At 36.2% G+C, this 144,179-nt stretch overlaps 11 protein-coding genes and 1 long non-coding RNA gene across 22 annotated transcripts in view; 5 read left to right on the top strand and 7 right to left on the bottom strand.

Annotated features, from left to right (window-relative positions):
• The window catches only part of LOC131530644 (uncharacterized), an 8,386-nt gene extending 7,149 nt beyond the window's left edge, over positions 1 to 1,237 (bottom strand). For 2 of the 3 annotated variants that reach the window (XM_058761018.1, XM_058761019.1), the window contains exon 1: positions 983 to 1,237. In XM_058761018.1, coding sequence (XP_058617001.1) covers positions 983 to 1,073 — 91 coding nt within the window. In that variant the 5' untranslated portion in view covers positions 1,074 to 1,237. Of the gene's footprint in view, positions 54 to 982 lie in introns of all 3 variants that reach the window. The other variant, XR_009268447.1, reaches the window with a different exon arrangement.
• LOC131530645 (SLAM family member 5-like) overlaps positions 1 to 7,143 on the top strand; it is a 15,334-nt gene extending 8,191 nt beyond the window's left edge. The window contains exons 2-5 of the mRNA XM_058761020.1: positions 3,925 to 4,242; positions 4,913 to 5,407; positions 6,163 to 6,230; positions 6,550 to 7,143. Coding sequence (XP_058617003.1) covers positions 3,951 to 4,242; positions 4,913 to 5,407; positions 6,163 to 6,230 — 855 coding nt within the window. The 5' untranslated portion in view covers positions 3,925 to 3,950 and the 3' untranslated portion in view covers positions 6,550 to 7,143. The remainder of the gene's footprint in view (positions 1 to 3,924; positions 4,243 to 4,912; positions 5,408 to 6,162; positions 6,231 to 6,549) is intronic.
• Positions 7,144 to 13,882: 6,739 nt separating this feature from the next.
• LOC131530128 (uncharacterized) lies at positions 13,883 to 15,707 on the top strand. Its single transcript, XM_058760251.1, has 6 exons — positions 13,883 to 14,014; positions 14,233 to 14,565; positions 14,717 to 15,019; positions 15,114 to 15,233; positions 15,436 to 15,527; positions 15,657 to 15,707. Exons 1-6 carry the CDS (start codon positions 13,966 to 13,968, stop codon positions 15,705 to 15,707), a joined length of 948 nt encoding a protein of 315 aa, XP_058616234.1. The 5' UTR covers positions 13,883 to 13,965.
• Positions 15,708 to 16,469: 762 nt separating this feature from the next.
• Positions 16,470 to 23,425, bottom strand: LOC131530125 (uncharacterized; the record flags this gene model as incomplete). The annotated part of the gene is made up of 6 exons (XM_058760246.1): positions 16,470 to 17,515; positions 17,917 to 17,979; positions 18,105 to 18,473; positions 18,688 to 19,023; positions 23,195 to 23,247; positions 23,349 to 23,425. Coding segments are annotated over 6 exons (1,008 nt in total), but the record flags the coding sequence as incomplete, so codon positions are not given.
• Positions 23,426 to 24,069: 644 nt separating this feature from the next.
• On the bottom strand, positions 24,070 to 27,827 carry LOC131529737 (uncharacterized). Its single transcript, XR_009268199.1, has 3 exons — positions 27,751 to 27,827; positions 27,541 to 27,567; positions 24,070 to 24,204 (listed from the first exon to the last, which is right to left on the bottom strand). It is a non-coding gene; the product is annotated as an uncharacterized LOC131529737 (long non-coding RNA).
• A 12,255-nt stretch (positions 27,828 to 40,082) lies between these two features.
• Positions 40,083 to 47,613, bottom strand: LOC131529730 (uncharacterized). Of its 3 annotated transcripts, none has more exons than XR_009268195.1 (7): positions 47,174 to 47,613; positions 45,313 to 45,633; positions 44,630 to 44,956; positions 44,199 to 44,309; positions 42,946 to 42,974; positions 40,939 to 41,062; positions 40,083 to 40,779 (listed from the first exon to the last, which is right to left on the bottom strand). XR_009268195.1 is itself a non-coding variant. In XM_058759593.1 (7 exons), exons 1-6 carry the CDS (start codon positions 47,220 to 47,222, stop codon positions 41,018 to 41,020), a joined length of 882 nt encoding a protein of 293 aa, XP_058615576.1. In that variant the 5' UTR covers positions 47,223 to 47,613; the 3' UTR covers positions 40,083 to 40,779; positions 41,007 to 41,017. The 3 variants fall into 3 exon arrangements, 2 of the variants coding, with proteins under 2 accessions (XP_058615576.1, XP_058615577.1); XM_058759593.1 differs by having other exon boundaries at positions 41,007 to 41,062; XM_058759594.1 differs by lacking the exon at positions 40,939 to 41,062 and having other exon boundaries at positions 40,084 to 40,779.
• A 2,947-nt stretch (positions 47,614 to 50,560) lies between these two features.
• Positions 50,561 to 57,030, bottom strand: LOC131529734 (uncharacterized). Its single transcript, XM_058759601.1, has 6 exons — positions 56,846 to 57,030; positions 55,620 to 55,943; positions 55,121 to 55,180; positions 52,666 to 52,782; positions 52,506 to 52,537; positions 50,561 to 51,999 (listed from the first exon to the last, which is right to left on the bottom strand). Exons 1-6 carry the CDS (start codon positions 56,892 to 56,894, stop codon positions 51,910 to 51,912), a joined length of 672 nt encoding a protein of 223 aa, XP_058615584.1. The 5' UTR covers positions 56,895 to 57,030; the 3' UTR covers positions 50,561 to 51,909.
• Positions 57,031 to 60,468: 3,438 nt separating this feature from the next.
• Positions 60,469 to 94,640, top strand: LOC131529732 (SLAM family member 9-like). Of its 4 annotated transcripts, none has more exons than XM_058759597.1 (6): positions 60,469 to 60,596; positions 60,854 to 61,156; positions 65,160 to 65,459; positions 66,072 to 66,173; positions 66,331 to 66,392; positions 67,291 to 67,775. In XM_058759597.1, the coding sequence occupies exons 1-6, from the start codon at positions 60,548 to 60,550 to the stop codon at positions 67,336 to 67,338; spliced, it is 864 nt and encodes a 287-aa protein (XP_058615580.1). In that variant the 5' UTR covers positions 60,469 to 60,547; the 3' UTR covers positions 67,339 to 67,775. The 4 variants fall into 4 exon arrangements, with proteins under 4 accessions (XP_058615580.1, XP_058615581.1, XP_058615579.1 ...); XM_058759596.1 differs by lacking the exons at positions 60,854 to 61,156; positions 65,160 to 65,459; positions 66,072 to 66,173; positions 66,331 to 66,392; positions 67,291 to 67,775 and adding exons at positions 91,614 to 91,916; positions 92,217 to 92,519; positions 93,289 to 93,390; positions 93,796 to 93,857; positions 94,392 to 94,640 and having other exon boundaries at positions 60,481 to 60,596; XM_058759595.1 differs by lacking the exons at positions 60,469 to 60,596; positions 60,854 to 61,156; positions 65,160 to 65,459; ... (1 more) ...; positions 66,331 to 66,392; positions 67,291 to 67,775 and adding exons at positions 91,266 to 91,345; positions 91,614 to 91,916; positions 92,217 to 92,519; ... (1 more) ...; positions 93,796 to 93,857; positions 94,392 to 94,640.
• Positions 94,641 to 97,601: 2,961 nt separating this feature from the next.
• Positions 97,602 to 102,164, top strand: LOC131529733 (natural killer cell receptor 2B4-like). Its single transcript, XM_058759600.1, has 6 exons — positions 97,602 to 97,672; positions 98,430 to 98,732; positions 99,321 to 99,599; positions 99,727 to 99,849; positions 100,240 to 100,307; positions 101,293 to 102,164. Exons 1-6 carry the CDS (start codon positions 97,627 to 97,629, stop codon positions 101,332 to 101,334), a joined length of 861 nt encoding a protein of 286 aa, XP_058615583.1. The 5' UTR covers positions 97,602 to 97,626; the 3' UTR covers positions 101,335 to 102,164.
• Positions 102,165 to 104,952: 2,788 nt separating this feature from the next.
• LOC131529729 (carcinoembryonic antigen-related cell adhesion molecule 1-like) lies at positions 104,953 to 116,140 on the bottom strand. Its single transcript, XM_058759592.1, has 7 exons — positions 115,945 to 116,140; positions 111,491 to 111,814; positions 108,947 to 109,273; positions 108,396 to 108,503; positions 108,249 to 108,271; positions 107,546 to 107,640; positions 104,953 to 107,395 (listed from the first exon to the last, which is right to left on the bottom strand). The coding sequence occupies exons 1-6, from the start codon at positions 115,985 to 115,987 to the stop codon at positions 107,548 to 107,550; spliced, it is 918 nt and encodes a 305-aa protein (XP_058615575.1). The 5' UTR covers positions 115,988 to 116,140; the 3' UTR covers positions 104,953 to 107,395; positions 107,546 to 107,547.
• Positions 116,141 to 116,438: 298 nt separating this feature from the next.
• On the top strand, positions 116,439 to 124,267 carry LOC131529728 (natural killer cell receptor 2B4-like). Of its 3 annotated transcripts, XM_058759589.1 has the most exons (8): positions 116,439 to 116,821; positions 117,537 to 117,665; positions 121,314 to 121,403; positions 121,727 to 122,056; positions 122,168 to 122,449; positions 122,557 to 122,700; positions 122,969 to 123,036; positions 123,916 to 124,267. In XM_058759589.1, the coding sequence occupies exons 2-8, from the start codon at positions 117,584 to 117,586 to the stop codon at positions 123,979 to 123,981; spliced, it is 1,062 nt and encodes a 353-aa protein (XP_058615572.1). In that variant the 5' UTR covers positions 116,439 to 116,821; positions 117,537 to 117,583; the 3' UTR covers positions 123,982 to 124,267. The 3 variants fall into 3 exon arrangements, with proteins under 3 accessions (XP_058615572.1, XP_058615574.1, XP_058615571.1); XM_058759591.1 differs by lacking the exon at positions 121,314 to 121,403 and having other exon boundaries at positions 116,439 to 117,665; XM_058759588.1 differs by lacking the exons at positions 116,439 to 116,821; positions 117,537 to 117,665 and having other exon boundaries at positions 119,864 to 121,403.
• A 2,449-nt stretch (positions 124,268 to 126,716) lies between these two features.
• LOC131529727 (muscle M-line assembly protein unc-89-like) lies at positions 126,717 to 132,077 on the bottom strand. Of its 2 annotated transcripts, none has more exons than XM_058759587.1 (7): positions 131,902 to 132,077; positions 130,908 to 131,237; positions 129,039 to 129,365; positions 128,209 to 128,535; positions 127,902 to 128,008; positions 127,799 to 127,820; positions 126,717 to 127,524 (listed from the first exon to the last, which is right to left on the bottom strand). In XM_058759587.1, exons 1-5 carry the CDS (start codon positions 132,020 to 132,022, stop codon positions 127,902 to 127,904), a joined length of 1,212 nt encoding a protein of 403 aa, XP_058615570.1. In that variant the 5' UTR covers positions 132,023 to 132,077; the 3' UTR covers positions 126,717 to 127,524; positions 127,799 to 127,820. The 2 variants fall into 2 exon arrangements, with proteins under 2 accessions (XP_058615570.1, XP_058615569.1); XM_058759586.1 differs by having other exon boundaries at positions 127,931 to 128,008.
• Positions 132,078 to 144,179: the final 12,102 nt, after the last annotated feature.

Raw genomic sequence — 144,179 nt, 5'->3', positions numbered from 1 at the left:
TCCTCCTCCCCCTCTTCTTACTGCTCTGCCCTGATACTACTTTCACCTTGAATCTGATGTAAGAAAATATTTGATCAAATTCTTTTATAATCATAACAGTGAAATGATTAAAGAAATACATTAACTATGAAATTAAAACCGCCAATAGATGTCAGCTAGAGCTATTTTTGATAACTTGCATAAATTGCAGTGAATTAGCTAGCTAGCTTCAATAGGAGGTGTCTCTTTCTGCGTGGTCTTGCTTCGGGTGTGCGTCAAGCCGCCTGTCAGTACCAAATTCAGTTGACTTACGTGGTTCATTATGCTTTTAAAAATGTATCAAACATGTCCCGCTCTTTCTTCGCATTCATCAATGTTTCTTTGGTACTCGTGTATAGCAGTCCTTTATTTGCTTTATTTACGTTATATTTACAGAAAAACTATATAGAAAAATCTCCCTGAATTTCGCCTCGCGCACCCCAAGGAGGCACGCGCCACGAGTTAGATTATAATATTATTATCATACCTCTCTCTCAGTCTCGACATTTGTTTGATTCTTTTTAATTTTTGACCAGTAATTCATAATAGTCTGCTGAGCAGCGCTTCTCTTCATTTTCAGAGCTGACGTTACGTGATCTTCCAGTCAGCACCACAAAGTGCGAAGCAATAGTTGGGAGTTACCAATTTGTGCAATGGAGGGGGACTTTAGTTCTTTATTGATAAATTCGTACTCGATTCGGCACGAAGAAACAATGTTACAAAATATATCGATTCTACATGTATTGCTAGTTTTGAATATTGGGGTACCTTTCCCCATCCCCCACAAACTACGCCCCTGGTTGAGACTGTATTCACGTGAATATCAAGCCCTGCATTTAGACATACATTTTATATTAATTATCTTGTTTTCATTATTGTTGAATATTGAAATTGAAACTAAAATTAGGTTAACTGCAAGCCCAAGTATCATCTTTAAAAAAAAAAAAAAAAATGCATGCCTTACCAGGCTGTAAACCCCAGACTGGGACGAAAATGAAGAGGCTCACCACCTTCACTCTGAAAAACGAATGCAGATTCAGTGGAAACAAAAACATTTTCTGTCCCTATGTCGACGCCTACATAAAAAGCACTGTGCTATAAGTGCTAACCCCACTCCCTGGTGATGCTATGCCTGATACCGAGGCTTCGTAGCTTGTATCGAGAATGTCAGGAAGCCTATACTTCCAGACGGAGCTCCGTATCGAGGCTTGTATCAATGTTTTCATCACCGCGGGCCAAATTCAAAAACGAAACTAAAATTAGATCATCTTCTTTGAGAGCCCCTGGGGCCTCATGTATAAACGTTGCGTACGCACAAAATGGGCATAGAAATGTACTTACGCTGTTTTCCAAGCACATATCTGGATTTACCAAAAAAATGAACTTGGCGTAGGCTAATATGTGCGCACCGTATGCTCTTGGTTGTGCATACGCACTCTTTTTCCTGGAGTAATGAAGTAAACAATGATTTTAAACTGTTTTCATTTCGATATACACATTTACATTAAATAGCCTATTCCACTCTCATCAATGGAGATAAGCACTGAAATTAGGTTATATAAAGTCATTACACAGAAGTTAAACCAAAATTATATGAATTTAGACATATTTGATACGCTTAATCACTTTTCCTGTGGCATGCAATGTTTTAATGACAGCGATGAGTGCTATAATAATTCATATATTTAACCTAAACTGCGCATCTCATGTTATGAGATTTATTTTAGCGAGAACAATGATCAATGATGCACACTTATTTCGATATTATGGCGGACACTGCTGGATTCGGTGGTCGCACGGTCCATAGTCCGGTTTGAATAATGTGTCAATTCACATTTAATTTCACATTTCAACTTCCGGGAGCCATGAAGCTAGCAGAACAATCTCGAGGTTACAGGTTTGGTTTCAAGCTGACAAAACCAAACCAATTCAATCAGGTTTTACTGGTACAATGATGATGATCATCAACTATTTCTGTCAAGTCGGACTTTGATCCTGAGTTCTATGGAGCAACATGAAAGTGTGAAATCAATAGCAAACAGGAGAGAGTCAGTGTGATTCACTTCTGTCTTTTCCTGAAGGTTAAGAGCTTGATATACAAAAACATGAAAAATTTAAACACACGAAAATAGGCCATAAAAGAGGACAACTAAAAGTTTATATCATTATTATCACTCACCAGACAAACACACCTGAGCCTCACTGATGTATTGTGCAACTTAAGAAACACCACAACCCACATCCTTCACACCTCCTCCTTAAGCATTTATGCAGATTAATTCATGCCAGTAGAGTGAACACAGCATACAGTACTTTAATATATTCTTATACCCTGATGAATATTATTCTATAAACAGTCTAGGAAATTATTGCTATTTTCAACCATATTATGACTCAAATAGTATTAGGCTATTTCATGTTTTAATAGTTTGATTCTATCACAATAATGTGAAATATATCAGTATCTTTGTTTATATTCATCAGGTCCGCTCATGTCAATAGTTCAGCCCATTTCAGAGGTTAATAAAAACAAAATAAAAACCTTTAGAAGATGTCTTATAGTAATATCAGAAGACACATAGAAAAGGATACAGTATTATTATACATGGTTTCTTCATCATGTTTTTTTTGTTTCCGTACATTGAAGAGTCATAGACAGGAAGAAGCCCCTTGTCTACAATCTAAACACACATGCTCTAAAATGCTCAATGTGACCTATAGCTTTTTGGAGCCCAAAAGGTTCAAACCATGTTTGTGAAGAAACCCAGCCGCAGTAGGTTTCAATTTGACTCAAAGGCCGAGCTGCTAGTGCCAGTGTATACTTCAGTAAACCTGGTAAAGTGAGATTGGAGAGGGTTTTAACCTTTATGCATGCAAAAAAAAAAAAAACTGAGACCTTCAACTATGTAATTATACATAATATAATATATATTTTCAACCATTTTAAAAGCACTAGGGTTGGGCTTTCACCATGAAACATGGTTAATTCATAAGTCACACAATATTTCTCTAATTTCAGCTATTTAACTATTTACCTTTCAAAAACAGTATTAAATTATAAATATATTAAATAAATTTAAAACTAGATATAACATGCATTTAGTGTGTGTGTGCGTGTGTGTGTGTGTGTGCGCGCGTGCGTGCGAGTGTGTGTGTGTGTGTGTGTGTGTTTGTGTGTGTGTGTGTGTGTGTGTGAACTATGAGGGTCTTCAAACTCTGTCGGAAAAAAGTTCACACACCAGATAACCAAGTGTTTTCAGCAGATAGTCTCATTGGATCGGACTTTTCCCTTATTTCCATCACAAATGTTTGTTTTGTTCTGTTTGTGCTGGTGGCATCTGATCGATAAGTTATAAAAACATTTTTATGGCTTAATTTCTTTCCATTAGTAATAAACCTATAGTGCTATTGTTCAAAGTAGATCTGCTGTGTAAAATTTCATGTTGTTCTAAATCTTAATTTCACAGATTACAAAAGCAAATCCATTTTTTGTATTTGTTTTTCTAAATACAACTGCATTAACAACTACAAAAGTCATGGAAAGTCAAAGTCACAAAGTATGGGAAACCTGAATTAAATTAAGCAAGCTTGACTTATCTTATGATCTAAAAATATTCCTTTTTAAAATTATATTAAATCCAGCAAATTGAAACTTGTACCTCCAAGCTGTAATTAATTTATCATGTAACTTCATAAACTCATTTTACTATACAGCATATAAAACACCATTAAATGAAATTAGTGGTTCACACATATGTCTGTTCAGAGAGTTCACCTTTACTTTTATTTATTTATTTATTTTTGTCTCTGCTGCTGTTCTTCAATTCACCTTTACACATTACAAATTGATTTCATGCTTTTTAAACCAACAAAAGTCTTAATCTGAGACCTTTTCATGTTTATCAGGTGTGTTTGGTGAATCCGTGTCAGTGATGGAGGGAGATTCTGTCACTCTAAACACTGATCTTACGGAAATACATGAAGATGAAGACATACTGTGGCAATTTGGAGCTGAAAAGATCTTTGTAGCTGAAAACAATGGAGAAGCAGGACATTTCTCTACATATTATGGTCCTGATGGGAGATTCAGAGACAGACTGAAGCTGGACAATCAAACTGGATCTCTGACCATCAGAAACATCACAACTGAACATGCAGGACTCTATCAACTAGATATTAGTGCAGTGAAACTGTCTTCAAAAACATTCAGTGTTTCTGTCTATGGTGAGTAGAGATGATGCCTCTATCAAATATGTACAGATTCTTGTTTTATTAAAGGAATTAGGTTCAGTACAAGTTATGTTTAATCCATGGCATTTGTGGCATAATGTTGATTAGCACAAAAAGAATATAAAATCATCCCTAATCCAAAAAAAAAAGAGAAGAAAATCAAGGTCACAGTGAGGCACTGAAATCAATGGGGCATTTTTGGAGTGTTTAAGTGGAGTTTTGCAGCACTGGAGAGATGTTAGAGAGCAGGGAACGGACGCTGAGGTTCATATATTTCCTATGTCTCGACTTGATACGTGAGTAACATTGGTTTTGCTGTGTTTCACAGAATCATGATATGCAGCTGTTGTAATGAACTTCCACGAGTTGTCGGATGCGCCAGCTGTTAGTCATTGCCTGTGTTGCATAAAGAATTTGGTGCCGGAGAAATGAGAGGGTGGGGAGTATTTGTTTAGGCGTCGCTTTCAAAATGCTGTGGATTGAGCTTTACTTGTACTGACACCAGAATAACTATTTTATATATTTTAAACTATTTTAACAGTTTACATATTGAAATGTGCTGTTCATTTTATAGTTTGAGATGACGGAACCCGTCACTGACGGTCAACACACTGCACCGTTTAGATTTACTCATATTTCTGTTTATTCTCTCATGTTTTCTCAGCTCGTCTGCCTGTTCCTGTCATCAGCAGTAACTCTTCACAATGTTCATCATCACAGCAGAATTGTTCATTGTTGTGTTCAGTGGTGAATGTGGGTCATGTGACTCTCTCCTGGTACAAAGGACACAGTTTATTGTCCAGCATCAGTGTGTCTGATCTCAGCATCAGTCTCTCTCTACCTCTGGAGGTGGAATATCAGGATAAAAACACCTACAGCTGTGTGCTCAACAATCCCATCAGCCACCAGACTCAACATCTGGACATCAGTCAACTCTGTCACACATGTTCAGGTATGTCGGTGGTCATGTTAACATTTATTAAAAAAGCTCATATATGGCATTATAGTCAGACAGATTCATGGCTCATTTTGTTCATTACAGAAGAGGGCCTGCCCTTATTTTACATATTGTTGATTTCTGCTGCTGGATCTCTGTTGATTGTAGCTGCAGTCACAATCTTCTGGATTTGGAAGAGATGTAGAAAAATTGATCAAGAAGGCAAGTGTTACAAAAAAAAAGAGAGTAATATTATTATTACTATTATTATTATTAAATATTGCCTAAATATTTTGATATATTGATAGCTCTAATTATCATTTAAATCACAGTAATTCTCTCTATTATTAGGTTATTAAGTTTGGCCATTCATGCGGATTATACTCATGTCAGGATACAATATCTATAAATCATTCATTCATATCTATGATCAAAACAATGACACTGCGCAGCACTCCTCACTCATATCACTCACACAAAAACAGATTCCTAATCTTCTAAGACAAATCTGTATGAATTCAGTAATAATAGGTGAAGTGACATGTGACCAAGTATGGTGTCCCATACTCGGAATTTGTGCTCTGCATTTAACCCATTCAAGTGCACACACACAGCAGTGAACACACACACACACACACACACACACACACACACACACTGCACGCACGCGCGCACACACACACACACACGCACACACACACACTAAATGCATGTTATATCTAGTTTTAAACTTGTTGAGATTCTATGGAAATGACATTTCACATACAAGGAATGCCAATAGCTTCACTTCTGTTAAACATCCCATCTGGGTTTGATTTATAAGTTATTTGTACAAATGCATGTCTTTCTAAGTTTAATGACAAATACATACTCTGCAAGAAACTTTAGCCCTAATAACAAGTTTTGAAAAAAAAAAAAGATGTAGTTAAGACTGGGTTGTCTTGTTTTAATCCATCTATTATTGCTGTTGTTAACAGTTCAGACTCGTGAGGAAGAGATAACTTACACTGTTCTAAAGTTCTACAAAAGAAATACACACAAATAGGTAAGATCATTTATTCCTGTAGCGTGTCTCTGTATCAATTGATGCCCCAAATTGTGTAACTAAACAATTGTATCCAATTCCTTTACAATTTCATGTCATCATTAATAACCACTCTGGAGCTACAAGATATAACATTTTTATTTTTATTTTATTTTATTTTATTTCTCTCAAACAAAACATTTTTACAATCATTTACAGAATCAGTCTTCATATAGGCAATATATCAATCTTTAGAATGAATTTGTCACATTTCTATTTAAAATATTTTATTATTATATCATATGTGCTCTGTGTTGTTTTGTTTTTGTTTTTTTAACAGAATGTCAAAGAGGAAGGACATGTGGAGTATGTACCTGTCGCCATGAGGAACCTCCTATGAAGGTTTTGGGAGTTTGGAAACCACATGATAATCACCACATGTAGCACTATTGCTGGCTTATTGAATCATTCCAATACTAAAGTCTCAGAAGTAATTGGGACTATGTGTATAAATGACCAAATAATAACAAAAACAAATATTCAATACAGTAATCAAAGATAGTCAAAGTAGTCCTTTAATTAAAATTTGTCTGTTTATTAACATCTTTACACAACTGCATAAGCATGTGTCCTGCTGGACATTTGTTGTGTTTGATGTCAGTTTGTGAGTGTGTGTCTGAGGTGTCCATATTGTGTCTGTAAATAGCGTGTAGATGAAGAGCCATTTTCCCAATTCTCACTCAAGTTCATAAATTAATAAAAAATGCTTGTGAGATCTTACTGTGTGAGTACGACGTATGAAAATATCATATGTGTATGTAAAATATTATTGAGATTTATATTCAAAGGCATATGCATATCTCTATATTTCCACAACCTTACATGCTATTAATGTGTTTCTGTGGATAAGCAGTGCTAGTTTAGGAAAATGTTATTTCCAGATAGTTGAAGTTATTTCTAAGAAGTTTCAATTATTCTTAATTTCACATCTATATAAAGATCATATCCTGTTTTGTCTGTCAGTTCCTGGAAGTTTTTGTAAAAGTGAAAGTGTTGGCCAAGTACGGTAATGCATGCTCGGAATTTGTGCTCTGCATTTATTCCATTCAAGTGCACACACACAACAGCGAGTAGTAAAACCCACACACCGTGTAGTACATCATCTGACAGCGGGGACTTTGGTCATGTTAACCACACAAACCTTGCCCCTTCAACATTTCATTAAATAGAAAGTGTGCATACCACTGGATACTAGAGCACCCTCTAGTGTCCAAAATAAGACTCTGGAAGAGTGTGAAGAAAAAAAAAAAACTCCTGTCTGAATCATTCAGACTGAATCACAAACCAATGCACTTCGTATTGCTAACACGTTTAAACAACTCATTTAAAAGAGCCAACTCAAAAAAAGTTACTTATTCATGAATCAGGCATCGCTGGTTCTGATTCATCACAGGTAGATAAAGGTTGTGTCCATTAACATAATATGTGAGTTGGCTGGGTGGGACATGTCCCCATCAGTTTTTTTCAAAGTTTTTCCACTTTCTGAAAGCCATTGCAAAAATAGGTCTAGAATGCGGAAAGCAATGCAAAGTAAAATCATCTCTGATCCGTCATTCTTCATAATTTAACATCGTTCTTCATTCATGTAACACACGATACATCTGTGCCAACCAGACAGGCCTGATCTTTAAACTGTCACACATATATCAGGATTTCTAAACAATAAATTGCGTAATCATGTGTGTCATGCTACACAATCCGGACCGTATGTGCTCTTTCATTGTGAATGTAAAAAATGTAAACATTGCATTATATTTAGACATTTAGATTAAATATACCACACTCATGAATGGAATTACACATTTACGGTACAAATAGAAATATGGATGCACTGCTCTGGGAATAGACATATTATTAATAACAGCAAGGATTGCTTGGCTATTAAAGTCAACAGAGCAAAACACAAACATAGTCCATGGTGCTGTGACAGAATGCCCCCTCTCAGAAGGCGCATCATAGCGCCATAACAGAGGAATTCAGGGAGGGATGGAGGGGGCTTTGGAGGTGGCCGAGGCAATGCCACAGGCAAGGAGCAAGGAGATTCAGGCGGAGGATGACTATTCAGGAGAAGACGGAACTGAAGGGTCCAGGGTTGTGCAGACGTATGGGGGAAAGCCAGGGAGGTGCCTTGAGCAGGAGCATGATGGCAGGTGCCCACGCCACAGCCATAAGAGTGCTCCATGGAGCCAAGGTGTGACCACACCTCCATGGGGACAACGGCGATGGAGGTGGATGGGGGGGGGGGATCCAAAGACCAGAGGGCTGGAGCGATCAAGGAAATAAGCGGAGCCTGAGGGAGGACAGAGTGGGCCGTAGCCAAAAGGGTGGAGTGAAGGCGTGGCAAAGTCTGACCCAGGTGGAGCCGACTGACCGAGGGAGCTTGGCGAGGCCAAATGGCCAATGGTCAATGCCAGAATCGAGGGTGGGAGGAGCACAGGTGCAGGAGTCTTTATGGTGGATGAGGTGGAGCAGAGCTATCCGAGGCCGGAGGCAGAGCCATGGGCTCCTCAGGTCCAGGATATGAAGACTCCCGGCAGGCCCAAGATGGAGCCCACCAAGAGTGGCTGAGGAGTCTGAAGAAATTAACAAAAACAAATCAAAAATAAAAGGTCTCTTAAAGCAGCTTGGAGAGGAGGTGGGAGAGGGAGACTGGGTGGGTGGGACTAGAGAGTCAGAAAGATGAACAGAATCAGATGGGGCTCAGGGGTATCAAAGTGTCTACCTCTCCAAACTGAAAAATAGCATCCATGTCCAGTAAACACTCGCTATCAGTGGTGGGAAGGTGGGTTGGGCTTGCATCCATACCCTCAAATTCCATGAGTATACCCTCGGCGATGAATGACAAAGTCAGCACGCACACCTGTTTGGACAGGTCCCCTCTGGCTCGCTGATGCCGTCAGGCTTGGTAACTCCTCCTGGCGATGGCTCTGACATCGCAAAGTTTTCTCTCCATGTGCGGTGGGCTCAGGTGTCGCTCCTCGCAGTGGGGTGGTGAATAGCTGGGGACTGGGTTGGAAGTGGGGCTGGCGTCATCATTCGTTAGGCCGGCGGTCCTCTACATGGTCCTCGAGGGAGCGGTTCCCCTGCTCAAGGCAGAGCAGGTGAACGGCAGCAAAGTAATCCATAAAGAAAAGCTAAACAAAAACTCTAACCAAACAAAATAAAAAAAAATTTAAGCATGCTGCTTGTTATATCTTTGTGGTCTGGAGTACTGTCACAGTGTGAAGTTATACACGCACAACAAAGAAGATGAAGAATAATTTAATAATCTTTAATAATCTAGTCTACACACTGACGACACCGGACAACTACCAAACAAGACTTATCTAAAATAGGGAACAAGAGTGCTCTGAATCATCTCCATCACACAGTGATAACTATTTAAGGTGTACTAGGTGTACACCTTAAATAGTTATCACTGTGTGATTTTACGCCCTGACCCTACAAAAGGTTGATAACATAATGTTAATATAGCTCCTAAAGGTACAAGTTATATTTGCAAACACCAGCAGAACTACAACAGCAGCAGCACATATTCCTGCTGTAAGGCCTGAAGATGGACCTGAATCTGAAATCATAAAGACAGAGAATCATTATTGCTAGACAGAGACTAATAATCCTTTACCAACTTAATTTTGTCTGGTATTTAAACATTTTTACTTCGATCATCGGTTGTATGATCGATTTAACTGATAAATGACACAAATCATGGGTTTTTGAGGAAACAGCATCAAAGCAATATGAGCTCAACAGGAGACAGTGCTCTGAGGAATACTACGCATTTTTCATGTTAATAACTTTAGTTGAAATGTTTTGAGACAAAACTTGCGAAATTATACTTACCAATGACAATAACGCTGAATAATACATCTAAATAGTAGAAGTCTTCATAAAAATTTCATACACATTAAGGATTATTTGAGTCCGTTTAATAAATTTAATGTGATTGCTGTGTCAGAGACTTGGCTTGATAATGAGAAAATACATGAAGTTGAATTGGAAGGGTATAATTTGTTCATGGTAAACAGAGTTAATAAAAAAGGAGGAGGAGTTGCTTTTGTATGTTGACACAGCATTAAGATGTAAGGTGATTAAAAGTATGTCAGTGACTATAGAAAATCTTCTGGAATGTGTAACCATAGAAATCGATATTGAAAGAGCTAAAAAATATAATTATCAGTTGTGTGTATAGATCACCAGGAACTTGTACGGATACTTTTATGAATAAATTATTTGGTATGCTCGATAAATGGAATGAGAACAAGGTACAAATTATATGTGGAGATTTCAATATTAATTTGTTGAATCCAAATGGAAATAAGAGAATTACAGATTTTACTGACACATTATATAGTAAAGGTCTATTTCCTGTGATTACAAAACCTAGTAGAATAACTAAAAATACTGCTACATTAATAGATAATATATACAAATGAAATTGGAGGAAAAATAGTAGGAGGATTATTTATAAATGATATGACTGATCATTTTCCAGTTTTTGCAATCCTTCAAAGATTATTTGATAAAACAATAGGTAGTAGGATGAATAGTTTTAAATTAATTCGATATAGAACACCAAAATTATTGCTGCTCTCAGTGAGGACTTAAAGAATCAAAATTGGAGTGAGGTTTATGCAAGTAAAGATCCAAATAGTGCTTATGATGCTTTTTGTCCATATTAATTGAAAAATATGAAAAATATTGTTTGTTTAAGACTGTAAAGAAGAAAAAAATGAGGATAAACCATGGATTACTAAGGAATAGAGAAAGCATGCAAAAGAAAAATGCATTATACAGGAAATTTATAGCAACTAGAACTATACAAGCGGAAAATAAATACAAGATATATAAAAATAAATTAATAAGTATTATAAGATTTAGTAAAAGGACTATTATAATAAGTTATTGGACAAGCATAAGAATAATATACAAACAACATGGAAAGTACTTAATAGTATAATTAAAAGAATACTGGAAAAGTAGATTATCCAAATTATTTTGTTAATGATGATAAATTAAGTATAAATAAAATGAATGACATTGTCAATGAATTTAATGAGTATTTTGTAAATATTGGGAGCAATTTAGCAAAAGTGATCATGGAGCAAAGAACTGGGGATAGGATAGAGGAAATGAATATCTCCAGTAATGATTATTCAATGTTTATAAGGGAGTTGATGAAAAGGAAATACTAGACATTGTTAATAATTGTAAGAAAAATATTCCAGATTGTAATGATATTGACATGTCGTTAATAAAAATATTATAGAACATATAGTAAAACCATTTACACACATTTGTAATCAGTCCTTTTAACAGGAATATTTCCAAGTAATATGAAAACATCTAAAGTTATTCCTATTTTTAAAAATGGAGATCGTCAATGTTTTTCCAACTACAGACCAATTTCTCTTCTTTCCCAGTTCTCGAAGATTTTAGAGAAAATATTTGTGTGCAGGCTAGATGGTTTTATAGATAAACACAAATTATTGAGTGATCATCAGTATGGTTTTAGAGCAAACAGGTCGACCTCAATGGCCGTGATGGAACTGGTAGAAGAGATTTCCTCTTTAGTGGATAATAATGATTATACTGTGGGGTGTTCCTAGACTTAAAAAGCTTTTGACACTATTGATTATGGATTATTAATGATGAAATTGGAGAGATATGGTATAAAAGGAAAAGCTTTTGCTTGGATAAAAAGTTACCTCAATGACATATATCAATTTGTACAAATTAATCAGATTTATTGAAAGTTACTTGTGGTGTTCTGCAAGGTTCGGTCTTAGGCCCTAAGTTGTTTATTCTGTACATAAATGATATTTGTAAAGTGTCTAAAGTATTAAAAATCGTTTTGTTTGCTGATGATACTAATTTATATTGTTCTGGGAAAATTTTGGAACAGCTTCTGAATACAGTGGAAATAGAACTGAGGGTTTTTAAAAAATGGTTTGACGATAACAGACTCTCACTGAATTTAAGTAAAACAAAGTTTATAATATTCAGTAATCGACAAAGTAACAACAAAGTGAAATTAATGATTGATAACGAGGAAATAGAAAGAGTGTATGAAAATAAATTTTGGGGTGTTATAATCGATCATAAATTATGTTGGAAATCACACATTAATTATGTAAAAACAAAGATGTCCAAATCTATTGCAATATTAAATAGAACAAAACACATTTTGAATGAAAAAACTTTATATATATTGTATTGTGCGCTCATACAAATTTCTGTTTTTTTATTATGTTGCTTTAGATAGGTATTGCGGCGGTTCAGAATTCAAATATCTGGGGACTATCGGGTAGGTTTAGGGTTGGATTTGGTGTGGGGCGTATTTTAACACGCCTACACCAAATCCAGCCCTAAAACCTACCCGATAGTGTTAACAAATGCAAAACTGATATAAAAACATATTAATTGATGCAACTGTGCCATTTGAACTTCCTTTTACGTAGATTTTAACTGCTTTGTGGTACCATAGTTTCACGGGATTCGAACCGGTGCTTCTCGTCTCCTAAGTCCGTCTCCGTACTCCGTGATTTATTTTGGAATCTGCAGTGATATGTACTTATTGGTACGTATTTCATGGCACACTAAAAGTGCACCCAGGTACGTAAATGCCATGAGACCAGGTTGCATTTATATACTTTACAGTTAATGTATAAAGTTTATAATAATTTACTTCCAATTTGTATTCAGAGGCTGTTCAAAATAAGAGAAAGTCAGTATAATTTAAGAGGATTGTATATGTTTAAGAAAGTAAGGGCAAGAACTAATGTAAAAAATAGGTGCTTATCTGTTATAGGGGTAAATTTATGGAATACATGTGATAAGAACCTAAAAGTATGTAAGTCACTTTGTCAATTTAAGAAAATGTATAAAAATAAGGTGATAAATAATTATATGACTTAGTATTAACAAATTGTGGTTGTACTGTTAAAGAATAGAAGTAATACTTGGAGTGTGTATTTATGTTATGTTTGTTGTGAATTATGTTTGTATATTTTTTGGATATGTTTTTGTAATATTGTTTATTTTGTATTATTTAACTTAGTGAAAAGTGTCGTCTATTTAGTTAATTATGTATAAAGGGTAGGCATAATAAGCAAGGCTTCTGCCTACACCTTTTTCGGTAACTATGTATTTTTATTTACTTTGTGATAAGCTGTCTGTGATGACCGGAATAAATTATTATTGATATTGAAGAAAAAAAAAAAAAAAGAAGCCCTTCACCTACAAGCTAAACACACATGCACTAAAAGCCCATGCATAAGATGTTTGTCCACCCAACAGATCAAACCTTGTTTCTAAAGAAATCAAACCGCAGAAGGTTTCCGTTCGATGCAAAATATGAGCTGTTATTGTCTCACCTCGACTGGCAATGCACGATGAAAGATGGTTTTAACCGTTTTACAGTTCACAACAGCTGAAGGATTATAAACTATTTCCAAATCCACAATCTTTATTTTATCACTAAATTTTGGAAGATTTATACAATATTACACTCTTTTTTTTTGGCTATTAAATCATTTAATGTCTTAATAAGAGCCAGAAGTATATTTATATACGATATAACATGCGGATCATGTGCGTTTGCATTAGGAGAGACAGACTCGTGGGAGGATTCACACCAGCTTGAGTATTTTCAGCAGATAGCCTTATTAGATCAGACAGAGAACTGGGAAAGAAAATGTTTTACATGCTTCTTTTGTTCTGTTTGTGCTGGAAGCATCTGATTGGTAAGTTATAAAAGCATTTTATTTGTTTTTGTTTCAGAAAATCAGCTACTACTGCTGTTCAAATTGGGGATTTGCATTTGCTTTTCTTCTCAGATCAATTAAATCAATCGGATTGTGAAATGTTCTTTATATTCAGGCTTCTTTTCTGCATTTCTGCTGTTGCTCTTCAGTTCAAATAAGAACCTTCATCTGTATTAAAACCCTTTCATTTTCTCCAGGTGGGTTTGGTTCACAGACAAATGTAAGACTGTCTGTGACTGAGGGAGATTCTGTTACTTTACAAACTGATGCTACTGAAATACATGAAGATGAAGACATACTGTGGTATTTTGGAGGCGAAAAATCTCTCGTAGCTAAAATCAACAGAGAGACTAAAACCTTCTTCACATATGATGATGGTCCTGATGGGAGATTCAGAGACAGACTGAAGCTGGACAATCAAACTGGATCTCTGACCATCACAAACACCAGAACTGAACATACTGGACTCTATCAACTAGAGTTAAGTGGAGCAAAACTGATATCAAATACATTCAGTGTTTCCATCTATGGTGAGTAGAGATCATTTGCCCTGTCATTCGCATATTCTTGTTTTATTTTACTGCAACCACTTACTTGATTAAATGGTTTCAGTGTGTGAGAAGACAAACACACTCACTAACTTAGATTTATCCGTATTTGTTTATCCTCTCATATTTTCAGCTCGTCTGCCTGTTCCTGTCATCAGCAGTAACTCTTCACAATGTCCTTCATCATCATCATCTTCATCACAGCAGAATTGTTCATTGTTGTGTTCAGTGGTGAATGTGAGTCATGTGACTCTCTCCTGGTACAAAGGAAACAGTTTATTGTCCAGCATCAGTGTGTCTGATCTCAGCATCAGTCTCTCTCTACCCCTGGAGGTGGAATATCAGGATAACAACACCTACAGCTGTGTGCTCAACCATCCCATCAGCAACCAGACCACACATCTGGACATCAACAAACTCTGTCACACATGTGCAGGTACAGCAGCGCTGATATGTGTGTGTTTTTACTAACCTGGTCTCTGTATTTTTTAGTAGATCAGACTGATGCATTCACTTCTTTATGATTACAGCACTGGATGAAAAGTCTACTTCACATCACATGTTGATTTCTGCTGCTTCTGCTGGATCTCTGATGATTGTAGCTGCATTCGGGATCTGCTGCATCTACAGGAAACACAGAAAAACTGAAGGCAAGTGTATCAGAAAGCAGTATTGGGTTTCACAATTCCATTGAATTACACTTATATTGCAATAAGTATAAATGGTGCTACATACACATACCACTTAAACTTAGACAGTGTTGTTAATGTTAGGCCTGTACATTATATAAAAGGTAAAGGTGTAGTTAAATTGCAGCTTTGTTTATAATGCATTGTTTTGTTTATATTATAGGTGCTTTTGATGCTAATGTAACGGTTCAAACTCCCAAAGAAGAGATCACGTACACTGATCCTACATTCTGCAAACGAATTACACCAAAACTAGTAAGTTAATTTTTATTTCTGAGTTGTGTGCATGAGTTGCATGTGCTTCTGTGCTGATCTGACACATATTTACAAATTTTAGACCTCTGCTCTGAGGAGATCAGCGGTTCTCAATTGGTGTTTTTACAGACAACCACAGAGGACACTCACGTGGAGTATGCACCTGTCTGCATGAGATGAATCTTCAGTCTTTTCTGTCCCTTTCACTGATGAGCACCCCTGAGCATTTTTGGTTTTGGTTTGTGATCTCTTACGTTTACAAGTTGTGGACAATTTTTGGGATTGTTGAGAATCCACACAGCCATGCATGTATAACTTGGCACAAATTCTGGAAAAGTCCACAAAATTACATACATGATATTGGTATAAAACTTACACATACACACTGGAAGTGCCAGTTTGAGAATCAAAGTAAAATCTGCTATGGCAGGGGTCCTTAATTCTGGCCCTTGAGGTCCACTTTCCTGCAGAGTTTAGCTCAAACCTTGATCAAACTCACCTTCCTGTAACTTTCTAGTAATCCTGAAGACCTTGATGAGCTTGTTCAGGAGTGTTTGATTAGGGTTGGAACTATACTCTGCTGGAAAGTGGACCTCAAGGGGCAGAGTTGAGAACACAGCTAAACCCTGCAGGACAGTGGCCCTCCAGGAGCAGGATTGGACCCCCCTGCCTTATAAATATATACAGACATGATTTGATCTGTTGCTTGAAATAAACCACATGCACAAGAGTGCCTATTAATAAGTGGCTGATGTGCGTTTGACAGTGCATAGTAGAGGTGTGAACCTAGCATGCAGGTGAAGGGCTTTTTCCATTCCTGCTAATGTGAAACTTACCGTTTGCTTACTACCATGCAAAAAAAAAAACAAAAAAAAAAAACACAGGAACTCAAACAGCACAGACAAAATCAATTTGCAATGATTTATTTCCACGTGAAGGTGGAGGAGTCACTCACAGGAGCAAGTCAAGTTACTTTTATTTATATAGTGCTTTATACAATACATGCAGATTTACGATATTAAACAGGAAAATAGTGTCAATAATGCAAGAGGATAGTATCTGGTTGACGATATTGCAAGAAATGAAGTGTCCCCAACTAAGCAAGCCAGAGGCAACAATGGCAAAGAACCAAAACTCCATCAGTGACAGAAATAGAGAAAAACAGGCTCGGTCGGGGGGCCAGTTCTCCTCTGGCCAGACGAAACCAGCATGGTGTGGAGCAGAACTTCAGAATATTATAATGAGGACAAGTCAGACTCCACTATCCTATAGGCCTCTATTTACATGCTACTTGCACTATTTCACTATTTTCACCAGTGTATTTTAGTGCATTTCAAAACTGTACAAAATAAATCATAGTGAAAAGTGTCAAGTCAATTCAGTTCAATTGTCATTCAAGTGTCGTGCCTCACAGGACCATAGTGGTACACATGTAAACATATTTGAACACACAGTACATGGGCATATAAATAAAACATTCCTTTAGGTCATCATATTTTGGGAAGATATTCCTGCCTAGCAATTTTTCAAAAAAAGATTGAAAAGGAATATTTTTGGTTTAAATTTTTTGGTTTCGGCCTACAGCGATGCAATAGTGTCAGCTATAATAGCTCATATGCAGTTACAGCATTAAATCCCACGCATATAAAAGAACATGATTATTGAATAGCTGTCCACTGTAGTGACCACCATGCTTAACAGGGCTAGAATAACTACCAGTGTTAGTTGAATCCAGGAAAACGTCAGCTTCACTTTTTAGAGGATGCAAAACAGCCAGGGTCCCATCATGATGCACAATCACATTGGAAGTCCTCATTGTGATGCAAGCATTTCATTAGCACTTTATGACTGTCTGAAAGCTACATAGTTGTGACAGAATTATACATACTGTAAATAAAACTCTTCCTCTGTGAAAGGGAAGTATACCAGATTATTTAATAAGGGATGCGGGACGGTCATTTTATAGGTACATTTTCTACACCATTCTCCTGTAAGAAAACAGATTGAACAGAAATGAACAGGATTGATGTTACCGTTACAAAATACTCTTCAGTTTAACAAATCTTCAGCCTGATAAACTGAATCTCATTGTCATCTTCTGTACTACAGTAATGCATCATGTCTAAATGCAGCGTCCGATGCTTTGGGATTAAAATACTCACAAACTTTTCAGAAAAAATGTGGTTGTTTCTATAAAATGGCACTCCAAAATAAAACTGCATCATGTGACTTTCTGCATGTGATTTGAAACAAAATTTCGAACTTGCAGTTAAAAATATACTTATATATACTACAAGTTCTATACTAAATATACTTACACTGGTGTCTTTGTAATGACTAAATGAAATCACATCACAAAACCAGAAAACAAACAACCACAGATTCTCACCTGCAACGACCAGCAGAACACCAACACATATTCCTGCTATAGCAAAGAAATACACAAGAAGATCTGTAATGGAAAAGACAGTCTTATTACTGGAGACTGATGACTATTGATTGTACTGAGATCTTCAACAATAAAAAACATTAAAACTGCTCAAGGGAAAATGAACTTATGGACTGAATTATACTCACCAGTGATGGGAACACTGAAGCTATTTTGACTCACAATGCTGATAATGTGGCGCCGACGGATGCTGCTGCTGTTGGTGATGATCTCAAGATGATAAAGTCCAGAGTCTGTGGTTCTGGGGTTCATGATGGTCAGAGATCCAGTCTGATGATTCAGCTTCAGTCTGTTTCTGAATCTCACATCAGCATTTTCACATTGATCATCTGTACAGATCCTACTGGGATCACCATTGATTTTTGCTATGAAAGTGTCATTGAAGTACCACGTCATCAAATCTTTGGGGTTTTTCATTACACCAGGATCTAAAGTGACAGATTCTCCCTCCTTCACTGACTTGGTCTGCGTTTTATTCATCTCTGCACCTGGAACATCTGAAACACAAACCAATAGCTGCTGGAGAATATTATAGTAGATTCTTCTGCGGAAAGGCAATTTCAGAATCCCATAATCTCTCCGACATTCGCATATGATTGTCATAATTGTCAGCTGCAACTGTACAGGTAAAGAGAATAGATAGCTTTGAAACTTCCTGATGTAATAATAAACCCAGTAAGCATGTCTTCAAACATTTATTAAATGACTCACCATGGACAGTGATCCTAAATATCTTTTCACTGATGCTTCTGCTGCTGATCATTTGTAGTTTATAAACTCCAGAGTCTGTGGTTCTGGTGTTTGTGATGGTCAGAGATCCAGTCTGATGATCCAGTTTCAGTCTGTCTCTGAATCTCTCAGTGCCTTTATTACACTGAACATCTGTACAGGTTTTAATGAGATAATCACTAATTTGGGCAATGCGAGTGTCACTAAAAAACCATTTAATCTTTTCTTGTTGGTTTGTTTTAACATCAGTGTGTAGAGTGACTGAATCTCCCTCCATCACTGACACTGACTCTCCGTCTGAATCAACACCAGATACATCTGAAGAAGAAAAGAACAGATAATTATAAGTAACTTCTAAGAACGTAGAATAGCCTATATACAACAAACAAACAAACAGGAAATTTAGTTTTTCTGCAAATTTCTAAATCTAATTGTTTTGTTGGTAATCAAAATATTAATATTAATATTATTTACTATATTGATCATTAAAGTTATTTCATAGTTTGCTAATGTTAAAAGAAGAAACTTTCAAATTTAAAAATGTAGCCTATTAGTAGATAATAGTGAATGTTGAAATGAACACACTCTAACAAGGAACAATAATTCTACAGTTTTCATTAATGCTAGGAATGGACTCTTATTGGTAAGTATTACCATTTAATTGCAACAGTCATGCTTAAAGATGGCTATCTTTAAATTTGACAAAGCGGTTTAATAAAGTATGTACTGATCTTGTGAATGAGCTAATTTTACTACACTAATATTTTTTAATTGGCTGTAAAAGCTTTATATGGGAATATTACATGACACACTGAACCAGTTTTAGACCAGTTTCACAAGAAAGATGATTTCTTGACTGCCCCAAATACTGCCTAAACAAAATACTGATTTTGTGCACTTTTTATGTACCAATATTTTAAACTGGCCTTTGAACTTGCATGGCAAAAAAGCCTTACCTTGCCAAAACACTGACAGAACCCACTGATCTAATGGCATTGTTGCGCGCTCCAAATCCAAATGCAAACTTTGCATGCAACAATCAGAGGCAGCAATTGACAGTACTCTAGGCCAATGATGTTGGGGGATCCAGTGGGGGCGGCAATCATATTTCAGTGTCCGTGCCACTCTTAATCACAACCCTGTTAAAATGTAGCGGCAGTACGTGCGCTCATTGGCGCCCCCTCCAGCTAGTGGCGCTCACAAGATCAAGGGGGTGTGGTTGGATCTAGATCCAACTCCTCCCACCTTACATTTATCCAAACCTACCCGTCTCCACCCCCTAATCCCTAAACCCACCCATTCCCATCCCTAAACCTACCAATCTCCACCCCCTGGATGTGGATCCAACCCCGCCCCCTGGATCTTTTGTTCCGCAGTGAGGGGCTACTGTCTAGGCGACCGCCTAACTTGCCTATGCCTATAACGGTACTGGTTCCAGGAACAAAATGTCTCCATTAATTTACTGCCACATGTACTGTTTGTCTGTCTATGAAAGTCGTCCACGCTGGACAGACAGGAAGTATAAACTGCTGTCGCTGTTTATGTTGCGACTCTATTCACGTGAACATCAAGTCCGGTGTTATGGATCAACTGGGGATGTGCGCGTGCACGCAAGTATGTTTACCTGGATTTCCAGCAGATATTAGATGGCGACAGATTCGTCACTGCGATATTCTACGGGTCATAGATTAAAAAACGTGTTTCACCAGTTGTTTACATTGACATCATGCATAATAAAGCGTTTTGATTCCGCTGTGTCCGTACCTGCGTATGTCACACGGTTTTAGGGAAGTTTACCATGCTCCAGTGTCACGCTCACAACCACGCCCACGTTAACACGGGACATTTGTTTCAATGGATGATCAAACTCTTCAACGAACTGAAGTAAAAATGTAAGTATTTTCTTTTCAATATTACTGTATCACATTGTGTCTGTAGTGTCCTGCCATGTGTTCTAATAAACAGATATAGATTAAGTTAAAATTAGCAGTAGCTAGGCTACCTAAAGCAAACATGAATTGCAAAGTCCTTTAATTTTTTATTGACAAGCCTGTTCATTGAGTTTATATTGTTCTTAATTAAATTATTTATTTTCTGAGTGATTTATTTATATATATAGAGAGAGAGAGAGAGATCATGAAAAAAACCCAGAGATGGGCTACTTTGGCTTGAGTTTGTGTGATTTTACTCTGCTAATTTTGTTATCTGAGATCTCTTGCTTGTACAGTCAACTCTGGTGCCTCTATCCTCTTCCCTGGACATAAAGTTTCATCCTGGATTTATGACTGATCTGAAATCAACATTTTGCATTGGCTTAGAACTCTGTTCAGAACAATTCTGTATTCAGTTTCTTATAATCATATAATCAATTAAATTAACTTAATTTTATATATGCTTAATAGTGTGTCTGTATTGTACTGTGCATTATGCTCAGTTAGGTGCTTGACTATAAATGTTGTGAATCTGTTGTCTTTCATTGAACATGTAGAGAACACTTTGTCTAAAGTAAATTCTAAGTTCATGACTCCTGCTTTTCATTTGACATATAGGCCTACTGGTCTCTTGCCAGACTACTTGTGTTTCCGACCGTAGAAAACATGTTATGAGCAGTGCATCAAAGCCAAACTCTTTAAGTATGTGTGATGAACACGGGAAGGCATTTTTTGACAGGTGTTTGACAGGTGTTTATTAGCCATGCTGTAGGATCTTTCTTATGGCCTCATAGCTTCTTTTTCTAGTTTCCATTGTCTTTTTTATGAAAGTCCTGTGACAATCACTCAGCACCCACAACTTTTTCATGACTGACACAGGCAGAACATATGATGCTGTGGATGAATTATTACATATATGGCTAATATTGCAGAAGACAGTATACGTCACTAACCTCATTTGACATCTTACACAAATATGATACCTCTCTCCCAAACATTAATTAGAATAGGAAAACCTTCAATATTTACTTTATTGCAGACTTCTTGAACTAAAAATATGACACAAAAGTCTGTCAGTTTCATAAATAATGAGTGTGGGCCTCTTTATATATATAACGGAATTATCATTTGGATTCAGCCTTTGTGACGATTTTAGATGACCCTGTGAAGAGATAACAACCCCTGCAAAAAACGTACAATCCCAACTCTGAATCAACATGCAAAACTGCAAAATTATCCTTATATTGTAATCATTATAATCAAAATATGTAAATAATTGCCTAAACATGTTTGTGCATAACTGAATGATGTTAACTACCCAGATCCAGCCCGTTTCCAGTCCAGATGGTGGATCAACACCTAGAGAAGACCACAACAGCTCTGAATGTCAGGTGGAGACCATGCCAACTAGATGTGCCGTACAGACAGATCCCCTGCGAAGATTTTGTTACCTAGCAGCCATCAGCACAACTGAACTGAGTTGGACAATCACATCGCTGCATCAACGATGAACTGACTTTAACTGAGAAACTGACTGTTTACTATTGTCCTCATTTTAGAGCTGCTTTACAGCTAAATTGAACTGTATTTGCATTATTGACACACTATTTCAGTATTTAACACTGTGAAGCTCCTTTGACACAATCTGTATTGTATAAAGCGCTATATAAATAAAGGTGACCTCACTTGACTTGACAGACCTCTATTATAAAACTACATTTCTGCAGTATGATCATTACATCGACAGTCATTTCTGACAGCAGATTTCTCTTCATAGTAAAAAAAATTAAAAAAATGCTGCTTTGAAGTTATGTATTGTTAAAAGTGTTTGTCTGTGTGTGATTTTGCTTCAACACCTAACTATATACGTTTGTTGAACATTCCCTATTCAGGATAATTCACTGCATCTTATCGGTGTCACTATTTCGAAATTATATGCCTAATGCAAAATTATAGCTTGTTTATCACTCATTCATTCACACAGCAATATTGCTGCTCAAATTTATTTACACAAATTAAGTAATATTTTTGACCAGCCTACACAGGCGTTGCAAAGAAACAAAGTAAACACCTTGTTTAATGCATTTACAATTGTCATTAGAAAAATATATATATATATTGAAACAAATGTAGCCTAAACAAATTAATCTGGGCGTGGTCTGAGACCCCACATGAAAACGCATTGAAACTTCCCTTAAACCGCGTCAGATACATCGGAACATCGACAGGGGAAACAACAGAGTATAATAATGATGCAAATATTCACAAATAATGTGGAAAGCTTTGAAATCTGTTCCGTTGAAAATTCCCTGTGACGAATCTGTGGAGGTCCAACATCTGCTGGAAACTCGGGTAAAACTATTAGCGTGCACGCGCACGTCCCCAGTTAACACGATCCCCAGTTGATCCATAACATCGGCATTTTGACATATATTTTATATTAGCCTAATTATCGTGTTTTCATAATTGTTGAAAATCGAAACTGAAACTAAAATTCGATTAACTGCACAGCCCAAGTGTCATCTTAAAAAACAGTCATTTAGAAATGCATGCCTTACCAAGCTGTAAACCCCAGACTGGGACGAAAATGAAGAGGCTCACCACCTTCACTCTGAAAAACGAATGCAGATTCAGTGGAAACAAAAGCATTTTCTGTCACTATGTCGACGTCTACCGAAAAAGCATTGGGCTAACCCCCTCCCTATGTTATACCGAGGCTTCGTAGCTTGTATCGAGAATGTCAGGTACTTCCAGACGGAGCTCCGTATCGAGGCTTGTATCCTGTGTTTTCATAACTCATCTTTGAGAGCCCCTGGTGTCTCGCTGGCCCTACGCATCTTGCGGGAGGATGGAGATGGGTATAAACGGAGGTCGGAGCCAGCTGCAAATGCCATGGCATGTATAGTTATCACTGCAGCCCGAAGACCTGCAAGTGGGAGGAGCTTATGCTGGATTTCATCGTAGTTTCAAATGATATAAATATAACGCATTTTCATAGTAGTTTAAACTGAAATTCTTAGTTTTGTCATTATTGTTTGTATCCAATACCATTCACTGTCAACACTGAAATCATGTCTTTACACATTTTGCCATGCTTTGTGATGGTGTTATTTTAAATCCTTTAACTGTAGTAATTTAAGCATATTTCTGGATATTACATTTTACTTCTGCAATTCTTCTACTGTAGCCTACCAAGCAACATTAAAGTGAGATGCAATTGCACTTAAGAGGTAAATGTGTGATACTTAAAGATACTTAAAGAATGTTGAGTACTGTTAAGAAAATTACCATTTGCCTGTACTGCACATTTTTTATTTTGCATATATTTTTTTTTAAATCAAATTACAGCAAATGACAGACTAATGTTCTTCAGAACATGTTACACAAATCAATGTATTAATTTGAAATCTCAGGGTGGGTAAATGATTTTATTTCTGATGAATCAAATTATGTACAATCATTCATTCAGCACAATAGGCTTGCATGCAGTGGACACTGCAAAACCCCAGATGCATTGCTTCCGAGTAAATTCCACAGAGCTCGCCTCGCTTGCCCTTCCCAACATAACCTGGTGGGTACACAAGAAGCACAATGAGCATTAGGGTTAACCCAAATTTAAAACATTCTCCCCATGCCATCCAAGATATGCATGACTTTATTCTCCTGTTGAACATGTACAAACATTTCAAGAATAATTTCTCAGCTCTATAGGTCTATGCTATGCAAGTAAATGGTTTCCAGAAATTTTAAGGGACGACATTAGGCCAAGTAAATGAATTATTCCTTTTAAAAAGCACTAGACAAAATTCACCATTAATTTACACAAAACTGATTATTGATTATTATTAGTATTAAATTAAAATAAAAACTTTTATTTAAACTTTAAATTATGTTTTAATTATGTTACATTGTGGATTAGGAGGTTAGAAGATGTGTTCTAATACTTTTGAAAAATGTACCTTATTCTTTAGAAAATTACACAGTAAAAAGTGAACAGTTGGATCAACCTTAAAAAAATACTTAAATTGGTAACACCTAAAAAAAGTTGATCCAACGGTTCACGTTTTACAGTGTATCTATCATAGACTGTATAAAAACAGGTATCTATTTACAAACGTTTAAGATAGTTACACTTTATAAATCAGTGCAGTCCAAAATGAAAAAGAATTACGGTAACACTTTCTATGAAGCCCATATTTATAATACATTATAAGGGTATTCTTAAGGCATTATAATGAATGCATAATACATTATAAAAAACCTTATAATATGTTATATCGTCTTATAAATAATCCTACTTAAAATACACTATAATGCTTACGCATTTGTGCTTATAACTTTTAAGATTATGATTATTTATAACACAATGAACACCATATTTGTCACGCCCCTGGACTGTTTTGTTGTGTTTTTGCTCCCCATGTGTTCTGTGAACCAGATTTCCCCCTGTCTGATTGTTAATTTGATTCCAGGTGTGTCTCCTTAGTTCCCTCGTTATCCTGTATTTATAAGCCCCAGTCCATTCAGTTCATGTTTGTCGGAATGTCTTCCCTGCCTGTGATGTGTTATTTTGATTAAAGGCTCTTATTTTGAAGAATTCCTTGTTTCAGGTTCCTGTGCTTCCCTTGAAGTGTAACAATATTAAATCTACTTTTACATTTATAATGGACTGTAAGGAGTAAAATTATTTCCTTTATGAAAATAACTCCTCGTGAAGCCAAAACTTAGGAACCCTTACAATGCAAATGTCATGCCGCAAGACAATAAACTCTCTAATCAGACAAGAAGATCTGAGAGAAAGACCATTTGGTCCATTCACCCATCCTTCCACCCTGGGCTCATGGTACTGGTCACTGAAAGAACTCAAGTTGCTACTCTTACATAAATATTTACTATATCTTAAGAATTAATGATCTTAACCCTTTCATGTTTGGTATCATTTTAAAGGTCTCGGTGCGATGGGTAAACTGGTCTCAATTTCACAGTAGTTACTTATATTATGGGAAATATTGGAAACTTAAGTGAATTCTGTACCTCTGTTGTGGGGGCGGTCTCCTTTCAAAACCTGATAAACATTGCTCTACAGGTGTGACCATTTGGGGCACGAGAACAGCTCCTAGAGAGGTTTCTCATCCCCCATACATAGATCTAATCTGTTTTGGGGCAGAAAATAAATGTTTATGGGCCTTTTGTTCTGGTAGTATTTAAGGGAAAGTTGCAAATAAGTCGGGGCGATTTGTAGTCAGATCAGCCCGTAGTGTGGAGGATATTTAATATGTTCCATACTATGTATCTTCTTCTTGAAGCCAGGTAAACATTTTATTCTTAGATTCATCTTTGAACAACTGATGTTATGTATTTTCTTATTTTTGAATTGGCTTATTGTTTTATGTAATTGGCACGACACGTTTACCTGACCAATAATAAATTGTTATATTTGACTTATTCTGATCTCTTCTGAAATCATTTTTTTCTAGTAGATTAGAGTTGTAGTCTAGTGTTTCCACAAATCTGCGTCCAGGACAGATCATACTGAAGTACCAATGAATGAAGCGGGGGCTCGTCATTAGGGATCTTCTGATTTCTGTCTGTCACTGACTTAACAAGTTACAGTTTTCGTGATTATAGAAAAAATACACTTTTTATTATGTGCTAGTAGGTTGCAGCCTATTTAAAGGTATTATAGTCACCCTGTATCCTCTGAGTAAGATCAACTGGCGAGTTTGTGCCGTGCGTTTGCAGTTGGCCAGTGAATTGCAAAGCGACATTAGGTCGCTAATGAACGAATAATTGAAAGTATGGGATTTTTGGAATAATCAAATATCTAAGTTAATGTACAATCGATATCTGTGATCAGTTTAATTATAAATATTGTCTAAGTTTAATGATCACTTGAAATTGGAGTCAGATCAAGCACGGAGTTAGACTAAAATTGAAACTAAATCCTGATAAATTCAAAAGCGCAAGTAAAAGACCGAACATGCATTAGACCTTCAACCAAGCCGCTGGATTCCGTTGTTTGGGCTAGCGGGTGGAGCCTTACAGGACTATATATCTTGACAATATTTAAGATCTGCATAGTATCTTACTACAGTACATTTTGTAAGTGGTTAGGTGTGGAGTGTTATTTGAGTGTTCCCTGTGAGGCTAATATTCATTTTAATGTGAGCTAGTTAATAATTTCAACTGAAAAAAAAAAAAATGCAGTGTTTATATTAGGTTACATTTTATTTTGATGGTCCCCTTATTCTATTGATTATAAGGAACTTTGCAACTACATGTTAATTAACTCTCATTAGAGTATTAGTAGGTTAAGGTTAGGGTAGGTATGTTGACGTACTTGCAAAGTTGCTTACAGTCAGTTTGTCTGTTGGGGAACCAATAAAATAAAGTGTTAGCATATATTTAGCAGACATACTGCTAATACTCTAATGACATGTTGCAGAGTTACTTAACAACAGCTGTCTAAAGGGTGCCATCAAACTGATATTAAAATAAATATAGTTCAAAGCAATCTGATCTTATGGCTGTTTGAGAGAAAAAAATATTACGATTATTATTACTAATAAGTGGTTATTGATGGCTTTAAGTAGCATAAGAAAGGTGGCAAGATATGAGATTTATAATATTATAACTATGAGAAATATAATCCAACTTAAGTGGATGCAACGTGTTCATTGTGTGTTATAAATAATAATACTCTTAAAAGCTATAACCACTAATAAGTAAATATAATACACTAAAACTGTTCTTATGAATATTCATAAGATGATATAACATATAAGGTTTTTTTTATAATGCATTATGCATTCATTATAATGTCTTTAAAATACCCTTAATGTATTATAAATATGGGCTTCATAGAAAGTGTTACAAAAATTACAATGTCATGCAATTACATTACCTGCTTATGGTCTTCGGTATCCATAACCTGGAGAGCAAATTAGTTGTTAATAGAAAAAGAAAAAAAAGATATTGTCAGGCACATTACAGTTTGTAAGCTGTGTGTGGTACTAAGAAAACGTTGTACAAAAGCCACCAAGAAAATGCACTTTTCACAGCTTGTAATACTTTTTATGAAACAAAACAAACAAAAATTGTACATCACGCTTACCTCTTCCACTCATCTACCGTGCCGCCGCTGAAAGTCATCGTCTTCGTTTTTTTTGGGTCCACCCATTTGCAGCTGGCTCCGACCCCCGTTTATACCCATCTCAGCTAGGCGGTCACCTAGAGCGCCACCAGCTGGAGGGGCGCCAATGAGCGCACGTACTGCCGCTACATTTTAACAGAGTTATGATCAAGAGTGGCACGGACACCCTGAAATATGATTGCCGCCCCCACTGGATCCCCCAACATCATTGGGCTAGAGTACTGTCAATCTGACGATGCCTGTATGCCATTGGATCAGAGTGCTGTCAATTGCTGCCTCTGATTGTTGCATGCAAAGTTTGCATTTGGATTTGGAGCGCGCAACAATGCCATTAGATCAGTGGGTTCTGTCAGTGTTTTGGCAAGGTAAGGCTTTTTTGCCATGCAAGTTCAAAGGCCAGTTTAAAAAAGTGAAAAAGTGCACAAAATCAGTATTTTGTTTAGGCAGTATTTGGGGCAGTCGAGAAATCATGTTTCTTGTGAAACTGGTCTAAAACTGGTTCGGTGTGTCATGTAATATTCCCATATAAAGCTTTTACAGCCAATTAAAAAATATTGGTGTAGTAAAATTAGCTCATTCACAAGACATACTTTATTAAACCGCTTTGTCAAATTTAACGCATTCCTTACGAAAGTGTCGAAATGCTGAATCAATTAATTTGCTTCCAAAAATAAAAAATAAAAATAAAAAAAAATAGAGGGCAGAGCGTCACGTTATTTAAAAGGGACGTCCACATGTCAATAAGTAATGTCAGGGGTAGTCGTGGCCTAATGGTTAGGGAGTCGGGCTTGTAACCTGAAGGTTGCTGGTTCGATTCTTGCCCCGGTGGGGATTGTGAATGAACAGCACTCTCTCCACCTTTGATACCATGACTAAGGTGCCCTTGAGCAAGGCACTGCTCCCTGGGTGCTGGAGCAAGGCTGCCCATTGCTCTGTGTGTGTGTTTGTGCACTACTAGCTGCATTCTGATTACTTTTATGTCACTGATCAGGCTTTTATAGCCCTATGTAGTTTGGGGTAACAAAGGGTTTGACTGAAATAATAATGCAATAACTGACACCACAACAACAAAACAACTGAACAAAAAAACAGATAACAACACACTGCACCGTTTAGATTTACTCATATTTCTGTTTATTCTCTCATGTTTTCAGCTCGTCTGCCTATTCCTGTCATCAGCAGTAACTCTTCACAATGTCCTTCATCATCGTCATATTGTTCATTGTTGTGTTCAGTGGTGAATGTGGGCCATGTGACTCTCTCCTGGTACAAAGGAAACAGTTTATTGTCCAGCATCAGTGTGTCTGATCTCAGCATCAGTCTCTCTCTACCTCTGGAGGTGGAATATCAGGATAAAAACACCTACAGCTGTGTGCTCAACAATCCCATCAGCAAGCAGACTCAACACCTCAACATTACTCATGTTAACATTTATTAAAAAGCTCATATATGACATTATATAGTCAGACAGATTTATGGCTCATTTTGTTCATTAAAGATCAGGGCCTACACTTATTGTACATATTGTTGATTTCTGCTGATGGATCTCTGTTGATTGTAGCTGCAGTCACGACCTTCTGGATTTGGAAGAGATGTAGAAAAATTGATCAAGAACTGTTACAAGTGTTACAAAAAAGTAATATATATAAAAAAAACTTAATATTGCCTAAATATTTTGATATATTGATAGCTCTAATTAACATTTAAATCACAGTAATTCTCTCTATTATTAGGTTATTAAGTTTGTCCATTCCTGTGGATTATACTCATGTCAGAATACATGTTCATATCTATAAATCATTCATTCATATCTATGATCATAACAATGACACTGGGCAGCACTCCTCACTCATATTACTCACACAAAAACATCAGTCAACTCTGTCACACATGTGCAGGTAAGCAGCTCTGTTTTTAAGTTCACATTCACTTACATTAATGTCTCTTTTCATCATCAAAACACTCTCCTTCAGGTCCTCCAGAAGGCTCAGGCTCTCTGATAGTGTTGATTTCTGCTGTTGGATCTCTGTTGATTGTAGCTGCAGTCGGGATGTGCTGCGTTTGCTGGAAACACAGAAAAACTGATCAAAAAGACAAGCATTACCTACTCCTTTTAACAAGTATTAAAACAAATAATATTATACTTTAAAAAGAAATTCTACTTTAATTAATATTTGGCATTTATCTCCTTTTTATAGAAAGAACAAAATAATGTGTAGTTATGTAACGTAAGAGGACTGGACACAACAGGTTAATAATAGCAAAGGTATTTATTGTAAGCACACACTGTTAGACATTTCTGTAATTTCCACAATTATTTACTGTATATCACCCAGTGTAATACTGCAAATTCCCTTTACAGTAAATAACTGTAATAACATTTGCATCATGGGAATTTTCTGTGACGTCAGACCCCACATACAGAGACTTACTGTATTTTTTAAAATTGCTGTATACTACTGTAAAGGTCTCTTTGGCGCCATTATACTGAGGTTGTTTTATTTTCCTAATTTCTTACATTTGGATTGACACAAATTGCCCTGCACCGTGTCTACAACGTCGCAACAGTTTGGGACTGACTACACTGGACGTGTTACATTGCTTGTAATGAATGGAAAATCCGTTTGTACTTTGTGTCAGAAACAGCGAGAGCGCTTGGAGTACATCTGTACGTCAGAAATATACCGGGGCATCACATTACTGTCCGCATCCACTGTAGATAGTATATATAATGGGTTCTATATTGTTTTTTATCGAGTCGCGCCTCGCCACGCCACTCGCGTCCGAGAAAGACAAGGAAGCAGTGGTGCAGCATGGCGGGTTTTTCCCGGGGATGAACCCACGAGAGCTCCGGAGAACATCTATGGTGTGTGTCAATGCACTTTAGGAGAGAATAAGACCAGCAAGCAATGTAAACATATATGTACGTTTGTCTGTGTGTTTGTGTCAGATTTTTGCACACCAGTCTAACCCATAGTAACATTTACTCATCAACATGGCGGTTACAGAACATCACCATGGTAAACTGCACTGGAGCTTATTGAATTAAGTTACCGAATTAAAATGGTTTTTAACGAGCAATGCTTATCTTATATTAACATTAAGTTAACTAATGTGAAATTTAGTTCAGGTGTTAGTAGTTAATGTTGGCCAGTAGCCTGAGAAAATAAAATCATATGTTAGCTAAGTTAAACAAGTTTTATGGCTAGGTGCCTTTTCTAGTTTTAGAATTAGTTTGTTATAGTTTTTAATGGAATTTAAGATTTACTGCATTTTTTGTATTTGTGTTTTAAAGGCAACTGCAATGAAGCATCAAGAAATACATGAGCAGGCCAGCCACCCTGAGACTAATAATTCATGGTAAGAGGACAGCTATGGTTTTGAGAGATTTGTGTACTCTATATGAGGTTTGCCTTTTAAAAGTGTGTTATTTATTCTACTTGTTTTTCAGAGAAGACATTTCTGTCAAAGTGGATGGTGAGCAAAGATGGTGGCCACGTTTTGGAGCAGCACCTGGGTTTTACAGATGGCTATGTATTCTTTGGCTGTTTGTCTTTTTTCCCCCATTATGTTTCTGTTGCCTAAAGATTCACATAATGCACTGCAAAGCGTCCTAAGACAGGAGAAATGGTGAAGATGCACTGTTCCAGCATTGGAAGACTGTATTTTTAAGTGTTATACATGCAATGTTTTAAATAAAGAATTTGATATTTTGTAATGATTGTGTCTGTTTTAACTGAATGCCAGTAGTACCTATGTAGAGTAAAAATAAAATGAATTCTATATAAAAATTATAAAATCTAATGAAATCTATATTAAAATGAAGGAATTACAGTAGTATACTGATAAATCAAATACAGTTTGCTACTGTAAATCTTAATTACAGTAGCTTACTGGCAAATGTCTAACAGTGCAGAGAGTTCGGGTGATGAATCCAGGCAATAATATGGTGAGTAGCAATATTGTAGGGAAGTTCTTGAGCTTGGATGAGTGGTTGATCTTTGTATCTGATTGTTACAGGAACAGGGAACGGACCTGGGGGAAACACACACCTCAGTCTTCTGAATCCTGGGAGAACAGGAGACACAGGAGGGACAAGGCGACACTAGGAGGAACACAGGAGGTAAGTAGAGCAGGTAAGTATTCAATGACGGTATAGCAAGTCAGAGATTCCTCAACGAATGAACGAGATCGGACAGTGAAGGTGTCTGAGGTGTGTGCTTATATGCTGCTGGTGATGAGGTGCTTTGTCACACAAGCGCTGTGTCTAAAAGACAGGAAGACTCAATTGCTGGCAAAACAGAGGAATGAAGTTTATTTGAAAACCTCGGATGGTCACATCCAAAAAACAAAAACACAAAATTCGGGAGCAGAAACTGGGCTTCCCAAAATCCCACACCAAACGGACGGATGGCTGGGAGGAACGGAGCGAAAAGGGTGCAGTCTCACGTTCCCAATCCGGGCCCGTTATCCAGTGGATCACTAAATCCTCGCCTGAGGATCCTGAACACAGTACAAAAAGAGAGGAGATCTCTACATACGCAAAGGTAAGAACGTAACCCAAGAAGACATACTGACACAGAGAGAAGGCATAGATGGGATTAAATAGGAGGGGGGAAACGAGTAACAGGTGCGGGGCTAATAGAGCGCACAGCGCTGTGAGTTAGCGCTAATTGCTCCCCCATGTGCAGCCGTAGATGACAGGATGAAAACAAACCACCACGTGTAGCTGACATCGCAGCAATGAGTCGGAGAGAGGTGCTGACCATGACATGCTTGACTGATGACAGGGATCGTTGTGATTGGGTGGTGATGGAACCTGATCCGTGACAAGTTACTGGGCTTGACAATTATAATAATACTGGTCAGCGCTTTCAAATTCATATCACTCACAAAAAATTAAAAATAAAAATAAATAAATAATATATATATATATATATATATATATATATTTTTTTTTTTTTTTCTAGCATAATCTGTTGGGGTCTTTTTATGTGTATGTGTGAAAAAAAAAATATATATATAATTTAAAATTTGGTAATGCAGTTTTAAAAAAGTATTAAACCTACTTAATTTTACTACTTTTACTACTACTTAATTTGCATTAATGCTTCAACTTTGACAGCCTTAATAAAATATGTTGTACAAAAATTAAGACTGAAATTGTTGTTTTAATCTGATGTTGTTCAAACAGTTCAGACTTGTGAAGACCACTTTTGCTGTTATGTTACATTATCCAACATCCTATGAAAGAAATGCACATAAATCTGTAAAATAATTCATTTCTAATTCATTTCTAATCTCTGTATCATTTAATCTGTGAGACAGATTTAGATGTGCGCATTTGTGTGTTTTTTTTTTTCTTTTCTTTTTTTTCTGTATACTGGCCTATCACACAATTACACATATCAGATATGAATAGAAGCCATATGATCTTCATTCAGTATGAGAAACACTGACTCATATCCGATAATACTCATGAAGCTCATTGTGAACTGTATAAGAAAGTAACAGATTAAGGATTAGATCATATTTCCAATGCTAAATATGAGCCACTGATGAAGTATTTCCTGTCAACTGATGACATTAACATATTGCATTTATACAACTCTATATAAAATATGTTTATATCTAGTAATATCTCATAACTTCATTGAGGTGGCAGTGAATGCGTGCCGCCAAAATGAGAGTCCAAACAGCTGATAAAAACATCACAACAATCCACAAGTAATTTACATCAGTCCTTGTGAAGCAAAAAGCTGCATGTTAGTAAGAAATAAATCCATCACAACATTAAGTTTAAACCATTGTTTCTGGCCAAAATACAAGTCCATAATCCATAATAACGCTTCTTCCAGTAAAAAAAAGTGCTGTCCTTTTGCAACAAAATCCACCAAGATATTTGTTTAGAACTGTTTTAGGGCGTTTTGGCCTGTAAACAGTGCTTGATCTGTGCAGATTTATCTTGTGATTCAGGCAAAATTACTTTTTTTTTTTTTTACTGAAGAATCAGTATGAATAGAGAACTTCTACTGTATAAGCCACAAACAATGGTTTGAAGTTAAAAACGTCTTGATGGGTTAATTACAAAATTGCAGCTTTTCCTTTAAAAGTGCCACTCTTCAGTGCAATGACAGCCACACAAAAACTCAAATATAACAGAAACTCTTCTAAATCTCCAAAGAATAACATTTAATTTCAACTTGCTCTCCTTAATTACTGGTTATAACACAGACCAAATAGCTTGCACAAAGAGACTCTGACTCATGTGAAATCCTTTGTCAGGAAGTCAAATGCAATGTGAGAACTAAAGAAATAGGTCACAGGTCTGTTTTGACACCGTATCAACTGCCAACGCTGTTGTTATTGATGCATTTACAAAATTGTCAATTTCATTATTCTTATCAATATGTGATTGTTACTTTTGAATAATTTAAATTTTGCCACTGTGACATTATTACTTGATGCCTAATGTAACATGGACCCTGAAGTAAAATCACTGTTAACCCAGTCTCAACCTGCTTTATGTTAGTTTATCTTATGTGACGTGTTTTTTATAGAAACTTGAAGAGGAAGTTCATGTGGTGTATGCTGCTGTCACTATATGAGAACGTGATCTTAAACCTTTTCTAGTATCAGATCCAGCTGTGTCCTTGTCTTCACCAGGGATCTCCTGTGACAACTTCAGATTCTAAGTCTATGGTTGAGTTTTAGGATTGGTGAGAATCACTACATGTAATTTTATATTAGCTACAACAAAAATAAACCAGATGATATGAGGTAAAAACGTTTTTAATAGTGTGATATTCAGAGATGAAATTGCTTTGTAATACAAAGACATTTAACAATTATCTACATCATATGGCCCAACATAGCATTGTTGTTTGACCATTTAAGCCTCAAAACAAATCTCATTAATTTACCCCTGTACAGACCTGTATTTTGATCAGTTGGGTAGACAAACATCTTCTGCATGAGCATGAGTCTATGACCGGATTTTTGTGGTTGATGTCAGTTTGTGAGTGTGTCTGAGGTGTAAATGTGTGAGGTTTTTTTCCATTCTTGCTCATATGAAAATCATTGTTTGACAGATTACACAGTGTTATGTGAATCTTAAGTGACTCTTGAGCTGCACTGTAAAAAGTGATAAGTTGACTTAACTTAAAAAAATTGAGGAAACCCGTTGCCTTAACATTTTTAAGTAAATGATAGTTAAAAAAAATAATTTAATTGAATTGTCAAGTTCACTTAAATAATCATTTAAGAAAAAAAAAAAAAAGTTATTTAATAATTTTAAGGCAACGGGTTTCCTAATTTTTTTTTTAAGTTAAGTCAACATCACTTTTTACAGTGTAGCTGACTCATTCACACTGTTAGAATCATGTCAGAAATTTCAGATCCAGCCAGAATCTGCAAGTCATGTCTGGTACCTAAAAAAAACTGTATTTCTGGTACCCAAAACTGTACGAACAGTCTTCTATCAGCCAAGAATTTGACTGAGTTGAAAGGAAAAAAAAAAGTTGAAAATCAGAGAAGAAGCAGGAGGCAAAGTGATGATGCAAAAGAAAGAAAAATGAGCAGAGTTTACTGAATAAACTTGTATGTTTCAGTGCTCACAAATACTGTTATACCAGATTGCTTCACATTAATGTCCCGTCCCATCCCATAAAGCCTTGAAACCACTATATTCTCTTTTTAATACAAACATTTCATGAAACTCCACAATAAAGAGCAAGCATATGCAAGAGCAAGGAGAAAAAAAAAAAAAGTAATAGAAAATATAAAAATGACAATTAAATAATAAATTAAATAAACCAAATGATAAATCACATAAATATTGCTTGTATGAAAATAAATAAAGAAATATATGGTTGCTCTCACAGAAATACAAATGGATCCTCAACACTATAATGTGAACCACATGCATACTGCTAATCCATTTGACCAACTCAATGTAAAGAACCAACTCAAATGAGTGATTTATTCAGGAAAATAACTGACCATTGCTGGTAAGGATCAGGAGCTGGGACTCAAACCGTAGAACGCCCACAAGACTACCTTTAATGATACAAAGTTCTTTCTTTAAAAATACAAAAAATATTAAAATATTAAAAATAGTATATATTTGCTTTAAGGCCAATGGTATTTGTTTTATTGTGCTTTAAGGCACTTTTTTCTTCATAAAAAGTAATTATATATATATTGTGACACGTGTCCCGAGCCTTCATCAGCGTCGCCCTGGCAACAAAGGAGGGACACCTGCACCCCGCATCACCGGCAGACCGACCACACCTGAGAGTCATCAGCCACCGCCCTTTAAAAGCTGCTGTACACGCACATTGGGGAGAGTTCTGAGGAAGCCTCCGTGACTAATGCTATTCTATCTCCTTTCCTACCAGGAAGCAGTGTGTGACCGGTCTGCCCGAGCATGAGAGCACGACACCGACCCACAGCATCTAGGACACAAGAGGAGTGATTTGGAGCACAGAACGGAGCACCACACTACACACTTACAGCACATCACAAATAAAATCCACCCTCCGGGGTTTTCTTGACTTTTTGAGTCCTCTTGTCGTGTGTGATTCTTCACCCCTGCCACACTGGTGGAGAATGCGGGCAGGAAAGTGAAGAATCACCGACAAGCTACCCCTCCAGCACGTGGATTAATTTTTTTTTTTTTTTTTTTTCTCCTTTCTGTGAGCGGCCGCTCCTCCCCACTCCCATCATGGAAGAGCTGTTAGAACACCTAACGGAGGTGAGCATCCGCCAGCAACAGATTATGGAGCATATGGCCTCCCGACAAGGCGAGACAGAGCGGGAACTCACCAAGCTCCGCGTCGCCGCTGCCCAGCGAGTCCCACTGCCGGACCCCCACATGCAGGCCACACAATTGCTGCCCAAAATGACTGTCCATGACGACATCGAGCATTACCTGCAAATGTTTGAAGCCATCCCGCTCCGAGAAGGATTCTCGCCCCCCTTCTAACCGGGGAGGCGCAACGCGCCTACTTCACGTTGCCCCCGGAGAAAAGCGAATCGTATGAGGAGCTACGGAAGGAGATCCTGGCCCGAGTTGGTCTCTCACCCATCTGTGCCGCCCAATTATTCCAGGACTGGGAGTATAAGGTCCGGTTTCCGGCCCACGCCCAGGCGGCCGAACTCACATGCTTGGTGCGACATTGGCTACTCGTCGGGAGCCCCACCACCAGTCAGGTCGCTGAACGAGTCGTCGTGGACAAGGTTCTCTGGGCTCTCCCTCGCTCCCTCAGGCAAGCGGCTGGAATGCGAAACCCACTCACCATCGGGGAAGTTGTGGAGGCCATCAAGCTGGCGGATGCCACCCTACACCGGGAGCCTGGGGAGCGAGTGCCGCCTTTTCCCTGGAGGGTGGTCCAGGAGCGACGCATGCCAGAGGGCTCCCCGCGACCGGTAAACAGGCCAGCAGTTCCCGGCCCCCAGGATGAGCCCATGCCTACGGAACCACCCCGCTCTCAAACTCGGGCTTGGCTGGCAGGCTGTGCACTCCATTGCGACCCACCCCACGCCGCCCCACAGACAGAGGTGAAGATAAACAGAAGACCTTTTCCAGCTCTCCTCGACTCTGGCAGCGCCGTCAGCCTCATTCAACCAGCCGTCCTTCCCCCGCGAACCGAGTCAAAAGCCCTCCTATCCATCACCTGCGTCCATGGGGACATGCGGCAGGTGCCCGCACGGCGGATAAACATCGCGGCACCACAGGGAACCTGGCCAGTGGAAGTTGGGATCGTGAAGGACCTGCCCATCCCCGTCCTCCTCGGGAGAGACTGGCCCGGCTTCGACCGCCTCCTCGCCGCCGCCAGCCAGCCTGTCAGCCCTGCCGGGAACCGAGGCGAAACCTCCGCCGACACCCCGTGTTGCTGGCAAGAGACAGCGCCAGAGATGGTGAGTCCCCCTCCCAAAATTCTAACCTATATTATGATGTGTTCCAACAGATATTGGGAGGGGGTGCGTTCGCGAAAGAGCAACACGGGGACGACCGCCTCAAGCACTGCTGGACACAAGTGCGGGTGATTGAGGGGAAAGACGTCCTGCCAGCGCCCCATCCGGTCCCTCACTTCGTTGTCCAAAATGGCCTGCTTTACTGTGTCGCTCAGCGGAGGGGGGAGGAAAAGACGCTATTAGTAGTCCCACGAAACAAAACGGAGATCGTGATGGAACTAGCCCACGCTCACCCGATGGCCGGCGACCTCGGAGTTCACAACACCACCCAGCGCATACGAGACTGTTTCCACTGGCCTGGCCTGAAGGCCGATGTGAAACGCTTCTGTCAGGCATGCCCGACCTGCCAACGAACCTCACCAAAGAACATCTCCCCCCAGCCCGCTGATTCCGCTACCAATCATCAAGGTGCCCTTCGAGCGCAACGGAATGGACCTGATAGGGCCGCTGCCAAAGTCCGCCCGAGGCCACGAACACATCCTGGTGATAGTCGACTATGCCACCCGGTACCTGGAAGCGATCCCTCTCCGTAAGGCCACATCCAAGGCCATCACCCAGGAGCTGTTCCTCCTATGTAGTCGAGTCGGCATCCCAGCGGAGATACTGACTGACCAGGGCACGCTTTTCATGTCCCGGCTAATGGCTGACCTCTGTCGCCTCCTGAGGGTCAAACAACTCCGAACCACCATCTACCATCTGCAAACGGATGGATTGGTTGAATGGTTCAACCAGACCCTAAAACAGATGCTCCGCTGCATGGCTGCCGAGGACAAACGTGACTGGGACCGGATGCTACCCTATGTGCTCTTCGGAATCTGGGAGGTGCCTCAGGCCTCCACCGGTTTTACCCCCTTCGAGCTCTTGTTCGGCCACCAACCCCAAGGACTCCTGGACGTAACAAAAGAAGCGTGGGAACAACAACCGGCAGCCCACCGCTGCACGATCGAGCACATACGGGACATGAGGGAGAGGATAGACAGAGTAATGCCGTTAGTCTGGGAACACCTCATAAAGGCTCAGCAAGCCCAGCAACGCCACTACAACCGGGCAGCCCAACTACGGGAATTCTAGCCAGGAGACCACGTGACGGTTCTGGTCCCAACAGCCGCTTGCAAGTTCCTGGCCACCTGGCAAGGGCCGTACACCGTAACCGAGAAAGTCACCTACCAAATTCGCCAGCCCGGCCACCGACGGGAAGAACAGCTTTACCATATCAACCTCCTGAAACGGTGGGTCGGGACTAGGGCTCAGCTGTCGGCCCTTGCCTCCTCGGATCCCGTGGTTGTCGACGTCAACCCCCACCTCTCGGCTGCCCAGAAGACGCAGCTACAACATCTCATCAGTCAGGAGGCTCGGCGACATGCCATCGAGGAAGAATTACAGGAGAGTTAGGGGTAATTGAACCATCACGAAGCCCATGGTCCAGCTCTATCGTCATGGTCCCGAAACCGGACAGCACCCTCCGCTTCTGTAATGACTTCCGTCGACTAAACGAGGTCTCCGAATTCGACGGATACCCGATGCCACGGGTGGATGAGCTGATAGACCGGCTGGGGAGAGGCCGGTTCATTTCCACGCTCGACCTCACCAAGGGATATTGGCAAGTGCCGCTGACTGAGAGTGCAAAACCAAAGACCGCCTTTTCGACCCCTAGCGGCCACTGGCAGTACCGGGTTCTCCCCTTTGGCCTGCACGGGGCCCCAGCTACCTTCCAACGTTTGATGGACGTCCTATTGCGGCCCCAGCAGGCCTATGCAGCGGCCTACCTGGACGACATCATCGTCCATGCGGAGAGCTGGGAGGAACACCTTGAACGGTTGCGGAGGGTGCTGATGGAACTTCGCCGGGCTGGACTGACTGCCAACCCCCGGAAATGCCACCTGGTCCTCTTCGAAGCTAAGTACCTGGGCTTCCAGGTGGGTCGGGGTGTAGTCAGACCTCAAGAGAAGAAGGTGGTGGCCATCCTCTCTACACCGCGACCCACCACCAAGACACAGGTACGGGCCTTTTTGGGGTTGGCAGGGTATTACCGCTGTTTTATCCCTAACTTCTCCTCCTTAGCTGCTCCCCTGACAGACCTAATCCGGAAGGGGCAGCCAGAGAAGACACCCTGGAGTCTCGAGGCAGACCAAGCGTTCCAGCGAGTGAAGGCGGCACTCACTTCTGAACCTATCCTGCAGGCCCCTGACTTCGGCTGCCCCTTCCTGATACAGACGGACTCATCCGACACCGGGCTGGGAGCCGTCCACACTACACACTTACAGCACGTCACAAATAAAATCCACCCTCCGGGGTTTTCTTAACTTTTTGAGTCCTCTTGTCGTGTGTGATTCTTCACCCCCGCCACAATATATATATATATTTATTTACTTAAGGCTACAGGTGAACACGGTAATAATGTTAATGACCACATCACCATACTTCCTCAGAAGATTAAATAATAGTACAGTAAGACTACTACAGTACAGTTTTGAATTACAGGTTTTCTGAAATAATACACATGCAAATTAAACTTAATCCCACTGAGTATGCACAGAGATCGGAATAATTATTTATTTTGTTGACAGTACAGTCATAGAGATTTTAGGGGGATTTAGTTCTGTTTTTAATCACACTGTAAGTAATAAAAACTGTCAACAGACAACAGAGGGGGCATTTTTTTTGCAATAAAATGTTATAAATAAAAAAAAATTAATTAAAAAAAATTAATTGAGAACAAAGATAGAAGTGAAACTGTAAAGTTTGGTAAAAGTGCTGCAGAAGTGGAAAAAAGGCTAATTTTAAGAAAACCGCCTTTCAAGATACATATTGTAACAGAAATCTAAAGACACAAACAGATAAAGTGCAATTAAATAAACCAAGAACCAAGAAAACCATAAGCTTACAAGCTGGAGTCAAATATGTATATACAAACTGTAATGTGTAAATGTTTAACTGCAGGCAGCGGATAACAGGAAACGGTGTGCTGTCCACTGGTTTTGGATGCAAATCCCAGTCTCACCGGCAATGGCACTATTATACAAACACATAGAGAACACAATAATTACATGATATATAATCACACTGAACAATTACAGCCCAGCTGAACATGCTTCAGGAACAGAACTAAGAGAGACAGAAATGGAGAAAATATCTGTAATGGACAGATGATGTGAAAGACTGAACATTTACCTTTAATGCTGCACAGATCCATTGTTATTAATGTCTAATTATTAATGTGACTGTGGATTCCCACTTACAGCATACGCAGTTAAAATTGAGTTGCATTCTGATTAGGGGGTGAGTATCTATTCACCTGTAATAAAACATGGATTCACAGAAAGTTAAAGAATGAACCGGACTAATGCTTCACTTACACAAACATACTTGGTGAGGAGCTGTTTTTTCTGATGTTTGCAGAACATATTGTGGCTTTCTTTACCTAAATCATGATTCACCAGAAACTTTTGTCTTAAAGGGGTGGTTTACTGATTTTTTTCTTTGCTTGATTGTGTTTATGGGGTGCAATATAACATGTCTTCATGTTTCGTTTGTTAAAAAACGCCTTATTTTTCATATATTTCACCTTTATTGTAAGCCGCTTTCTTCTCTGTCATTTGAACGACCGGTTGACTTCCTGATTCTCTGAAACCACTCCCTCAGAAACAGGCGATGGGCTCAGATTGGTTAGTTGGGCCGGTGTGTTGTGATTGGCTAAACTGCATACTGCACGTTGTCCGGAAACTTCACGCCCATCACCTTCACGGGCGACAGCTGCATGTGCAGCGGTCAAATGTAAATAATGGTGTCAATATTGCTGTATCAGTTTGAGCCAGAACCAGACCCAGAAAGCGCTAATGAAGAAAGTCAAGCAGAACTTCCGCAAGCACGGCTCTTACAAAACGTTTCTGAATGGAAGTTTGTTGTTGTGATTACATATCATTTTCTGAAGTTCGTACACATTTGTCTTATACACACAAAATAGCATCGAACTAACTGGCTACTATAACCAAACAGTGTTGGCTTGTGTTTACGTTCTTGATCAAATCGAAAAATTACATCATAAAGTATACATGGAAAATACATTTACAAAATTAGTACATAATTACAAATTCGGGTCCAAAATGTTTGTACGCGTTTGTCAAAGACACACAAAACATCATTTAACTAACTGGCTACTAAAGCCAGCGTTGGTATTTGTTTACGTCCTTGATAAAACTAAAACATTACGTCTGAAATTATACATGCAAATACATTTAAAATTATGAAATCTTACTTACAGGTTGTGGCCCAACAAAGTGCCTCTGTTTTTAAAGTTGTAACTGCTCCATGTTTTAGTAATAGTTTCTGTGTGAATCCGGCATTGAACTCATGTAGATTCTGGAAGCTGTCTTCCGTAAAATGCGCAGCACAGAGATCTAAATTAGGATTGTAATTGTCAGGAACATAATCAAACATAAATTTTAACCATTGTTGACGAACTACAGCATCCGTAGGAAGCCCGAACACAGAAGACCTGACAGCTGGGTGAAAATAACTCTGTTTCGACGGCATGGCTACGACTCTCCACTATAACGCTTCCTCTTCGACAAAGCCGCAGAACATGGCCTTGCCCCCTTTTCTTGCATGTTCCGGAGGGAGGGGTTGATGGGTTTATTTCGTATGCAACCCGGGAAGTATCTCGTTGTAGTCCCGTATGAGTCGTTTTTGTAGGCATTAAACTTCCTGATTTTTAAAAGACTTAAAAAGTTCCGCTTACGTTGAACTTCCAGCGCAGCAACTTTGCAGATACTGTTCATGCACCAACAGCAACATTACACACTATTTAAAATCAAAAAAGTGAAATCGCAGTAAACCACCCCTTTAAATAAAAAAAAATGTATGGTAGGAACAACTGAAACCAAACATAGGCAACATTTTCTGGGTGTCTACACCGGATGCAACAGCTAAAGTCTATCTACACTAGACGCGACAAAACAACCATTGCAAATCATTTGAACCTCGTTTCAACACGTCATAAGTAGAACGACACAGTAGCAGTTTACTGTCGGGATTTGTCGTGCCACATCCAGTGTAGACAGCATCACTAATTATAATGGGTTCTTTAATATTTTGTCACACCACACCATGTAGCTCGTGTCCGGTGTAGACATGGTGTTAGAACTGTAATGAGGTGAAAATTATATTTTAGTTCCTCACCTGAACATGACTGCACTGGATGTCGATTCCTGTTTGAAAAATATTACATAATTATGAATGCTGATTACTTTTTACTTTGAATCTGCAAAATGTTAATTATTTTACCAAAATAAGAGGGATCATACAAAATGCATGTTATTGTTTATTTAGTACTGACCTGAAAAGATATTTCACATAAAAGATGTTTACATATACTGTAGTCCACAAGAGAAAATAATAGTTGAATTTATGAAAATGACCCCGTTCAAAAGTTTACATTCCCTTTATTCTTAATACTATGTTTTTCCCTGAATGATCCACAGCTGTGTTTTTTGTTTAGTGATAGTTGTTCATGAGTCCTTTGTTTGTCCTGAACAGTTAAACTGCCTGCTGTTCCTCAGAAAAATCCTTCAGGTCCCACAAATTCTGTGGTTTAAAGAATTTGAAACCTTCTTAGAGAAGGTTCAAGCGCTCACTGATGCTCCAGAAGGAAAAACGATGCATTAAGAGCCGGGATTTTTCTTATTTTGCGTAAATATCTTTTTTCTTTTTCATTTAGTACAGCCCTTCAGAGGCTACAGAAGATACTTACATGTTTCCCAGAAGACAAAATAAGTTAAATTTACCTTGATCTTCAAATACAAAAAGTTTTCACCCCGGCTCTTAATGCATGGTTTTTCCTTCTGGAGCATCAGTGAGCGTTTGAACCTTCTGTGATAGTTGCATACGTGTCCCTCTGTTGTCCTCAGTGTGAAAAGATGGATCTCAAAATCATACAGTCATTGTTGGAAAGGGTTCAAATACACAAAATGCTGGAAAACCAAAGAATTTGTGGGACCTGAAGGATTTTTCTAAAGAACAGCAGGCAGTTTAACTGTCCAGGGCAAACAAGGGACTCATGAACAACTATCACTAAACAAAAAACACAGCTGTGGATCATTCAGGTAACAACACAGTATTAAGAATCAAGGGAATGTAAACTTTTGAATGGGGTCATTTTCATAAATTCAACTATTATTTTCTCTTGTGGACTACAGTATATGTAAACATATTTTATGTGAAATATCTTTTTCAGGTCAGTACTAAATAAACAATAACATGCATTTTGTATGATCCCTCTTATTTTGGTAAAATAATTAACATTTTGCAGATTCTGCAAAGGGGATGTATACTTTTGATCTCAACTGTGTAATTTTTCACATCTTTTAAAAATTATTTTCACACAATAATTATCGTATTTCCATCTTGTAAAACCAGCTGTTTGTGATGCTCACCTTTCCTTCTTGCTCTGTGTCTGCAATAGTAAATCACAGCAGCAGCAGCAATGAGCATCACAACAACAATTCCTGCTACAGCAGCTGGAGACAGGCCTGAATCAGCGACAACTAAAGACAGAATGAATGAGAAGTATTTAACAATCTTGAACTTGCATTTTCATTTGTTCGCTTTGGTCATCAGTTGTATGACAATGATTTAACTAATAATTGGCACCTTCTGGTGTTTCTAAGAACAGCAGCTAAAATGGCATTACAGCACTGAGAACTCAAGAGTAAACAGCAGCGTTCACAGTAAAATGGCATAATTTTATGCTTTTATTCATATAGCATTTAAATAGCATTAGTCTTGTGAACTACATGTGTTTGTTAACACTCTGGTATTTAGTGTGAAAGCTGTCACTTTGATGATGTCACTAAATTATACTCACCATTGACAGTTAATGCAGCTAATATTATCCTAATGCTGCCGTTGATCTGTAGTTGATAAAGTCCAGAGTCTGTGGTTCTGGTGTTCATGATGGTCAGAGATCCAGTCTGATGATCCAGCTTCACTCTGTCTCTGAATCTCTCATCACACTGAACATCTGAACAAATCTTACTCTGATCTCCACTGATTTCAGCGATGAGAGTGTCATTAAAATACCATGTCATCAGATCATTTGGTTTTCTTTCTTCAGGAAGCTCTAAAGTGACAGATTCTCCCTCCTTCACTGACTTTCTCTTCGTTGCATTTAGTGCAGCAGCAGCAGAAACACCTGAAACACAAACCAACAGCTACTGAAGCATTTTTCTGGAGAGAAAACTCTATCAAAATAACTGATTTGCTGATCATAATACAAGTAAAACTATCAAAATGCATAATTTGTCCACATTTTGTGCTTATAAATATATCCTGGAGAACCAAAATGCATTTAAACAAATCATAAGAAAATTAACTGATGCCAGAATAAAACTAAAAATGTATGGATCACTGACTGAAATATATTACTTTTAAATCATTCTGTTTCAATTAATGATGCAGATAAAGTGGAAAACAGCCCTAATGTCACATAATAAATACAATGATGTGATTAAACATATTACCTGCTTTTAATATTCATTAATGACTCACCATGAACAGTAACACTGAAGGTCTTTTCACTCTCATGACCAATGTTGATGATCTCTAGATGATAAAGTCCAGAGTCTGTGGTTCTGGTGTTTGTGATGGTCAGAGATCCAGTCTGATGATCCAGCTTCAATCTGTCTCTGAATCTCTCATTACACTGATCATCCGTACAGATATATCTCATAATGCCATTGATTTCAGCGATTCGAGTGTCATTAAAGAACCATTTAATCTTTTCATGCTGGTCTGCTTTAACACCAGTGTGTAGAGTGACTGAATCTCCCTCCATCACTGACACTTCATCTGTACCATCACAGTAAACACCTGCAGAAGAAATTAGCAGTTAATCATAAATCAATCTGGGATAGTGAGGAAAAGAATATACAACAACAAAGCACCACAAACACGATGTGTGGGCCTTAAAAATATGAACCAATCAGGTAGCAGTCTGTGCCCTTAATGAATCTATCAGAGGCAGGAAAGTCAATCATTTGTTTCATCTAGATCATTTGTTTTAGTTCTGAAACTTAAATGTTTCATTTTCTTCCTGGTTTGGTTCGCTTTCATGGCAGCATTTCAAAGCATACCAAAATGTGTTTATACAAGCTACATGTGAGCAGAACTGTCCTTTCATTGGTCAGAATGCACCTATTTATGTTCCACATAGCATTATTCATCAAACTGGTTTGCAATAACTAATGTTTACCCACTGCTTTTTAGGCACCACATTTCCTATTATGAATTATGATGTAGCTTGGTTTGTTGGTCTGTTGGGTTGGGTTGCTTTCTCACCACAACCATATTGCTCCACATTTGATTTAATTCAGGTGATCTCTCTGCTGTGGATCAGCGCTCACGTTGTGTACATATATGCCAAAATGAACTGAACTAAGGGAGAAAAAATGTGCTAGGTTCTGAAACAAATACTCCAAATGAGCCAGGTGTGAAGATGTCCTAAGATTTCGATAAAACACTGAACCCATTCATGACTATAATACTAGACGTTTCAACTTGTGTTTCACAAAGAAAACAATACGATATAGAAACAAAAGCAGAAGATAAGAAAAAAAAAAATCTATTCCTTAAACTTATTCCTGAGGCCTCCACAGTAAAATAAAAATAAAAAGGCATTTCACTGCCTGTGGTAATAAGAATTTTTCCCTCTATTTTTAAGAAACATTGGCATCTTAAATCTTAAAGATTGACATCTTAAATATTAAAAGTCATCATGCAATGGGTGCATATGATCAAATGTAATTTCCCTAGCTTTACTAAGGCATCTGGTTTGATAAATCAGCTCTAGGCCTATCACAAGGGTTCTGTCACGAAGTTCACAAGACTAATGCTCGTTACTTGAGCGCTGTAAGTTACTCGCACACACCCGAAGCGCGCACAAACACAGAGACGTGTTTCAGACAGTGCGGCATACCGAATTGATTCATCTTTCATGTAGTTTATACAGTAGAAGGCGAGCCAGTGGATATCACACAAGCAACGTGCAAACTTTGCGCAATAGTTATGCCGGTGAACGTCAGTCATACAGAAAGTGAAAGTAAAAAAACTGAGGGAGTTTTCTAACGCTGCATTAACAGCGCATATTATCTCGGAGACAAGATACGAATCTACTTCAACATGTGCTGATAACAGTATAAATGAATAGAGCTGTTTTAAAGACGCTATCCACAACAACAACCTCAAATTACTATTCATTACTAGTACTACAAATGAGCATTTTCATATTCATGAGGCTGCCATAGACTCCCACCAGTCAGTATCCTGTCAGCAAGCTTAAAATTGATAGAACTGATACAACCACTGCAAACTGATACAGGGAAAATGAGATCGTTACAAATGCATGTCTTACCAAGCACGACCAAAACATCCACCAACTTCCACAAAACGGCAGAATTCATTTTCACCGCTGTTCGTCTTAAAAAAAAAATACAAATACGGTAGCACAAATCGATAGCGAAAAATGCTACCTATCAGATTGTGTTACCAGCATCTTATTCATGTGGTTTGAGGCTTTTTTTAATACCTACCCCTACCCTAAACCTACCCGTCCACACCTACCCTTACCCTAAACTTACCCTTAAAACAATGCAAATATATTATTGGTAGCACAATCTGATAGGTAGCATGTTTTGTCGGTACACCGGTGTTTTATCAGTGCCGGTGGGATCACGCTTATCTGTGGTGGACATGTGTGTGTACGCGCATAGTTTAACTTGGCTTTCCAGCAGATGTTAGTCGACAGATTCAACGTTTTTCATGTTATTTGTATATGTTTGTATCATTATTGGGCTGTTGTTTCCTCTGCCACAGTTCCTTCCAATGTATCATTTAAGTTTTAATACGTTTTTCATGTCGCGTCACTATACCACGCCCATATATTTTACATTAGTTTCAATAGAACTCGTTTCTGATGACAATTGTCAGTGCAGTAAATAACTAATGATTTAATAATAGTTTACTTTGTTTCTTAGCAACGCGTGTGTATACGCATTTTTATATTGTTTAATTTGTGGCTTAATTTAATTTGAGCAGCAACTGCTGTGGTTAAAACAACATGTCAAACTTTTATTATTAGAATTTCTTTTTATGAGTTATAATGCATACAGGACACTCCATAAATGTTCCTAAAGAATGGTCAAGATTGTCAAACAAGCTAGTTATGCATATGCGATTTCAAATTTGTGGCACAGATAGGATGCAGTGGACTTCAGATTTATTTAAGGGAATGTTCAGCTAATATATACATAGTTGACAGGTGTTGAAGCAAAATCACAATACATAGCTTCAAAGCAAGTTTCTCTTTAGAGATCAGTTAGAAATGACTGTTAATGGAATGTAGGGTTGCAAAGGGGCGGAAGATTTCCGGTAAATTTCCGGAAGTTTTCCGGGAACTTTCCATGGGAGCTTCGTCTGGGGAACTTTGGAAATATTCCAAATTTGAAACTTACCAGGAATTTATGGGAATTTGCGGGAATTTTGGGGAATTTAAGGGAATTTATGGGAATTAATTGGAAATTTATAAAACTGTATCATATACAAACATAAATATATTTTTTTTTTGATCTTAGACTCACTTGCACTTAATTTCTAGCGATTATCGCCGATTTGATTGCACAGATAATATTTAAACTAAACTGAGCTAGACAATGACATCTCTGAATTCAATAATGAAATGCCTTTAACTGAAAATTGAAAATTGAGTATTTAATCTTATCATTAGACATTACTGACACTCTATCCTCTAATTTGATACTGTTAAGTGCTTTGACGCAATCTGTATTGTTAAAAGCGCTATATAAATAAAGGTGAAAGGTGACTTGCATGCAAACTAATACAAATTTTAAAAATGACATTTTTGGGGGGGAATCTGTGATGCTTTTTTCAGGATTTATTGATGAATAAAAACTTATGAACAGTTTATTCAAAACAGAAATATTTTCTAACAATATAAGTCTTTGCTACTACTTTTTTAAAATTAATTTAACACATCCTTGTTGAATAAAAGTATTAATTTATTTCAAAAAAAGAGAAAAGATACTGACCCCAAACTTTTGAATGGTAGTGTATTGTTAAAAAAGGATTTCTAAATAAATGTCTTTTTTTTTTTTTAACTCTTTATTCATCAAAGAATCCTGAAAAAAAGAATCACAAGTAATAATAATAATAATAATAATAATATATTAAGCAGCACAACTGTTTCCAAAATTGACAATAAGCATATTAGAATGATGTCTGAAGAATCAAGTGACACTGAAGACTGTAGCTTTGCATCACAGAAATACATTATATTTTAAAGTATATTACAACAGAAAACCATTATTTTAAATTGTAATACCGGCAATACTGCACAATATCACTGTTTTTTTTTTTTTTTTTTTATCAAACAAATGAAGGCTTGATGAGCAAAAGATATGCAATGTTTAAAAACATTAAAAATAGTAATGTGTCCAAACTTTTGACCAGTACTGCGCTTCTGTATGATAACAGAAAACTTGCTAGCAGAAGGAGCATCACAGCTTGAGCTATATAGCACACAGCCTACCTCATAAACTGTCTAGCTACTGTATAAACACTTTTTGGTATTTACTAGTTAAACGTGAATCCCATAGATCAAATATATTTAGAATATCAAAACTTAGATGTAGTCTTTGGGCTCAAATGCAGAAAGTGCGGCTTCAGAGAAAATGGAGGGGAATCCCCCTCTTAGGTGACTAGAGAGGATTGTGTGTGTGGGGGGTCATTTTAGACTTTTGTTTTATTATCTCACCTAAATGTTTGTTCAGTCAGTGTATTTGTTTTAACTATGGTATAGCCTAATTTAGCTGAACAGTATATTACACACAGCACAAGGAAGTTTTTATTTTATTTTTTTGTAATATTCATGTAATTTATATGAATACTTACCAAGATGGACATTTTGATATTTTGTGTGCAGGATTTAAGAAATGATCTGTGCATGTTAAGGAGGAAAGCACAGTGCATGTAGGGGGCGTTGCCTCGATAGCCCGCAGTAAGCAGTGTGCGATTGAGCAATGTGTACAGTAGAAATTAAACTGAAATTGCATTAAATCTGGTTGTTTTAACCAAGATTATGCTGCAAGGTTTTGTTCTCAACTACATTTATGTTCCTAGTTCCTGCAATTTAGCAAATTTCCAGTTTATTCCCATTAATTCCCGTTAATTCCCATGGAAAGTTCCCAGTCTTGAAAATTCTTGGAATTTTGCAACCCTAATGGCATGTCCATATGGCAGAAATAGTAAAATTCAGAAAAAAAGTCAAATTCTAAGATAAGTCTGGTTAGTTAACATGTATTCAGTTAAGCAGAAACATGTTAAGGCAATGATTACATATTGTGATCATGAAGATTAATACAAGGATGATTTTGCAGTTTTGTTGATTCAGTGAAGACCTTGCAGTCTCTTCACATGTGTTGGGGTCATCTAAAATCTTCACAGAGGCTGAATCCAAATATTAGTGCCACTCAAATGAAGATAACTGACATAATTCAAAGTTTTATTACATAAAGATGAGCATGCTCATCAAATTTTATTTAGAAAACAGACTTGTGACATTTTCAATTTAAGAAGCCTGCAAACAAGTAAATAATAAAAATGATCATTTTCTAATCGATGTTTCGATGTGAGTGGCATCTTTAAAATTAGGGGTTTGGCTTGAGTCATACAATATTTATCACATAAAAAAAAACAAGTGTAAAAGGTTTTTCAGAATTTATTTATTTGATGCCTTTGTTTTTATTTTTTGTGACAGCGTCACAGTATCCCTTTTAAAAAATATATATAAATTCTCTAGTACATATAAAAAATAAAATCAGAGTGTTAAATTCACACTAGGAAGTACAGAGACAATGATAACTCAAATCATGACTTAATGGTCCATTTCACATTTATTCCTCATATCAAGCTCAAAAATAATTTGGTCAAATACAGACTCACAGATGTTTTCATCACATGAAAATACAAAGTTTCTTTATTCTTACAGAAAATAGTATTTTGTATGGGTTCAACTAAGTCACTTCAATCGTTTTTGTCTTGTAACAATTTAAATAGAAACACTTAATCAATTAAACCAAGCCAAGTAAAACATCTACAGCTCTTAGTGATTTATGTCAGGGTAAAAAAATAAAAAAAAATCTGGCAAGTGATTTAAAAAAAAAAAAAAAAAAAAAACACCACACACACCTCTCCATTCTGTTTTGTGCAAGCTGTAAACAAATACTTAAGGCAATAAAGTGTCTGCATCTATAATTAAAATTCTTCAGTATTTATTGATGAAATATTATTTAATTTTATTTAATAAATATTTTATGTTCAAGTAAATCCCCATCTAAATATCTCTTACAAGGGTTTATTCAAACAAAAGCATCTCCCTCTTCAGAATACAATGCAAAAAAAAAATAATAAGTTAGATATTTAGCAGCTCATAAATGATCGTGTTTAATCATCAATTCAAGTAAAAATACTGAATGCTACAGTTACTAACTCTATGAAGATATTTGGACCAACATAAAATAAAAAAAAAGGAATAAAAATGACTTTTAAAAATGGGTTGTCACATTTTTATCATATAAACTAACTTTTTTTCTCTTTTTTTAAGCTTAACACCAGAGTAACATTTAAAACAGCCCATATAGTGTTAGTGTCCAGTTTACAGCTGTGAAACGATTGTTCTCTCAGGAAAGTATAAATTAAAACAAATTAATGAATTTGAAAACTGGTTAATGCTAGTTTGATACTTTAGTAGCTGCTGAGCAAATAAAAAGCTATGCTGCTCATGAATAAAATTAAAGTTTTAAAAAGCGATACACACTGGAAACATGCAAGTCTTTTACAGTAACTGCAACAATACGAGTAATGACACCTACATTAAACTCAACCCAGTGCCTGAATGTTGTTTGACTGACAGCTGCATTTTCGCACATCTTCTCTGAAAAGCTTTCACGTATTGCAGTGTGCAGCTGTGTGCTCGTCTTGGCAGGGTATTTGTATAAATACAGTTATAAGATCACTCATCGTTTCTGTCTGGATCACTTCAGCTCCTCTAAAACTGAACTTGACATCTTAAAATCAAACTGATGTCTCACTGCCATTCGCATTAGCAGCAGGCTCCGATCCATTGTCATCAGGATTAACAGAGCTGTATGTAGCACAAAACTCCTTTAAAAAAAAAAAAAAAAATTCAAAAGAAATGAACAAGATTGACGTTTAAGTTAAACAATACAAAAGTACAAGAGACCTGGATTTTATAAAAATCTTTTTCATAAACTATTAACAAAAGGGCCTTAAATGTAGGGTGTTTGTTAATAAAGGATAAGAAAAGAAAACCATTCACATGTTCATTCAGGTTACACTCAAACCTGACCAGGGTAATTACAGCTAAACTAAAACCATTTTTTTTTTTTAAATAAAAAAAATAAATAAATGTTACTAAAACAGAATACAAAAATAAATATATATATATATATCTCTCAGGTAGTTTGGGGCAACATTTCTCAATTTTACTTTAACTTACTAAAGTAACTTATTAAAAAAAGAAAACTGTATAGACATTTAAAGACAAAAACTAATAAACGTACAGATGAAACAGTACCAGAGCACTGAGAATCTGTTGTAAATTCACTGTTTTTTGCAGACAGATAGATCAAGCGCACACAGCATCTTACCTGATCACTGCGCTGAGTCCTGGGTCCTGTTCCTGCAATTAAACACACATTACTTTGGTTAACTACAGTAAAAACACAAATGTTCACATCTTTTAAGGTTATTTTCACACAAAGACTCACATATGTCCATCTTGCTAAATCATCTGTATGTAATACTCACTATATTGCCCTGCTTGATAATGCTTGCAATAGTAAATCACACCAACAGCAGCTGCAACCGCGAACAACAGCACAGCAGCACATATTCCTGCCACAGCAGCTGGAGACAGACCTGAATCTGGAACAGACAAAGACAGACTAATTTTTACTAGACAGTGAATGATAATCCATTCAGTATTTAACAAGATCTCTCTACATCTTTCTACTTTGATCATCAGTTGTATGATACGGATTTAACTAAATAGTCTCACCTGGTAGGTATTGTTTTTTTTTTTAGAAACAGAGGTTAAAACAGCCCTGTGAGCTGAGAAAGAGGTCTAATTTTATGTCTTTTTATGCCAGGTATCTGTACAGATACCCTCAAAAAGGGGTATGCCTTGTATGCAGTGCATAGGGGCGCCACACATAGGGGGGCGCCATTTTGCCAAAATCATTCTGTGAAAATCTTTAATTAAACGTTATAAATAATCAAAAGCTTAGTTATTAAAAATAATCAAGGCAACACTTTTATTCAACGGTTTTTAGCATTTTAAAGAGTTCAAAAACGTATTTATTAAAAACTTAAGAACATGTTTGTGAATGGGCATTTGATTTACATTTGAGAGAAACTGAGAAGATTGTAAACAAGGATACAAACTGGCTACTTTTCACTGAAAATTGCGGTTGTAAATTCAAAATAGGCCATCGGTGTAGTTCAAGTAAATTCAATGAGTTGAAAACTCTTGCTACTTCATACTTGAATACAAAACAATGCTGGAATTTGACAAAAAGTAGATTTTTAAATGTTAGTGATTTTACAATGTCTAAATATAAATCCATTAGCAAATCATGTGAAAACAACTATATTACAGAGTGGAAGTGGTAAAGGAGACAATAAATGATCCTCTTCTGCCATTTAGTGGCCATCGTGGGAATCATGCCATTCAGTTTAATAGTATTTGTTTTTCTACCAAGTGAAATCTTGGCAGAAATCTTCCACTTAGCATGGCAAATTTTCCATGAATTCTTTATGTAAAAATGAAAAGAAAGAAAAAAAAAAAAAGCAGATGTTCTTTAAAATAAATTTCATTATATAAAAATGTGCAAAAATATTAATAATTTTGAGGCAAATTATATATTTAAAATGACCTAACTAAAAAGTGAGCAATTACATGTGTTTGAAAATAAAAATGAATAAAAAAAAAAATGTGTTCTACTATCTGGGGTTAAAGGGGATGTTATGTGACACTTTTCTTTCTCGTGTTAACTTTTCACTTTTTTCCCTATGGTATTAAAAAAAGGGAGAAGGGGGTTCAAACCTTTGTCACTTTTTACACTCCGAACGAGTTTGTATCCTTCCGTGCACAAGCTAGTAATGGGCTTTTGGTCATTGACTTGCAGAAAGTTTTCTACGCGAGTTGGTGTTAGAGGCTACTACAGGGATACTCAAATCTGGCTTGCAAGATCCACTTTCCGGCAGAGTTTAGCTCCAACCCTGACCAAACTCACCTGAGCATGCTAATCAGTGTCTTCAGGATCATTAGAAAATCACAGGTAGAGGAGTTTGATCAGGGTTGGAGGGCTAAACTATGCAGGAAAGTGGATCTTGCGAGCCAGATTTGAGGATCACTGGGCTAAAAGAATGCAGAGGGGCGCCGACACCAATCTTGCATACCCCACGGAAAATGTGCAGTTGCACCCTTGTGTCAATTCAAGGCAAGTTTTGTTAAAAAGTTAAAACTCAAGGATGGATCAGTACACATTGTTCATGATCCAGCTGCACTTCCAGAAGTAGTAAGTCTCACTTTATATATTTTTTTAATGATTATTTGCGAATCGCCTTTGCTCTTCCATGGAAGAGAGGGGCGGGGTGAGCAGTGCTCATTATCATGTAAAGATATATGCACCGAAACGAATCGCTGTGAACAGAGCTGTTTTTGACAAGGTAAAAATGGTGTTGTTTTACGCGACCACTGGGACCATTTCAAGAAGACCCTAAATAATCATAGCAACTTGTGGAAAATGGGCATCCGAGGTCCCCTTTGAAGCACAGCCTCCACAAAATCAGACTTACTTTGAGATCATTCTGAGATTAAATACATATTTAAAATCATAATAGTTTAATAGCTGATACTGTTTTTGAAATCAAATCTTTGCATAGCTATGACAGGAAACACTGGAATCTAACAATGCCTTTAAAAAAACAATTAATCTTAAAATAAAGCATTTACATAAACCCATATAGGAAATAAAAGTTATCAAATAAGCATATTATAAACTCCTGAAACATTGGTGTTTCATATTTTAGATCACTCACTGCAATTTATGAAATAAATCAATTCAATCTGTATGTGGGAGTGTGTGTGAAAAATAAAAAAAATATCAGATGTAACCCCCTTTGTAATCCTTAACATTTTCATAAGTAACTAACTTTTTATTCTTTTTAACTATACCAGGATATACTATATTTACTATACCAGATTCTCCCTCCTTCATTGACGTTCCCTTCATTTCATCTCGTTCAGCAGCAGAAACACCTGAAACACAAACCAACAGCTGCTGAAGCATCTTTACATCTCTACATCAAAATAACAGATCTGCTGATCAGAATACAAGATAGATAAGTGAAAAATGATTTCACATGCTCGGTCTTTGAGTTTGTCTAAAAAAGTAACATTTATCTATATTTTGTACTTGCAAAACACAAACTTAGGAGAACTAATAATTAATGACAGGTGCATTTAAACAGATAAGAAAATATGATCAGGCATTAAAAGATGAAAAATTGTCATCTGATAAAGCTAATGAATGACCAACTAAAAAAATATATATATATATATATGTTTAAAATCATGCAGGTTCAATGACGCAGGTAAAGAAAAAAAATAAAAATAAAAGAACAGTCACTGCAACAATAACCACAATGATGTGATTATCACATATAACCTGGTTTTAAACATTCATGAAATGACTCACCATGAACAGTAACACTGAAGGTCTTTTCACTGTAGCTGCCGCTGTTGATGATCTCTAGATGATAAAGTCCAGAGTCTGTGGTTCTGGTGTTGATGATGGTCAGAGATCCAGTCTGATGATTCAGCTTCAGTCGGTCTCTGAATCTCTCAGCGCCTTCATTACACTGAACATCTGTACATCTCACATTGGCATTGATTTCAGCGATTCTAGTGTCATTGGAAAACCATTTAATCTTTTCATGCTGGTTTGTTGTAACGTCAGTGTGTAGAGTGACTGAATCTCCCTCCGTCACTGACACTTCATTTACACCAACACCGTAAACACCTGAAGAAGAAATTAAGAGTTAATTATAATTCAAGCTGGGATAGTGGGACAAGAAGCACCATGATGATGTTTGTGATTGCTTTAGAGATGCAGGTAGCAGTCTGCACCTGACCTGACATATTATTGATGTATTTATATTAAGTATATAACATTTTGACAAGAATATAACGTTTATATTTCTTTCATTATTACAGTCAAATAAGAAATCAAATCACATCACGTTTCCAAAGTCTACGAAAAAATTATGATAAAAACAACAGGGAAATAACGTTAATTACATTCATCAAACGAGACACCCTGCGTCCCAAAGTGCATAATATCCACCCTAAATAGTATTGAAAATTACTAATATCACATAGACTTTAGAATGGATAATATGAACATTGGGACGCTGGGATAGTCTCTAAAAATGTTTTATTTATTTTTAACTATAACAGTTATTTATTTAAATAAATAACTGTTAAATAAATAAATAAATAAATAACTGTTAAATAAATAAATACATAAATAAAGATATATCTGCTTTCCCAATTTAAAAAAATAAATAAATAAATCATGGTTAATTTTCATAATAGGTACACGTCAGTGTTTTCTGACAATTTCATTGTATCGATTCAGCCAGTTGCGTAATGTCACGCCAAAAAACAAATCCTGACTTCCAGCCAAAAATTTTTTTTTTTAAATCTGCGGTTGACACTTACGAAAATTAACTACTTTTTTTGTAGTAAAAGTGTGGTAAAATGCTTTAAACCGAAACATGGGCGCTGGACACAGGCGTGCACATCTAAAACTATAACATGTCTTCAGCATCAGTTTAAAAAAAAAGCACATGGACGTCTGTTGAGCGTAAAATCACAAAAACTGAGACAAAGAAAAATAGATCGTAACAAAATATGTCTTACCAATAAGCACGACCAAAGCACACAACTTCCATGTAACAACAGAATTCATTTTGGGAAAAAAAGCAAATTAATTCAATGGAACAAAACGCAAGTTAAAACAATAAAAAAAATTAAACTCGAAAGTAAAAGTGATAGCGCTTCCGTGTATGACAAAGTACCGCGAGAGAGCAGACGGCTCACGCGGTACTTTAATGTCACGGTGGAGAACACACGCCTGCATCCCAATCACAGATAATAGGCTTGTTTGAGATGTGCCTCGCCTCGCCTCGCCTGAAATGTAGGCGGCTGCAGTGAGGGGAGGAGTGAAATAAGCGCAGTCAAGACGGACAGTTCTGAGCTCTCGAAGAAGAACAGATACAACGAGATCAAAGGCAGATATCGCGTTATTCTCACTCATATGCTGTGCTGTTGATAAACATGATATAATTTCAGTTCTGTTGCTTTTATATGAATATAAATATGATGAACAAGAGACTCAAAGTGCTTGCTATTTAATTCCATAAAAAAGGCGTATTTATCATTAATTTTTATTTTAATTCTAAACATGTATTTTAGATTTTTATAGAAACTATGACAACAATCACATATCTCACACAGAGATCGCACTATTGTGTTTGGGAATATTCATGCACAATTTAAATACATAATAGCATGAAATCAGATTTAAAAAATAAAACATTTTAGAAGAGAATGCAGCACTGTTGTCTGAACCAATGAGCATTCAGCTGTGTCGTCAGTCAGTCGTTTCCCATCATGCTTTTGATCATGCAGTCGGTGGAGAGCAACTGCGCGCGACTGCTCAATCCGACACAGCCGCCTCGCCGTCGCGAGAGTTTTTTGGCACACGTCAGCATGACATCAGAGCAAGGCGGACGTAACTCGGACACTTTTCTAACCGGCATGCATCTCGCGGTGATCACCGGTGATCGGTTCTGCGCAGATTTTGCTCATCTCAAACAAGCCTATCATGTGGAAAAAAAGCTTGGTCGCTCCCTTATCGATTCTGTATTTCTAACAAACTTAGGGAATTACATCTGAAAATCCTTCATAACATTTATGTTAGTAATTATACTCTTCTCAAAATGCATGGATATTGATTTTGTTCAGATAAACCAGAAAAATTGGTACATCTTTTTTATGAATGTAATCATTCAAAAAAGTTTTGGGGAGACTTATCTCCCACGTCCAAGAGAAAACTGGATATAGTTGTGATTTGAATTAAAAAAATGTTTTATTTTATTTTGAATCAAAAAGTTCAATTCAATTCAATTCAAGTTTATTTATTTTGTATAGCGCTTTTTAACGATACAATCGTTGCAAAGCAGCTCTACAGGAAATTAAGTTTCTACTATATATGTACATATATATATATATATATATATATATATATATATATATGTATATGTATATATATACACACATACACACACACACACACACACACACACACACACACATATATATATATATATATATATATATACATACATACATACACACACACACACACACACACACACATATATATATATATATATATATACATACATACAGCAGAAACCCAATATATTTAAGTTATGACAAACTTAACTTGGTAATTCTGTATATGGTCTGAGGGTTGGCAAAAAGTATATCTGTTAACTTTATGCTGAATCTTATGATTTCATTTGGTAAGTTTCATATCCATAAAAGTAAAATAAATCATTCTAAACCTTGTTTGAAGGTTTTGATGGCTGATGTACATTCATATATGGATTCTCTTCAGTTTACTGATAGTAAAAAATGTAAAGATACAATTGTATTTGCTAAAGAGCTGAATTTAATTGAAAAGTGATCTCATATATGCTGTCTTTTGGATTATTGGCATTTAGTTGCTGTCTTTTCTTTGTATTCTTGCCAAAATGTATATTTGTATATTTATATTTGTAATGTAGAATGTAAACCCACGTTTATTTGTTTTATTTTATTTATGTATTTTTTTATTTGGATGTCTTGATATAATTGTATATATTTTTTTATTTGTTGTAGTTAATAAAATAAAAAAAAATAAAAAATGCCTGCATCCCAATGTGCATACTATCCATCCATCTTTAAGTCTATGTGATAGTAGTAATTTTCAATACTATTTAGGGCAGATAGGGTGGATAGTATGAACACTGGGACGCAGGGCTTACCGTCTACAAAACGCTCTCTGTTTTTGGTTGTTGTTGTTCGGTCGATTGATTATGACGAAAGGAGAGTGTAGCTCAGTACCTCTCAGCAGATGGCGCTGTTTTACAGTTCAAGCAAACTTGGAAATATAAGTGCATTTATTAAATCATAAAAAAAGGGTGTTATAAGGACTGTCACCACACAATAAAGCACCCTAAAGTCACAAAGTTGCCAAAATCAGTGTTATGGGCAAACCATAGCTTAAAGAAGTACGAATTCTGGAGTATGGAAAGTGAATGGAGTGAGGGGGAAAAAAAAGAAAATAAAAAGATGGTGTGTCAAGTTTTTCACAAATATCTTTGAAAAACAATTATAATCAATGAGTTGAAGAAAACAATGTAACTCTCTTTACGAATGTCTACTTAAAATTCTAGCATCACTCCACTGAACAAAACAGTTGTGTCTTAAATGATATACTATACACTGCACACTTACACTATACACTATGTAGGCTATCTAGTGTATGTGTATTTCTCACTGTATTTTTTAGTGTGATCTTGACTACACATAGGCAAAATTGTATAAACTTCATTAATGGTCACTGAACCAGTCAGTGCTAATCTCATATGTCACACTGAAGTTGTCCACCATTAGATTGGAGATCTCTATCAAATAAGAACATTAGAATGATTGCTGCCGACTAAACTATGCTTGTTTTGTGACCACGTCTCTGTTTTGCCTTGGCAATTATACTGCTGGTGATCGACACCTGCCTTGTTTGCATTACTGCTTATACTTTTAATAAAGCCGCACATGGATCCCAAATACACTGACTTTTTGTTACAGTATAGCAGCATTTTGTTCAGTTCATTGGTGTGTTATATTAATTGTTGAGAGATGTTCAGCTGTCAATCCCTGTAGTTTATTAATTATTCATAATGGGTAAAAATGTATTGTTCTGTGAGGGGATCAACTGTGAGGTTCATAATTGCAGAACAGAAAGAAGCTCTTCACCTACAAACTAAACACAGATCAATGTATGCAAGATGTTTTTCCACTGATCAAATCACACTTCAGACTGCAGCAGGTTTCCGTTTCACTCTGTGGAGATGTTTGTGTCACACCTCAGTAACAGACAAAGAGAGATGACTGAGAGATGATGAGAGTTTTTTTTGTTTACCATTTGTAACAATGAAATCATAAAACCAATAAAAAAAACCTTATTTTAACTTTTTGTTTTTATTAAAAATTTTACATTGACTAATCTCATTTTGCAACTTTCCACACTTCTTCTTTAACATATTTAATTGTCAGAAAACTACATTTGATATTTTATATTTGATACTTGTTAAATGTTAAAACTGAAGAATGTTTTCCACTATTAAAACCAATTAAAGTCTTAATAAGTGCCAAAATATCATTTATAAATTACATACCAAACAAAAAGAGTGTATGCATTTGACAGACTAGTGTCAATCTCTATCGTGGGAGGATGCACACACCACATGAAGAGACTGAGAGTCTCTAGACTTCACTGAACAGCTGAAGAAAATGGTTTGCACGTTTGTTTTGTTCTCTTTGTGCTGCTGGTGTTTGACTGGTAAGTTATAAAATCATTTTTATGGCGTTATTTATTCCTGTTTCAGATAAATAAAGCCACTGATACTGTTCAAATTACAAGACATTAATTTGCTGTTCTTCTCAGAAACATCAAATCATTATGACTGTGAGGTATTATTAGTTCTCAGAACAATCTGTAGAGAATGAGGTGTCAATTCACTTTTAGATACAAAGCTAGAACTGATTTCTGGCTCTGTAATCAACAAAAGTCTTCATTTGTTCCTGTTTGTTCATCAGGTGTGTTTGGTGAGTCAGTGTCAGTGATGGAAGGAGATTCTGTCACTCTGAACACTGATGTTACTGAAATACATGAAGATGAAGACATACTGTGGAAATTTGGAGCTGACAAGTCTCTCATAGCTCAAATCAAGACAGAGAAACAAATCTTCCCTGATGGGAGATTCAGAGACAGACTGAAGCTGGACAGACAGACTGGATCTCTGATCATCACAAACATCACAACTCAACATGCTGGACGCTATGAAGTAAAGATTAGCGGAGCAAAACGGTTAACTAAAACATTCAATGTTTCTGTCTATGGTGAGTAAAAAAACCCTCATTTATTCTTGTTTTATTAACGCAATATATCCGGTTAACTATAATTTAAGCTCAATCAACAGTATAATGTTGATACAAAAAAATAAATAAATAAATAAAATAAAAAATTGATCCATTCCTTGTAAAAATAAATAAATGTAGGTTTACAGCAAGGAACTTAGAGGCCAATGTTTGGACAATCTAAAATAGGAAATAGGAAATATGACACTTAAATTTGATTTAAAATACAATTACAGAGTGTCTACAATAACTCTGCCCACCAACGTGTGACTGGATAATCAACACTACAAAAGACATTTATCAAATATCAGGTCTAGTGGTGTAGATGGTAAAACACATGCCAAAGTCTTTTTGACGCAATCGACCTGAATTCAAATCTGCCAGACTTTTTTCCTCATATCAAATCTCATCAAATATCAAATATCTCATGTCACATCAGAAAGGCATTTATTTTCATTAAAAATAAAGGAAATAATAAAAAGGTTGAAAATAAAGTATCGAGTAGGGTTAGGTGTGGGGAAGGCTTTATTGTCTCTATATGGTGGCATCCATTTAATAATTTGAATTAACATTATAATTTACACTCAACATGTTATTATTGCATACTGTTTAAAAATGTACTACAGTACTGAGGTGCAGATAACTGAAAATCCAAATAGCATCTATTGCTAAGAAAATATGATATTTTCACTTAGTGTAAATAGCATCTAATTGCTATTTACAGTTATTGTGAATACCATCTAGTGCTATTTGCACTTAGTGTAAATAGCCTCTAGCGCTATTTACACATTGCAAATAGCCGCTGCCATATATATACATTTTAATATACATTTTCTTAAACAATTGGCTTTATTCATTTACATTGTCATATTTTTACAAATGGATTTTTTTTATTTCTTCTGGTAATCATTATTAAGTAAAAGATGCTTATGCTAATCTGAGCTTAACTTGTACTGAAGCTTCTACTGTACTAAAATTTATTTAAAAGGAGCACCTATTATGCCCCTTTTTACAAGATGTAATATTGGGCTTGGGTGTCCCCAGAATGTGTCTTAAGTTTCAGCCCAAAATACCCAACAGATAATTTATTATAACAGCTGGAAAATGTAATTTTTGGGGTGTATCTAAAAAAGAGCTGTTTTGTAGTGTATCGCTTCAAATGCAAATGAGCTGCATATTCCCGCCCCATCTCCAGAAGAGGGCATCACGTATACATCTCTCTGCATTGCATATCTACAGCAATAAACAGCTGTAGACAATGAACAACCGGTGTTCAGCCGTACATATGGGAAGTCAACTGCACTGAAAGTGGGAGGAAACAGCTCAATGTTACAGATCTAGTGCGGACTCTCCTGTCATTGGCGCAATCATTGGACCGAGCCGCGCGACTGCGCTACCAAACTTATCTCGCGCTACAAACGGCGCAAACTAATCTCACAAGCGTGGCGCTGATCAGTTAAAAACAGTCGCGTAGCTATGGGAGGCCCACCAACTTTCATCTGTGGCCCACCCAATGAGAAGTTTGTAAATTTCCAAATGGATGTCATTTTTTTTAAACAATACTAATAAACGTCTTATTTCACTGTAACTTTATTTATGAACAATATTAAACGCTTGTTTTTATGGTCAATTACAGGTCGTTTCTTAGTTTTCCCTCTTCCTATAGGTGCATCATATGCTTGTCAAAATGATGATTCGTCCGTTTCTGTTAGTCCCACCCACAATGTTATGTTTACGACCCATGTTTACGACGTAAGGATATAATAGTAAAATGCGCGTTTGTGAAGCTAAATGTGAAAATAGCCTAGTGAAGCAAACATAAATCGGATAAATTCTTTTGAAAAAATAAAAGTATTAGCAATTAATCCGGACCGTCTACAAATGAAACCCGACAGACCACCTGAGGGTGCTGGATTTATCGATCGGAAACTTCTGAACCAAGTGTAAACATCATATTAGCATAGGTACAGTGTTTGATCCGCTAAACAGATGTTTCCTTTGTGGAAAGAAACACATAAACATTGTGCTAGATCCTGGTCGCCACAACAAACTGCAATTTGCAGCTGCGATCATTTCTGCGGTCCTCGATGCGCGTGAACTGACAGAGACGCTTGATTATGAAATCATCAGTGAAGCCCCGTTGTTTCACATGAGGTAATGCTTTTTTAAACGTCCTTTAGTTAAGGTTAGTTAATGCATTAACTAACATTAGCAATACATTTGTTACTGTGTTTATTCATCTTTGTTAACCAGCTCAGGCAAATGTTAACAGGTACAACTTTTAATTTTAATAATGTCCTATTAGTAAATTTTGAAATGAACATTAACATAACAAATTACTAATGTTAATGCATGCTTTAGAAGTACTGTGCAATGAACCTTGGTGCTGTATTTTTTGTTGGAAATTTGACATACAGTTTTCATATGCTACACACCTGGCCCACCCAGTTTTATGTAGGCCCACCCACTTAAACATTTCTGGCTACGCTAGTGGTTAAAAAATACTTAATTGTACTTAATACTTACACACACACATAAGGTTAAAACGCTAAACACTATAACGACATGACATTCACAAAGGAGTTTGTAGTGATAGGCCTACACCACGTAAGTTATTTAGGTAGATTTTGAGGCACAACCTCAAAAAATGAAAGTAATCCACAGCGTTCTCAGCAGCTCAGATGTTAGGAGAAAATGAATACTCTAGGGGCGGTTCTAGACCCTGTTTAGGTGGGCTTCATCCCCCCTATTTGTCGTCTCAGCCCCCCTAAAACAATCAGCTGTGAACGATCAGGCCAGTGCTGCTTCCTCAAAAAAGTCTATCATTCTAGCTCGATTTTTGGTCTCAATCGGTGATGGATCGTTGGAAAGTACAGAATCGCAGCCTGGTCTCATGAAAATGCGTTTCAATGGCACGATTTTCTGTTTATATTTGGTGTGCTATTTATATGCAGAAACTAACTTTGGTGTGCTTATGAGACACACCTTCCCCACACCCCTTAACCTAACCATTGCGTCTCCTATGCAAGCCAAAGTTAGTTTCTACATATAAATAGCACACCAAATAGAAACAGAGAATCGTGCCATTGAAACACATTTTCATGAGATCGGGTCATTCACTTTCGCATCTTCTCGAACAAATAAGCAAATACACACAATATTATGCTACAATGGCTGGCTTGACGAGTATCCAAGTTTATTTAAGACATAATCACAGTCAGCTAAATAAACATAAACAGGTAAGAAAATATTGGATGTGTGTCAGTATAACGGATCCATGCATTTCTATTCGGCTTATAATGTTAATCCAACAACAAAAGAAAAACACGAGAATCACTCACTGCTCTTAACTAAGTAACTTCTGTAACTTTAATAGGTAATTGTGCCAATTTACTTCATACAGTAATACAGTTTTCATAAGCACAATAAAATACTGTTTATTTAGGTAAGTTGTATCATTGTATCTAATGGTCTCTCTGAGGGCTAAGCCCTCCCTAAAGATGAAATCCTAGAACCGCCCCTGTTTTATGATCAGTCTTACATCCAAAAACAGAGCACCAGGATTGCTTGCGACATTGTTGATGTTACAGCTGCTCGAGCGCGGAGAAAATGAAGGACAGCGTAACCGCTGAGGGCAGAAACTATAGCAATGCAGGGCTATCAATCAAACCTCATGGCCCGGCCCTCTGAAATGTGACGTCGCACTGCAAGAGAATCAAAACGGCTTGTCTAGTGGTTTAAAGGGGACTAAAAAAATGAGGAGTGGGTGGATTTGTATTAGCATAGGTTGGACACACATTTATGTCCAATCAATTTTGCATAATAGGTGCCCTTTAACTATATTTACATATTTAAATGTTTAATCATTTTATAGTTTGAAATGATGGAAACATTCACTGACAGTTAAATTGTCAAAACACTACAAAGAAAAGAAGATTGTTGACTAGATTTACCCATATTTCTGGTTTATTCTCATATTTTCCAGCTCGTCTGCCCACTCCTGACATTACCAGAGTTTCTTCACAAAATCATCTATCATTATCATCATCATCATCATATTGTTCATCGGTGTGTTCAGTGGTGAATGTGAGTCATGTGACTCTCTCCTGGTACAAAGGAAACAGTTTATTGTCCAGCATCAGTGTGTCTGATCTCAGCATCAGTCTCTCTCTACCTCTGGAGGTGGAATATCAGGATAACAACACCTACAGCTGTGTGCTCAACAATTTATTCACTAACCAGACTCAACATCTCAATGTCACTCAAATTTGTCATATTCACTCAGGTAATTATTTATTAAGATGATTTTTACATAAATTTTGAAGCAAATTGAAGTGCATGCATCCATCATAAAAATGCTCCACACGGCTCCAGGGGGTTAATAAAGGTCTTCTGAAGCGAATCGATGAGTTTGTGTAAGAAAATTATCCATATTTGAAACTTTATAAACCGTAATCTCTCTAAACCGTCATACGCACATTCAAGAGAGAGGGGTGTTCCAGTGGATGATGTAGGATGTAGGCCTAGCGTAAGCACATGCTAGTCTCTTGAGAACCAATTTTAGTTTACAGTCTCCTCTTGGCTTAAATCAAAATCCTCCGACATTTTCTTTACAAATCCTTATTTTGTACTTCTAATTTGTGATCGGTGTTTTTCTCTGCTCTCTCCTCTGCGTTTCCGCGTTCATCACTTCTCATGATGAACAACATCCCTTCTCACCTACGCCTACATCCTTTGTCATCCGCTGAAATGCCATTCTCTTGTGAATGTGCGTATAAAGTCATATACTAGCATGGCTTGTGGGTAAATCATGGGGTAATTTTCATTTTTGAGTGCAATTTCCCCATAAAATCTCAGTTTTGAGGTCAGATTAACAGACTCATTTTGTCTATTACAGATCAGAGTCTACCCTTTTTTTACATGTTACTGATTTGTGCTGCTGGATCTCTGTTGATTGTAGCTGCAGTCATAATGTGCTGCAGGAAATGTAGAAAAACAGGTCAGAGATTCAGTTATTACAAGTATTAAGTACCAACATGAATTACAATTAATGCATTTGAAACATACAGATGCACACGCACACACACACACAAATATATATATATATATATCAAACTTTGTTGTTTTAACATATCTGTGTATTATTGTTAATGCAGTCGACACCCAGGAGGAAGACAGAATGGATGCAGTATTGTGTGAACCAACAACAAGAAAAACGGTAAGATCATTACTGACTGTGTTGCAGTTAGTGTGACTGAAGTTAGTGTGACAGCATTAGATGGTCAGTGAACAGATCTTGGTGACCTGTGGGAAGCAGATCAAAAGATGCAGCAATCTGATATCTGCCAGCTGTCCACATTCACCCATTCAAGTGATTACTGAGCAGGAAGCCAACGTTACGTAGTAGTGATGTCACACCTCACATGGATTTATTGGCTAGGAAGAACCATCAATCTAGAAAAAGGGGCCCAATGGAGACATTAAATCCTAAACCCATCCTGCTCTGAGTGTAACGTTTGGATTTGGAAGCAAGAATTTGAAATGACAATTTGAGAGAGCAAAACGGGAAAAAATGAAAGTGCAGTCCAAAAAAACAAAAACAAAAAGGTATTGGTTATAGCAGCCACTTTTTGATTTGTAGACGAGCTGCAACAAGTATCTTTCCTGTTGCTTTTGTTTGAAAGACAATCATTCTCAGTGCTGTGATTTTCATGACAAACCTTCAGAACTTAAATAATCTGTTTGATGATTTAATTTAAAAAGTCAAGTGAAAAACTGGACGACTGATATCCGTGTTAGCATCTATTCTGTAGTAGCAGTTCCTGGAGGGCCGCTGTCCTGCAGAGTTTAGATCCAATCCTAATTAAATGCACTTGAACCAGAAAATGAAGGTCTTCAGACTTGCTAGAAACTTCTAGGCAAGTGTGTTGAGGCTGGTTGGAGCTAAACTGCAGGATACTGGCCCTTCAGGAGCAGGATTGGACATCCCTGCAATAGCAGTTAAAGAAGAAGAAGAAGAAGAAGAAAATAGATTCAGCTTTGCACTTTATAAATGTCTGCAATTCATTTTCTGTCATATTCACCAGGTTCTTGATTGTGTTTGTGTTTCCTTGCAGAAATCAAAGATGGATACTGTGTATGAAAATGTCCCCAAAAAACGATGATCAAATACCATATCTAGAACTGACATTAGAGTTCATACGACAATACCTCACACAGACCTTTTGGTTTTGTTCACATTTATTCACATTTACTTATTTATTTTTTTCACTGTTTGTAAACAATGTTTTTAGCTTGTACTGCAACTATACTAAAAGTGAACTTCTAGGTATACTGATAGTTTACTAATAAAATACTTGTAGTAGCATTTTTATTACACTATGAAGTATAGTCTCAGCAAACTACTTGTTTATTAGTTTTATACTGCAAGTATACTCGTAAGTTTTCTTTAAGTGAACTTTATATAATATTTTAAGTATACTATGTCCCTATTTAGGTATTAATTTGTATATATTTTGTTATATGAATATCTGAACATACAAAACATCAAAAGAAAGAACAGGGCATCTGCTTGTAAACAAAATAAAAACATTTTATTCTAGCTTCTTGCATTCTTTTTTTTAAACACTTGAATGTGGGTAAGTTTCATAAATAAAAAATAAAGTAATAAAAAACATTTTGAACAAAAAGCTGAAAAACGACTATGAATCAGAATGATAATCAAAACATAGATGGAGTCGATCAACACCCCAAAGCTTGACAGTCATTATTACCTCTTCATTGGTCTACATTTTATTCCATAACGTTACACAGTTTTGATGCTGTTTTATGTCAGATGATAGTGTTAGATTACACGTGGAAGCATCTGTTGTTTCGGTTTCTTCTTCTCGTGTTTTTTTGGAAATTCTGTAAAAAAAGATGTGTACAAGCGCCCCCTACCATATAACATTGAAAACACGGATTCTAGGAGCACATATATTTAGACTTTTTCTAAGCGTAAGTCAAGTGTACTTAAATGTCATTTTAAGTATATTTCTGAGAAGTACATAAAGCCCATTTCTGAGATATACATAAAAAGTAGACTAAAAGTATACTTTCCTATTTTTTAGTTTAAAAGAAGTATACTAATAGCACACTTGAATAAACGTATTTTTCGTAAGGGGAATGGTGTTTCCTGATGGAAGTGGACTCTTTCAGCAGGATAATGCACCCTGCCACACTGTAAAAAATGTTCAGGAATGGTTTGAGGGACATGGCTAAGAGTTCAAGGTGTTGCCTTGGCCTCCAAATTCCCCAGATCTCAAGCTGGACCAATCCAGTCCATGGAGGCCCTATCTCGCAACTTGCAGGACTTACAGGATCTGCTGTTAATATATTGGTGCCAAAGACCACAGGACAGATTCAGATGTCTTGTGGAGCCCAAGCTGCAAGTTTTGGCAGCCCAAGGGAATCTACATGATATGTGGTTTTAATGTTGATCAGTGTATTCCTGCTACAAGGACCTGAAACAGTAAAAGACAGATAGTTATTATTACTAGAGACTGCCTGACAATTGATTTTACCAATATCTTTGACTCGTATTTTGGCTTTTTTACTTTGGTCATCACTTTCATGATTTTGAGTGGCACCGTCTTGTGTTTTGTATAATAGCATCACAACACCATGTAACAGGAAACATTAGTGTACACAGGAAAAGGCTAGTTTTACATTAGTTATTTGTAGATCATGTATGGGATACAACAAATATACTTACTTACTTACTTAGGCCTGTTACTCCAAGGAGGAGCATAAGCCACTGACAATATTTCTCCACCTCGTCCTGTTCTGTGCCAGCTTCTCCAGATCTTGCCATCTGTAGCCAGCTCTTTCCATCTCGGCTGTGACACTCCTCCTCCAAGTGTTTCTTGGTCTCCCTCTACCACGTTTGCCCTGTGGGTTCCACTGCAGGGCTTGGCATGTGATGGAATTGATCGTTTCCGCAATGTGTGCCCAATCCATCCCCATTTTCGTTTCATTATTTCCACTTCTATTGCAGGCTGTTTTGCTCTTCCCCACAGCTCTTTGTTCTTTATTTTATCAGGCCATCTGATGTTAAAAATACGTCTGAGGCAGTGGTTGGTGAAGACTTGTAGCTTGTTTAGGAGGTTCTTTGTTGTTTTCCACGTCTCAGATCCGTAGAGGAGTATGGTTTTTATGTTTTTTTACGTGCTCTCCATATGGCCCCAATCATGCCAAATGCATCTCTTGCCTTGCCCATTCTCCTCTTTACATCTCCTTCTGATCCGCCATCACTCGCTACCTCACTTCCCAGGTAAATGAAGGAGTTGACGTCCTCTAGTGGTTGGTGGTTAACCATCAAGCTGGCCAAAGTCTTTGTATTGGCCTTGAGCACTTTGGTCTTCTGTATGTTAATATGAAGACCTGTCTCGGCTGCCTTCTGTTCTACCTCTCTCAATTTTTTTTATATACAACAAATATATACACAACGGGAAAGTATGTAAATATGTATGCCACAATATAGGCAAAATAGGTAACAATTGGCGAAAAGTTGCAAAAATGCCCCTTACACTATAAGAGTGAAAAACATTTGAACATTTCGGTCACAACATGACTCTCTTCAGTGCCTACTTATCAAGATACAAATAATACAAACAAACAGCAGAAGAACATTTTTGATTTAAACATTCACTCATCAGACAAACCTACACGAGTCTCATGGATGTCCTTGTACATCTTAACATCACACAAACCACATTCTGATTCATATATACCCTCCTTCTTATACACACACAACCAAATAGTGTTCACTATATTTCCTGAACAAAGTGGAGAGAATTAAGTTAATGCTATTACATGTTTTTGCTCAACATATTGCATGTATTTTCAAATTTACACTTGGATATCCCAGGATTATGTGAATATATCAGTGTCATTAGCATCTGTTTAGCAGATACAATAGTCAATAGTTTGGCCCATTTCTGAGATTTGGCCAAATCTGGACTATAGTAAACCAGCCAACCTGCTGGAAACTTACTAAAACTAAAAGAAAATAGCTATAACAACTAGAATAAAACACAGTAACAAGTCAGTGGAATGGTGAAAAGTTTGACATTAACTATGTATTTTGGGCAGAGGATGGAAAATTCAAAAAGTGATTCTAAACTTGTTAATATGATTATTTAGTTGTTGTTTCTCTGCCTCTGTGTCAGACACAGTTTCTCAGGGTTTTTTTTTTGTTTGTTTGTTTGTTTGTTTCTGTAGATTAAAGGGTCTTAAAAAGCTTCTCATAGAGGCATGACAGGAAGACACTCTTCACCTACAAACTAAACACACGCTCTTAATGTCCATTCTCACCTATATGTTTGTCCACCAACAGATCAAAACGCATTTCAACAGAAATCTGACCGCAGCAGGTTTTGGTTTGACTCAGATGAACATTGGTAAACTGGTACTGTGAGATCATACACGGTATGATTGTTTTTTTTTTTTTTGTTTGTTTTTTCCAATAATAAATATATACAACATTTTTTAAATCATGATGCTTATGTTCTATTTCGCCATGAAATGTAGTTCAGCCACAATTTACACACTATTTATATACTTTTAGCCAACCCAGTCACATATTTACACATAATTACCTTACAAAACGTAGGCTCAATGATATAAATAAAGACTATTTTAACCAATTAAGAACAGTTAAGTGGATAGTCTTATTAGATCAGACACTGAACAACTGAAGAAAATGTTTCCTATGTTTGTTTTGTTATGTTTGTGCTGGTGTCACCTGATTGGTAAGTTATAACAACATTTTTATGGCTTTGTTTAGATGAATTATTTTTTACTTACTTTAAATTCAGGTGTCCGTTCTGCATTTTAAATAAAAATTACCAGCCCTGGAAAAGTAATGAAAATAAAAAAATGTTAAAACTCATTGACATTAAGGGAAACTGCTATAGAACTGCAGGTAATGCCAACATCTCTAGCTCAGAAAGACGAAACCTCCACAGAACTGCTTTCAACCCTCATGTCTTTTTTTTTTAGAAAAGATTTGAAAATATCTTAATTCGTAGAATTACAAATAGAAATTGATTGGTACAAGTCATGAATGACTATTAAAAGAAAAGAAAAGAAAGTTATTTGGGCATATGTGGAAACCAAGAGTGAGCCAGTGTGTTTTATCTAATAATCTTTAATATAAAAAGGGTGTTGAAAATACCAGGCAGAATAAGCTGCAGTATTTAAAACGTTTAAAATGAATTATGTCCTTTACATATTGATTTTGCTGTACAGCAGTTAACATTCAAACGTATTAAAGATTTAATCTTTACCATTCACCATTAAATATTTAAATGTTTGGTTCACTGTAAAAAGTGAAAGTTGACTTAACTTAAAACAAATTGAACAAACCCGTTGCCTTAAAATTATTAAGAACATAATAATAAAAAAAAAAAAAGTTAAGTGAACTTGACAATTCAAATAACTTATTGTTTTAATTATCATTTACTTACTTAAAAATGTTAAGCCAACGGATTTTCTCAATTTTTTTAAGTTAAGTCAACTTATCACTTTTTACAGTGTTGACACACATCTGTCTGTTTGTATATATCACCTTACATTTGCTTTTATGTTTCTATACTGCTGTTCTGGATGTTCTTTAAACGTTACAAACAGCAAATTAATTCATCTTTGTTAACCATTAAGAGTCTTAATCTGTAAAACCTCTTCACATTTTTCAGGTGTGTTTGGTGAGTCTTTATCAGTGATGGAGGGAGATTCTGTGCTTCTACACAATAATGTAACTGCAATATATGAAGGCGACGACATACTGTGGAAATTTGGAGCTGAAAACTCTCTGATAGCTCAAATCAAGAGAGAGAACCAAATATTTCCTGATGAGAGATTCAGGGACAGAGTGAAGCTGAACAGACAGACTGGATCTCTGACCATCACAAACATCACAACTGAACATGCAGGACGTTATGAACTAGAGATAAGTGGAAAAAAACTGTCAACAAAAACATTCAATGTTTCTGTCTATGGTGAGTAGAGATCATTTCATATGCCAGTGAAACATTTATGGAATGTATTGAATGTACAACCTCGGGCAAGTTTCCTCTAATCAGCCTCTCGGCGACGAAAATTATGGTCCCCAAGATAGTCGCCTAATTGTGGTTATGGCCCCGATCCTGGTAAGTTTTTAGCACAAAATATATTATTTTTTCGAGACCTGTTCCCAAATTTTGCATGGACCATTTTGTTGAAGAAGGGTACCAAGTTTTGTTTCAATTGAAAATCAGAGTTGGTCAGATTCCTGTACTATCACTACATGTGAGCCAATTTTCATATTCATGAGGCTGCCATAGACTCCCACCAGTCAGTATCCTGTCAGCAAGCTTAAAATTGATACAACTGTTACAAACTTGGGTAAAGTTGGTTTTATATTCGCACATTCGGACTTCTGCATTCAATTACTTTGTTAATCACACTACATTGGACATTCAGCGGACATTCACAAGTAAGTATGACATTAAAACAATACTTGCCCTTTTTGATCGATTGTGAAAAAAATGTAGGCCTAGGTTGACAATGATGTTGCTGATTAGAATTTGCAAAAAATAACTTTATTGCACATAATTAGAAAGTTATTGAACTCGGAAATGTGTGAATGTTGTGAATGTGCGAATATAAAACCAACTTGACCCAAGTCTGATATAACGACTCCAAACTGATACAAGGAACATGAGATCATAACAAATGCATGTCTTATCAAGCACGACCAAAGCATCCATAAACATCCACACAACGGCTGAATTCATTTCACGCTGTTTGTTTAAAGAAATGAATTTGACAATAGAAATAAATGGAAATGCAAGCTTCCTGCTGATTAGTTTCAGTACTGGTGTTGTGACAAATCGAGTTCCCTCTCGGAATCCAAAACCCCAAGCGATCCTATTGGCTCGAATTTCTTTTAATAGGTACTCTCTTTAGCGCCTGATTACAATTCCTACAAAATCATGTTATGATGAATGCTGTTATATTATTATCAATGCCGGTGGGATCAAGCTAACTGTCATGCATGTGTACGTGCATAGTTTTACTTGACTTTCCAGCAGATGCACTTTTATATTGTTTAATTTGTGCCCTTTTAAAAAATAATAATTTTATGAGTTATAAGCATACAGGACACTCCATAAGCATTCCTAAAGAATGGTCAAGATGGTTAAACAAGCTAGTTATGCATATGCAATTTCAAATTTGTGACACAAAGATTGTGACATTGTGAATTATCCAAATTCATTGAAGGAAATGTTCAGCAAACATATACATAGCCTAGTTGACGTTGAAGTAAAATCACAAAATCTCTTTTCACAATACATATAGCTTCAAAGCAGCATTACATAAATGCATGTTTCTCTTAGAGAAATCTGTTATAAATTAGAAATGACTGTTTATGTCATATCCATATGGCAGAAATGTAAAAATCTAAGATAAGTCCGGTTAACATCATGTATTCAGTTAAGCAGAAACATGTTAAGGCAAATATTACATATTGTTATCATTAAGATTAATATAAGGATAATTTTGCAGTTTTGCATGTCGATTCAGAGTTGGCATGAAGTCCTTGCAGTCTCTTCACATGTGTTGGGGTCATCTAAAATCTTCACAGAGGCTGAATCCAAGTATTAGAGGTTGGTACCACTCAAATGAAGATAAGTGAAATAATTCAAAGTTTTATTAGGCTACATAAAGACGAGCACGCTCATTAAATTTTATTTATAAAACTGACTTGTATCAATTGTTTTCAATTTAAGAAGTCTGCAAACAAGTTAATAATAAATATTTTTCTTTTCTAATTGATGTTTGGGAGAGAGGCATGGTATTCATAAACGGCATCTTTAAAATTAGAGGTTTGGCTTGAGTCATATAATATTTATCACATAAAAAAAACGAGAGTGTAAGACCGTTTTTCAGAATTTGTCTATTTATTTGATGACAGGTTTTCATCACAGCATGGCACAGCATCCCTTTAAAAAAAAAAAATAATAATAATTCTCTAGTACATATAAAAAATAAAATCAGTGTTAAATTCACACTCCAAGAAGTATAGACACAATAATCACTCAAATCATGACTTAAAATTGGTTATTTCACATTTATTCCCCATATCAAGCTCAACAATAACTGCCATGAACAAACTCACAGATGATTTTATCACATGAATTTATCTTCTACCAAAAATAAATAAATAAATAAAATAATTGTGAAGCATGTGTTTACAAAACATCTACAGGCCCTGTCAAAATAAAAATAAAAAATTACGATCTCCATTCTGTTTAGTGTAAGCTGAAAAAATACTAAGGCAATAAAGTGTCTGCATTTACAATTTAGAATTCAAATTATTCCAATATTTGTTATTGACGGAACATTTTTTATTCAATAAATATGTACTGTTCTAGTAAATCCCTACATAAATCTCTCTTCAAGCAAGGCAGTGAAGACCAGACTGTAGAGTTCATTCAAATAAAAGCTTTAAAGGTTCTGATAAATGATCATATTTCATCACCAATTCAAGTACAAACACGGAATGCTATTTTTGCACATTTTAACAAAGATGATGATAATATTTGGACCAAACACTTGCAAAAGCAACATAAAATTACAAAAAAAGGAATACAAATGACTTTTAAAAATGGGTTGTCACATTTTTATCACGTAAACTGTTTTTTCAAGCTTAACACCAGAGTAACAACATTCAACACAGCCCGTACCATTTATGTGTCCAGTTACAGCTGTGAAACATGAATGTTTTTCTCAGGAGAGTATTTAATTAATTTTAAAACAAATCAATGATTTTGAAATTTAGTTAATGCTAGTTTGATACTTTAGTAGCTGGTGGATATATATAAAAGCTATGCTGTTTATATTCAATCTAACAGTCTTTCTTGATGAAAATTTTAAGAAGCCATATGCATTGGAATAAGTGTAACAGTTTTTACAGTGACTGCAACAATACCAGTAATCAGTGCCTGAATGTTGTTTGACTGACTGCTGCCTTCAGTCTTGTGCACATCCTTTCTGAAAAGCTTTCGTGTATTGCAGTGTGCAGCTGTGTGCTCGTCTTGGCAGGGTATTTGTATAAATACCGTTATAAGAAGATGTAAAAAGATGAGACAAAAAAATCAGTGCATAACTGTTATACATGGAAAACTATCACTCATTGTTTCTGTCTGGATCCCTTCAGCTCCTTAAATAAACCTCTAGAACTGAACTTGCCATCTTAACTCAACATCAACCTCATGTCTCACCTGTCTTCACATTTCCATTATGGGACGGCTCATTAGCTGCAGGCTCTGCTCCATTGTCATCAGGATTAACAGAGGTGTATGTAACACCATTCACCTGTAAAAAACAGATTCAAAAGTTCAAAAGAAATGAACAAGATTGAAGTTTAAGTTACACAATACAAAAGTACAAGAGACCTGGATTTTTTTTAAATCTTCTTTTTCATAAACTATTAACAAAAAAAGCCTTAAATGTAGGATGTTTCTGTTAATTAATCTTCAGAGTGATCAACTGCAACACAGTGTCATCAACTGTATTACAGCAATACACATTTTGGCACTGTATCACCTGTGAAGATCTGCTTCTGTGGTGGTGATAATAAAGGATAAGAAAAGAAAAACCATTCACGAGTTCACTGAGGTTACACTCAAACCTGACCAGGGTAATTACAGCTAACTAAACTAAAACTATTAAAAATACATTTGTAACTTAACTTGAGCTTCTAAAATAAGTAAATACTAAAATAAAAGTTAAAAAAAACTAAAGACACAAACATACATATACACACACACACACATATACATACACCGTATATATATATATATATATACCCCTTCATTTTTTACACATTTTGTTATTTTGCATTCTTATGTTAAACTGCTTTAAATTACTTTTTCCCACATGAATCTACACCCCACTCACCATAATGATAAAGCAAAAACCGGATTTATCACAACTTTGCAAATTTATTAAAAAGGAAACACTGAAAAAAAATGACATTGCACAAGTCTTCATACCCTTTGCTTTGACACTTGAAATTTCAATCAGGAGCATTCCAGTTTCACTGGATGGTCTTTGAGATGTTTCTATACTCCGACTGGAGTTAACCTGTGGCAAATTCAGTTGATTGGACATGATTTGGAAAGGTAAACACACCTTTCTATATAAAGTTTAACAGCTCAAATGGATGTCAGACAAAAACTAAGCCATGAGGTCAAAGGAATGGCCTGCAGAGCTGAGAGACAGGATTGTGTTGAGACAGATCTGGGGAAGACTACAAAAAGAATTCTGCTGTGTTGAAGGTTCACAGGAGCATTTGGCCTCCATAATCCTTAATGGATGAAGTTTGAAACAATCAGGACTCTTCCTAGATCTAGCCTCCTGGCCAAACTGAGCAATCGAAGGAGAAGGGTCTTGGTTAGAGAGGTGATCAAGACACTGATGGTCACTCTGGTTGAGCTTCAAGATCTTATATGGAGATGGGAGAAAAAGGACAAACATCACTGCGACACTCCACCAAACTGGGATTGATGGCAAAGTGACCAAACTCAAGCTTCTCCTCAGTAAAGATACATGAAACCCTGATCGGAATTCACAAACAATACACCAAAATAACTCTCAGACTATGAACTTCAATTCCTTATTCATATCTGAGGGAAAACAAGCACCGCTTATCACCTGCATAATACCATCCCAGCGGTGAAGCATGGTGGCGGCAGAATCATGCAGTGGGGGTGTTTTTAAGCGGCAGGGACTGGGGACGTGATCAGAGAAGACGGAAAGCTGAATGCAGCTAAATACAGAAATATCCTTAATGAAAACCTGGTTCTCAGTGCTCAGAACCTCAGACTGGGCTGAAAGTTCACCTTCAACATGACAATTACCCTACGCACACAGCCAAGACAATGCAGGAGTGGCTTAGGGACGACTCTATGGACGTCCTCGAGTGGCTCAGCCAGAGCTGGGATTTGGAACCAATCAGATATCTTTGGAGAAACCTATAAATGGCTGTCCACCGATGGTCCCCAGCCAACCTGACAGAGCTTCAGATGATCTAAAGAGAAGAATGGCGAAAAAAACAAAAAAACAAATGCAGATGTGCAAAACTTGTTGCATCATACCCAACAAGACCTGAGGCTGTAATTGTTGCCAAAGTGCTTTAACTAAGTTTTAAGTTAAGGGTATGAAGACTTGTGCAATGTCAGTTTCTTTTTTTATAAATTTACAAAGTTGTGATAAATCCGTTTTTTTCTTTGTCATTATGGTGAGTGGGGTGTAGATTTATGTCGGGAAAAAAGTAATTTAAAGCAGTTTAACATAACGCAACATAACAAAATGTGATATATAATAAAACCAACAAAAACACAACTAAAAGTAAAATGGAAATTTTAAAAAAATTATGGAAACAAAAATACTAAATGATACTAATAACACTGCATAACACGTCACTAATATGAAAATGTATTTATACCAATGCTCCTGATGTTACATTGAAACAGTACCAGAGCACTGAGAATCAGTTGAAAAGTTACTGTTCTTTGCAGACAGATAGATTGAGTGCACACAGTGTCTCACCTGATCACTGCGCTGAGTCCTCGGTCCTGTTCCTGTAACGTAATTAAACACACATTACTTTGGTTAACTACAATAAAAACACAAATGATCACATCTGTTAAAATTATTTTCACACAATAAATCACAATTTTGCGTCTTATTAAAACATCTGTATGTAATACCCACTATATTGCCCTGCTTGATGATGCTTGCAATAGTAATGAGAATGATAATGAATGAGAGAATGAGAATGAGCTTTATTGGCCAGGTATGTTTACACATACGAGGAATTTGTTATAGTGACAGAAGCTCCACAGTGCAACAGAAAGACAGCAACAGGACAGGACACAGATAATAAAAAATAATATACAAATAGGCAAATGTACAAAACAGCAAAAACACAATATATAATATAGACAATTGTGTGTGCACATGCAGGTCTGATATGTGCAAATTTGAAATGAAAAAAAAAAATAAAATAAGAATCAGTAAGTGTGGTGAATAAATAATGTATAATAGTGTTGTGCGTTTCACGTTTATTGTTCATGAGATGGATTGCCTGCAACAAAAAGACGGCAACAGAACAGGACACAGATAATAAAAAGAATAATATACAAATATACAAAATAGGCATTGTACAAAAAAAAGCAAAAACTCAATATATAATATAGACAACAATGTATGTACAGGTATGATATGTGCAAATTTGAAATGTAAATAAGTATGTGTGATGAATAAATGATGTATAATAGTGTTGTGTGTTGTGTGTTCCACGTTATTGTCAAGTATTCAGGAGATGGATTGCCTGAGGGAAGAAACTGTTCCTGTGTCTAGTTGTTCTGGTGCTCAGAGCTCTGTAGCGTCGACCGGACGGTAATAGTTCAAAGAGGGAGTGTGCTGAGTGTGAGGCATCCAGAGTGATTTTGCCAGCCCTTTTGCTCACTCTGGATGAGTACAGTTCTTGGAGAGCGGGGAGGGCTGTACCAATGATTCGCTCAGCAGTGCGGACTACCCTCTCTGTAGTCTTCTGAGGTCAGATTTGGTAGCTGAGCTGAATCAGACAGTTACTGAAGTGCAGAGGACGGATTCAATGATGGCGGAGTAGAACTGTTTCAGCAGCTCCTGTGGCAGGTTGAACTTCCTCAGCTGGTGAAGGAAACGCAACCTCTGCTGGGCCTTTTTCACAAATTACACCAACAGCAGCTGCAGCCACAAACAACAGCACAACAGCACATATATTCCTGCTACATCAGCTGAAGGCAGACCTGAATCTGGAACAGACGAAGACAGACAGTCATTATTACTAGAGAGTGAATAATAATCCAACCAGTATTTAACAATATTTCTCTACATCTTTCTACTTTGGTCATGAGTGGTATGATACCGATTTAACGATGGTGTCACCTGCTAGGTTTTTTTTTTTTTTAGAAACAGAGGCTAAAACAGCACTGTGAGCTGAGAAAAATATTTATTTTTTATGTAGAGTTTTCTTTTTTTTTTTACTTTAGTTACCTCACTTTTTCAAACAGGCCATGATGAAAACAATACTATCAAGATCCAGTCACACTATCCAGTTTCAGTCTGTCTATGAATCTCCTATCTCTGTCTTTACATTGTTCATCTGTACAGATATACTGTATCTGGGATCTCCAGTGATTTCACCAATGACAGTGTCATTAAAATACCACATTATCACTTTTATTTTTTTTAACTATACCAGGATATACCATACCAGATTCTCCCTCCTTCACTGACGTTCCCTTCATTTCATCTCGTTCAGCAGCAGAAACACCTGAAACACAAACCAACAGCTGTTAAAGCATCTTTCTGGAGAGAAAACTCTACATCAAAATAACAGATCTGCTTATTATAATACAGGAAAGATGAGTGAAAAATGACTTCACATGCTCTGTCTTTCTTGAATTTGTCTAAAAAGTAACATGTATCTATATTTTGTATTTACAAAACACAAACTTCTAGGAGAACTAATGATTATTAATAATCAACCTATAGGCTCATTGGAAATACAGTGGACTTAAGCAGATAAGAAAAGATGATCAAGCATTAAATGATGAGAAATTGTCATCTGATAGACCTAATGAATGACCAACTGAAAAAATATTAGTTTTAAATCATTCTGTTCTGTTTAATGATGCAGGTAAAAAGAAGAAGAAAAAAGTCACCGCAACAATAAACACAATGATGTGATTTAACACATATAACCTGGTTTAAACATTCATGAAATGACTCACCATGAACAGTAACACTGAAGATCTTTTCACTGTCTCTGCCGCTGTTGATGATCTCTAGATGATAAAGTCCAGAGTCTGTGATTCTGGTGTTCATGATGGTCAGAGATCCAGTCTGATGATCCAGCTTCAGTCTGTCTCTGAATCTCTCAGTGCCATCATTGCACTGAACATCTGTACATCTAATGCCACTGATTTCGGCGATTCGAGTGTTATTAAAAAAACATTTAATCTTGTCATGCTGGTCTGCTTTAACATCAGTCTGTAGAGTGATTGATTCTCCCTCCGTCACTGACACTTCATCTGTACCAACACAGTAAACACCTGGAGAAGAAATTAACAGTTAATTATATTCCAAGCTGGTATAGTGGGACGAACATATTCAACAACAAAGCACCACAAACATGTTTTTGTGGGCTTTAGAGATGTGAGATGTGAGATGTGAGTTTACTGTACTACCACTGATCAGAAGAAGAAATCAAGTCAGACTGTGATAACTAATATTCACCAACTGCTTTTCATATAACACATTTTAAGAGAGGCATATAATGGGTTATTGCACTGTAAACATTAGAAATGCTTTTGCAATACACTGTAATGCCTACAGTTCTGATTTTACTGCTGTTTACACTATAATGTTGCAGCGTTTTATTTGGCAATATTTTAAAAATACATTTATTTTTAGTATTTCATATGGTCTGTTGGTGCAAAAGTAAATTTCTGACTTAAGCAAATTTTTCAAATCAGATTTTATTATTCATTTAAAATAGGAAAAATTTGCTGTTATTTTAATCTCCAATATGTTATTTATCAGTTTAGATAGTTTTTAATGCTTTGCTAACTAGCAGAAAACACTAACCGGTTTTCAATTCCAGTTGCACAGATGGGGAACGTTATAACACTGTGTTACAATGTGCCCCGCTATTATTAAACTATGCTATTCTATGACATTAGCGATGTAATTTAAACTATTTACTTCAATTAAATTTGACGAGAAATCACGAGAAACATGTCTGACACTCAAATGTTTAATGTTCAGAAATAATTATTTCAAGAAATGTAAAGCATTTTGACTCGTTTATGTGGGCCGTCCCAAGCATGGTTGCAATGTGTCCATTGTCAAACTCAAAAAAGAAAAAGAAAAAAGAAAAACAGATTATTTTAATTCTTTAAGGCCTTTTAATTTTATTGACAAAAAAGTTTAGTTTGTTTTCTATATATATATATATATATATATATATATATATATATTTTTTTTTTTTTTTTTTCATTAGATCAGATAACATTGTAAGCTGTCATAAGATCATGTTACAACTTGTCCCTCAGATGTTACAATGTACCCCACCTACGGGGCATGTTGTCACATTTCACTTCCATTTTTGAGGGTAAATAAAGAAAAAGAAAAAAATATATATATATATATATATTTATAATGAAGAATAATATACGTATATTATGAAACAAAGTGACATATTTGTACTAGACAAGTGTGAAATTATTGTGGATAAAGTATTATATTCTGAACCCCATGTGGATTTACTACACAAACTTTTGAGAAAGTCAAAAAGTGTTACGTTGTGGCCCGCTCTCCCGAATTTCATGTCTGAAATAAGCTTTTAATAAATTCTAGACATCAAAGTAATCAAATCGCATTATAATGATACTAATTACAGTTTTATCGCTGACATCAGGGACGATTCTAGGATTTTCATTTTAGGGGGGCTCAGCCCCCAATGAGGGTATAATAATAAAAAATAAATATTTACAAATAAATTGATTGAAAATTTGTACAAAAAATTGTAGAACCGTTCTACATAAATTCAATTCAAACAATATATATATATATTTTTTTTAATTAATACAAACACACACACAATGTTTCAATCTCTGTCAATCACTCTGATATGCAATTAAAATGAGTGCTGTCGGTCACTGTCTTCAATCATTTCTATGCATAACTGTATGGTAGTTAATGCCACATGCACTGTAATATTATGTACTATATTGAAAGCTAAATTTTCAAATGAAAATAGCAATAACGTGATCGTTTTATAAAGTATGCGTTCATATGTGTTAAGGGCTTTGCTGAAGGAAACAGCTGTGGTGTGATGAGTGGTGAATGCAGCGAAAACTTTACAGTAGATTAGAAACCGATTGCTCTCCCATGCAGGCCCGTAGCCAGCTATGAGGTCACCGAGGTCCGAACCTCGGTAAATTTTTCATGTTCAAAAATAAAATTTGTTCTCTGAATGACCAATTTGCTATTAAACTCCTCATATGTCTGTATGTACAATTCAGTTTAGACAGTTTGCAAGAATGTTTAGCGTCCGTGGTATGAAAATGATCGCTGCGGGACGCTGGCGGAGTGAACGAGGCTTGAGAGAGTTGCGAGTGAGGACGCGAGCGCAGTCTCCGTGTTGCCAAATCCAGCTAATATATGCACGTTTTTGACTTGTCTTTCCCACTTAATTTGACACTTTAGAAAGTTAATAATGTAGGACCTTGCGGTTTAGGGTCAGCGATATCTTTATCTTATCTTATTTGCAAAAGATTTGTAATATATTCAGTTTATTTTTATTTACTGATGGGCTTTTGCTCATCTTAATAGCAATATCTGGCAACACTGCATCGCCGTAATCACCAGTAATCAAAAAAGCCCATTTCTGACATAGCCTACCCTACGACATTCGATAAGGGAAACGCAAAAATAAAAAATAAAAATTCATATTATCTGTCAGAAACGTTATCAACGCTGTCAAAAACAGTAGCATTTAACACTAGTGCAGAGATCTGTAGAAAAAGTAGGTTACAGAATAAAATGAAATATGCAAACACTATGAAGAAGTATATGCCAAGTCATTCATAGTAGTTAAATTTTCACAAATCATGCTATAAACATTTATAAGAGCACTAGACAAAGTTATCAGCTACACCGCAATGGTTATAAATAAAAACTATAACAGTATTGTTGCATGTATAATAAACAACTGATAAAATTATCCACCACATAACTATAGAAATGTATTAACAAATTTTGATGCAATAAATAGGGTATGATTTAAAAATTAAAATCCCTCCAAAACAGAGAAAACTTCTTTCACAAAAATTTCTGTCTATTTTAAAGTGTTAATAGTGTATAATGAGTTGTATATATATAGGGGTTATTATAGCACAATTCTATAATAAGAGGTTATTATAGCATCCAATCTCCCCCCAACCATCCCCTCATCCGGACCTCACTAATTTTCAAAGCCTGGCTACGGCCATGCTCCCATGACTTTTTGTAAACTATATTTATGACAAAGAACTGCTTAGATGTAGATATTATAACAATCTATCGATAAACACACACCTTGTCCTCTCCTCTGCGCCACCGCAGTCTGTGGATTGAAGAACGCGCAGAAACATGCGGAGGAGCCGAAGTCTGCTGCCGTTTTCATTTGAAATTTAAAGGGAAAGAATCGCAAGATTTTTAGGGGGGCTGAGCAGAAATTTAGGGGTGCTCAGCAAAGCCCTTAACACATATGAACGCATACTTTATAAATGTATCTGCTGTACATTTTAAATATTAGTGAATACTACGGGGCGTCGTTTGTCAAATAAAATGTGTAAGAAACAGTGGTCAAATTAAATTCCTTTGCAGACTGTATAGCAGACAACTCGTTGTTCCCGAGTACGAATTGTTCCAGAATGACCCATCACTACCAAGCGCTATAAATTTGGATGTTCTCAAATGTTTAGCTAAACTACACATTTAGATTTAGGCTAAATATGTTAAATCGGGCAGAATTTAAATGGTGGCGCCAAAACGGGTCTGGTTTATGTTTCTCCTACTCTCAGAAACGTGTCTAAAACTAGTAAGCCGTCTTCCTCTCTCCTCAGCTGCTTAACATTGCAATGGACGTCTTGTCGAGCGTAAAGTGACAGAATTTTAAGTATGACACATTCACAAAAAAACGTTTTAAGTAGCCTACCTATAACACATTCACAAATGGACGTCTTTTCGAGCGTAAATTGACAAAAACTGACACGAAAAAGAGATATAAATGTCTTACCAAGCACGACCAAAACATACAACTTCTACAAAACATCAAAATTCATTTTTACAGCTCTTCGTCAGGGGAAAATTTTATGGAAATGAATTCAATGGAACGAAGAGCTTTTGGTTTTGTTTCTACAAAAACGTGTTCGACTTGCTGCTGCACACAGCTCGTTGGAGATGCGCCTCCCCTCGCCTGCAGTGAGGGTTTTAACTGTGCGTTCACAGCGCCGCCGGCAAGAGCGTCAAGATTCGCTCTGGCCGCCCTGCGAACGACGCTGTAGAAAGATCCGTTGACGCTCTGACGATCGAACGCTTGGTCTTGTATCTAAAGGAGCCGAAAAGGAAACAAGCATGTTGATCTTGTGCAGACTGACCAAAAGTAGGGTATAAGTTAACCTCATGAAATATTTTAATTGTGAAAGTAAGAAATTGATCGATGGAAAGAACTTAATTATAGTTATATGTTTGCTAAAGAGATAAACCAATAAAAGCCATTTGTGTGGTGTGTTTTTTGTGTTCGTGGTTAAGTGCTAGTCTAAATGCAGTTTGTCAAATTGGTGTTGTTTTGAGCAAATGAATTGCATTCCCGCTGAAAAACAAGCGTTCTAGCGTGAAAATGCTTAGGAACTAATGTGGTCGGAACCAATAAGTTTACAGGACTGCGTTCTCTGGACTCCGCTCAAGCGGAGGACTTCTACTTTCCGATTGGTTGCCGCCCAACCGCGTCATAGCTCAGTACCATAAAGTTGACCTGATTTCAACTCTCCTCGACGCTCTCGCCGTCCAAGACGCGCCGCGCCGCTCTCGCCGCTGCTTTTTTTATTTTATTTTTTTTTTATTGCATTTCAAACCATTACAATATTTGAAACTTAACAAGGGGCATACGGACATCACCACAAGTAGATATAAGGGCTACACAAAGCAGCATAATAAAAAAAAAAAAAAAAATGAAAAATTGAAGATTTTTTACAAATACCTTACAACATTTTCAAGAATGTTAAAAGTTTTAGAAGCCTTTGAATTCAAAGGTTTGGACACATTCTTAAACGAAGAGATAAAAGATTTTACATCAGAAGAAAACATTCTAAAGTTAGGTTTACAATGAATAGTTCTGGCTTTATGAAGGTGAAATTTACCCAGAAGACAAAGCAGTAATACAGTATGTTCAAGATTGCTGTCTTTAGAATGAAAATCTGACAGGAAAATGATAGATTCTGTCATTTCTAGCATTTTGTTACAACAGAGAGAAATTAACACGATAACTTCTGACCAAAAAGATTTGGAGAAAGGGCAATGATAAAACAGATGTAGAATAGATTCTTCATCAGTATTACAAAATGAACACAATGAAGATATATTCTCAGAAAACCTGCTTAATAATAAATTAGAAGGGTAGTATCTGTGAACAATTTTGAAATGTAGTTCTTTAATTTTACATGGAATAAAAAATTTGTGAGGAAGGGACCATAAATTATTCAAATCAGAGTCCGGATAACAGATCCTCCATTTAGATTGTGCTTTAGAGGGGCATCCTGGAGTTGAAGAAAGGGCATTTCTGATAAAGACGTTATTGCATTTTTTATCTAATACATAAACTCCATTAAATGCAAGTTTAGGAAAATGGTTATTTACACAGCCATAACCTAAATGTGCTTTAAACAAGGTTTTTAAACTGGCAGGGATACTTTTAATCACTTTATTATAATCTCTCAGTGAGATTGTTGCATCTTTTAAAGACACAAAATCAGGAAAAGAAAGAAGGTCTCCCTGAGCACTAAGTAAATCAGAGACAAAAAAAATATTTTGATTCACCCATTCAATGAAAAAAAGTGATTTGTTACCAGACAAAATATTTTCATTGTTCCAAATAATACATGTGTGCGGCGAGAAATTGTTTAAAAGCAATCTTCCAGGATTCTAGGGCTTGTTTATGGAAATTTGAGAGTTTAATAGGTAATTTACTACATTTAAAGTTACAGGACAATAAAAATTTAAGGCCACCACAACGTTTGAAGATTAGATTAGGGATCCAAAACCAGGGTAACTCATTATTAGATAAACAATTCTTAATCCAGTTAATTTTGAAAGTCTGGCTAATGGTTTTAAAATCTAACGCGTTAAGGCCACCCTCCTTATAATTTCTAACCATAGAATTCCTTTGAACACATTCTGTCTTATTTTTCCAAATAAAGCGGAACAGCAGAGAGTTAACAGATTCTCGCCGCTGCTTGCCGCCGGCTCACATTGAAAATGAATGACTTCCGGCCACTTTGACTAGGCATGCGCACATCACTACAGCGTAATTTTTGTCACACTGTACAAAATAATTACTATTTTTCCATTCTTGTAAGGGTTAGGTTTAGGGTTGGGGTATGTGTAGACGTTAATAAACACAATGTAATAGGTAGGAAATTAAATTTCATCGTTCGTTTCCGGTCGGAGCTGTATCCCTTCTAGTCACAACCGCGACTACACAACCGAGAGAGAGAGAGAGAGAGAGAGAGAGAGAGAGAGAGAGATCGCACTGTCAACGTGTTTGGGAATATTCAGCATAATCGCATGATATCAGAAATAAAGATCAAACATTTTAGAAGAGAACATCACGCTTGTTTTTTATTTATTTTATTTTTTATTGTGAACATTATATATAAAAATAATAATAATGATAATACTAATATTTAATAATAATAATAAGAAGAAGAAGAAGAAGAAGAAAGGAAATTAATTAAATAAAAATATATAATAACGAAACAAATACTGCACGGGTATAAAATTAATCAAAACACATTGCGTTCAAAAGGAAAAGATTAAACAACTTACAAATTTCAACAGTTTTTAAAGCCTTCTTATAAGAAGGCTTTAAAAACTGTTGAAATTTGTAAGTATACTTGTATACAAGAGTTAGAAATAGTCTCAAAGAAATGCAGTATTTCAGCAAGCAATACATAAAACAGTGGCTTCTGACATGAAAATGTAGGCCTACATTTATATATATAAAATTTTGTTAACAAAATAAGGAGATTAAGAAAGAACAATTAGTTTTTTTGAAAATACACTTTTTTTAATTAACAAAACCAAACAAAACATTTTCCCAAAGTAAAGAAAAATCTTTATCAGTATTCTCAATAACAAATAAGTATAGGTTTTTCCACAACAATTTAGGGTAATGGCAGTGCAAAAATAAATGCACTATAGTCTCTTGTGCTGTTTGCAAAAAGAACAGTTTGTATCAATATCTTTTTTATATTTCTTTAAGAAAGTATTATATAAACGACGGATAATTCAAAAGGAAACTTCTTTAATCTAGTATATTTTATCTATTAGTATCTATTAAGTATCTATTTGGAATCAACCAAACTTTCCTCCACGCAATATCAGAGACAAAAGCATTCCAATTAACCGTAACATTTGGAATTGATACAAAATCATTAAGAAATAACTAACGTAGAGGCAGAAAAGCACTGTTTCCCCAGCACTGAAATAGTAGGATCGAGATTGCGAGAGTTTTTTGGCAGACGTCAACATGACATCAGAGCAAGTCGGGCCTAAAACAGTGTTATGGGAAAACTGTAGCCTAATGAATTATGAATTTCTTCTCAATTGTAAAAGAAATCAATGATATTAACCAAGTGTTAACTGAATGGAGTGGATTAAAAAAAGTATAGTGTGGTGGTGTATATTCGGGTGGGATGACATAACGATGAAAATAAGTTGGCTAAATCACATAGGCCTATCTTAAAAAAAAACCACAATCAATAAGTTAAAGAAATTCCTCCTTGTGAATGCATGAATGTGTCATACTTCAAATTCTAGCATTAGCCTACTCTATTGAACAAAACAGCTGAGTTTTGTTCCAAATGTCATGGAGAGCGTGCATTTTTTGAGGAGCATTTGGAATTTACATTTGTCAAGACAAACTTTAAGTTGGTTTGAGAAAGCCGGACCCAGAAAGTTTGAAATGTTTAAAAAGTTTGAAGAGTTTACAGTCTGCAATAGTTTGAATTTTAAAGTAGTTTTAAACGCTTAAAGTTTGAATGTTTTAAAAGGCAATACAGTCTGTCAGAGATGATGATTAGCATGTTACTAGCATGTTGCTAGCATTATTAGCATGCTAGTAGTATGTTTGCTAGCATGATTAGCAAGTTACTATCATGTTGCTAGCATGATTAGCAAGTTACTAGTGTGTTTCTAGTATGATTAACATGTTACTAGCATGTCGCTAGCATGTTTCTAGCATGATTAGCAAGTGACTTGCATGTCGTTAGCATAATTAGCAAGTTACTAGCATGTCGCTAGCATGATTAGCATGTCGAAAAAATGATGAAAACTGTATTGATTAACTTTTTTATCTAGTATAATAAGATGGCCGGTGCGCTTGATGTTTTAGCAAGTTTAGCCCCCCTCCACTTCTAAAGGGACGCAAATAAAGATGAAGTAGGCTACATGACTTACACCAGTGGTTACCAACCCAGGTCCTGAAAAACATGCAACACTGCTCTCAGCTCCCTTTGTTTTTGCCTCATTTGCCTGGATTTTACCTGTGATTGTTTACAGCCTGCCCTGACCCTCTACCTGTTTTCTGACCTTGTATCTGTTTTGCCTTGGCTATACTATTGCTGGTGATCAATCCCTGCCTTTTTGTATTATTGCTTATGTGACGGTCTTGCCTGGGTGGTCTGCTTTCACAATGTAGACAGCATGTCTAAATAGAGTTTCAATGATTCAGTACAAGTATAAACCATTTCCACAGCAATGCTTCGTTAACTCTGCTCTGTTTAATTTAAAACAGTTCTCTTTTTTAATTCTGTCACTTAAATGATTTTTTAACTTTGTGATCTTATAGTGTTTCAGTTGTAGGCTAAATATTAACAGTTTGAATATAGATGATAAACTTTCAATTAATTATAAAATCACAAATCAATGAATGAAGACCCTCAATGAAATACAGAACAATACATTTAAACTCACAGTGACGGGAAACATCCCCACCTAGCGGAGGACTTGAGAAACTCATTTTGAATCAAACAATTAACACATTTAACAACATACCTGCACAATGGAGACAGCTTAGGGTTTCACTTTTTCAGTAAGAGAATAAACCATTTCTACATAAATCTAAGACAACACACAAATTGATTATAATCAGGTATCGTAATATAAACACATTATAACTCAATATTGAGCAACTTCACTTTCAGTGAATTCACAGTCCTCTGCCCTGTTAAACCCAGCCACTTTCCAGTTTTAGACTAGTAATAGTGCCCCTCCTGCCTATTATGAGCAAAGACTTGATTTACACACATTTGATAGCCCCGTTCATTTCAAGCCAATACGTTTATTACACAGTTATGTTATATTATGTTATACAATCATAATAGAAAATACACATTATATTCATATAAATAGATTAGTCTACGTGGATTTTTATTTTTTTATTTATTTTTTTACCATTATTTCTAAGCCTTAACTGGCGCAAAATACATCGCATCACAGATCGCATCAGGTCATCTGTCATGCATCTGCTTGTTTTACACTCTTTGGCCACCAGGTGGTATTGTGAGCAAATGAAGCCTTAAGAAATGAACCCTTTTGTGAACCACTTGGCTGAAAATTTGTGCCCTTCAGGTTACCACCCCAGTGACGGCCACTTGTACCTTAAAACGTACAGTTTTGTATCTTTTTTTTTTTCTGAGAGTGTGGATGCTAACTTTGCTGACTTCGTTATAGTAGCAGCATTTTGTGTAATTAATTGGTGTGTTATTTTTGTTATATTCACCTGTTAATCTGTGTAGTTTATTAATTATTCTCAGGTAAGAATTTATTTTTTCATTTACATACTCTAAAACTGTTTTGTGAGGGGGTCTGCGAGGTTCATAATAGAAAAACAGGAAGAAGCTCTGCACCTACAAACTAAACACAGATCAAACAATGTATGCAAGATGTTTGCCCGCAGTTCAGATCACACTTCAGACTGCAGCAGGTTTCAGTTTGACTCTGTTGAGCCGTTTGTGTCACACCTCAGTATAACTGACAAGGAGAGATTACAATTTTTTTTTTTTTTTTTTTTACCATTTGTAACAATTAAACGATGAGATTTATTTAGAATTTTAAATTGACTAATCTAATTTTGCAATTTTCCACTCTTCTTCTTTAACATATTTAATTGTCTGAAAACTACATTTAATATTCTATATTTGATAGGGGTCATCGGATGCAAAATTCACTTTTCAAGTTGTTTGAACATACATGTGTGTTGGAAGTGTACACATCCATCCTATAATAATAAAAATTCACCCAGTGTTTTTTTTTTGGGTTTTTTTAATCCCTATTTTAAAATCTGCTTTCTCAAATCAGGCTGTTCTGAGAGTCCTGTCAGAACGACGTAGATCTGTACAGGCCTCTCCCACGATAGTTGATTGACAAGACCATCTTACCTTAGACCCGCCCTGAGTGAGCTGAGAGCTGTAAACAGTCCGACTGCCATTGTGTTGACTCCGGTGCAGGGGAAGACAAGATGTCTCAGATTAAGCGATTGAGGTGTTTAGTTGTTGGATGTAATAATGAATATAGCAGTCGTCATTTACTCCTGACATCTGAGCCGCTGAAGACGCAGAGGATTAACTTTACTTTTGCTTTGAAGCGAATGAGCCGATCCCCATCTGCCTAAATGCCTATGTTCGCGCGAATCATTCGTGATCCAGCTTCATCTACAGAAGAAGCAAGTATAAGGTTTTTTATGAATCTGTGCAAATCGCATTTCCTAATAATGTGCTAGTTAGCCAGTTTCGTGGCTAAAGTAAACAGCATAGATATGTATGTCTATGGTAAACAGTACTGCTCCTCACCCCATGGAAGAGAGGGGCAGGGTCAGCAGAGTCATTAGTATTTAAAGCAACATGGACCAAAAAATGGCTTGCTGAAAACAGAGCTGATTTTGACAGGGTAAAAAAAAGTGTTGTATGTTAGTTGTAAGCATGTTATAGGATTTTAATTAAGACCCTAAAGAATCATATAAACTTGTGCAAAATGGACATCTGATGACCCCTTTAGAACCAGTTAAACTCTGAATAAATGCCAGGAGATCATTTATAAATTATATATCATGTGAAAAGAGTGTGTGCATTTGGCACACTAGTGTTAAGATATTGTGGGAGGATTCACACACCACATGAAGAGACTGAAAGTCTCTAGATTTCACTAAACAGCTGAAGAAAATGGTTTGCACGTTTGTTTTGTTCTCTTTGTGCTGCTGGTGTTTGATTGGTAAGTTATAAAATCTTTTTTATGGCTTTATTTATTCCTGTTTCAGAGAAATAAAGCTGCTGTTACTGTTCAAATTAGAAGATTCAAATTATTTTCATTTTCTGTTGCAGATACATTAAATCATTATGATTGTGAGGTATTATTAGTTCTCACAATAATCTGTAGAGAATGAGGTGTCAGTTCACATTTAGATATGAGCTGATTTAAAATACAAAAAGATACAAAAACTGATTTGTAAATCAACAAATTGTTCCTGTTTGTTCATCAGGTGTGTTTGGTGATTCAGTGTCAGTGATGGAAGGAGATTCTGTCACTCTGAACACTGATGTTACTGAAATACATGAAGATGAAGACATACTGTGGAAATTTGGAGCAGAAAAGTCTCTCATAGCTCAAATCAAGAGAGAGAAACAAATCTTCCCTGATGGGAGATTCAGAGACAGACTGAAGCTGAACAGTCAAACTGGATCTCTGACCATCACAAACATCACAACTCAACATGCTGGACGCTATGAAGTAAAGATTAGCGGAGCAAAACGGTCAACTAAAGCATTTAGTGTTTCTGTCTATGGTGAGTAAAAAGCTAATTTGTTCTTGCTTTATTAACACAATATCTATAAGTTAAACTCAATCAACAGCATAATGTTGATACAAAAAAACGATTAATTCATTTCCATTGCAAGTGTCACATTTTTGCAAATGGATTTTTTTTTTCTTCTGGTGATCATTATACAGTAAATGATGCTTAAATGCTAAACTGAGTTTAACTTGTACTGAACCTCTAAAATATCTTTAACTCCTTAGATATTGAAACGTTTAATCATTTTATAGTTTGAGTTGATGGAAACACTCACTGACTCATGTTTTCCAGCTCGTCTGTCCACTCCTAACATTACCAGAGATTCTTCACAAAATCTTTCAACATTATCATCTTCATCACAGCAGAATTGTTCATTGTTGTGTTCAGTGGTGAATGTGAGTCATGTGACTCTCTCCTGGTACAAAGGAAACAGTTTATTGTCCAGCATCAGTGTGTCTGATCTCAGCATCAGTCTCTCTCTACCTCTGGAGGTGGAATATCAGGATAACAACACCTACAGCTGTGTGCTCAACAATCCCATCAGCAACCAGACCACACATCTCAATATCACTCAGATCTGTCGTATTCGCTCAGGTACAATAGTGGTGATTATTAATTAAACCGATCTCTGCTTTTAACATTAAAATATACAATCATTAAAGGGATAGTTCACCCAAGAATAAAAAAAAATAGCCTATGATTTACTCACCCTCAAGCCATCCTAGGTGTATGTGACTTTCTTCTTTCAGATGTATTCAGTTGGAGTTATATTAAAAAAGTCCTTGCTCTTCCAAGCTTTATAATGACAGTGAATGGTGGTCGAGATTTTTAAGTTAAATAAAGTACATCCATCCATCGTAAATAGTACTCTACGTGGCTCTGGGGGTTAATAAAGGCCTTCTGAATCAATGTGTTTGTGTAAGAAAAATATCCATTTTTGAAACTTTATAAACTGTATAGCTTCCACTAACTGCCATACGTGTGTTCACGAGTGTGTGGCATTCAGCGGATGATGTAAGTGTTTCATAAACTCTGGTGAGAATATATTAATCTCACAAGAACCAAGTTTTGTTTACAGCTAAGGAAAACCAGTCTCCTCTTGACTTATGTCGAAATCCTCCAACATTTTTCTTTACAAATCCTCATTTTGTACTTATAATTTGTGACCGGTGTTTTGCTTTGCTCTCTCCTCTGTGTTTCCACAATCATCACTTCTCACTGGAGCTTACGCTACACCTATGGCTTGTCAACACGTTGGCTTGAGAATGAGTAAATCATGGGGTAATCTTCATTTTTGAGAGAACTATCCCTTCAAGATCTCAGTCTTGAGGTCAGATTAACAGACTCATTTTGTCCATTACAGATCAGAGCCTACCCTTGTTTTACATTTTGCTGATTTCTGCTGCTGGATCTCTGTTGATTGTTGCTGCAGTCGTGATGTGCTGCAGGAAATGTAGAAAAACAGGTCAGGGATTCAATTATTACAATTACTAAATACAAACATACAAATAATGCATTTGAAACATATACATACACATACACACACGTTTGTTTTTGTGAAAAGTGGGGACATCCCATAGGAGTAATGGTTTTTTATACTGACCTCTGTGATTGCCAACAAGGGTTTTGCAAAGGGGTCAAATACTTATTTGACTCATTAAAATGCAAATCAATTTAAACTTTTTTGAAATGCGTTTTTCTGGATTTTTGTTGGTGTCATTCTGTCTCTCACTGTTCAAATAAACCTACCATTGAAATTATAGACTGATCATTTATTTGTCGGTGGGCAAACGTACAAAAATATTTTTTTCCCCCCACTGTATATCAAGCTTTGTTGTTTTAACATATCTGTGTATTATTGTTAATGCAGTCGACACCCAGGAGGAAGACAGAATGGATGCAGCATTGTGTGAACCAACAACAAGAAAAACGGTAAGATCATTACTGACTGTGTTGCAGTTAGTGTGACTGAAGTTAGTGTGACAGCATTAGATGGTCAGTGAACAGATCTGGGTGACCTGTGGGGAGCAGATCAAAAGATGCAGCAATCTGATATCTGCCAGCTGTCCACATTCACCCGGTCAAGTGATTACTGAGCAGGAAGCCAACGTTACGTAGTAGTGATGCCACACCTCACACGGATTTATTGGCTAGGAAGAACCGTCAATCTAGAAAAAGGGGCCCAATGGAGACATTAAACCCTAAACCCAGTGAATGAGTGTGACGTTTGGATTTGGATGTGAGAATTTGAAACGAGAATTTGAGAGAGCAAAACGGGACAAAATGGCTGGTTGGAGCTAAACTGCAGGATACTGGCCCTTCAGGAGCAGGATTGGACATCCCTGTCATAGCAGTTAAAGAAGAAGAGGGAAAAAAATAGATTCAGCTTTGCACTTTTATAAATGTCTGCAAGTAATTTTCTGTCATATTCACCAGGTTCTTGATTGTGTTTGTGTTTCCTTGCAGAAATCAAAGACGGATACTGTGTATGAAAATTTCCCCAAAAAACAATGATCAAATACCATATCTAGAACTGATATTAGAGTTCATACGACAATACCTCACACACACCTTCTGGTTTTGTTCACATTTATTCCCTGCCATGTCTCTGTGTTTTTTTTTTTTTTTTTTCACTATTTATATCACAAAAAAATACTCATAAAAAAATGTACATAACTATAAACGTTGATCCCACCCTTCGGTGCTCTTTTGTCTGTCAGTTACTGCTTTTGTTTTATTCTTTGTAGGAAATTTTACTGAATATCGAGTGCATTGCACAGTGTTTACAAAATCACACACACTCTGTTGGACATTTTCGAATTCAGCACAAGCACGTCATCGCTATCTAGTGTCCAAAGCAGAAAACACCAATTCTCTAATAATACACTGACAGAGAGCGCTATAAAAACATGCTGCTGTTCTCATAGAGGAACCACTAAAGACCCAATAATGACAATGTACCTGATCATTGCACGGCACACACTAAATCTTTTTAAATCCGCTTGAATAAATAAGAACATCACCGTCACAATGATAAGTTGACATAGCCATCCATAAAAGTCAAGTCAAATTTAGGCTATTTATATTTATTTATATTATAGGCTATATATACTTTTTACAAAACACAATGTTTCAAAGCAACTTTACAGAAAATCAAGATGTTAAATTTTATACCTTTATGCTCTGTAGTCACATTTAGCAGATTAAACTGCCCCATCCAACACCGAAAGCACCTACAATGGTCATGTGAGTGTCAGAAGTGGACTGGAAGTTTGCCTGGTTTAACAAATGGTGTTTCCTGATGACAGTGGCCTCTTTCAGCAGAATAATGCACCCTGCCACACTGCAAAAACTGTTTAGGAATGGTTTGAGGGACATGGTTAAGAGTTCCTCCAAATTCCCCGGATCTCAAGCTGGACCAATCAATCCATGGAGGCCCTATCTCGCAACTTGCAGGACCTACAGGATCTGTTGTTAATATCTTGGTGCCAAAGACCACAGGACACGTTCAGATGTCTTGTGGAGCCCAAGCTGCAAGTTTAATGCATTAGAGCTGTGTTGGCAGCACAAGGGAAACAAGAAGATATAGGCAGGTGGTTTTAATGTTGATCAGCGTATTCCTGCTATAAGGACATGAAGCTGTAAAAGACGGACAGTTATTATCACTAGAGATTGACTGACAATTGATTTTACCAATATTTTTTACTCATATTTCATCACTTTCATGATTTTGAGTGGCACCATCTGTTGCATTACAGCACTATGCAACAGGAAACATTAATGTACATTAATTCATTAATGTACATTAATGAAAAGGCTAGTTTTACACTTTTTCATGTTAATAACATTAGTTATTTATAGATCATGTATGGGATACAACAAATATATACACAACAGTAAAGTATGTAAATATGTAAGCCTCAATATAAGCAAATAGGTAAAAAAAATGGTGAAAAGGTGCAAAAATGCTCCCTTACACCATAAGAGTGAAAATTGTTTCGGTCACAACATGACTCTCTTCAGTGCCTACTCATCAAGATAAATAATACAAACTAACAGCAGAAGAACATCTTTGATTTAAACATTCACTCATCAGACAAACCTACATGAGTCTCATAGATGTTCTTGTGCATCTTAAAAAAAAAAAAAACATCACACAAACCACATCCTGATTCATTTATACCCTCCTTTTTATGCACACACAACCAAACAGTGTTCACAATATTTCCTGAACAAAGTGGAGAGAATTAATTTAATGCTATTACATGTTTTTGTTCAAAATATTGCATACATTTGGATCCCCCAGGATTATGTGAATATATGTGACCCTGGACTACAAAACCAGTCTTAAGTCTCTGGGGTATATTAGTAGCAATATCCAAAAATACATTGTATGGGTCAAAATTATTGATTTTTCTTTTATGCCAAAAATCATTAGGATATTAAGTAAAGATCATGTTCCATGAAGATATTTTGTAAATTTCCTACTGTAAATATATCAAAACTTAATTTTTGATTAGTAATGTGCATTACTAAGAACTTCATTTGGACAACTTTAAAGGCGATTTTCTCAATATTTTGATGTTTTTGCACCCTCAGATTCCAGATTTTCAGTATATAGTTGTATAGTTGTATCTCGACCAAATATTGTCAAATCCTAACAAACATACACCAATGGAAAGCTTATTTATTCAGCTTTCAGATGACGTATAAATCTCAATTTTGAAAAATTGACCATTATGACTGGTTTTGTGGTCCAGGGTCACATATCAGTGTCATTAGCATCCGTTTAGCAGATACACTCATCTCAGTTCGGCCCATTTCTGAGATTTGGCCAAATCTGGACTATAGTAAATAAGCCAGCCTGCTGGAAACTTACTAAAACCTTAAGAAAATAGCAATAATAACTAGAATAAAACACAGTAACAAGTCAGTGGAATGGTGAAAAGTTTGACATTAACTATATATTTTGGGCAGTGGATGGAAAATTCAAAAAGTGATTCTAAACTTGTTAATATGATTATTTAGTTGTTATTGTTTCTCTGCCTCTGTGTCAGACACAGTTTCTCAAGTTTGTTTGTTTCTGTAGATTAAAGGGTCTTAAAACGCTTCTCACAGTGGCAGGACAGGAAGACACTCTTCACCTACAAACTAAACACACATGCTCTGAATGTCCACTGCCACTCTCACCTACATGATGTTTGTCCAACAACAGATCAAAACGCATTTCTATAGAAATCTGACCGCAGCAGGTTTCAGTTTGACTCAGATGAACGTTGGTAAACTGGTACCATGAGATCATACACGGTTTTAACTTACATTGTTTTTTTTCCATACACAAAAATTAAAAACTGAATAAATATATTCAACATTTTTAAAATCATGATGGTTATGTTCTATTTCGCCATGAAATGTAGTTCATCCACAAATTACACACAATTTATATACTTTTAGCCAACCCAGTCACATATTTACACATAATTACCTTACAAAAAGTAGGCTCAGTGATAGAAATAAAGACTATTTTAACCCATTAAGAACAGTTAAAGTCGTATTTAGGGTCAGATGAACTATAACATTATATCATATGCAAATGCAGTGTGTAAACTAGGAGGGTCAAACTCTGTCAGAGGAGGATTCACATCAGGTTGAGTATTTTCAGCGGAGTCTTATTAGATCAGACACCGAACAGCTGAAGAAAATGTTTCATATGTTTATTTTATGTTTCTGCTGGTGTCACCTGATTGGTAAGTTATAACAACATTTTTATGGCTTTGTTTAGATTAATTATTTTTGCGACATTTACTTACTTACGTTCTGAATTTTAAATCAAAATTTCCAGGCCTGGAAAAGTAATGAAAATACAAAAAATGTTCAAACTCATTGACATTAAGGGAAACTGCTATAGAACTGCAGGTAATGCCAACATCTCTGGCTCAGAAAGATGAAACCTCCACAGAACTGCTTTCAACCCTCATGTCTTTTTTTTTTTTTTTTAGAAATGATGCCTAAAACTTTGTAAATATCTTAATTCGTAGAATTTGTGGAATTACAAATATAAATTGATTGGTACAAGTCATGAATGACTATTAAAAGAAAAGAAAAGAAAGTTATTTGGGCATATGTGGAAACCAAGAGTGAGCCAGTGTGTTTTATCTAATAATCTTTAATATAAAAAGGGTGTTGAAAATATCAGGCAGAATAAGCTGCAGTATTTAAAACGTTTAAAATGAATTATGTCCTTTACATATTGATTTTGCTGTACAGCAGTTAACATTCAAACGTATTAAAGATTTAATCTTTACCATTCACCATTAAATATTTAAATGTTTGGTTGACACACATCTGTCTGTTTGTATATCGCACCTTACATTTGCTTTTGTGTTTCTATACTGCTGTTCTGGATGTTCTTCAGTTCACATTTAAAAGTTACAAACTGCAAATGAATTCGTCTTTTTTAACCATTAAGAGTCTTAATCTGTAAAACCTCTTCACATTCTCCAGGTGTGTTTGGCGAGTCATTATCAGTGATGGAAGGAGATTCTGTGCTTCTACACAATAATGTAACTGCAATACATGAAGACGACGACATACTGTGGAAATTTGGAGCTGAAAACTCTCTGATAGCTCAAATCAACAAAGAGAACCAAATCTTCCCTGACGGGAGATTCAGAGACAGACTGAAGCTGGACAGACAGACTGGATCTCTGACCATCACAAACATCACAACTGAACATGCTGGACGTTATGAACTAGAGATAAGTGGAAAAAAACTGTCAACAAAAACATTCAGTGTTTCTGTCTATGGTGAGTAGAGATAATTTATTGTTAAGTTTAAAAAAAGAAAACACTCACATTAACTTTTCTGTTAAAACTTGTACATTATTGAGTAAAGTGGTTTAAACCACCATTTTTACAGTCATTTTAGGGTTTAACAGCATTGTGTTATGGCAATGATACTGTAAAATTGGATTTAACTTTACACATTAAATTAAGTGAATTTGTTTTTTCAATGAAACTCATGTTAACAGTCATATTGTTAACGTCTTGAGAATTATCTACTGAAAGAGTATAGATTAACATTTGCAGATCAGCCTCATTCACTTCCTTTGTACGTGCCTTACTGTAACCAATGTTTTAAATAAATAAATAGAAAGATATAATCAACAAAATATCAACATTATTTCACAACTGCTGTTGATTGAGCTTAACTTGTAGCGAACCCAGATCATACTTTTAACTACCTGCTGACTGAAATGTGTAATCATTACAAAGTTTGAGATGAAAGAAACACTCAGTGACCATCAACACACTACAGCGTAAAAAAAAGAAAAAAAAAGAAAAAGACTTATGTTTACATTTATCTACATTACTGCTTGTTCTCCTATTTTTCAGCCCATCTGCCCATTCTTAACATTACCAGAGATTTTTCACAAAATTCATCATCAGACTCTAAATGTATGCTGCTGTGTTCAGTGGTGAATGTGGGTCATGTGACTCTCTCCTGGTACAAAGGAAACAGTTTATTGTCCAGCATCAGTGTGTCTGATCTCAGCATCAGTCTCTCTCTACCTCTGGAGGTGGAATATCAGGATAAAAACACCTACAGCTGTGTGCTCAACAATCCCATCAGCAACCAGGCCACACATCTGGACATCAGTCAACACTGTCCAGGTATGATAGTGGTGAATATTAGTGATTGTTTATTGACTTTGACAAAAATAAATACTAATTATTGACTATTGACAAGATCATAGTCTTGTTTGAGGTCAGACTGACAGATTCATTTTGTTAATTTCAGATCAGGGTCAATCTTCATTTAACATCGTGTTGATCTCTGCTGCTGCTGCTGGATCTCTGTTGATTGTAGCTGCAGTCGTGATGTGCTGCATCCGCAAGAAATGTAGAAAAATTGACCAAGAAGGCAAGTATTACCTGGTGCTTTTAAAAATTATTATAAAAAAATATCCTTTGAATATTTTAATTGGTAACTCGCCGTACTATTTAAGCACAGTTATTCTCACAATCTGAGTAATAGTAAGCACCTTTTTATGTCAGGAAAGCAGAATAATGTTTGCAGTTATTGGGTCAAAAGTGAATAGTGATGTTTCACTTTTTGGACTTCAATGAAATTTATGAGCAAAGACCGTACATAACCTTAATTGCATATTTTTTATGTGAAAACGGTGATAATGTCAAAGTGGAAGAAAACAAATTGTGTTAATTGTGTGGTTAATTGTGTGCATTGAGGGCGTTGATAATACTTTTATTTTAAAGATGATGTTGTTTTAATGTATCTGTATCACTGAAACAGTCGAGACTCATGAAGAAGAGATCACTTACGCTGAGCCGACGTTCCACAAAAGAAAAGCACAGAAATCGGTAAGTTTATAAGATTTAACTTTCAAATAACTGTTAAAAATCTTGAATCAGTAGTTTAATCTTTAAAAATCTTATGTAAGCAGTATCCAATGTAATATAATTTGTTTTTGCATGTTTAAATGTAGTAATTCCTGAGCAATATATGATATGTCAAAGAAAACCCCGAAGGAGCTTAATCACTGATGTCATATAACACTGCTATTGCTTGTTTCAAGGCTAGATTTCATGTGAAATTATTAATGTAATTAAGTCAGATTGTCACGTTAAGTCATGCCTTAAAAATGGGTCACAGGTTTGTTTAAAGAGGGTCACACTGCTGTTTTCATTTATGTGTTTACAACCCTACATAAATAAATAAATAGAAACCCTCATAGAAATTGTAATGGTTTTGCTAGAAATGTATTGGTTTTATTGGAAACTATGGACAATGGTCCCTGTGGGTCTGTACTGATGATTTGTTGCATGTTTAAACCACTAAATCCCAAAACACACTACTGTACAGGGTTGCCAGGTCAACAAAACCAGCCCAAAGGCCAATCAAGAATACCCCCAAAACAAGTAACCCAGTTTTATCATTGGTAGTATGTAAAATATTTCAATACATACATTTTATTATATAATAAGTTTATAAGAACAGTTTATAAGAAGCCACATTCCATGGAAAAACGGTGAATTTGGCAACCCTGCTACTGGAAAACATTAGGTGATGGTTTTAACAGCTGATGTATTGTAATGTTTGTAGAGTGAAAGCATTAGAAATTCTGTGATGTTTCTACTGTTTGTTTCTTACCAGGGAAAGCTGTCCTATTCAGCTTGCATCATCTTAAAATATTTTTTCGCATATACTGTATATAGTTAGGCCAATGCAATTCAGATTTTTTTTTTTCCCTAAAAAAAAAATGTAACAATTTTGCTACTATGTTGTGTCATTGACATTTGACACAGATGAAGTATATATTAAATCTTATATGATGTGTTTTTACAGGAAGATGATGTGGAATATGCACCCATCCGCATGAGAAGATGATCAAACTTGAATACTTTCTGAGTTCCAGGCTGAGTTTTGGGAATGGTGAGCATCACCACGTGGCACTAATTCTGTCAAAACATTTGTACACAGTCACAGATGATACTTTAATATGATATTTAGTTTGTCTCATCTAACTGTACAGAGATGTGGTTTGATCTGATGGGTGGACAAACCGGTTCTGCACATGCTATTACTGGATGTTTGTGGTTGATGTCAGTTTGTGTGTGTTTGTCTTGATGTGTCAGTAGCGTGTGGCTGAAAGGTGTTTTTCCATTCCTGCTCATATGATGCTCACGTCTGACTTCTGCTCTACACAAAACAGCTTCACTACAAAATACTGAACCCATCAATGATCTCCGACAGATAAATAATCCAACATCTGAGTAAAAATATCATATACAGTACTATGTATTTGTGAAGAATGAAGATATGTATTAAAGGGCATTAAACCTAGCCCTTTTTAAAAAACATTTTGCTTTACTTTTAAATTTCCCCAAGTATCTGGAAAATAATGCTATTTTATCACCATGTCAATCTGGATTTAGGCGTGATTATTCAACAACTACGATACTTGAAATCTTACAGGTGTTCAACAGAGTCTAAATAAACACAGAACAATTTAGATATAATATTATGTACAATTTTTGACCTTAAGTTAAGACGTTTAAATGCGGATGCTTTAAAAAGGTTGTCCTCTATTGGTTGGCTCTTTTGACATTTTCCCACGGATGTTTTTGTGTGTTATGTAGAAGAGTGTTGTTCTATTCAGGATGTATTATTATTTTTGTTTAGTTTATTGTTTTTCTCAATTACTGGATCAACTATGCCCATTTATAGAGTAATCAGTGAGAAGAGTCAAATAAATAAAAACTTATTCGAAAGTGTACAAACTCAACTTTTTTAAGGTTCTCTTGAGAAAAGTTAAACCCCAAAGTATGAATTATTAAAGTAAGCATATTGCATGTAGTTAAAAGCAAGCAAATAAATAAATACATACATAAATAAACAAACTTAAGGCAACTTCATGAGGAAATGGTGAAGATTTGCATCTGCTCCAGCTCTGCAACTGCCATCTGAACAAGGGAGCAAACCACAAGAGGGGTAATATACATCCTAATGGGGAAGAAAGGTGATTTTAGTGACTTTGAACGTGAAATGGTTGTTGGTGCTAGACGGGCTGGTATGAGTATTTCAGAAACCGCTGATCTACTGGGATTTTCATACACGACCATAGGTTTTACAGAGAAGACTGAGACCCATCAGACCAAGCTAAATTTTTCCAATCTCTGCTTCAACATTCAGATAGTATGGTCAGGATTTGGCATAAACAACATGAAAGCATGGATCTATCCTGCCTTGTATCAAAGGTGTAACGGTGAGGAGAATATTTTCTTGGCACAATTTGGGCACCTTAGCACCAACTGAGCATTGTTTAAATGCCACATCTTACCTGAGTTGTGTTGACTAGGTCCATCCCTTTATGACCACAGTATAGTTGTGTGATGGCTCCTTTTAGCAGGATAACTTAAAGGGATAGTTCACCCAAAAATGAAAATTCTCTGTCATTTACTCACCCTCAAGTAGTTCCAAACCTGTATTCTTTGTTCTGCTGAACACAAATGAAGATATTTTGAAGAAAGTTTGTAACCAGGCTGTTTTGGGGCACCATTGACTTCCATAATAGGAAAAAAATATATACTATGGAAGTCAATGGTGCCCCAGAACTGCTCTGTTTCCCACATTCATCAGAATATCTTCCTTAGTGTTCAACAGACCAAAGACATTCATACAGTTTTGGAACTACTTGAGGATGAGTAAATGATGACAGCATTTTCGTTTTTGGGTGAACTATCCCTTTAACATGTCACAAAACTCCAATCATCTCAAACTGGTTTCTTGAACATTACAACGAGATCACAATAGTCAAATGGCCTCCAGTCACCAGATCTCAATCCAATACATCATGAGCGATTGGTACTTTCGAAGCACTGCTTCATGAAACTTCAAAACTTTTGTAAATCATTTGTTTCAAACAAGTGGTTTGGAGCATGTATCAAACTGCCAAAGTCACATGTTTTCAATAAACAAGGCTTAATCAAGTCACAAGAGTTTCGAAATGTCAGGGATTCTCCGGTTGGTGGTTGATCTTTATGTAAACCTCACTGATAGCCACTGATACCACATTAGCAGTTTTGCTGTAGTAACAATCTCTATAATAACTAAAAACTAAATGTAATAACACTCCTAATATTCTAATAAGAACAGCATCTCACATGGTGTGCCCTTGATATAATCTACACCAGGGTGCCCAATCCTGCTCCTGACTGTTCTGCAAAGTTCAGCTCCAACTCTAATCAAACACACCTGAAGCAACTAATTAAGGTCTTTAGATCACTTGAAAATTAAAGGCAGGTGTGGTTGATTAGAGTTGGAGCTGGACTTTGCAGGACAGTCGATCGCCAGGAGCAGGATTGGGCACCCCTGGGGCCTGTACCATGATGGTAGATGAACAAATTCAGAGTTACAGGATTAGTTTCAAGTTGACAAAACCAGACCACCCCAATCCAGCTTTGTTGGCACCATGATGCTGATCATCAACTGTCTTTGTTAACTCAGGCTTTGATCCTGAGTTTATGGAGCACATGCACATGAATGTGTGATATCACTGGTGATCAGCTAATCACGAGCCTTGGTTAAAGGTTTTGCTAAATGTTAAGAGATTGAAGGATATGATGAATTTAAATGCATTTACAGTGAAAAAAGTACTTGTTCATGAAAGAGGACAAATAAAAGAAATTATCTTGCTTTATCAGTGCAGTCACAAGTGAAACTTGTTAAATTAGTTTATATAGTTGGAAATATACAGCGATAGAGACTCGAACATGTAAGGTCATGTAGTCATTTTTAAAGCATTATCTATCGATTCTACAACTTATTTATATTACATACGATCTGTATATAGTAACATTCATTTAAAATAAATGACTTATAATAACTGTTAAACTAAAATTGCTTGTGTGTGGATTAATATAATATAAATAATATAATTATATAAATCATATAAAATAACTAAATTTTTGGTTTTGGCCAGACCTTTAATTTGGAGCAAGAGAAACTGGGGGAGTGTCAGACATGTGTCACTTTGCTCACATCTGATTGGTCCAATTTCAGTTTGAGATCTCTAACGCAGAACATAAGCTGCCCCGGAGCAGGTTAGCTGTGCAGTGTAAGTTACTATGGCAATGAACGCAGCTAAAAGCCAAGCCACTTTCATGGCACCTAAAACCCAGGATTGGTGCAAATTTAACTGAAACTTACCTGGCTAGCCAGCTAATCCAGCTTCATGGTACAGGCCCCTTATCTACACAGTGTATTTGTGTACTACAAGCAGTATGCAAACCGTAGTACGAGCGCCATCTAGTGTTGATTTACTATTTTTGATGATTTACTAATTTATCTATACTATTTAAAAAGCTTTAAAAATTAGTTGGTTAGGTGCTGTATTCAAATCTTGATTAAAGGTCAAAGGCTGAATCCTAAAATTCTAAAGGTTGAGGTTTAATGCATTGCTGATTTCTGATAACTCAAAAATGCAACTTATGATAAAGTCCCAGATTCCGGCAAAGAATGTTTTGTCTTTATTTTACATAGTAATTTAAAGGAAAATGAACCTGTTTAATTCCACATTTCCCCCAGACATGAAAATATCTAAATGATGTGTCATTTTTGGAAAAGTGTGTGCAAAATTGTGGTATATTGTGTATACTGAATTAAAATATTTCTGAGATCATCCAAATCTGTGTATATCTCAGCCCAGCTACTTTAAACTCTGTTTGATCACATTCTAGGGTTACTATTATGCATAAAACCCCTTATACAATACTGATAGGACTACTGAGAAAAAAAAAAGAAAAAAAATACAACCATCAACTTTAAAAAAAAAAGTTACTTCAATATAACATCCAAAAAAACAACTGCTATTAGTTAAACCAGCATTATTTACATCATCAATGGTCTGTTAATCCAAGTTTGTGTCTTCTTAATGATGATTCTGATCTCTGTATAACCTCAATGCAAAAGAGAATGATGTTTGCTGGTTTTACAGCTGCGAAGAAGACAATAATACAAAACTGGTTTAAACCGCACATGTGTGGAAAAACATATTGGATCCGTAGTCTCCTGCAAATAGTGACTTGTGAATGTACAACAGCACGAATCAATGGGGCCAAGCCTTCTACCATCGATGCTTGGCAGTGCTTTCTCTTTGATATATACGTGACTGTATAAAGGAGTGACTTTTGTGTTTTTCTTGCCTTTCCCTCCCTTTGATTGGACTTTGAGATATTGAGTATGTGTCTGTTGTTGTTTTTTATTTATTTATTTATTTTTTTAATTTATTTTTTTTTTTTTTGAGAATACAAAAACACCTTTAAAGATATGAAATCTCAAATAAATGATGTAATAAAACAAACTATTTAAAGCAGGGGTCTCCAACCCTGCTCCTGGAGAGCTACTGTCCTACAGATTTCAGCTCCAACCCCAATCACACACACCCGAACCAGCTAATCAGGTCTTCAAGGCTACTTGTTAATTTCAGACAGGTGTGTTAGAGCAGGGCTGGAACTGAAATCTTCAGGACGGTAGCTCTCCAGGAGCAGGGTTGGAGATCCCTGATTTAAAGTGCATTTTAGATGTTTTCATTCCATTAGTCTTAAAGAAGACAAGTAATGGAAGTAAAATTTTAAAATTGCCCAGTGCATGTAAAAACAATGGATTTGCCTGTAGTGTCTGGCCTTAATGCTATTTACCACAGAATAAAAAAATTTAAACAAAACAAACAAAAAAAAGCAATCAACAAATGTATACAAACAAAATACTCACATATACATATATGATATTTGAACTTGGTACCTGTATAAAAGACACCTGTTCACACACTCAATCAATCAGACTCCAATCTCTCTACTATGGGCAAGACCAAAGAGCTGTCCAAGGACACTAGGGACAGAATTGTAGACCTGCACAAGGCTGGGATGGGTATAGGCAAACAGCTTGGTGAGAAGGCAACAACTGTTGGCGCAATTATTAGAAAATGAAAGAAATTCAAGTAGACTGTCAATCTCCCTCGGACTGGGGCTCCATTTAAGATCTCGCCTCGTGGAGTATCAGTGATCCTGAGGAAGGTGAGGGATCAGCCTAGAACTACACGGGAGGACCTGGTCAATGACCTGAAGAGAGCTGGGACCACAGTCTCAAAGGTTACCATTAGTAACAGACAACACTGTCATGGATTAAAAACCTGCAGCGTGCGCAAGGTCCCCCTGCTCAAGCCAGCACATGTCCAGGCCCGTCTGAAGTTTGCCAAAGACCATCTGGATGATCCAGAGGAGGCGTGGGAGAAGGTCATGTGGTCAGATGAGACCAAAATAGAACTTTTTGTACAAATCCTTTCATGTTCCTTTCATGATCCTTTCATGTTCCCGTTTTACATGTTATAGTACATAGATCGATTAATGGCATGCGTCATTACGTCACCACGCGATGCCATCCGACGTCCCCTCCAGAATTTCACGTATAAACATATAGTTCGTCTTTGTGATGATGCCATATACAGTTTTGGGTGTTTCATTTTTAATTTTATGAAAGCTTCAAGTGCAGTTAATTATTTGTACGTGCAAACAGACGACGGCAGTGTTGAAGTTCTTTTATTTGCCGTCAAACGGTTGACCGCTGCCGTGTGTGTGTCCTGTCGCAAAATGCGGCGAAAAGTCCTGCACGACATTAATAGTTTGTTTAAGGTGTTTACATGTCTGTACTGCACCTCGATAGTGCGACTAAAATAGGAATACTCCACATGTCTTAATTCGATTTCTGTTTCGTTCGATTATGACTTTAGCCGGATTATGGTCATCAAAAATCTCTGTTTACATGGTAGACTCTTAATCAGAGTATTGTCTTAATCGTATTAAAATCGGAGTATTGATGTCCATGTAAACGTAGTGAGTGTGTCATCCATAGGCTTTGCACCCCAGTCTCCATCGCTGTCAGTGACACTAATCTACACACACAAAAAGAACACAATGATTACATGATTTACAAATCACAGGACAATTACAGCACACCTGAATATGCTTCATGAACAGAACTAAGAGACAGAAATGAAGAAAACACCTGTAATGGACAAGTGATGTGAAGACTGAAAGTTTACCTTTAATGCCCCACATGGTTTCCATTAGCAGCTTTGACCTCATGAGTCAATGGAGTCGTACTCTGATCACGAGGCAAGACTTCCAAATTATCCCTCTGTAAGAAAACACGCATTCACAGATGGTCAAAGAAATAAACAGGACTAATGATTAATTTACACAAAAATACTCAACATACAGTGTTGTTTTGTGTCAGATGTTTGCAGAACACATGGTAGTTTCCTTTTCCTAAATATTTAACACTTCTTAAATGTTTCTCTTAATGAATCTTCAGTCTCTACCTCACTGTTAGCTTTTGTACTGCAGTAATAGAAAAGGTTTGCATGCCACAGGGTGTGAATTATTATGATTAAAATATATCTGTTTTTTTTTGCATTGCCTCACTGGTAAAGTTTTGCCTTGGTATGAAAAAAAATAAAGGAGAAGAAACAACAGATTCACAGAGAACATTTGTTACACCCAGACTCTAAAGTGAAGTCAGAAGATGTTAAATAAATAATTCACAAATAACAATTATAATAACAATATATATAAAAAAACTGTTCTTCACTGTTCTTCATTCTGAGTACAAAAGCAGCAGTATCTTAAACAGTCAATTATTGTTGGTGTTTCTGTGTACTGATTTCTACATTTCTCACAGATCTGAATCTGTGGTTATTTATTTATTAATTCAGGCAGACAGATTCAGTGCTTATAGTATCTCACCTGATCATTATTGTTCTGTGTCCCTGTTTGAACAATAAACACAATTAAACACTGATTATTTTGGTTAATTACAACACAAAATATATATTTTCACATCTTTTAAATAACATTTTCACACACACATCCTGTGCTATAAGTAATACTCACTTTTCCTTCTTGCTCGATAGATAAACACAGCCGCTGCAGCAATGAGTGACAGAACAACAGCCGCCACAACAACAATCCCTGCTATTGCACCTGGAGAGAGACCTGAATCTGGAACAGATAAAAACAGACAGTCATTATTACTAGAGAGTGACTGATTATCCATCCTGTATTTAACATTATCTTCAACACATATTTACATCTTTCCACTTTGGTTATCAGTTGTATGATAAATATTTAACTGATGAATTGCACATTCTGGTGTTTTTTAGGGACAGCAACTAAAGCAGCATCACAGCACTGTGAGCTTAAACAGCAGTATGTTGCTGTATGTCTCTGGCTTACAACTTGAAACTGTCACTTTGAGATTCATGTGAAGATGATACAGACAATACAAATTATATTTTAACATTGAGTCATATCTCGCTTTCAAACAGGCCAATAATATTAAACAAGTTATTTATATTAAATAAATTATTTATAACTTGACAATAATATTGGACTGTATTCTAAAGTTAGAGGGCAAAGTCAGTGAATAATTAAATTATACTCACCAATGACCGTTAATTCAGTTGATATTCTGCTAATACTGAAGCTGCTGGTGTTGATCTGTAGTTTATAAAGTCCAGAGTCTGTGGTTCTAATGTTCATGATGGTCAGAGATCCAGTCTGATGATCCAGCTTCAGTCTGTCTGTGTAGCTCTCGTCACATTGAACACCTGTACAGATCTCACTCTGATCTCCAGTGATTTCAGCGATGAGAGTGTCTTTAAAATGCCACGTCATCACACCATTCAGGTTTTTTACCACACCAGGATCTAAAGTGACAGATTCTCCCTCCTTCATAGACTTTGTCTTCATTCCATCTTGTTCAGGAACATCTGAAACACAAACCAACAGCTGCTGGAGGATCTTTTTTGGAGAAAAAACCTCTACAAGAAAGTTGATTAAACATAATACAAGACAGGATAGTAAAAATAAGTACTTCACAAACTCTTTCTACACTTTGACTAAACTGCAAAATTTTTCTACATGTTGTGCTTACACTGAACATACATCCTGGAGAGCTAAAACACAATAATTAAGAAAAATTAGATGAAGTAAGTCTGATGTTTTTCTTTAAAATCACCATTTCTTTCTGGCTTACTATGTATAGGTTTCTATGCAAGTACTGGTTCTTCTGAATGGGTTGAGGCTGGGATTTAGCGAATTTGAAGTGAAAGTACTTGATGAACATATACTATTGTGTGGAGAGCATTCACTCAGTATCGTTACCTCATTTTTTACTGCAAGGAGTGAAATTATTTCCTCATGAAGCCAAAACTCAGGAACTTACACACTACAGATGCCATGCAATAAAACAATAAAACTTATCTGGAGAAGAGATCTTCAGAGGGAGCAAACAGCCCACTCCCCTTGTTCATTTACGACCCCCTTCCTCCCCCTCCCCTGCCCTCTCTGCCTCCGACTCTTTTCTCCCCAGAAGGGTTCACTCAAAGTTCATTAAGAATATGCAAATACCACATATCATGTATCTTGTGAACCTGTTGTTTTTCCCTTTCATGTTTGGTATCATTTTAAAGGTCTCTGTGCGATTGGTCTCAATTTCACAGTAGTCACTTGTATGTGACCCTGGACCACAAAACCAGTCTTAAGTCGCTGGGGTATATTTGTAGCAATAGCCAAAAATACATTGTGTAGGTCAAAATTGTAAATTTTTCTTTTATGCCAAAAATCATTAGGACATTAAGTAAAGATCATGTTCCATGAAGATATTTTGTAAATTTCCTACTGTAAATATATCAAAACTTAATATGCATTGCATGCAAGAACTTCATTTGGACAACTTTAAAGATGATTTTCAAGATTTTCTCAGATTCCAGATTTTCAAATAGTTGCATCTCGGCCAAATATACATCAATGGAAAGCGTATTTATACGGCTTTCAGATGATGTATAAATCTCAATTTCGAAAAATTGACCCTTATGACTGGTTTTGTGGTCCATGGTCACATATTATGAGAAGTATTGAAAACTTAAGTGAATTTTGTACCTATGTTGTCCTTTCAAAATCTGATAAACATTTCTCTACAGGTGTGACCTTTTGGGGCACGAGAACAGCTCCTAGAGAGGTTTCTCATCCCCCATACACAGATCTAATCTGTGGGGGACCGAGAATAAATGTTTATGGCCCTTTTATTCTGGGAGTATTTAAGGGAAAGTTGCAAATCAGTCAGGGCGATTCTGCAGCCAGATCAGCCCGTAGTGTGGAGTGTATTTCATATGCTCCATTCTATGTATTTTCTTGAAGTCAGGTATATAATTTTACTCTTAGATTCATTTTTGAACAACTGATGTTATGTATTTTCTTATTTCTAAATTGGCTTCTAATTATTTTCATTATGTAATTGGCATGATACGTCTTTACCTGACTAATAATAAATTGTTATATTTGATTTATTCTGATCTCTTCTGAAATCATTTTTTCTAGTAGATTAGAGTTGTAGTCTAGTGTTTCCACAAATCTGCGTCCAGGACAGGTCATACTTAATTACCAATGAATGAAGCGGGGGCTCTGTCACCGACTTAACAAGTTACAGTTTTCGTGATTATAGAAAAAATACACTTTTTATTATGTGCTAGCAGGGTGCAGCCTATTTAAAGGTATTATAGTCACCCTGTATCCTCGGAGTAAGATCAACTAGCGAGTTTGTGCCGTGCGCTCACAGTTGGCCGAGTGAATTGCTAAGCGTCGCTAATGAACGAAGAATTAAAAGTATGGGATTTTCAGAATAATCAAATATCTAAATTAATATACAATCGATATCTGTGATCAGTTTTTAATTATAAATATTGTCTAAATTTAATGATCACTTGGAATTGGAGTCAGATTGAATACGGGGCTAGATTAAAATTGAAACCAAATCTTGATAAATTCAGAGGCGCAAGTAACAGACCGAACATGCATTAAACCTTCAACCAGGCCGCCGGATTCCGTTGTTTGGACTAGCAGGTGGATCCTTACATGACCAAAATGGCTTTTGCATTGGAACTCTTCATATATATAATCTGTTTCTAAATACTCATTTAGTGACTCACCATGTATGGAAACATTGAAGATCTGGTCACTGAAGCTGCCACTGTTGATGACCTTTCGACTGAAAACTCCAGAGTCTGTGGTTGTGATGTTCATGATGGTCAGAGATCCAGTCTGATCCAGCTTCAGTCTGTCTCTGAATCTCTCTTTACACTGATCCTCTGTACAGATTTCTCTCTTTTCTCCAATGACTACAGCAATTTGGATGTCATTAAAATACCATCTTATCTTTTCTTGTTGATTTGCTTCAATATCAGTGTATAGAGTGACTGAATCTCCTTCAATCACAAACACTGACACTCCATCTGAACCTACACCAGACACACCTGGAAGAGAACAAATGAACATTTAATTAAATCTGTGATAGTGGGACTAAATTACACAACACCTAAGCACTGTGAACACATTTCGCTGCCTGAAAAAGATTGTAGATTTGAATATGTCCAGTTTGCATTAATTTACAGGTGTAGTAGGCTATCAAAGCCAGACTCCGTATATCTCTAGGCTTCTCCTATGAGGGGTGAGATTTTGAATAGGTGTGAGGATGGGCTATAAAGATGAAGACCAATCAGGTACCAGTATCCCCACTAAATTAACCAATCAGAAGCAGAAGAGTAAATATTTCACAGGGAGTAAAGGCGTACATGTACAATCCTTAATTTCTGCTCTGATAAATTCTAAATATAAGCTTCACAACAACACTGGTCTCATTAATGTCAATAGCATGCCTTGTTTAGAGGTGGTACAAATTATTTTTGAATTAACATACAGATACAAATGAAGGGTCGTTTTAATATGAATATTGTAATATTTTCAGATGACATTATGTTTTCACACCTGGCTAATATGAAGTGTCTGTTGTTTCAGAACCTGGTGCATTTACTCCTATAGTTCAGTTCATTTAGGCATATGGTATTTAGTGATTTATAAACAGCATTTAATAGATTATTCTTCTAATAAAACATTTACAATGGATTTGTAGAAGGTGCTTTTTTCATGTTTTGACCTGAGATTTTGTTGAAATTGAAGTTTTGACGAGCAGACGTCACCAGCATTTGGTGTGAATCATTGACCGGAGCAATTCATTCTTCTGCGTCTTGCAGAAGAACATTGTGGCCGGAGCTACTTCTCTCTGTTTATGTCTATGGCAAATCACGCAGGTACTGTGCTACTCCGCATCGGTACCTACCCGAACCAGTCTAAATAGTCAGAATATAAACACTTATTATAAGTGTACCGTAGTGATTCAGGACAAGCCAAAAACATGGTTTGGAAAATGGATTCATGGTGTACTCGCTTATTATATAAATTATGAACACAAAAAGTTACGGACTGCAGCTTTAATAATATATATATATATATATATATATATATATATATATATATATATATATATATATATATATATATATATATATATATATATATATATATATATATATATATATATAAAAAAGTCAGAATAATTAAATTTCACCATATAAAAATGAAGTTGCTACAATTTTTACAGATGCTACTGATTTTGACAATGAACAATGTGCATTTCTAAGAGACAAAAAAAATTATATTACTATTAATATTTTCAGGCAACACAAACCTGTTTCTTGATTTGAAACAATATCACTCATTAGAACATGCAGAAACAAAGACATTAATTAAAAAAAAAATAATAATAATATATATATATATTTTATTAAGCAATATTAATGCTCTGGTTAATATTAATGCTTTAACTTTGGAGCAAAAATCTGGCTTTAAAGTTGAAAGAAATAATGATTTTACATTTATCGTATAATTATTGATATTGACTGATATGAAAAAGGTACCATGATAATTTCTGGGCCATATCACCCAGCCCTAGTTTATATTTCTGAAAAACAAAATGTATCAGGGTTTTCATAAAAATATGAAGCAGCACAACCGTTTTCAACTTTTTTTCTTGAGCAGCAAATGAGCATATGAGAATGATTTCTGAAGGATCATGTAATGTAGGTGTAATGGCGCTGAAAATTCAGCATTGCATCAGAAATAAATGATCATTTAAGTCAACTATGTTGACTATGTGTAACGGGTCCCGTCTCGAACACGGGTCTCTGACGTGGATACTATTTTATGGTACTAATGGACGCTTTTAGGGGCAGAAAAGGTGCCCATTTCAGGTTACTGTCCCAGTGAGGAGCTCAAAGTACAATTTTAGTACATGTTATTTCTCACAGTGTAAACAAAATCAATCTAATAATTCACAGTTATAGCCTATTGAATTTTTACACACACACAAAAAAAAAAAACCCCACATGCCTTTCAAATATAACTCTAAGTGGGTATAACTACTCATTTTATTGTAAATGATCAATTCGATTTAGTGTATTGCTATTGCTATTGTAATTGATACCGGCAATACTGGCCTTGAAAGTATCAGAAAATAAGATTTAGTGCGATCGCCCACCCATACAGCTCATTAGCAAATATTTAAATTGGGTGTGACCCAGGCTGGGCTTCACAGGGGGGCATGCCCACCCAATCAGGAGCTTGGCCCACCCTGGCCTCATGCCAAATAACCAACCGCAAAATTTTTGCAACGTTCAATTCAACTCCAGATTTTGAGAGAGATCATGCTTTTCAGCTGCTTGTTATAAACTACAAACCATTTAAGTCTTGCCATTTTAAGCATTTGAACAACTTTAAATGAGAAGAGAACTCAATTCATTACCCATGTACTGTTTTCTGTGTGCACACAGAAAGCAGTGTCTGAGACAGCGTGCCATTACCGAACTGAGTTCTTTTTTTTATGTCTTATGCTTAAACTAGGGATGTCTCGAGCCGATCTCAAGCTTTTTTTTAACTGATCGTTGTCAGTTCAGTTCTGAAATCGTTGTCATAACACATTGATATGGGTTGCGTCTTGCTTTGGACTGTACTGACAGACTGCCATTCGCAAACTTCATGCTTTCTAACCTGATCTCAACTTTTTTTTCCTTTATGTTGCAATTAATCTGCTAATTGTAGATATAAAATACAAGAAGTTTGTATCAGTAGTCCCATATTAATAATTGTGATGTCTATCATTGTGATGTTAACATCTACCAAAGTCTTTATACAGTGTGTGCATAGAGAGAGATGTGTGTATCTTATTATTGGTAGAGATATGTAGTATATAGTAGTATATGTAGTATTACATTAGATATTAGTAATGATAGATGCCCTTTTTTGCATTTGAGCCCTGCACCTGAGAAAGTCTCTGCACATCCCTGTACACACTGGATTGATTTTAATAACTTTAATGCACTTGAACTGTGCACCAAGCAATGGGAAAATACAAGTATCGGATTGGGACTTGGTATCGGCAGATACTCAATATTCAATGACTCGGATGGGATCAGGGGCAAAAAAAACCTGATCGGGACATCCCTAGCTTACACACAAAATTAAGTCAAAATGCCCACTGTGGTGAGCATCATCATAAACACAGTCTTAAACAGCAGTGTTAAATTAAAAAAAAATCTTAATGAATGCAAACAGTTTGGAGACAAACATCAGTGTGTCAGATCCATGCATTAGGTCTTAAAGTGTCTTTTGTCATTAATGCTAATTAAAGAACAAAAATAATAATAATAATAATAAATAAAAACATAAAAATAACTAATTATTTATTATAAATATACATTACAGTATTTCATAACTGATTCATTAGTATCTTTGTTCTATTTTATTTATTTGTATTATTACTTGTAATTTGTTCTTATTGTTTTACTGACTGTTTCATGCCTTTAACAATTTATATTAAAAAAATATATATATATATACTATTTTTGTTTGTTTTTGTGGCAAGGCCGGTAAAAATTTTGCCAGGGCAAATAAAATCTGAACCAGATTGAACCTGTAGAAAAACGGCTTGGTGTTGAGTCCTGTGTATATAAAGAGTCCCTTTCGAGACTTGTCCCTTTCGTCATATTAAATAAACAAAAAAATATGTTATGGGAAAATAAAGCTCCGCCCCACCAGGAACATCACTTGATAAAGGATGTTGATGAACAAAGCCCCGCCTCAATCTGCCATTTCAAGCAGTCCATTTTACAAAATCGTGCTAACAAACATAAACATGATAACAAAAGAGATGCCAGGGACAGAAAACAGACTTTGAAATTAAACACTGCATTATTAAAACAGCGAACATAATGCGACCCTTCACACTTATTTTAAATATTAACTGACATTCATTAAAAGCTCTCTTTGTTTATCAAGTGCGGTAGGCCTGATGTGACCCATAGCTGCCTTGTCCGTACCACTTTCGGAAAAGCGTCTAAAACGGTAACAATGTCATCTTCACTCCTCAGCTACATAAAACAACATAAATTAAGAATTAATACATCGATTCCTGTCGAGTATAAAGTGATTAAATTGACATAGTCTACGAAATGATACGGAAAAGAGATCGTAAATACGTTACATGTCTTACCAAGCAAGAGCAAAACAGTCACCAGCGTCCACAGAAAGTTCATTTTCACCGGTTTTCGTCATTACAAAAAAGTAAATTAAATTGAAATAAAAGCTCCGTAGTTTGTAACGCAGCTTCCATTACCCCACGACATCCCCTACTACAGAATAGTAGGCCTAAGTAAACCGAAAGTAAGAACAGGCTGCCTAAACCGGAAAGCCTGTTCATCCAGCTTCCGCACGAGCGCGAAGCTTGATTCGCTTTGCTAAAGGCACGTGATCTGTGACGTCAATCTTCGTTTGCCTGAAAACCACGAGACTGCTTCAGTATCTGGTTCAGTGGGAGAGAATATAAAAAATAAAAGTTAAATAAATGAATAAAAAATAAAATAAAATAAAAAGGGGAAGGTAGTCATTGTGATCCACACTCCATACCAGTTGGTGGCGGAAATACACCATTTTGTTGTTTGTCAACCGCCAATAAATTTCAAGAAGAAGAAGAAGAAGTATCTGGTTCAGTGTTGCCAACTTAGCCATTTTGTTGCTAAATTTAGAAACTTTTCAGACTACCCTAGCAACCTTTTCTTCCAAAAGCACCTAGCAACAAATTTAGCTATGTTTAAAATTTATCTGGCAACTTTTAGCGACTTTTGATAAGTGACTCAAACGATAAAAAGGCACACATTTATCATTTAAATTACACAAAAAGAGGAAACCAAATATGCCTGGCAGTACACACATCATTAATCAAGTTAAGTTGCAATTGTTTAATTTAATAATAATAATAATAATTTAATAATTGTTCATTTATAATATACTTTGTTAGTAGCTTGTACTTGCGATTGTTGATCAGTTAGTACACTAAGAAAAATACCTAGAAAAATTGAAAAGGAAAATGTGTAAGTTTTTTAATTATTTAATTAAGTATTAAAAAAATTAGTTATTTATGTTTTATTATTATATTATACATTTACATTATTGTACAAACAAATCTAAATTTACATGTATAAAATATATATTTTTGCTGAGATTTGATGTAGTGACACAATTTTCATGTTTTGGATGGAAATATGAACAGTGGGTCAAGGATTGTGGTCTGGAGAATGAAGTCTGTCCAAACATACCATTAAATGGAGTGTCAGTATTGAATCTGAACCTATTGTTAAACCTATTGAGATTATTGGAGGCCTGGGAAAAAGCAGGAGGTGGATATAGTAATAGTTATCAAATCAATGTTTTTATGAGAGAAATTTGTATTCTTTTATATAGATTAGATGGATCTAAAGATCCAATCGATCAAAAAATTGGTATAGGAGTGTTCATTTACGAAATCAGTACGGAACAAAGAACAGTTTTATGGAAGGCATAAAGAAAGAAAGTAATGATTTTTAAGGGTGGAACAAATTCAACACTTGCATTAATGGGGAAGCATGAAATGGTATGTGTGATGAATGTGATGTTTTAGACACATTATGTGCTTTTTAAACGTATACGATGATCAGAGTAGTCTTTTTATCAATATGAAGAATAGACCAATGAGTGCCGTGGACCTTTTGGGAAAGGGTTTGAGAGATGATCAGATATACAGTGTACAGCTGTTTTAATATTTTTTAGAGTTTACAGGATTAGACCAAAGGATTTAGGCCTAGTGTCTGTGGATCATGATGCTTCTGCCCACCTTGGAGTTTGAGGAGTCCAGTGTGAAAGCTGAGGAGCTGAACATGCAGCGCCAGCTGAACTGGGGTGGGTGAGGCATTATTTTTATTAGAAAAAATTAAAAATAAATCAGCAATTCAATTTATGCTCAAATGAACTTTGCATATGAAATAACAGATAAGGACTGAGGCAGAGTTAAATTAGACAGATCACAGATTGAATTTACAAATGTATTTTTCATTTATTTTACTTATTTTAGCGCCAGTACACAGACACAAATTAATGACTTTGACATTGACCATTATTTATATACAACAAAATAAAACAGATAATTATTTGTAGAGCCAGTCAGATGTGAAGCCACAGCGGCTGTAACAGCACTTTGGAAGGTGCTATTCATTTTTATGATCACTAGATGGCCACAACGTACACTGTGCTAAAAAGCTTCGAGTAATAAATCCTTTTGAGATAGAGTTGAGAGAGGAAAGCCTCTTCACAAAGCTTCATCTAACCATCACTACCAACCATATCCTGCTGGTTCATTACAGTCATCAGCAGATGTCTCTGTTTTACAACTATGAGCTAATAAACAGGGCCAGTTTGGTTGAGTTGTGTCACAAATTATACTCTGCACACTTATGCTGTGAACTGTCATTTAGTGTATGAATGTTGTTTTATATATATATATCCCTTGTGTTGTGTTCAAAACCTTATAAAACTTGTGATGTTCCAGGGCAAAAATGACCCTGCTTCAAAAATTGCTTATAAATAACTCATTATGCTATATTATCACCAAATGTTGGTTTCAATCTTTTTGTCAACTTCTTTTCTTTCATTTAGGACTGCTTTTGTATTTATATTTGCATCTGATTAATCGTAGGCCTCATTTATCTGAGAGTAGGCACCTCATTTTTTCAGTGAAAAAAGCCTTATTTATTAATCATTTTCACAATATTAAATGAAAACTGATGAAAATTTGCACTGTTTATCACACTAGTGTGCTTTAATGTTTAATCAGGGAGTTTAACATTAAGGGGCACAAAGTAACACTTTTGCTGTTCCCTGTCAAATCTGAACATTGTGACATACGAGAAAGAACACATTAACATTCTTATATAGAGAACATTTCATGGAACAACAAACTAATATTTATGCTGTCACAAAAAATAAATAAATAACACACTGACACTGTCATACAGAGACAATGTCATGCAACAACAAATCTGACCATTGTGACATGAATAAACAGCACTGCCATTTAGAGAACATTTCATGTTACAACAATATTGAAACTTTCCATCCTTCAACCAGAACATTACATCAACTTCAGCTGGGCCCTCACAATCAGAAAATTGCTCCTCTTCAGTTGGTGCAAGGTTTGCAGCTTGTTCAGTGATGTCTTCCTCTTCTGATATATCTTGCAACATGCCTTCACCGTAAGATTCATCTTCCTCGCTATTTTCTTGATCAGTAATATGATCAAGACCTCTTGTAAAGACAGCTTCTTCACCATTGTGCTGACACAGACTGAATGACAAGGTGCTGTGAGGGATTTATGTGCTCTGTCTTTGTGTTAAAGCATTTATTAGTAAACTTTAGTCTGCCTTGTGAGAACATGAAAGCCTCAAAACCTATTGTCATAATATTTTGTCTAGAAGGTGTGATGAAAGAAAGAAGATGAAAGAAAGATTATTTTGAAGCAGGGTGAAGCCAGTTCGTGCGTGTGTGTGGGGGGTTTGTATAAGTTTGTATACGTGTGTGTGTGTGTGTGTGTGTGTGTGTGTATGTGTGTGTGTGCGTGTGCGTGTGTGTGTGTTAGCGTGAGTATGCATGCATCCACACATGAACAGGTCCAAGGCCTTTATGTTTGCAAGTACACATGTACATATGTGAACGTGAACATGATCAACATGCTCCTGAACACTAATAGGTTTTATTACTTTCATTCTTTCCCATTCACTTTGAATGGCTGGACATTTTTGACCGGGAACACCACAAGTGTGACTTTGTGCCATTTTGTACAAAATAAAAGCATTTAAAAGCAAACTCCCTTATTAAACATTAAAGTACACTAGTGTGATAAACAGTGCAAATTTTCATCAGTTTTTATTTAATATTGCGAAAATTATTCATAAATAATGTTTTTTATTTACTACTCTCAGATAAATGAGGCATGAATTAATCAGATACAAATATAAATACAAAACCAGTCCTAAATGAAAGAAAACAAGTTGACTAAAAGATTGAATCCAATCTTTGGTGATAATATAGCATAATGAGTGATTTATAAGCAATTGTTTGAGGCCGGGTCATTTATGCCCAGGAACACTACAAGTGTAACAAGGTGAAAAATCTCTCCCAAAAAAGTACTAAAATGATAAAAAAAAAAAAAATTCTGTTATACCCTTTGTGAATAAAGTCATTAAATTTCAGTCCAATGCGATAACATTAACTAGAATTCTTAGGAAAAAGAAAATCATCTCCGGGCAAAAATGACCCGAACACCATATGAGGGATATATATATAAAAAATAGTAAACAGTACTGGTGTAACATTGACGTTAAACCCACCGTTACATTAGACATCTATAATAAATAAGGACATTAGAATGATTGCTGACTACTAAATCATAATGTAACACGGTGTTTCATAATTATTAGGAGCTATGCTGAACAAAAACAAACAAACAAACAAACAAACAAAAACTTTAAAGAGTAATAATCAATTAATTTAACTGAAATATTATTAAATAAAATGTTTAATTAAGACATGATACAGTTATTCCAACTTTAAAATGGTTTGATCTTTGACCTCTGAGTCTGATTTGTCTGTTTTTGATAGATTCAGTATTGTATTTGACAGTCAAGCTGTTCTATGTAGATAAGATCAACTGAGAGGTTCATAGTAGCAGAACAGGAAGAAGCTCTTCACAATCTAAACATCACACATGATGCCTAAATGCCTAAATGCCTACACACATGCTGTTTGTCCATCCAACAGATCAAACCATGTTTCTGAGAAAATCAGACTGCAGCAGGTTTCGGTTTGACTCAGAAGATGAGCTACAGAGGCGGACAAAGTACACAACTTCATTACTTGAGTTATTAAAAAAGGTTCAGTCAATCTGAAAATGCACACACTGGAAAAGAACTGCTACATATTACGACTTTCGACTTGGGGAACTTGATAGAAATGTAGTGGAGTAAAAAGTACGATATTTGTCTTTCAAATGTAGTGAAGTTGAAGTAGCAAGTTTCCAGAAAAAAATAATACTCAAGTAAAGTACAGATACTCAAAAAGTGTACTTAAGTACAATACTCAAGTAAATGTACTTCGTTACTGTCCACCTCTGTCTACTGGTGTCAGGGTATATTTCAGTAAATCTGGCCATGTGAGATACAAGACAGTTTTTGGGTTTGCAATTTACAACTGAACAATTATAAAAGCCATTTTAAAATAAGCTTTAACTATAAAATTAATGTTGACTAATTCAATATTCACACAATATTACACTGTTCTACATTGTCAGAACTACATTTAAAACAAATAAAAGAAAACTACTAATGTTAAATATAAAACTGAATAATGTTTTCCTATTTTAAAAATAGGTAAAGTCTTATATGTATATATACTGTATATATATATACGTCACATTCAGAGAGAATGAGAGAGTGGGTGAACTAGGAGGGTCAAACACTGTCAGGGGAGGATTCACACACTGGGTTGTTTTCTCAGGGGACAGTGTTTTTAGATCAGACACTGAAGAACAATGGAAAATGGTTTGCACATTTGTTTCGTGTTATTTGTTTTGGTGGCGTTTGACTGGTAAGTTATACAAGAATTTTTACAACTTAACTTCTTTTGATTTTAGAGTTCCAAAACTGCAAATACTGTTAAAAATATTGGTTGTTATCTGTATTACATTAATCATTATTACTTATATCATTATATCACACTTACTTAAGATTAAGGTCAAAGCATGAACATTAAATAACTGGTTCACACTCATCTGTCCGTTCTTATATTTCACATTTCATTTGTTTTTATGTTTCTTGTTGTTCAATAATTCACATTTAAAGGTAACAAACTAAAACTGGTCTCAGTGAATAAAACTTTGTATACTTAAAGAGCATCAATCTGTTCTCCAGGTGTGTTCGGTTCTGAGACAAATGAATTGCAATCACTGTCGGTAGAGGAGGGAGATTCTGTCACTCTTAATACTACCATTACTGAAATACCTGAAGACGACGACATACTGTGGAAATTTGGAGCTGAAAACTCTCTGATAGCTCAAATAAACAGAGCTGATGGAATCATTAACACATGTAATGATGGGAGATTCAGAGACAGACTGAAGCTGGACAATCAAACTGGATCTCTGACCATCACAAACACCACAACTGAACACGCTGGACTCTATAAACTACGGATAAATGGAGCAGAACGGTCATCAAAAACATTCAGTGTTTCTGTTTACGGTGAGTAGAGATCATTTGTCCTGTCCTTCACATATTCTTGTTTTATTAACTAGCTACATTATCAAATAACTAAACATTGTAATATTTATCGCTATCCTCTCATGTTTTCAGCTCGTCTACCTGTTCCTGTCATCAGCAGTAACTCTTCACACTGTTCTTCATCATATTGTTCATTGTTGTGTTCAGCGGTGAATGTGAGTCATGTGACTCTCTCCTGGTACAAAGGAAACAGTTTATTGTCCAGCATCAGTGTGTCTGATCTCAGCATCAGTCTCTCTCTACCTCTGGAGGTGGAATATCAGGATAACAACACCTACAGCTGTGTGCTCAACAATCCCATCAGCAAGCAGACCACACATCTGGACATCAGTCAACTCTGTCACACATGTGCAGGTACGGCAGTGATGATTTACATGTTTATTCATTATCTGTATAGTTGTTGTAGATCAGGCTGAAACATCCACACACTAATAACCATCTGTCTTCAACTGTTACAACAGCAGGCCCACAGACTCATTCACATTCTCCAGAAAACTCTGTATCTCTGATAGTGTTGATCTCTGCTGCTGCTGGATCTCTGTTGATCGTTGCTGCAGTCAGGATCTTCTGCATCCGGAGGAAACACAGAAAAACTGAACAAGAAGGCAAGTGTTTCCCTACTTCTTTAAGCAAACATCATTGCAAAAAATACTTTACAAATATACTAATATAGTTTAATCAGTTAATAGCCCTAATAATTAATCACAGTTATCCTAGTGATATTTGTAGTTCATCTTTATAGTTCCCTTATATGGAAAGAAACCAAAATAATGTGTTTGGCAATTACTGCAGATCTCAGTTCTAATAATAAAACATTAACATAACAAGATGAAGTTTTGTTGTTTTAATCCATCTCTCATTTTGTTTAAACAGTTCAGACTCAAGCAGAAGAATCAGCTTATGCTGAGCCAACATTCTACAAAAGAAAAGGACATAAATGGGTAAGATCATTTGTCATTTGTCTCTATCACTTCATCAGTGAGAGGGATTTAGATGTGCGCTTGTGTTTTTGTCTGTATAATGAATTACATGCATAAATCATAAGATCATCGTTTGATGTGATAAACTTTGAGCATTTCAAGGGTAAAGCTTATTATGAATGTGTTTGCATGCTACATGTGTGACAGAGCTGAAAGTGCAAGAGAACAGAAACACAACAGTCCATGAGAAAAATATGCTTTGTAAATCATAAAATAGAAATCAAAAACACCACGGCAACATTTTCACATGTGAAACAGACCTGTCGTTCGTGTGTGAATGTAAAAAGCCAAAAACATATACCAGACATTTTTTCTTTTCTTTCTGTGACCAATTTGATATTGCTTTCTTATACTGGATTAAATGAAACACGCATCTGATATCTGCCCAGCTCTTAAGTCTAAACTTCTAATTCAGATTTTAACATCCATTCTAAAAGATTATTTGTTTATATGTCTGCGTGTCACTACTGAATTTACAAAATTGCCAATTTTTCTATTAATTTTGCATTATATTGATAATTTGGTGTGCTCTTAGGTCTATGCAGTTTTACTCCATTTCAATATTGTCAATAATCAATTTTGCTGCATCACCTCTTAATGTCCAACGTAATTTGAGCCCAAAGCAAAATCACTGAGAATCACGGATGTAGATGGAGATGTTTGGAGATGTTGCTTCATGTTAGTTAATAACAATAGTATGTGGAAGATGATTTTTATCAAATGACATTGCTGATCATTGATATTAGGAGGAAACACACACACACACACACTCTCTCTCTCAGCTATCTGAATGAATGCCACATAAAATCAAATCTTATATGAGGTCTTTCTTTTTTTTAGGAAGTAAAAGAAGATCACATAGAAGAGGATCATGTAGCATATGCGTCTGTTGCTGTGAAATTATGAAACTTCAAACTTTTTTCATACAAAACATTGTGCTTAGTTTGGTCTGTTCATACAGCTTCCGCATGATTATGTATCTGCTGCTGGATGTTTGTGGTTGATGTGCAAATGTGTTTGTGTGAAAAGCATGTGGTTGAAGAGTGTTTTTCCATTCCTGCCTCTCACTTTGATTTCCATTTCACACAAAACAGCTTCATTTTGTAATACTGCCTGACAGATACAAATGTTTTGTAGTATTTATAAAATATCTATTTATAAATGTGAAAATATATTTATTGGTCACAAATCATATACAGAGTGATCTTTATTGTATGCCGCTAACCTTGGACAGACCAGAAGCGGGAACAACAGGTTTTCTTTTCACAACGTAATTTGTTACACAGACTCAAGTTACAACAAAGATATCTGGGATATAGCCAACAAGTCAAAACTCTTGGCTATATCTCAGAAAAAACCTGTCTCTGATCAGCCAGTTTCTTCTGCTTAAATGCAGACTCCTCTCCTCATTCACTGATGAGGACAGTTTTGCCAACTAATTTTCAAGGGAAGTTGCTAAAGGAAGGTCGATTTATTGCTAAATGACATTGCGAGGTCATTGTGCGATGACGTCATTGCATAATTACGATGCAAAACTGCATCAGATCTCAGCAAAAATATATTTTTGCTATGTTAATTTAGATTTGTTCATAAAATAATATAATATTAATTTAAATGTATTTTTAAATACAACATTGAATTATTGAACACTTACACATTTTTGAACAATTTTCTTATTAGCTAGTAAACCAGTAAAACTACACATTCTGAACGGTTATAGTTTTGAGCAGTGTATTAGTAGTTAGTGTGTTACACTCTGTAAAGTCTGTAAAAGTAGGGCACAATCTACTATGTTAATGTGAAGGAATTTTCTGTATTGATTATGTTTTTTTTTTATATATATACCTGCATTTTAAATTACGCATTGTATTTTGTGTTTTCAGGTTACAACGGATAACACAATGTCCTGAAAAATTACTAGTATACCTTTTCCATTTTTCTAGATTTTTTTTTTTTTACAGTGTACTAACTGATCAACAATCACAGGTACAAGCTAAGGTGTATCATAAATGAACAATTATTCAATTATTAAATTGAACAATTGTAAATAGTAGCTAACTTAAGTCACATGATGTGTGCACTGCTAGGCATCTTTGGTTTCCTCATTTTGTGTAATTTAGATGGAAATTGTTTGCCTTTTTATCGTTTAAATCACTTATCAAAAGTTGCCAACTAAATTTTAAATATAGCCAAATTTGTTGCTAGGTGCTTTTGGAAGAAAAAGTTGATAGGGTAGTGTGAAAAGAACAAAATTGCTAAGTTGGCAACACTGGATGAAGAGCAGGCGGCACCAATCAAGCTCCTATGAGAATGTGACGGTCAAGAGGGCGAAAGGGGTTCAAATATACGTGTTACGGGCTTATGCCAAAGATGGCAGTCTCCATTCAAAAGGGCTAAAGTACCTTATCTAATAAGCCCTCACACGCTCTGTGACTTAAATAACCAGGCCACCACAAGGGGCCGCTACACAGACACCGACTACGCCACCCCGTTTTAGTGTCCGGGGAACACACCGTTCTCAGAGCAAGGCTCACAGGTTCGATACGGTTGAGTCAGGTATCAGGCCGAGTTGAGTCATAATGAAAAATTTTTGCAATAATAAAATACCAATTTTATTAATAGAAAACACTCAGGAGGAAAATCAAATAGAACTATGCTACTGTCAACTCTTCAGAATCTCGGGTGGCACACCTAGACAGGATGGAAACAGCAGTCAGTGCACATTCACACCACAGCATACCACACCTCCAGTGAACACGGCATTCAGGCAAAAAGCCCACCACCACACACACACAAGGGAAGGCTGCCCCTCCGCAACTGGCCACCCGGTTCTGATGAGAAACAAAAAAAAATAAAAATACAGCAATCTCCAACACTTAAGTAGATTTAAAACACCATGGATCACATATACAATACAAGTTAAAACATGAAGTATTCAACGTCTCAGTTCTGCCCAAATGGGCGAGGGATCGCGTCCAGCACACTACCGCTCTGAACGCGGGCTAGAACCAGGTCTTAACTATAAACTGGTTACAATAAAAGAAAACATTCCATAAACACATCACTGTCAACAGCTCCTACCTCCCAATGTTCGCACACCTCGCCGGGAGTGAGTTACCTCTCTCTCGCTCACGGACACAGAGCAGACGCACACACATAGCGCCCCTACGGCCACTTTTATATGCTATTCAGTTAAAGTAATTACCAACCACTCCCCCTCCTCCTATTACAGGATACGTCACGGATAAACCGTACTGCTAAAGATGGGTAAAGAGCAAAGAAGGAGCGGTCAGAACAGGAAAAAAAAAAAAAAAAAACTACACTTCCCAGCATGCTGTTCTGGGGAAGAAGCGGAAGTCGTCATAGTTAAGTAAGCTCCTACAGTAGTGGACAGAAACTGCAACAATAAGTAATTACAATAATAATGACTTTCCAAAAGAGGACAGAATTATTGAGAGATTGATTACATTTTTTTTTTTTTTTTAATGAAATCATATATATATATATATAGTATTGCTAGATTTACGGTGTAAATAGCTGTGGAAACGCATCACAGTATGTGAAAAGAGACCATTCAAAACACTCAATCACCAAAAAAAATTAAAAATAAAATAATAATAATAATAGCTAATCAATAATAAAAAATAAATAAATAAGCTATACGTACGTCCCAGAGTGCAACAACCGCAAAGGTAGCCTATTATTTTCAAATTGTTGTATTACAAGCAATAGAGGTAACTAGAGCGCCATCTAGTGTCTCATCAGGAATTCGCCTTTCCAAGAACAGCCTTCACCATCCAATTTAAAAACATTTTGTAGTTAATAAACTGTTAAGATTTAACATTAACCTTTGATATTGCAGTTTGACTGAATAGGAAAATCAATGGAAAGTTTGTACAGTCAAACGATAATCAAATGACTCAAAATTACTTTAATTCTTTTAGGATTTTTATTTATGACAACAAATTTACAAGTATCCTATTACAGAAAATATTAACTAAACAGTATAAGACAAAATACTAATATAGAATAATACAATACTAATGGCAATATAATATTAATACAAAATTAATAATGTTACACCACACACATAAAGGGCCATGCAAACCAAGCTAAGATAGGACTTGAGCTAGGGTCCACCCTTGTATTATATTATATTATATTATATTATATTATATTATATTATATTATATTATATTATATTATATTATATTATATGCTGGTACTGAGACTCGAACCCGAGACCTTTAGGTTACAAGACTCTCTAACCACTTGAATATTAGGAAAAGTGAAATCTAGGTATTTTGACAATACTATTTCTCTACGAGCAAACACAGTTTCAGATCATCTTGCGCCACTCCTCTTCTCTCCATCCTTTCCTTTTGAATGAACGTTTCAGTGCTTCTGTTCAGATGACTTCATTTTTTTCATCTTGCAGAATATTCATGTCTATAAAAAATAAAACACAATTCAGTGAGAATTTTGCACAAAGATGTTGCTAAATGCTGATAAAAATAAAACTGCATCATGTGACTTGTGTCATTTCAAACTCTGAATTTAAATTTTTGCAGTTCAAAGTTGTATTAGTGAGTATTAACCCTCACTTGCTCTCTAAATAAAGAAGCACTTTTTATAGTGATTTAATGTTATTTGGTCATTCATTCATTTTTATTGTTTTGGCGCTACCTCACACATTCAACATTCAGGATATATAGTACCTCACCTGTTCATCAGGTTGCTGATGCCTGTTTGAAAAACGAAAACACAATTAAACAAATTACTTTAATTACAAATCTCGTATTTCCAGTTCAATAAATCAGCTGTACCTAATATTTGCCCTTCATGTAGTATATACCGTTTGCACCAACAGCTACAGCCACAAACAGAACAACAGCACATATTCCTCCTACAGCAGATGGAGACAGACCTGAATCTGCAATGATAAAGAGACACATTCATCACTTTATTTGTATAGCACTTCTATACAATACAGATTGTGTCAAAGCAGCTGCAAAGTGATACAGGAAAATGACAGAATCAATTATGATAAGGCTTTTACTGTTGCAACTGCGAACACAGTTGAGTGACAAAGAACAGTACTTTGAATGCACCGAGTGACCAAATGATGCTGACCAGTGACAGTAACAGAGAAGCTCTTTATGATGATGCTGCTACTGCTGATGATCTGTAGTTTATAATCTCCAGAGTCTGTGGTTCTGGTGTTCATGATGGTCAGAGATCCAGTCTGAAGATCCACCTCCAGTCTGTCTCTGAACCTCTCATCACACTGATCATCTGTACAGATCATACTCTGATCTCCAGTGATTTCAGCGATGCGAACGTCATCAAAATACCACGTCATCAAATTATTTGTTTTTTTTATTACACCAGGGTCAAATGTGGCAGATTCCCCCTCCTTCACTGAACTTCTCCTCATTTCACTGATCTCTGCTGGAACATCTGAAACACAAAACGCTAAATTATGTCTAGTTGTGTCAAATCCTTAATCTGTAAATAGTGATAACCACAACAGTGTTGCTCTTTTGTTTTACCGATGCACAACACAGCAATAAACTAAAGCGGAAAAAGTTTTTAGCTTGTTTTGCATGTGTATCCTGCATAAAGATCTGACAGTATTTATTTATTTTTTATTACACTCATCATCATCTATTCAAATTTTCAATTTTACTAGTTGGTGCTATAGTTAATGCAAATTGCATACTATTAACACTACATTTACACGGTGTAAAGCTTGACACAAACAAGTATTTGAATGTACATTGTATTCATGAACATAAATAACTGCATTAAACCATAAATGGAAGAAGTAAAAAAAAACATTTATGATTTGGCATAATGGCCCTAATAAACAGCTCTGAATGTTACTGCTACAATAAACAATAAATACAGTAGTTCTGTTATATAAAAATAGAATATTTTTAAACACTCATGAAATGACTCACCATAAACAGTAACACTGAAAGGCTTTTCACTGCTGCTGCTTCTGTTGATGATCTGTAGATGATAAAGTCCAGAGTCTGTGGTTCTGATGTTCATGATGGTCAGAGATCCAGTCTGACGATCCAACTTCAGTTTGTCTCTGAATCTCTCTTTACACTGATCATCTGTACAGATCTTTCTCTGATTTCTATTCATTTGAGCAATGCGAATATCTTTAAAATACCATCTAATTCTGTGATGTTGGTTTATTTCAACATCAGTGTGTAGAGTGACTGAATCTCCTTCCATCACAGACACTGACTCTCCATCTGTATCTGCATCAGATGCATCTGAAAAAGAAATGAGATCATGACCCATAAAACATGCTGGGAAAATGTTTTTAGACTAAGCCACTCCATATCCTATTATCCACCATATTAGGACTCAAATACTGCTTCATGTGTAATTCCCAGTGTACAATGCCTCAATTCTGTCAATACCTTTAATTTTGCATGTATTTTCACATGTCTGTCGTGGTCTAATGGTTAGAGAGTTGGACTTGTAAAAGAGCCCACTGCTGTGTGTGTGGAACACAAATTGCAAGTATGGGACACCATACTTGACCACACGTCATGTCACTTTCATTTTCACTTTGTCGCGACCATGACCTGATGTATTTCTCAAGTTTCAGATTAGTCTAAAATGATGGTTCACTCAAAAATAAATATTCAGACTTTATTTGATTTTTCTTGCCAGGGTAAAGCCATGTGTCCCTTTTGTTTTGGAATCTCAAAAGAGACATTTTAAATCATGTTTTCCTCTTGCTTGAAAATATATATATATATATATATATATATATTTAAATAAAATGAGACACTCATTTAATTGATCAATGCTGTCTCAGGGAAGCAGAAGTCAAGTACAAATAAATGCACATACAAAAAAGTGGTCACATGACCCACAGGGGTCCATTTCAGGACATGTGCACGTCACATGACTTCATATTTTTCCCAATGAAAAGTGCATTTTTTAATCAATTTCCACACATATAATTGCCTACAAAAAAATCTTAGTCACCTTCATTGGAAAGTATTTTTTTTTAAACTTTACATAATATTTCATCAAATGTATCATAGGAAATTACAAAAAAAAAAAAAAACTGCATGTTGTACATGCAACATTGTACCGTAATGGAATCACATGAGGCCATGCAGGCATACTAGGTTAGAATACAAGTATATGATATTTGTAAGGAAAAGGGTTAGAATTATCTAAATGCACTGTATTAGAATTTTTGCATGATTTTGTAATGCATTTGCAATGCAAAAATAGTAATTCTTATACTGTATCTGCACATATTATTATTTTTCTGTAGAGTTTAATTGTTTCCTCAGCTTTCACAAGCAATGAGGTGTCATTAGTGAAGTAAGAGATTTTGCATGCATGTGCTTGTGTGTGTATGTGCATGCTTGTAAGAATAAAGTGCATATTAGTATAAGGTTATGATGATTTTTAATTTTTTACTTTGAAACATCACTGATTATAATATTTTGGTATGACAGCAGATATGAAAGTTTAGTTATACTTGTGATCCACGATGGTACAATGTTGCCTGAGAGCAACAGCTGGATATGAAATGTTACTTTTTATTAAATATGAGATGTGCAATACATTAAAAACGAGATAATGTGGTGTTTGGTTAAAGAAGTGTTTGGTTAAAGAAACTGATGTTTTCAATAAATATATTTATTTTTTCTGCATGAAAATGTCAAATGTTTAAATTTTTTTCCGTTGTGGTACAATGTTGCCTTGAGGCAACAAACTTTTAAAAAATAAAAAAAAAATTTCTAAAACCTAAAACTGCAACAGAAAATGCACTAAATGATACTCACCAGTAACAGTGACAATGAAGCTCTTTATGTTGCTGCTGCTGCTGTTGATCTGTAGATCATAGCGTCCAGAGTCTGTGGTTCTGGTGTTGATTATGGTCAGAGATCCAGTCTGATGATCCAGCTTCAGTCTGTCTCTGAATCTCTCTTTACACTGTTCATCTGTACAGACCTTACTCTGATCTCCAGTGATTTCAGCTATTAGAATGTCATTAAAATACCATGTTGTCAAATCATTTGTTTTGTTTTTTATTACACCAGGATCCAAAATTACAGATTCTCCCTCCTGCACTGACTTTCTCTTCGTTTCTTCTTGTTCAGCAGCAGAAACACCTGAAACACAAACCAACAGCTGCTGGAGGATCTTTTTGGAGATGGAAAATGAAAAAGAACAGGCTGCGCACAGCCTGTTATAAGTGTGGCTACAACTAATCCTATCATTCTGTCTAATATTAAAAAAGTACACAAATCAAGAATTTTCATATCTTAATGAGCAGGGCTCAATTGCAAGACACCCCTTATAAGCCTATGATGTTTTGAGAAGGGAAATTATCCTTCTCAGGTAGAGAAAAAATATGATGTCAAAAGGACCCGTTTCTTCACAAATGACAAGGAACTTATTATTCCCGCTCAAAAAAAAAAAAAAAAGGAAAAAAAAAACATTTATGTGCATTAATAAAACAGCGAAAACAGCAATGACTATTCATATTTTTTTCAGTTGTTACTTTTAAATATTAACTAAGCTTAATTAAAAAAAATAAATAAAATGCTTGATGCTCTTTGTGTAATAAATGTTGTGCCACGATGTGATACTGTAGCGCTTCCACTTTCGTAACGTGTCTAACCCCTAACCGTAACAATTTCACGCATTAGCTACATAAAATCAGCATCAATTAAGAAATAATAAATAATACATCGATTTCTGTCGAGTATAAAGTGATTAGAGCTGAAATACTAATGATACAACGGAAATGAGATCGTATAAAGGATGTCTTACCAAGCACGATCAAAACATTCACGAACTTCCACAAAACGGCATTATTCATTTTTACTGCTGTTCGTCTGAACAGAAAAGGCAGAGAAAAAAAGCAAGTTAATAAAATGGAAATAAAAGCCATCTGTGCTTTTTAACGTAGATCCCCATGACTAATACACCGAAAGTAAAGCCGTTACTAGGCAGGGACGTGGGAACCATAGACATATAAATACCTAGACGCCTCATTGGCCGCTTCGGTCCGTTGCTGCGATACGTCAACGCGTCCGCCATATTGGTGCGGTCAAGAGTTCCCTGTGAACAAATGCAACGAACAGGGAGAGCTGCGGTTTTTCTGGATAAAAATGACAACGTTTGTTTTTATCAACTGATATTAGTGGTTTATGATCTACGTGGTGTACAAAAAAGTCTCCAGTTGCTTAAAATCTCGATAGTTGAACTAGATAGTTAAATTTATTTAATAAGGAATTGCAAAAGCTCATACTTGTGTAAATAAAATTTTCTCAAAAAGTATTTTCTGTGTTTAACCTCACCATTTTAGCTTTTCTTGTGCTTCAGGTCAGAACATACCTCGTTTCCTTTGAAATACTGGGAAAAACAAACGCCTATCTTAAGTAATAATTTACCAAAATTGAGAAATGGAATAAACAGACAAATGCAAATCACACTGGCAGGCTCCTTTCTATATTTTTATAGCACTAAAATGATGCAATTATTTACAGGTACATACTCCAAAACAGACAATAACAAAGATATTCTTTATGAAAATACACATCTGATTTGGTACAACAACACTTCAGCAAATATATTTGTAATATAGTATAAAATAAGATGTAATACTAAATAATATATGTACAGTAGTATAACTGTAAGAATAATTAAGAATAACATTCAATAAAAAAGTAATAAGTAGTACAATAATATAATAGCATAAGATTGATAATAGGGTACAGCATATAGTATATATATATATAAATAATAGGATGTATATTTAATACTGTAATTATAGTATATAAAATACAATAATAATAACTGATGAATAACAACAAGTTGAATATGGTATATCACTTGCAGAATAGACAATAACAATAAAATGAATGGTGTGTAATGAGTAGTACCCTAATATAACAGCCTGATAATAGACTGATAATAGCAAATTGTATAATAATAATAAAAATACATTAGTTAGTTTTTTATTTTATTTTTCATTCGAATGTAATATCAAAATAGTATGTAATATCAATTGCAAAATTATATAGACAATAAAAAGGTAAATAGTGAGTAATGAATAGTACAATAAGTAATAATAGTAATAACAACAATAATAATAACAACATTAAAAACTATATAATATATGAATCATCTATAATTGCTAAACCTTTGTGGGGTTGCAGAGTACAAAGCTAATACCCTTTGTACAAAACAGCTTTGCAGAGCTTTTTTCTCGAGTTGCCACTCTGTAGTGCAAGTGTGTTCAGTTTGGCAATGTGGTGCATCCTTAGTTTGTGGAAGACAAACACAACTGATGACAAGAGAGAAAAATGATGGTTGTCAATTCCAAACTGTGTTTCCTCAATGTGCTCCTTGAGACAAAACACATCCTCTGAGCCAATCTCTACTCGGACAAGTTGACTGATCAAGGACACTTTGACAGCTTTCCCAGAGGATGACTGGCGAATAAACCGCTCAGCTGATCTGACCATCTTCACTGTCCCTTCAGAAGGAATCATCAGTCCTCCATTGTTTTTCAGTGTAAGCAAGTGGTAGCTCCGATCAAATGTCACTGTCACCAAGCTAGCACGGCACACATCACAGGACAGCTTCCTCAAAATCTGACGAACCACGAACCCTGAAATGTACACAAGGGCATTGTCCACAAGGCTCCCAAGACGGGTTGGCAGGTAGCTGTGGTCACACACAAGTGCAGAGAGGTTTACAAAAGGGGATGGAAGGTCTTCAGATTCTTCTGCTGCTAGAGTCGACGACATCTCAACAGCCGATAGGGACACGGTCTCATGATTCTCAAATGCTTGGTGAGACACCACACCGGACCATGAGATGGCGGAAAATGCCCTGGAACTGGCCTGCAGTAGGATTGTTATTCCAGCCTCCTAAAAACAAACACACAGACACATTCACAACACTTAAGGAATAGCTCACCCAAAAATTAAAATTCGTGCCCTAATACACACCCTAAGGCCACCCAAGAGGTGTAAGACTTTTTTTTAATCAGACTAAAAAAATCAGCAGATGTAGCAAGTTGTGTGTGTGTGTGTATATATATATATATATATATATATATATATATATATTTGGGGTGTAAATCAGATGGTTCGTAATAAATGTGCCTATTTACACTACAGATATCGATATTTTACACGTGGCATCAATGCATCGTATCGATGTATCGATCCATATCGTCACACCCCTTATATACACACACAGGTGCTGGTCATATAATTAGAATATCATCAAAAAGTTGATTTATTTCACTAATTCCATTCAAAAAGTGAAATTTGTATATTATATTCATTCATTACACACAGACTGATATATTTCAAATGTTTATTTCTTTTAATTTTGATGATTATAACTGACAACTAAGGAAAATCCCAAATTCAGTATCTCAGAAAATGTTATATATATATATATATATATATATATATATATATATATATATATATATGTAGTACTCTCTTAATAATAAATGAGAGAGACAGAGACAAGAGTTAGTGGTTGCCCAAGCGGTCCTCTTTGTTGTCTGAGGATGCGCTGCAGTTGTCACGGTAACTCTACTCTCTCTCAACTGCCACCAGGAATTCGGAAAAATGCAGCTGGACTGTCCAGTGCAAACTCATTATAACACATTAAAGTAATTTTAATTTAACTTATATACACATGTAAATAGAAATAGACATACCTAAATACATAACAAAATATATACAAATAATTTAATATTGTTATGACACAAACTCCATGCAGCAGGGTGGTCACATATATATATATATATATATATATATATATATATATATATATTGGCCTCGGTGGAGTAACAGGTAGGTAAACGAGGTAAACGGTGGAGTAACAGGTAGGTAAACGAGGAGATCGGTGGAGTAACAGGTAGGTAATCGAGGAGATCGGTGGAGTAACAGGTAGGTAAACGAGGAGATCGGTGGAGTAACAGGTAGGTAATCGAGGAGATCGGTGGAGTAACAGGTAGGTAATCGAGGAGATCGGTGGAGTAACAGGTAGGTAATCGAGGAGATCGGTGGAGTAACAGGTAGGTAATCGAGGAGATCGGTGGAGTAACAGGTAGGTAATCGAGGAGATCGGTGGAGTAACAGGTAGGTAATCGAGGAGATCGGTGGAGTAACAGGTAGGTAAACGAGGAGATCGGTGGAGTAACAGGTAATCGAGGAGATCGGTGGAGTAACAGGTAGGTAATCGAGGAGATCGGTGGAGTAACAGGTAGGTAAACAAGCAGATCGGTGGAGTAACAGTATAGTAATCCAAAGAAAGGCAGTAAAGCTTGGGTGAGACAAAGACACAGGCATTTAGGAGTAAGACTGCATGGGTGTTTGAATCGGGATTTGAATTAATCATGCATTTAATACTGATATTTGCACTTTTCAGATTATTTTCAAATTTCAGAAATCCTTACCTGATGCCCGGATAGAATTGAAGAGGAGCTCCAAGTGATCCTGGCTAAATCGATAGGTGCAGACATAGCACTGAAACTGTAGCAGCTCAGGAATCAACAACATGAGGGTATCAATGTTGATGATGAACCCCATGACAGACAGGTACCTTCAAAAGAAAATGTTTTGTCAATATGTCAGTATTGTCAATATGGCAAAATCAAGATACTCCAAAGGTAGCATTGTGTAATTTTGCTCACTGAAAGCTGTAAATGGGCTTGATCTGACAACAACACAGGGTGACAGGCTAGGGCAGTGACCAATAGATAGCTATAATATTTGAACCTTTGCTCCAATGTAAAATCAGTCCACGAGATTGATAATGGGACAATGATACATTAATTGTAAAATCCAAAATGTTTGGGGCTTTTGGGAAAACATTCAGGATGGCTCCCAAGAAGCCTCCCCACTGCAATGTCCCTGGTTGGTTACTGCCTTTTCAGAGTACATAAAAATATAAAATGTAAAGTGAATACTGCAAAATTACTGCATGCTCCTTAAGAGTGTAAATTAGTTTAGGGTTAGGATCCTTTAAGTAAATTATTTATCTCTAGGCCATTAAGCTGACTAAGAACAATATTAGAACAGAACTGGGAAGGTCTGAAACATATGAACATAGTGCCATACATACCATTCTGCGACCTGTATGAACTGAAAAATACTGAACATAGAAGAATACCAACAAAACAAAACAGTCAATGAAAAGATCAGAACAAGGGAACAGAGCATCATATGAACTTATGATGCATTGAACGTACGAACTGTTCTCACGAACATAAACTTGACTATTTTAAATGACCTCTTTGATTGGTGAAGGGGTGTCCCATCTTACATCACCAAACTGATCAAATATTCCCTGGCTCTCAACATGAACTCTACTCTATCACTCCAATTCCAAGCAGCCAGGGGACTTTTGAACCCTTTGGCACGTGGATTGCGGCTGTTCATTATGTCAAAGAGCCTGTCAATCATCTAAAAGCAAATGTTTGCATTAAATGAAAGCATTTTAATCATAACCATGTTTGCATATAGTACTACCTCAATGAATTCAGCTGTTGCTTCACAGTGTTTGAACTCTGGATAGCCGAGGTCTCGCAAAGTGCGCAGAGCTACTGTCACTGAGCGACTGAGTGTCTGTGCAGCCAAGGACATTTTCATCTTCTGGGAATCGAAAAATATGTGCTTGTTTGTTAACTTGTTGGCTGCATGCAGTCCATCTTTGATTTGAATGTCATTTAATTGAATAATGTGTGTCCAGTTGATCTGGCCAGTACTGCTCTTTATAGGACTGTAAGCCTGCAACATATTCCGTGCCAGCTTCAACATGTGGCAGGCATCCATCATTACGAACACATTCTCACCAGTCACTGGATGTGAGAAAAAAGTCTTTAAGGGCTCATGCGAGTTCGCCTTTAACTGACACCCAAGCTGGGTGCACATACTAATGTTGGAGGCATGTCCATCCATCGTGATGCAGAGTACCCTTATGCCACGCTCATGCAGCTCCTCCAACGCATGCAGAATTAACACCTTCTGTGTATCTGGTGACAGAGTGTTGGTGAGGTAGTAGGCAATTGGAGCCTTCCAGTGTCCTTGTAAGCCAACCACCATGAAAACAAGAGCCTCTGTGGCAACATCTGTTTCATTCATACCATCCCCCATGTCAACAAATCCAGACATGTTCTGTGTCTGAGGATTGTACTGAATGTGTTTCTTTATAGCCATGGCATCCAGCATCAGAGTTACACATCCATATTTAGCTGGGTCTTCCTCTTGTCGTCTTTTCAGCATGTCCAACATCATCATCATCCACCTTCATAAAATACATTCATTTAATGTATTAAATTAGGCAGCGGCTATTTGCACTAAGTGTAAATAGCGACTGATTCTATTTACACTAAGTGCAAATAGGATATTTTTTTTTAGCGATGGGTGTTATTTACACTAAGTGCAAATAGCAATGGATTCTATTTACACCAAAGTGAAAATAGCAGTATTTTTTAAACGATATGCAGTGGCAGCGCTAGGGCAGAACTTGATGGGGCTATAGCCCCATCTGAAACTTGCTTAGCCCTGGTACAGCCCCCCCAAGGATTTCCTAATGATGTTCCTGTTTTTTTAACTGTCTGTGTCACTCACATTAACATTGAAAAATAAACATTAAAACCTAAAAAAAAGTCCCTAATATGTGGCCTATAAACAATTGATAATATGGGGGAGGGGTCAAGCAACTCAAGCAAGCAACGCACAAATTTTGTGCAAAACGTTGAACGCCAGTCAATTCACTATAGAGAAAGTGAAAGTAATAAAGTATTGAGTGTAAATTATAGTTTTAATTCAAATTATTAAATGGATGCCACCTTATTGGGACAATAAAGCCCTTCCTACACCTACCCTAACCCTACTCGATACTCTTTTTTTTTTTTTTTTTACTTTTTGATTATTTCCTACATTTTTATTGAAAATAAATGCCTTTCTGATGCGATATGAGATTTGAAAATGGAGAAAAAAAGTTTGGCAAAAGGCGGACTCGAACTCAGGTCGATGGCATCAAAAAGCATGCGCCTTACCATCTACGCCACTAAAAAAAAGACGCTAATTCAGTATCGGTTTCATTGTTGATAAACCCAATCACACGTTAGTGGGCGGAATTAGTGTAAATAGCCTTTGCCAACAAGGCGGGCTATTTGCACAGTGTAAATAGACACTCCAATTAAATTATTTTGTAAAAGTGCAATCAATGAAATGAAGAATACCTCTGTAATGTATGTGGATGTGGGAGGCCAAGATGAAGAGACTTCCTCAAATAATTGTAGGCTTTTGGACCATGTAAATGAAGAGTGAGAGCAAATTCCCTCTGTTCTTTTGTGTACTCATGGCCCTGTTTTGACAAGAGGTCTACCGGAAGATCTGAAATTCATTTAGAACAGACTAAACTTTTTAACTAAAAAAAAAAAAAAAAAAAAAAAATTATTTTCATTTTACCAGAGTAGAAACTGAGTCTCTCTTTCAGATCTTCATTTATGAGGTTCTTTCCCTTCAGATCCTCTAGAAGATCACACACAGTCTTCTTTGCCCTCCGTTCCCGGTCCTTCACATTCCTCAACTCTTGCTCCAGACCCTCCACTCTAGCCAAGACTTCACAGAGTCTGGTCTTTAAACCAGTGGGAGATGCAGGCAATGCATAGGAGTGGTCCTATTAAAGAAAATAATGAAAATATTTTGAGCAATGTTAATTTCACACGAAACACAGCCTCAGCTGTTTGGTGCATAACTAGCACAATGTTCTGTCAGCTGCATTCTTAAACATGCTGGTGTTGAATATGCTTCCCAGGCTGACGCTGACACACACACACACACACACACACACACACACACACACACACACACCCCACTACCCCTCTCCTCGCACAAACAATCACCCACAAACCCCCTGTGATAGTAGTGGGATCGAGGGGAGATGATCTTAAAGAACTACTCTCATCATAATTATCTCATCATTACCCAGATGTGTAAGACTTGTTGATTTGAACACAAATATTAGGATTTTAGAGTTTTTAGATGAGTAGTTTGATAGACTGGAAGGAGACAAAACATTGTGTAAAAATCTCCAGTTCATCAGGCGAACATTGAAAATCATACAGATGGGATGAAATTAGAGTAAATAAATTACAACAATTTTTCATTTTTTCACAAACAATTGTTTAATCTCAATCTTAATCTTAATCTCAATCCCACTGCCATCACAGTGTTTGTATGTATATCATTCAATGTGTGCAGGTGTATATGCGATTGCGAATGTGTCTGAAAACAGTGTCAGAGAGAAACAGATAGGATTGAATATGACCATAGCCATAATGCTCACAGTTGTTCTAGTCTTAACTAGTACACATACTCACAACATTAGGCAGAGGAGGTTCGATCTCTTGGAAATCCTGAGAACAGTCCACTGACCAGCTCTCCTCACCTTTCCTTGAGGCCTCTGTTTTCCTGGTTGCCACAGGCTAAAATAAATATTAAATATGTCACTAACTATTTAATGACAAGCTATCAAATCCTTATAATCCAGTGACGATAAAACCTACTCTTTGTAGATGAGGGGGAAACCTGAAGATCGATGGCTTAGCTCCATCCCTTATCCTCACAATTTGACCTGTCCTGTCAAAGTCCTCCGGCTTGAAGTGTTCACTGCATAGCACGGAGGACTCGCTTGCAGAAAAACCTTCCCTTCTTAGAGCTACTTCCCACTGCCTCCTCAACTGTATGTTTTTGGGAAACCTTCAATGTGTGAGAAGAGTTAGCTAACGTCAGATTCATGCCGCTTAGCCGAAACGAGTTACGTTAGGTTGGCATAAAAGTCAGTTTTGAGAAAAAACTGCAATATAAATGAATATCTCTATTATGGGCAATTTAGTTTATGATATATAATATACCATACGCTAAAACTATATAAGAAAGAATGCAAACTTTGTGGTCGCTAGCTATTAATAGTCTGACTCCAACGGTCAATTACTGTCAACATAATGTTTAATGTTTAATGTTTAATGACCAAATAAAATCAGATCAGTGTCAGTCATCAACTTTTCAGTCTTACCTGTGAAAAGTAATTCCCGAAGACCTATTTTCAATCGTGCGGCGGTTTGTACAGCCCCATGGTAGAATGTGTCACTTTATGGTTTCCATGGTGACGCGTCATTGCTTGTCACGTGACACACCGCAGCAGCATCAGCGCTGAATGAATGATGATCTGCTTAAACTGCTTTTATGTCATGTTTCCTTTTTTATTCAGAATATTCACAAATTTGTTAGCTATGGCATGAAATATCTGATATTCCGATTGTCAAATACATGCAAGTGGAAGTGTATTGTTGTTTAAACACCTTTATAACGATCGCGTTAGTTGAGCTGTATGCGCGATGGGCGCCGCCATGTTAGTTTGTGCCGCAGACGCAGTTCAGAGAATCGGATCTGTTGGATTTACAACACGTGAATTCATGCACTTCTCCTGAAATGCTTAAAAGTAAGTGGCTGGTGAACTGGGAGAAGAATAGAGTAAACATTAAAGTTACTTACACAATGTGTATCTGATATGAATAAAACGTGTCGAATTATAATGGAATTGGGCTACCTCTTCCATAGACATCAGTGTGTATTTTACAAACTCTAAATGTATTATTTTTTTAGTACTTATGTGAATTTATATGTCTGAAACCTAAAATAAACAGTATGTGGTTGAAAACACTGAAAAGTTGTGATATATGACAGCTCTGAGCGCGCCTGCCTCTGGCTACATTCAACATTTGCTTAAAAACAAGAAATTTTATGACACAAAATTTTGAAATGTAGGCTTAAATCAAGCACATTTTAATTCAGATTCTGTTCCAACTTCTATGTTACTAGGGTTTGTTTCACCACTGGGCGGAGCTGTTCTCACTCCAGTTGTCAGCAGATAACACTGTTTTACATCTCTGAAATAATAAACAGGGCCAAAGAAATATAAAAAAAAGCAGGGGCATTTAATTGATCATAAAAACTGTCCCACTGCGCCATGTGACGTCGGAGTGACGTCTTTTCCATGTTATTTTTGGACGTCCAATTTAGGTCCACTGAAGGGGTTGTTTTGTAACGCCAGGCGACGTCTTTTTTCGACGTCTACAGCACGTCATATATTGACGTCCGTGGGACTTCCGTGTAAGGGCTATTTATAGTCCAAATGTGGTCGTTTGTGGACGTCTTTTCAACGTCAAATTTAGACTTATTTTATATATAATTTTTACTTAACTTCTATAACTGTAGTCCTATGTTTTGTTTGGCTCAGCAGCTAGATTCAACAGGAAAATGTAAAAAAAAAAAAAAACATGGCCTATTCGGCATACACATAATAAATCATGACTGTTTATTAAAAAAAATCTGTATTCATATGTATCAATCATGTTGATAACAACAATGTTGATATTTGTAAATAAAAAAAATATTACATACAATCATGTAAATTTCCTGCACCTAGACGTCCAAATGACGTCCAAAAAAATACCCAGTTCAAAGGTCAAATGTCGAACGTCAATCTGACGTCCAATTTGGGTCATGGTTAGACGTCCAAATAGAGGACCTAGTTTGGACGTCGAATAGATGTCCAGAATTGGTCATGGACCGACGGACCCAATATAGACATGATCTGCACGTCTATCCGACGTCCAATGTTTAGTGGGGTATATGTTAATCACGCAGGTACTGGGCTACTCCGCAGCGGTTCAACCAGAACCAGTCTAAAATAGTCCGAATATAAAAACGTATTATATGTGTACCGTAGTGATTCATGATTAGCCAAAAACATGGTTTGGAAATTGTATGATGCCCTCGCTTATTATATAAATTTTGAACACAAAAAAAGTTACAGACTGCAGCTTTAAAATAATGGATTATTCCCACACTAAATTGTTAAAAAACCTAAATAATGGTATATTATCCTGTTAATCATATCTAAACCAGGCTGACTGGGGAACGTTTGTTTTTATTGAAACTTGCGTTTTTAGGGCTGTGTAGCAGTGCTGATTTTCTATGTTCCTCCTAATGACAAATTAACGTGGAAATACATAAATCATAATTTGTATCATTTATTTTAATATAATAGTAGGGCTGCAACAACGAATCGATTAAATCGATAAAAATCGATTACTAAAAGCGTTGGCAACGAATTTCATAATCGATTCGTTGTGTCGCGCGACGCGGAGACGTTTGATTATTAAAAAAAAAAAAACTTTAGTTGAGCGCGGAGCGGAGTGAACACACTCGGTCTCTCTCGCGCACGGATGCTAGCAGAGTTTGGCGCCTCATAAATAAAAAACAAAAAGTAAAAAAAAAAAAAAAAAAAAAACGAGCGGAGGTAGAGGAAAGATACATGGCGGAGGCAGAGAAATCCGTGCGACCCAAGTCATCCAAGGTGTGGGAGCAGGGGCGGCGTTTGCGTATGGCAGAGTATGGCCATACCCTAGCCCAGTCAGGTGCTGTGAAAAATTATCCAAACTTGAGTCGCTTATAATTCGTTTTTATTATTTTAAATCAGAGAGTTTTAAAAATAGTAAACCAATTATAAGCATTAAAATAACTTGTCAGTAAAACTTCGTAACGCCATTGGATCATCGAGCTCTCAGCGAGACCTCGTAACTTCACCCCGCCTCCGTTCAGATTGACGCGCCGCGCACAGCCTGGAGAAGATGAGATCTCTGCTTTTTCGCAATGCAAGGGTGAATAAATAATTGGTGTTTGAATAGTACAGCGTTTTCTTTACTCAAACACTATGTCAGTAAAGGATAATGTTTTTGTGTGTTTGAAGAGTGGAGAAGAATTAGTTATTTGCCGTCTATATACGTTTTAAATATCCTGTGCATTATGTGCATAAGCGCTTAATTTGAGATTTTGGCCAAGTGTATTAAACAACAAGAAAAACTAAGCGCCCATATAGCTACAATCAAAGTTATATAACCTGTAAAGTTGATGAAAGCATAATGCACTTAATGCACTTATGCACTGCATAACAGTTACAGCCGTTCTAACGACAGACAAAACACTCCATCTCCGTCATTCTCTGGTCAAAAACATTATTAACTCCATTTGAGCTTGATTTTCATATAATGTTAAGTGCAGGTGTCTGATACAATACCAACGCTAACGACGCAGCGTTGTTAAATTATTTAATTTTTTGCACTCCCCCCCCCCAGATGTAAAGCATACATGTGTATGTTTTTTGTGTTAGTCCATTTTATTTTATTTTATTATTATTATAACAGCTCAGGGATGTTCAAGGAGCAACATGTTTGTGCACTTTCTAAAGATTTTAGTTCTGTTTTTGAATAAAGGGTTGGAAATGAATGCTTTTTTTTTTTTTAATCCGATTCATCGATTAATCGAAAAAATAATCGACAGATTAATCGATTATTAAAATAATCGTTAGTTGCAGCCCTATATAATAGCAACCCACTGGCACACTTCCTGTGACCTTGACCTGTGCACGTGACCATGAAATCCATGACCATTGTAAATCTGGAGGTGCTCACAAGCGACCCTTAGTCACCCTATCCTGATCTTAACCTAGTCAGTTGTAGCCTAGGCTATGAGGATTAACAATAATCTTAATTTTGAAAATGAGGCAGCTGTTTGGTTTGTCCTATTTGTGAATTATTTAGAGTTATGAGATGATCATTGGTCAAACAGCTTAACAATTATTCATGATGGGTAAAAATCCTATTTGACATCTGACTCTAGTTTGACTGTTTTTAATGGATTCAGTTATTTATTTGATTGTATTTGCTGTTCTGTGTAGAGAAGATCAACACAGTGATCACTGTGTGAGGTTCACAGTGGCAAAACAGGAAGAAACTCTTCACCTACAAACGAAACTCACATCAAACCAATGGCTACTTGCAGAGGGTTTTGTCCACCAAACCATGTTTCTGATGAAAACCAACCGCAGCAGGTTTCAGTTTGACTCAGAAGATGAGCTGCTGTTACACCTCAATGAGTCTAGCAATAATGCAAGATGGCAAACTCGTTTTGCCATTTGCAAGAACTAATTAATTATAAAAC

Source organism: Onychostoma macrolepis, chromosome 22 (genome assembly GCF_012432095.1).
Source record: "Onychostoma macrolepis isolate SWU-2019 chromosome 22, ASM1243209v1, whole genome shotgun sequence".
Lineage (NCBI taxonomy): Eukaryota > Metazoa > Chordata > Actinopteri > Cypriniformes > Cyprinidae > Onychostoma > Onychostoma macrolepis.
This window is presented reverse-complemented; position numbering and strand designations above follow the sequence as displayed.

Coding starts and splice junctions, on each gene's coding strand:
- LOC131529734 (XM_058759601.1), bottom strand. CDS start 56,894: ATGAATTCTGTTGTTACATGGAAGTTGTGTGCTTTGGTCGTGCTTATT. Junction 52,783..55,120: donor AATGAAGGAGGGAGAATCTG/GTATAGTAAATA, acceptor TGTCTGTTCCAG/ATTCAGGTCTGTCTCCAGCT. Junction 52,538..52,665: donor TTATCAAGCAGGGCAATATA/GTGAGTATTACA, acceptor GTTTAATTGCAG/GAACAGGACCCAGGACTCAG.
- LOC131529727 (XM_058759586.1), bottom strand. CDS start 132,022: ATGGCTTTTATTTCCATTTTATTAACTTGCTTTTTTTCTCTGCCTTTT. Junction 129,366..130,907: donor CTTCATTGTCACTGTTACTG/GTGAGTATCATT, acceptor TTTCTTTTTCAG/ATGCATCTGATGCAGATACA. Junction 127,525..127,798: donor ATCAGCAACCTGATGAACAG/GTGAGGTACTAT, acceptor TATTTTTTATAG/ACATGAATATTCTGCAAGAT.
- LOC131529729 (XM_058759592.1), bottom strand. CDS start 115,987: ATGAACTTTCTGTGGACGCTGGTGACTGTTTTGCTCTTGCTTG. Junction 108,504..108,946: donor AACTGAATTAACGGTCATTG/GTGAGTATAATT, acceptor TATCTGTTCCAG/ATTCAGGTCTCTCTCCAGGT. Junction 107,641..108,248: donor CACAGAACAATAATGATCAG/GTGAGATACTAT, acceptor GTTTTCTTACAG/AGGGATAATTTGGAAGTCTT.
- LOC131529732 (XM_058759596.1), top strand. CDS start 60,548: ATGGTTTGCACGTTTGTTTTGTTCTCTTTGTGCTGCTGGTGTTTGACT. Junction 60,597..91,613: donor GTGCTGCTGGTGTTTGACTG/GTAAGTTATAAA, acceptor TTTGTTCATCAG/GTGTGTTTGGTGATTCAGTG. Junction 91,917..92,216: donor ATTTAGTGTTTCTGTCTATG/GTGAGTAAAAAG, acceptor CATGTTTTCCAG/CTCGTCTGTCCACTCCTAAC.
- LOC131529733 (XM_058759600.1), top strand. CDS start 97,627: ATGTTTCATATGTTTATTTTATGTTTCTGCTGGTGTCACCTGATTG. Junction 97,673..98,429: donor CTGCTGGTGTCACCTGATTG/GTAAGTTATAAC, acceptor CACATTCTCCAG/GTGTGTTTGGCGAGTCATTA. Junction 99,850..100,239: donor TAGAAAAATTGACCAAGAAG/GCAAGTATTACC, acceptor TCACTGAAACAG/TCGAGACTCATGAAGAAGAG.
- LOC131529730 (XM_058759593.1), bottom strand. CDS start 47,222: ATGAATTCTGCCGTTTTGTGGAAGTTGGTGGATGTTTTGGTCGTGCTT. Junction 45,634..47,173: donor GGATGTTTTGGTCGTGCTTG/GTAAGACATGCA, acceptor TTTCTTCTGCAG/GTGTTTACTGTGATGGTACA. Junction 44,957..45,312: donor CTTCAGTGTTACTGTTCATG/GTGAGTCATTAA, acceptor TTTGTGTTTCAG/GTGTTTCTGCTGCTGCTGCA.
- LOC131530128 (XM_058760251.1), top strand. CDS start 13,966: ATGTTTTACATGCTTCTTTTGTTCTGTTTGTGCTGGAAGCATCTGATT. Junction 14,015..14,232: donor GTGCTGGAAGCATCTGATTG/GTAAGTTATAAA, acceptor CATTTTCTCCAG/GTGGGTTTGGTTCACAGACA. Junction 14,566..14,716: donor ATTCAGTGTTTCCATCTATG/GTGAGTAGAGAT, acceptor TCATATTTTCAG/CTCGTCTGCCTGTTCCTGTC.
- LOC131529728 (XM_058759588.1), top strand. CDS start 121,199: ATGTATATATACTGTATATATATATACGTCACATTCAGAGAGAATGAG. Junction 122,057..122,167: donor ATTCAGTGTTTCTGTTTACG/GTGAGTAGAGAT, acceptor TCATGTTTTCAG/CTCGTCTACCTGTTCCTGTC. Junction 123,037..123,915: donor AAAGAAAAGGACATAAATGG/GTAAGATCATTT, acceptor TCTTTTTTTTAG/GAAGTAAAAGAAGATCACAT.